This window comes from Ochotona princeps, chromosome 9, assembly GCF_030435755.1.
Source record: "Ochotona princeps isolate mOchPri1 chromosome 9, mOchPri1.hap1, whole genome shotgun sequence".
NCBI lineage: Eukaryota > Metazoa > Chordata > Mammalia > Lagomorpha > Ochotonidae > Ochotona > Ochotona princeps.
The window spans coordinates 44,833,057-44,977,235 of NC_080840.1; positions in this window are offsets into that span (position 1 = coordinate 44,833,057).

Sequence of the window (144,179 nt, forward strand, 5' to 3'; positions counted from 1 at the left end):
CATCAGGTGGCACCATTAGCCCAGGGTGACTAGCAAGTGTCTTACTGGCTGGGAGGCACAGATAGGGCCAAAGACACTGATGCAGTGTTCCTACAGAGTAATTCACTGTTGCATACTATGGACCAACAAAGTAGACACCTAGAAGAGAATGAATTATTATATCCACATACTGGTACAGTCCAACATAAAATCAGAAATGAAACAATTCAGGGGGGAAAAATGCAGGTGACCTTGACAAACGGTGAATAAAGTGTAATGTGACAAAACAGCAATATCAAGGTTGCAGAGATACAATGACTTTGGATAGATCTTCTGGTCATCAAATTGTTTATCTGAAAGATGGTCAGGGCTGGTGCCATGGTGTAGGAAGGCAAGACTCCAACTGAAGTGCTGGCAATGATTTTGTGCTCTAGTTCAAATCCCCATTGGTCCATTTCTGATTCAGCTCCCTGCTTATAGCTTGGGAAGGCAGTGGAAGATGGTTCAAGTGCTTGTGCCCTTGTATGATGTGGGAGATCTAGAAGAAGGTCCTGGCTCCTGACTTCAGACTGGCCCAGTCCCTGCCATTTAGGACTATGAACTAGAGGATGAAAGATTTATCTCTGTGCAACTTCTTCTTTCTCCATGACTCTGCCCTTCAAATAAAAACAAAAAAAAAATCTTTTAAAAAATGTATCTCACTGTGAAAGGAACCATCCAAGAATGTACAAGAATACTTCAAATGGCTCACAGAAGTAGAGTGAAAAACTAACCTTCTTTTGATGCATTATATATTTCTTTTTCCACAGTATTTATTTCCCTTGAAAAAATTTTTTTAATGAAAGGCCCTGCTTGAATTTCATTTATCTTTGTTTTTGGCAACAAGATAAACATACTTATCTTTTATTCTATTTCTGTGGACCTTTTGAATTATTCTGACACCTGACTCTTCTAGAATGCTGGTGTCAGAATCAGTTGCCTGAAGTTTTCATTTTGGCAATTGCATTTTTTATGTTCACTCCAGAGTTGCATTAGGAGCGCTTTTTCCAACCCCCAAGGGGACAGTCATTAGTTGAGTAAGCCCATAATAATTATCCAGTCATTGTAGTAGGTACAGAATCTACTTCTTGATGCATCTAAGATGGGCCAGAATCCCAGACTCATCTTGTTAAATGCACTACTCATTTGTCCCATTTAGCCTTCTAATGAGCATTAAACAAGCCTGAACAGTAAATGGTCCTTAATTTAGAAGAAATCAAAGCCATGAATGCAAGGTAGGTAAACAAGCATCACAAGGTCCTTTCCCTGCCTCAGTTTTCCTTAATATCTTGAAAGCAACTGCTTCCTTTACTCAATTTTTGATTAATCAGAGGTCATACACACAGATTATTATTTCTTTCTAGCAGTTATTTACAGAGAGACTTCTATATATAATACGCCAAGCGAGGGACTGTGGATGAAAGCAACACCTAACATATTTCTGTCTCAAGTAGTTTATGTATTTAACGGAAAAATAAAATAATCATACCTGTATCTACATACTAAATCAGAATACAATAAAATCTCTGAGAATGCTATCATCAATTTAATACCTCCTGCCAAACTTTAATGATTTTTTTGTGTAATTAATACTGCCCTTTCCAACATTGTTGGTGGTGTCATCAAGGAAGTAGACTTTGGGGAAAAATTAATTTCACAGTTTGTATCCAGAGCAGTAGGCATGCTGCCTTGTTCCACAATGTGCTATGATCAAAGGGAAGGCCCAGGTCCTGCAGGAAGGCAGCCAGCTGGAACCAGGCAGAAAACAGCCAGGGACCAAGGGAGATCCCTTAGTTGCTGCAACACCAGGAGTGACTTTCTCCCCCTACATTCTCTGCTCAACTTTCATCATGGACACCACTTTCAGCTTATTTCCCTAAATTGCTCCATTTCTTACTTCAGACTGCCAAGAAACCAGGATGTTCCTGACTTTCCTGGTACATAGTTCTGAAATCCAAGCTAGAATTTGAAAAATTGGGGGCAAATTTCAAAGTAAGATACAGGGGTAAAGATAAGCTGTCCAAATATCTGCCTGATAATATTAGGTGAGAAGAATAAAAAGAGGTCACCCAGGGAACAGTCTGTGCCAGCAGTGGCTTATCAGAGCTGAACGGAGGGCAGGCAGGTAGGTGCTGGGCCAGCAGGCTGCACACTGGCCTGGGCATCTCCTGGTAATGACTAGGAAGAACAGGCCTGACTCATATATAGCGCCCAGAATACAATGGGAAAAACATTTTGTATTTGTGCTTCTCTATTTACCCCTAAGAGATTAGCAAAAATGTATTATATTAAAGGTCTTGTTTAAAACTATGTGTTCCATATTTTTAGGACAATGGTAACTATTGAATACTATAAAATATTAAAAGGATTACAGATTAAGACTATGGCAAAGAGGCATTTTATGAATGATTGAAAGAACAGAGTAATCATTGTATTTGGTGAGTTATTTCTCTATTTCTTTGGTACATCTGTTTTGTAATATTGCAAAGGCTACTGTACTTTTATAGTGAATATCAGGAATTGGGAAAAATGCTTTCGTTGAAGATACAAACATTTTGTTGGAACTCAAGAGTATTCATTATTTTCATTCAGGATAGGTGATTAATAAGCTCAAATAACTTGTACGACTTTTCAAGTTACCTAAACTTACCCAGGAATGAGATGGAATGAACCCATCATGGAAAACGTAGCAAAACATTTCAAATTTCAAATTTTGATTCTATGTATGATTTTTTAAAAGTATTTGTTCTAAAAACATGTCAAGCTTCTATATTAGAGAGGAAAAATTCTTCTGATAAATTTGGAGGAGAGGAGCAAGTTAAGCCACTGCCGTCAATGCTGGTACCCTATGCAGGTGCTGGTTCATGTCCTGGTCATTCCACTTATGATCTAGCTCTGTGCTAATGAGAAAAGCAGAATACGGGCCCCAGTGCATGAAGATCTAAAAGAAGTTCCTGGTTCCTGGAGTCAGCCCCTGCTGCTGTTGCCATCCATTTGATGAGTAACCCAGGGATGGAAGATCTCTCTCTCTCTCTTCTCTCTCTCTCTCTCTCTCTCTCTCTCTCTCTCTCTCTCTCTCTCATTCTGTAACTTTTCCTTTTAAATACATTTATTAAATCTTCAGACAAATTGGAGATGAGAATGTGTTGAGTGTGGCAGATTGACAATGATGATGGGACCAAGAGTCTCAGGGTAGCATAAAGTATGTCTTGGGAGTGAGCAAGCTAGTGAGATGGATGATCTTATGCCCATCGAAAAGTTGATTTTCAGAAAGGAAAAATGGCATTAAAAAGAAAAAAAATGAAAGATTATTGCAAGTGTGATTTTCAGAGAAGGGATAAGAGATTTAGTTATGACCATGCCTGCCATTTCTATTTTCTTGAGAATTACATTATCCTTTGAATAATATCTGTAGACCATCAGTCTCATGCATATTATAGAATGAGTGTGAATAAGAACAATACTGTGACTTAAGACACAAATTTTGCAATTAACCAATGGGGGCATTTTCAGAATTATTTGCATTTCAATCCACTATGGTGCCCCTTTGTCCAAGATTTTACTTTCTGGAAAAAAACATCTTCTGTACTCTTTCCTCAATGATGTATCTTTACATTACTTTTACAAAGAAAATTAGTTCAAACCTAATACTGTCTTTCTAGAATACCCTTGATGAGCCTACCAAGTTTGCCTAATGAATTTCCCCACATTGATGTGTCTGCATAAAAAAACTAAAAAGTAATTATTCTGCATATCTGAAGAAATGACATTATGACATTTTCATATTTTCCTTCAACTATAACCTCTAGAAAAATTCCAGGTTTGTCAAGATGTCTGGAAAAGCTCACATGTGGGAACCAGTTATAGATTATTGTCTTTAGAAAATTAAGAACAATTTCTCCCCTTTGTGATCTAGTAAACCTTCAAAAATGCTGCCTAGTTTCAAACTATAAAATCTACAGGTTGTTAAGTGAGTCTGTTCTTGGTTATAAAATACAACCTAGCTGTTGGTAAAGCAATTTTCTGGAAGCCACAAGGATTTTTTGTTTATTATTTTACAAATGGCTGCATTTTAGGGATAACTTGGTCCTCCAAGCCATGTTTTCAATGAATTTTACTTGTTGAAAATATAAATGTTTTGTTATCTCAGTGTTTGATGGACCAAAGGGGAGAACTGGTGTCAATGTAAATCCACCTGTTCTTTGACAGTTGCTAGAGGAAAAAGAGTCATTGCCCTCCAGAGTTTTGAAATGTTGCTTCATGGAGCCTTACCCCATGCTAGGCTTGGCAGTAAGTGCTTTTCATAATTTATTTTACTTTATCCTATTAGCAATTTGTGAGCTGCGTACTGTTTATTTTTGCAGATAAGGAAACTGGTATTTACATAAATAACTTGCTCTGAGTCAAAATTAACACTCAATGAAGCTGGGAATCTAACATCAGTGATTCTGACCTGTAAACCTCCATCGCTGAGATGTAGTTTGTCTTTTCACAGATTGCCAGAAGCTCCAAAAGCAGCCCCTGGAGATTTGTGGAAAATGATTAAAAGATGAAGACAAAATTAGAGGCTATATAAACTTTAACACAGAGACAGAAAACCTAGTGTTCTTTATTCCTGGTACATATCCTATTTCTGAGCAATCTGTCATTTGTTTGTGGCAATTAACCTTGGGCTGCAGCTTGCCAAGCCATTTCTCAAAATAAAGATACACTGTTGAGAATGTTTGCACTAGAATTATATATTCATGTTCTCAAACAGAAGCTAGGAAATGAAACTGCACTATGCAGCTCACATGGGCTTTGTGAGCTCTAAGTCTGCTGCTGAGTACCTAGCTGAGGCAAGGTGGGGGCTCCAGCACAACAGCAGCCCTTGGTCATCAGTAAACCCTAACTGTGATATGATGTGTTGGTTACACACAGCAAGCATGTACTCACATACAAAGTCATCTGCAAATTAACACAAACCAAGCACTTGTATTAGGAAAGCAAAGAGTAGGACTTAAAGCCATTCTTAATGCAGGGAACATTTTTGGATTACAGACATCACAGATTCCTTCTGATTATGTGGGTAATGTTCATTAAGCATGGCACAATACTCTGGACTCTGCTTTTTTTTTTTTTTTTTTTCAATACAATGTTAGCTCTTGCTTGGAAGAGCAGTTTTCTCCCCTTTCTCTTTACCACTACTACTGTTTATGAATTAAAAGACAGAAGATATGAGAACCGATATTGTGGTATGGCAGGAAAAGCCAATGCCTGTGACCCCAACATCCCACGTAAGTGCTGGTTCATATCCCTGCTGCACCACCTCCTAACCGGCAAGCGGTAGTTATCACACCAATGCCAATGCAATGCAGAGAGCATGGACACAATAATCCATCTGTACAGAGCACTGAGTGTTGGAAGAATCCAAGGAAGGATGGCAGGTGAAGTCTAGTGAGAAAGGGGACCAGTGGCCAGGCTGGGCCTGAGAGACAGGATCTGATCACAGAAGATCTTTTCCACCATGGTAAGCCTTCTTTTGGGAGGAGGCTGGTGAGTTCCACTTCATCCATGTAGGAGACCTGGATTAAGTTCCTGGCTCCTGGCTTCTGCCTAGGCCAGCAGCATGTGGGTAGTAAATTAGTGAATGGGAGCTCTCTCTCTTTCTGTCTTTCTTTTTGAAATAAGTAAAAATTAAAAAGTAAAACAGAAAACATAAAGAAAAATCTGTTAAAACAAAATTGAATAGTCAAAGACTGCAGTAAAGATAAAGTTGCTTTTACAAAGATATTTATTCATTTATTTTACAGAGTGATAGACATGAAGAGAAAGTAGATGAATTAAAAAATACCTATATATTTATTTATTTTAAACAACTTTATTTTTATTGCAAAGCCAGATACAGAGAGAGGAGCAGAGACAGAGAGGAAGATGTTCCAGTCACTGATGCACTCCCCAAGTGAACACAACGGCCGGAGCTGTGGTGACCCAAAGCCAGGACCCAGGAGCTTCTTCCAGGTTTCCCATGTGGGTAGAGGATCCCAAGACTTTGAATTGTCTTTGACTGCCTTCCCAGGTCAGAAACAGGAAACTGGATGGGAAGTGGGGCCACCAGGAAAAGAACTGGCTTTGACATGGGATCCCACCGTGTTCAAGGCGAAGACTTTAGCCCCTAGGCCACCACGCCAGACCCAATACATATGAATTTATAAACATGCCTGTAAGCAAAACATTAATGCGAAATCTTCAAGGTGGTAAGAATACAGTTGTTAACCAAAATTTTTCCACTATGTTTTTTATGCTTTATATAACAAAACATAGGGGGAAATAATATTCTGAATAATTACGTTTTCTTACAAAATTCAATAAAAGTGTCTGTATTTCAGTAAACCATCAATGACTTGTCCCCTGTGGTATATACTAACATACATATATGCTTTCATTGAAATTTATCAACATAGCAAGTTTTTGTTGTGTTTACTAGGCAATATTTATGGTTAGTGTGACTACATTTTAACAAGAATCCCGCATGAAGAATTAACAACCTCCAAATAAAATGTCAGATTTTTGCTGAGGAGCCATGAAATTTTGGTAAAAGAATTTCAGGAAAACAGGTGTTTACTGTAGTGTTTCAAGCAAGTGAAGGGGAATTGCTTCCCAGTTTTAAAAATAAATATAAGAAAAAAATCAAAATAAAAAGTAAAATAAGAGAAGGCTATACAGAAGTGAGGAACTGTCCCACTCATTCCACAACCCATGGGTGACCACTAACCACACAGGAGCTTGTATGATATTTATTAAAGTAAAAGAAGCTGGAGGTCACTTACTGGTGGCTGTCACTGTGCTTTGAATTCCTTAGCAAACCACAACCTAACTTAGCACATAAACAAACCCAAGGCTAATTTAGCAGGATATTTTTGGTAAACAACATTCAGGTTTCCATCAGTTGCAGGCAGCCAGCTCATAACACCATGCTCCACTAAGGCAGCTGCTCCGCAGTAGCAAATGAGAGCGGCTGGGCATGGCCTTGGAAAAACCACTGTTCACACTGCTGGGTGGAGATGTCCAAACATCTGATTTTCAGTGTTTCCAATTCATGAATCATTCCTTGCTCAAATAAACTCTGTTAAATATAATTAGCCTGAAGTTTTTTTTTAACGTTTCCAAAGTTTTCTATTCTCCACCGTGTATGTGTTTTTACTTCACATGCTACCTAAAGTTTCTGCTTAAGAGCAGTCAAAGTAGGAGAAAAACACAATGTTATCTTGGAACAACCAGCAGCACCCTAAAGCATCAGCAGCGTCTAGCAGCATGCTCTGGGGGTTGGAGAGCCAGGATGGTATTCAGCTGGAAAAGCATTACAGGGCAAGGATGCTAGATACAGAGCAAGAATGGAAGAGGAAGAGATGAAGGAGCATGGGAACCAGGACGGAGAAGAGGTTGGCAATGGGCAACAGAGAGTGTAGACACAGCAAAAACATGGAGACCAGTGAGTTCTACCTCATGTGTGGTGCCTCAGTAGATGCCTAAAGTTTGGCTCCCCAGCTGGATTTTTGTCTCTTAATACCTGCTCCCAAAGGGCTTTAGGCTCAGCTGCACTGCATCAAAAGTGTATCATGATATTTTAGGCCAGTTGGTTTCCTGTCCCCATTACTCCTGCAGCAGGAAGCATTATCATTGTCCAAGCACCAACTTGAGGCAGAGGGCCCCGAGGCCAGAAAGCCTCAATATTTGGCAGCACTCAAGTTGCTCCGAGACTGAAGTAGAGAGATGTGGTCATGCTCCTGAAAATCTTGTTTCAAAATGCAGAGGACTACAGTGAGGGAAGACTACTGGAGGAGGTCGAGTAAAGAGCTTCCCAAATCAGCAATAAGCCTGGAGGCACTATTTGCATTTCTACTTTTTTCCCACATCAGCAACCATGGAAAGTTGAACTCAGCTGTTTTCTTTGGTGAGAATATCACAACAGAGCCTAGAATTCAGTCCAAGTTTGCTCCACTGCCTCACCAAAACTTTGCTTCGGAAGTTCTCCAAGGTTACCATCTCTTGTCCTGGTTCATCAGAATATATGATTCATAGGAAATTTCCCTGAAAGTGGGTGTAAATCATGGCTCAGGCATTAATTCATCTGAGGCCCAGCATTACTTGCCCAATTTCCCATTTACTCCTCTACAAAAATACCAAGAAGCTTGTGAAAATGTAATTAAATGATATGTTTATTTTGGATGTAAGCCATTTTTGAAATCTACCAATATGAGAGGAGTCTTCAAAACATTCATGAAAGATGTGAATAATGAAAGAAAGAACTCCTTGTGACTTTTAAAAATGTTTTATACTATAATAAAGCTATTTATACTTTTCTACAAATTTTTTGAAGTGCCCTCTTAAGAGAAATAATTCAGTTCCTAACCCTGAGCGATCTTTTCTGAGATATTTGAGACATCAGACAAGTTCCTCAACCATGGCTGATTCCAAAAGACAATATTTCACTTTCTTTCTAGATTGGAATGAGGTTTAAATCACTTCTCTTGTAAATTAGTCTTTCTTCTGATGCATTTGCTCCAATCCTTCTTGGATTAATAACAACATGTGGCTCTGGTCTGGAGTTACTCACGTTCTTAACCAGAGATGAGACACCATCGCAGCTATAGAGAATTGCCTGTTCAGTTATCTGACAGTTGACTGCAGATTATACTATTATATATATATATATTATATATATATAATATATACATATATATATATATATTATATATATGTATATATTATATATATATAATATATATATATATATGTAAAAAATACTATTGTACTATGGGCATGAGGGAAAATATTTACAGCAACAAATCTTGCACCATGGAACCCTGCTGTTCAGTGCAGTTCTTAAGTTCTAGAAGGGCTTGTACTCTGCTAAGGGAGATTCAGTGGTTATTCTTCTTTAACTCCGTCCTTCCTTGTGAGCAAAAGATGACATGAGCAATGGCAGAGGTTACGAATATACAGAAACTTAAAATGAGTTGTTGATAATTGGGTACCACTGATATGCAAATAATTTGACATGCACTAGCTATTAGAGTGAGTCCTTGTAAACTAAAAATAGTAAATGGTTCATTGCCTACTAAACAGAGAGCTCCACTGTGTTTTAGTTTGTTTCCGTTCTTCGACTACTTCTGCTGCTTTTGTGTGGATGTTTTAGAAGATGAGATTAATAAATGGACTACTTGCACAAATTTCTGGCTTAGGAAACCATTGAAAGAAACCGATGTCACAATTCAACCCATCCCAGAACTTTGTGAGAAGGAATTTGGTCGAAAAATGAGGTTCTATGAGATCATTCTTTAGGACACATGACGTGTGCCTCTGATCATTAATGAAGTTTAACTGACAATGATTTTTTATTTGAGATAATGAAAGTATTAGGACCAAGTAAAAACACTTCCAAGCACTTTCAGACATAGGTGTACAAGATAGGTGTTCAATGTTTTTAAATAAATGTTTAAGTTAACTTCCTTGGGGAGAGGACAAATCTCTATTCAAATAAGCCAAATTCATATCAATTCAAGCATCAGTAACTAAGAGTTAACTTCCAGCTCCATGTGATTTTAGAAGTAGAGAGTAACTTTCTAATGCTTCACTTTCATGTTCAGCTTGTTTAAAAAAGGAAGAGACTCAATAAAGCTCTCTCAAAAATTATTTATATTTTACAAAAGAGAAGAAGGAAGGTGGCTATTTAGAAATGTTAAGGTATTGACCCAATTTCACAATCGCAGTAAATGGTGAAACTAGAATAGGGCCACACGTTTCTTTAGTTCAATCCATTTATTTGTGTTTTTGAGTAGTTCCTTAAATGTTCTGCATGGTACTAGGTCCTGGATCAAGAGTCTAGAACAGAATAGATGATGGAGAGGAGTTCTTGGTCCTTAGTCTTTGGGGAGTCAGGTATACATTAAACAAATAAACCTGTATAGATATTGAATTATAAATAACTTTCTTCAAAGTCTCTCCGGAGAAGTGGCTTTGGAACCTTGAGACTTGAAAGAGGTCACAAGGTAAAGAAAGAGGTGTGTGAATCTGGGAATGCATTGGGGGAAAAGGTTAAAATGACATTCTTTAAGTAACTGACTCTCAGGCTGTGGACAGATGGTTGGAAGACTCCTGCAGTGCTAGGGAAAGAGGTAGACCTCAGAACCACCCAGAGCTAGCTCAAAATTCACATCAACTGTTAATTATGTGGGGCAGGGATTCTTACAGTGTAATCCTAAATCAAGGGCAGACTTACTCGGAAACTTGATGAATTCTCTGGGCCTTTTCCAAACATAGTGAATTGGGCTCTGGAAGTAGGACCAGCAGTCTGAATTGTAACAAATTAGTCAGAAACTGGATATGTCTTAACATTGGAGGACGAGCTATGATATTTTGAACAAGTCATTTAACCATTCTGAATCCCTGCTTTTCTCCCTGCAAAACAAGTCACAACACTTGAAGGGATGTGCAAGATCCATTTGTTAAATATCTACTGAAAGTGATACATATTGACAGATGTGGCACCCATCCTCTCATGGTACTTAAAGTTTGATAGAAGCAGCAGAAAGGAAACAACAAAAATTCCCAAAGATGTCTAATATAGAGCCCATCAGTGTAAGGTCAGGAGTACTCAAACACAGGGACCGCTCTTCATCTTGCAATACAGGGTCCATTTCTCCCCAGTTCCTCTAGCAGGAAAGTCAAAATCATTACTTGCTTATCAGATTGAGAAAACTCAGAATTCTCTAAGGTACTTGTGAAATTAATCAGTGATGTCTTTGACCAAAGTCAATCTGTATTTTATTACATTTATGCTAGGATTTCCTAAAGATTATTCAGTGTGTCAGTCTTCAGTATTTCCAGAGAAATGCACAATTTCAGCTCAACACCATTTGCTTTGCTTCAAGGACACAATAGACTGTAGTCCACTGACCCTGTTTTTAATCCGAGCCGCAAGTATCATTATGTAACACCTAAGGGGACTGTTTCCTGAGAGCTTGGCTATGTGCAGATGACAGATAGCCACAGTTGCTGATGATTCACAGACTGTGATTCGTTAAAAACATCAATTCTGGCTTCCTGAATTTGCAAGATGACTCATGTGTCAATGCCAAAATAATTTTCTTAATGTGGAAAAGGTGTGTGTATTTCTGAACTCGACCTTGCTTGAGAATTTGACAAAAGCCATCCTCAATACATATTTGCCTTCAGCTATACTCCCAACCTGAATCGACCATAGCTTAACTTGGCAAACCAAAGCCTGAGCTAATTTACAAATCCCCAGAGGAAAGTTCTGTTTGGAGTGTGTTGTTAAGGGAACAACCACGTGGGTACATTTTCTCCACTAAGAGGGCTGTACTGAAGGTAGCCAAGACACACAGAGCCCAGGAGGTCTCTACATTTTAGCCACAAACTAAGCACTAAGAGCACAAATGGCCCCATTGCATGTTTTTCCATGGAAGCTGTGTGATTTACAAAAAAAAAAAAAAAAAGAAAAGAAAAATGTATTACTTCTTCTGTTACTATGCTTGCTTGTCTAGGAGACAACCACAGAAACGGTGCCTGCGTTTTGAAACAGAAGGGATTTCTTAAATGAGCATGATTCCATCATTTTCATTTTTTTTCTCCACACCACAGAGAAAAGTCTGAAGGAAATGAAACCAGCGCAGCCCACAGTAAATCTTAGAGTCAAGTGTAAACACACCTTATAAATCAGAGAATCCGCAATGGCTCCTCCAAAGACACACCCAGCAGGTGTCCAACAAAGAACAGAAGATGAGGAAGAGGCTCTTGACCCTGTCCTGGGATATGACTTGCAAAGTTGAAGATGGTAAACTTGCTGAACCTGTCATGATAGGTAACGGAATTGTATTTTACTTTCTCTTCTCTTCATATATTCATTTTATCAATTCTTGGAGGGGGTGTCTGAAGTGTTGCTGAATAAACTCTCAAAAGTGTTCTATATCAGATTAGTCATGATGTGTGTCCCTTTACTACTCAAAAAAATACAGCCCCACCCTATAAGTGTCAATCAAAAAAGAACAGCACAATAATGGGCTTATGACTCTTTATGAAGCAGTAAACTGTTGTAATAATACAGGGAAAATCAGTGGAGGGAGGAGACTTGGGAAGAGGGGGAGGAAATTCCACAGCCTATAAAACCATATCATAAAATAATAAATAAAAAAGAACAGTGTAAAAGAAAACATAGACCCATCAGAATTCCTGAATCTTAGAACAAGTTTCTCTGTTCTGGGATATAATAGTTCCCTGTTTTGTGGTGTTTGGTTGTACTGGTTGTTGTTGCTCTTTGTTGGATGTAAGGACATAATTGTGTGTGTGTGTGTGCATTTGTGTATGTATGTGTGTATATGTGTGTGTGTAAGAGAGAGAGAGTAGAGAAAGAAACATGATTTTCAGGAGGCACTATCTTTGATAAAGTTTATCATTAGTACCTAATTTAAGCTACTGTGTCTTTAATTGGGTGGTTATTACCATGATTGTGACTTGGAGCTGAACAAAATACCAGTTTCAGTGTGTAGCACATTATGAATTTTCATGTAAATTGATCATTGAATTCTGGGGCTCTGTAACCATCTCACAGAGCTGATCTGTGTTAATTAGTGCTCATTTACTAAGGAGGATTAAAATGAAATCTCTCTTCTTATAAACCAGGGATAAAAGAGCCAGGCTTAGCTCCTAAGTATGCTAACATATTATGTTTCCTCACAGTCAAGCAACACTCGATTTTTTTCCTATTGCTCTTCTTCAAAAGAAAATAATGAAAGTCTTAATAGCCAACAAGCATAAAATGTATATGAGAAATTCAAAATAACAAAGAAATCCTGAAATCCATAGACAACACAAGATAGCCAGAATAACAAAAGCAATCATAATAAAAGTAAAACTGTAGGCATCACAATGCCAGATTACAAACAGCCTGGTACTGAAACAAGAATAAGCGTGTAGACCAATAGAACAGATTACAGATCCATACATCTACAACCAACTAACAAATGAGCTAAATCACTCCCTACATGAAAGGGTAGTCTATTCAATGAACAGGTTTAGGGAAATTGTATCTCTTGTGTGAAACAAGACACCGTCTTTTCAGCCTCTGCAAACACAGACTCATAATGAACCAATACTCTAAATCTGCGACCTGAAACCAACAAATTACTATAGGAAAACATTAGAATACAATACAAGACATTGGTCTAGACAAAGACCTCTTGGATAAGACACCATCAATACACACAATAAAGGCAAAAATAAACAGTTGGATTACATCAAACGAAGAAGCTTCTATAGAGCAAAGCACTCAAGAAAGCAAAAAGGAAATTGACGGAATGGGAGAAAGCATTTGTAACTATATGTTTGATAACGGATTAATATCAAGGATATATAAGGATGAAACTCAACCTCACAAGCAATCCAGTGAAGAAATGGGCTAAGGATATGAACAGGCATTTTTCAAATGATAAAATACAAATGGTCAACAGACACATGAAAAGATGCTCAGGAGAACTAGCCATTAGGGAAATTAAAGAAACACCACAATGAAGTTTCAGTTCAACCCAGTTAGAATGACTACAATAAAAAAAAAAAACCCTAAATTCTAATTATACTTTCTCGTATATTAGAACCATCCAGGAGTTTGAAATCCAAAATAATTCTGACCCCAATTTGTGTAGGCAAAGGGAACTCAACCTGTTCTATATATATAATGTGACCCACTGGCTTATTTTTTTAATATTACCCCTACCAACTAATAGGTTCCTTTGTAAAGCCAGGCCTTCCTTATGAGCTTAATATAGTCTCTATTACTAGAGATCACTGCCTCTATTTTCTCATGGTTTGGCATTTTCACCAGAGCCTGTTGATGTGGCCATATCTCCTCAGCTAACTCCTGATAGAGTCTGCATTTGTACTGGGTTTGTATTCAGATTTTCCCCCTACCTCTCCCCTCACATGAATCTCAATATGATTCCACATCCTACTGATGTCACTGTACTAACAAATCATGTTCTCATTGCCTACATTCATGGTTTCTTTACTGATTGTACTTTGTCTGGTCAGCTAGATGAGCTCCTGTCCAGCTGCTTGTCTCTCCCACAGATCCTCATCTTCTGGTTTCATTCCTGTCCTGCAACTTTTTCTCAGTCGGCCTTGTTCACTGCTCTTCCTCTGCCTGCTTTCCTGCAGGCCATTCTCAAGATTTCATCACCGACCCCCTACCTATTCCTTCAGCCACTGAAAAATGACTCTGCCAAGTTGCTGGACAAGACATGTGATTATAGAGAGAAATATGGCATGGTTAATCATTTTGTGGAGTTTTAAAACAAGCATTAGAAGAGAGTTTGCCTTCACCTGTTATCATACCATTTATCATTTTCAACCATCACATTGTAAGAGATATATTCTTATTCCAAACACTGCCATTGTCTTACTTGGTACATTATAAGCATGACAATTTTCCTCTGGGAAAAATCTTATATGAGTTAAAGTCCTCATGTTCTTCCAATTCCTCAAGAATATCTGCATTTTTCTGATTTCTCGACTACTGGTTTTAGTCAGACCCAAGCCTGGTTCTTGCAGTCATTTGGTCTCTCTCTCTCACACTCATCTCTATCTCCATATCTCCATCTTCTCTGGTGTGTGTTTGAGTGTGGTTGTGTGTGTGTGTGCATATCTCTTCCTCATTGAAAAGGAAAGTTTATTAATTGTGTTTGAAAGGCAGTTAGCAAGGGAGATAGTCCGTTTGCTGTATTTGCTGTATCAAGCTAAAGTCAGGATCCATAAGCTTCATCTAGGTGTTCTACATGGGAAACCAGGCGCCAAACACATGAGACATCTTCCACTGCCTTTGTGCGTGCAAAGGCAGGAAGCCGGATAGACAATGAAGCAGCCAGAACAGGGACTGATGACATATAGGATGCAAGAGTTGCAAGTGGCAATGGCTTAACAAACTTTGCCACAACACCAGCCCTCAGTAAATGTTTTAAAAATGCAATAATTCTGCTTTTTAAAATCATTTCACAGGTGTTTTCTTGGAAAGCATTTAGTCTTTTGTTACCATCTACTGACTTTCTGGGTTGAAGTCTTTCAAAATATGTTAAAAGCTGCCTGGCGTGCAAGGCTCAGGCACTTGGAAAGTGATGTCACATGGGCAGAATCTGACCTGCTAAAATGGACTCAAAGGAATGTGAGCATTTGCATGCTTGCAATTAAGTGAAGTCTCCTTTAAAACATCTGGAATACTGTTCAGCGATACCACAACCATTTACAGAAAAATGGTAGCACAAAGAATTTACATTTACACAAAATGGTAGCACCCTACTGGTGACACAGGAAAAGGTCACCATGTCTTTAAATGTAATATGTCTGTCATCTTATTAGATTAAAAAAACCAATTAGAGTAAAAAGGCAATTAGCACTGAGCTGCCTCCATTGAGAGTAACCATGAGCAGACAAATTATTGCCTTTGAAAATATTGATTGTCAAGAAACATCATCCTCTTAGCAAATCTGTGTGTGTGTATTGGAGTATCACTGTATCAGCATTCATTTCATTGAAAGCAACCTCATCATTATTCAATGATATGTACTCTTAAATGAGGGCAATTACTTTCTCAGCAAGAGATCATTACAGGGTATGTATAAATTATTATCTTTCCTTTAAATGTAGGGAGATTATGAAAGTTGTAAAAGCAAGGCAAAGATGTTTCTCGTTTTATGACAGGAGGATCTTAAAAGTGAGAGTTTTTTTTTCCTAGCTGATCCTTGGAGGAGTTGAACTATGTCATGCAGCTACGATGCAGAATTACTTAACTCCCCTTGTTACAGTTGCTAGAGTTTGTGATTATCTGCTTTGTGTAAACCCTGTTAGGGCCTTAGTAATTATTATTCCCAGGTCTGAAGATGAGCAGGATATGATTTTACTTATTTGTTTATTTTTCAGAATGTTGTCTGGAAAAGACACAGGATCCATTTCTGTGGAGCACCCTGAAGCTTCCCTCCAACCCCTACATGTCATGCTAGCACAGCCCTGAGTGAATCTAAAGTGGTGGAAACATTTCAGAAGCAAAAATTTTCCCCAAATTTTAGAGGAAATTAAAAGTGTCTGGGAATTAAATTTGCCAGAAGACTTATCTGCTGAGCCTGACTTGACATCCCAGGAAATGCTGTAACAGACCTTAAGTAAGTACCTTCTGTGCCAAGGGGACAGCACCCCTAATTTCTGAAATAAAAAACCGATTCTTTCAGATTTCCTCTTCTGTTATGAGACAGCTTTTGTAGAATTCATAGTCCACTGCAAGAAAAAATGTATCTCAGCTTAGGAATCCAGCTTAACAATGTATAAAGGAATGTTCCAGCATTTCTTCCTATTCTTTCTTCTTAAAACATGCTCTTTGAATATTGCATAAATAATGACCTTGGAAAACCATTTTGTATCCTATGAACAGAGGTTATATGAGCATCTCTAGATTGTCACAAAACAAAAATAAACCAAAGTTCATATTTTGGTAGAGGATACTGTGGTAGTTGAAAATAAACATCTCCATGCATATTTCCCTTCTCTGCTTTCTTAAATGCATAGTCCCTGACTCCAGTAGCTTAGAATTTCAAATAATGTATGTACTCTAGGGATGCTTTCTGAAAAAAATGATTGCTGAACATGGATCACATTCTCAGAAGAAATTCTAGCATTTCATCACAATTTCTCTAAGGCTTTGCTTTCGGTAACATTGTTTTGGCATAGATGGTTTTATCTCTGTTAATGAGCCCTGTATTGATGAAGCCATACACTGATTAGAGGGATAATGAGTCCTTTTTAAGAATCTAATAGTTTTTACAGATTCACTGGATGTTCTAAGACTTCTTTCTGATAACTACAGCAGTAGTTACCACTGGCTTCTGAGGAATTCTGGAGAAGGAAGCCAACAAAAGTTTATCTTTTAAAAAATCTATTAAAATAATTTCCTCCACTTGGTGTTCTCCATTTAAAAGAATGAGTCTGTTGGAAATGGACAATATTACCATACTTTTAAAATGGGAAGAATCCCTAAAACATCTGTCATTTTATAAATGAACGGCAAGAAATTCAGGAAAGAGTCATCAAGCAACAAAAGTTATGACTCCATTTTTAAAATGAACACATCCCACTAAATCTGCTCATATTTAACACCTTGCACCATGAAATCTAGGCACCAGCATCTTGGAGTCTGTCCCAGCTGTAACAGGGAGCAGTTGTGCTTCAATTCACATTAGCATGTCACCTGCCACTGTGCCTCTGGACTCTGAATGCTCCACCCCTAAGAGAGCTGAGCTCACCCAACAGGAAACGCAGATGGATCGGGAGACTAAAGTCAGGGATAAAGTAACTATTTGGAACCAAAATGCCACTTCTATCATTAAGAATAAGATGCTTAAAGAGGAGAAATGACTTATCTGCAATTATTCAAATAGTTTGAGATTTACTGCTAAAAAACTATTGATATGTGCCATGGAGGGTACCAATTTCAATTTCTTTGTGGAAGTTTAGACAGGTTTTTAATCATGATGAAATATTTGAACTTATTGGACTGTGAAGTCTAGGACATTGTATTCAATATCAAGTGAGAAAGCAGCAATCTCTTAAATGCAATCTTCTGTTCATTTATCCCCAACAATTTCTCAATTCTGTATTCAGGAAGGACAAACTATAATATAAAAATTCATGGAAAAAAGATCATAAACACTTTTCATTCATTTATTTGTGTCTGACTGTAACATGAGCATAAAATGAAGCCTTACTTAAGACACTAAAGAACTCTAATTCTTACAAATCTTCTGTTAGAAACAGAAGCAAGCCAATAAAACTTGTATCAAGTAGAGTATCACCATAAAAATTAGAACCAAAGTGAAAATCTGGAAAGTATTTTAGGGAAGATACAGAAATTTCTGGTTCTTTCAAGTGTTTTCTGTACATCCCTGGGAAGATGGATCTGACTTCAAATTTTCCATGTAGAGGCAGGGACAGAGCTTGGCAGGCAGGGAGATTCAACGTGAGCTCCCAGCAGCCAAAGAAAATCAGGAGATTGGTCTTCAGACCTAGGCAGAGTCTCCAGGTTTTTACTCTTGTCCTTGGAACAAGAAGCCACTTTTGTAGATAAAATTTAATGACCTGGACTTGGTCATAAGAAATAAGATCATAAGATGACTTCACACATGAGTTATATTGATGTGAAGACATATTGAGACCCTCACACATAAATTTTTAGTTTTTAGAAAATGCATAGTGATGTATATTGAGCAAAACTTATGTGTGGATGTAAACATTTTTGCACCCAAATTAACTGATGTTTTAATTCCCATCCATAAACTTTTTTTATTAGTAGTAATCCTTTGTACTCCCTTCCCACGGTCATGACCCTAGTCATGGCTAGTCACGGTATCCTGAATGACCTTGTCTCTCTGCACTGACCATAAAGGCCTCTCACCTGAGAACACTTATCCTAGGAACCTGGATTAATGATTTAAGCCTATTCTTGTTCAAAATCACATAATACAATACACTGGTGCAAACCAGTCTCTCAGGTTCTTCCCCAGTTGACTTGTAACATCAGCTTCACGCTTTGACTGGATTTTCTTGCTACCTAAAAGGCAGGGATGTTCCCTCATCGCCTTTTTCTCATTTTACTTCACTTCAGTGGCACGAGTTTTATCACTCCCCTTACCCAGAATTCCTTTGCATCTCATTTCCATATCAGAATATTTCCCATTTTTATTAAATTTAGCTCAAATTTCACCTCGTATGTAGATTACTCCCCAAATGTTCCATGTACAAGAAACCTGCTTAGGTTACTGGGCAATTTTTATTTATTATTATTATTACTATTATTATTAAAGATCTGTTAGGTTAGAACCCTTGAATCTATATTAAAAATTTTAGGCAGATTAGAGAGGACTCAAACATACTGATATGCCTGTCTGTAAGAAGGGAACAGGCTTTCTGAGGCTTTCTGAGGCTTTCTGACAGTTTATTTACTATGAGCTTGTGGCCCTGGAATAAACCATATTTCATGAATATCACAGTTCTCCTCTTGCATCTGCTTTCCATTTGACAGTTTAGCAGATGAGTGGGCACATGCTGCTGCTTTACACTGGCCACAGCCACTTGTGATGGAGGCCATTCTAAGGCTAGGAGCTGATCAAAGAACAATCATTTATCATTATCTTTTGGCAGAGCTAAATGTTTCCAGGAATAATTGACAGTGTTTTTCTAAGAGTCAGTTGTGAGAATGGAAACTGGTATGGATTATATCCTGCTCAAATCATTATAGGTTATATTTCCTGAGTAAAGATGGAAAAAAGAAAACATTTTCAGTGCTGAGCAAACAACCAACTTTTGACACTTAATTTCTTTCCTTCTGAAAAATGACAGCTCCTTTTGTTTCTAAATCACAGTAGCAGGATAATAAGCAACTGCCTGGAACAAATGCATCCTAAATTTCTCATCACTGCAGTTCCACCAAAATCTAATAAAAATATAAAGGAACACAGAAAGTAACCACAAAATATTATAAACATGGACCAATATTCTGGTTCATTGTTAAACTCCTACTGAATAATTTTTGACCCATGATCCTGTCATAATGATTCTAATATGACAAAGTTAGTCCAACTGACTACATGATAGCAAGACCAAGAAACACATTTAAGGGGTGTTAGAAAGAGCTGCTCTCATGCACAGTAACCAGTCATTAACAGGATCTTGACCCATTTTAAGTCTTAGAACAAGCTGGGTGGCAGAATGGAGATGTCAGTGCAAAATCACCCTCCATCGTGTAAGCTCAAGAGGGCCAAGAATATCCAAAATACAGGAGAATGCCACCCGTTTGCCTATACATCCAGTAGCCTCAGTTTCCAGGGACTTACTCCCAAGATACTCTCCCACACCATGGCAACCAATCCAGAGCCTTTGGAACTGTATCATAAAATAAATAAATTAATAAAAAAGAAGAAAGAATAAAAGAATCTGAATAACACTTATCATATATGGAATCATTTTGCAAATTCAAATTAAGCAATTCTTATTAAATTATCAATGCTATTTTAAATATCTCAAGTGTGGAGTTTAGTAGAATGAAACAAATTTACATTATGCACGTAAAAATTTATTTGCAAAGCAGAGTGATAATGAGAGTAAGAGAACGTCCCTCTGCTGATTGATGTTCCAAAGAGCTGCAACAACCAACTCTGGATGAGGCTGAAGTCAAGAGGCCAGGAATTGCAGCCCAGGTCTTCCACGTGGGTGCAGGATCTCAATGGTTTGATCCGTCCTCGACTGCTTCTCCCAGGCCAATAAAACCCTTTGGTGCAGTTGGCTTCCACACTTTTTGCATAAAAAGATAAATGAGTTGTATCATTTCTGCCAGAATCATTACAATAAGTTTGATTACAATAAAATTTATGTGATTTTAAAACAATACTTCAAACTTTCACATAATAATGAAAAATTCACTTGTGACTGCACATATTTATTCAAATAAATAAGATACTTTAGGCCTGGGGTAGCATTGTGGCACAGAAAATGAATTCACCATTTGCTCCACTTGAATCCCTGGAACTCTGCTTCCCATCCAGCATCATGCTATTATTCTTAAGACAGATAAAAAAGCTGAAGTACTTTGGCCCATGCAACTCAGGCAGGACATTGGATGGAGTTCCTGGCCCTAACCTGGCTCATACCTGGCTATTTTAGCTACTTTAAAGCAAACCAGCTATGAGAAATTCTCTGTCTCTCTCTCTCTCGCTCTTTCTCATTTTTATTTCTATCTAATCTATCTCTGTCTTTCAAATCAATAAATCAATAAATCTAAAGTCCAACAAAGATATCTTTGTATCAATGTATAATTTATTTGAATACTAGAGTTGACACTAAAGCCTGACTTGGTATAGATAACAAATCCTTTTCATTCACAGATACCTGAGCTAATTTCTGATATACCAAATACTACTAGGATATTGATTACTGTCATTACCACTACTATCCCTAGCAACAATAATAATAATGGTAGTAACAACTCAAAATAGAATAAACTTAATGCATGACATAAGATCATTGAAATCAGGACAATCATTTATGCATTTTTAACAGAAAACAATTGGAGAGTGACCAACAGAGCATTTTCAAGCACAGAAATATGCAAGGACACAGTTCTGTGAGATATGTAGAATTGCAATATAAATTCAAAGAGAAGAAGCAACTAAAATTTTCAACTGTTGAAGAACTTAAAGGTTTTAAATGAGTGATAATGGGTGTCAAATGATAATTAATGGTAATTAAATCTGGAGCAGGCATTTAAGCAGTAATGTGAAAATTTCATTGAAAATCATCAATATTTATAACACTCAAGAAGTGCACTATCATAGTTATTTAAATTTATGATGAAGTTTTTGAGATGCCAAGCTAAAAATATGCTGTAGCATATTTCCTCAAACTTCTTTTAGGGAGCATATAATAAGCAAGTTTGAAGATCACTGACTTAAAATACAGGCTCCTGGTCCTTTTTTCCTTAGTTTCATAGGCCTCAAAGAATGCCTGCACCATTATTAGCATTTATGCATGTCAGCCACTGGAGTATTCAGATCATCCCGATGGTATGAGAAGCAATGTGCTGTGAGAGTTCTGGGTCCACATTCCTCTGTCTCATGCGAAGATGTGTTATGATGGGCAAGTCAATGCATCTCCTAGCCTTTTGCTCACAAACACAATAATCAAGATACTATCAGATGACATAAGCCCAGCATCCAGGCTACAAGTGTGGCTACAAAGTAGATAATCACAAGAAATTTTGCTGTTCAGTGGTCTCTACCAAAATGCCTGTAATTTGAAATGTTTCCTCTGTAACTGATTTTATGCTTTCATTTGCATATTTCTTAGACTACAAGACAGATATTCTTATCCTGATTTCCATTTTCAATGAGTAGTTGTCTCTAAAACAAAAATGTGGCACAAAAGAAGAAAAATATATAATTTTTTTTTGCTTTCAGTGAGAAGAACATAACCAAACACAAATGAAGAAAACTTGGAAAAGTGTTATGTGAGTCTTCACTATAGTCTGAGACAGGAAAATTAAAATTATTTAGGGCTAGCATTGAGACACAGCAGCTTAAGCTACAATATTTGTGACACCAACATCCAATATCAGAGTGCCAGTTCAAATCAGTTGCTCTGTTTCCAATCCAGCACCCTACTAATGTACCTGGAAATGCAGCAGGAGGTATTCCAAGTGCTTGAGCCCCTGCTACCCATATGGGAGATCAGGATGGTGTTCCTTGCCCCTGTTTTTAGTTTGGTCCAAAATTGGCTGTCACAGCTGTTTGGGGAAGTGAACCAGCAGGAGGATCTCAACACTCTGTATGTCTGTCTCTCACTCTGTCTCATTTTCTTTATATATACATGTTTTTTTAAAGGATTTAGCCTTCCATTGGCACTACATATATAGTCAACCAATCTTCAACAAGGGAACTTAAAATAATCCAGGGAAAAAGCCTGCTCACTTCAATAAATACTGTTGGGACAACTGGATAGCAGCCTGCAGAAGTAAGAAGCAAAACTCCCTTTCCTCCCTTGCTCCCACACATCTGTCACCTTATACAAAAACAGCTCTAACTGGATCAAGGATTTTAATCTGCACACATAAACCATCAAATTTTAAGAAGAAAACAAAGGAAGCACTCTACAAGATATAAGCATAGATAAAGACTTCTTAGACATGTCATCAAAAGCACAGGCAATCAAAATCAAAATACACAAAACTGGACTACATCAAACTTAGAAGCTTCTGTACAGCAAAGGAAAGGATCAACACAGTGAAGAAGCAACCAACAAAATGGGAGAAAATCTTTATCTACTTTACAACACTACACAACTGAAGGAGGACTAATATTCAGGATTCACAAAGAGCTTCAGCAACTCAGTGACAGAAAAACAAAAAACCCTGTGAAGAAATGGATAAAGGTAATGATTAGGCAATTTTCTTTTCTTTTTTTAAATGTTTATTTATTTTTTATTGGAATGGCAGATTTACAGAGAGAAGAAAAGACAGAGAGGAAGATTCTCTGTCAACTGGTTCACTCTCCAAGTAGCCACTGGAGATAAACTGATCTGCAGCCAAGAGCCAGGAGCTTTGAGGTATCCTGCATGGGTAAAGGTTCTCAAGGCTTTGGGACATCTTCTACTGCTTTCCCAAGCCACAAGTGGGGAGCTAAATGGGATGTGGAGCAACTGGGATACAAACTGGCACCCATATGGGATACAGGTGGATGCAAGGTGAGAATTTAGCCACTAGGCTGTCGCTTCAGGCATTTTTCAAAGGAACAAATTCAAATAGCTAGTAAACATGAAAAAAAAATGCTCAGGTTCTCTGGTTACTAGGGAAACACAAATGAAAATCACACTGAGATTCCACATAACACCAATGAGATTGGTCTACATTTGGAAATCTACAAACAACACCTGTTGGCTTAGATGTGGAAAGAAAGGTACTCTCCTTCATTGTTGGTGGAAGTGCAGATTATTGCAGGCACTATGAAAGTAAGTATGGGGAGCACTAACAGAACTGAAAATTGAACTGATCATGACCTGCTATCCCATTTTCGGGACAGTAGGAATGCATTTAAAGGAAATGAAATCTTCATATGAGAAAGATCTGTGATTCTATATGTACAGCAGCACAACCTATAATAGCAAAGACATGGAACAACACAGATGGTCATCAAAAAGAGGAACGGATAAAGAAAACATGATACATCTATTCTATGGGATACTACTCTGCCATTTAAAGAATAAAATTCTACATATTGTAACCTAATGGTCCCCACTAGAGACCATTATGTTTAGTGAAATAAACCAATCCTTAAAGGACAAATACATATATTCTCTCTGATACAAGGCATTGTTCATGCAAAATACAAGGTTGATAGATACACAGGCATAAATATTTATACAAAGATTTATGTAGAGGATCTGTATAATGGAGACAAGTATGCAATAAATAAAAAATGGACTCCTAAATGAAACTCTTAAATATATCTTGATAATAGGAGGCTGGACCTTCTGCCATTGTCTATACCTACAATGTCATGAAGTACTTAAATAGCAGAATGATGGACTTGTGAGAATTATTGAAGGATTATACTATTGTAATAATATAGAGGAGAAGTGGTGAGTGGTAGTGGAGGAGAATGCAAAAAAAAAGAAATCTTAGTCTGAAGCAACCCTGGCAGAATGTCATCACTGACATGCAATCTCTGTGTGACCTGGAGCTAACTTCTCTGATGGCATTTCTATCATCTGCATGGAGGCAGTAATAATTATTCTGAAGGAGCTTTACAAAGATTTAAGGTAATGTCTAATGCATAGTAACCACTTAATATATGGTATTTTAGCATGAAATCTTTCCTTGTTCCTGTGGCTGTGTTAAAACATATTCTGTGTTTGGAAAAGGATGTTATTGGCAAATATTAATTATATTGATTTCCACATATTGAATAAATCTTGGAGATCATCAAAAAGTTAAAACTGTGTGTTCACTTTCCTGAAAATAATATTGAAGATGAGTTCATTCAAATAGAACCAGATAAAACTTAATGACAAAAAATCAATATGATCCTCTTTAATAATATCACTCTGATCTATTGCCAAGTGTTCACAGTAACCCATTAATGGGACAGTTCTAGTAGGTTAAGATGCAGATCTCAGTGCTACATAGTTAAATAGCTTCTACATATAGTGTAGCAGCTAAGAGTTGGAGAAAGAATGTGACTTTTTCTGGTAAAATTTATTAAATCAAGATACATGTGAAGGATCCCATGAACCTTGAGCTTATTCCTGTGTTAGTATGAGAAGGATAAGGGAGTTATCAGTTCTTCAACAATGACAAGATTCCTCTTCAACCACCTATACATCCCATGCTTAAAATGTTTTAAAATTTTTTCCATAGCATTTTAGTTTAGGTAAAAAGTTAAAATTACTGAAATTTCATTTGAAGGACAATTGCTTTTCATTTTGCTTGACTAGCTTTCACTCTTCAGCTAAGTTCAACAGGGAAGACTATTAGAAACTGAACTAATATTCAAATGATTGTTAAATGAATAACCAGATGTAGATGTACAGTTCAAAAACCTTGTCTTTAACAATAAATTAATGCTTTAAAACTGTTAAAATTCCTGTGAGTAGATGGTTTTATTTCTGGGGGCCCCACTGATCTGTCCTCATATCGTTAGCCAGACAGAATTCCCCAGACACTTTATAGCCTCCTTCTGTCTGTCACCAGATAAAGAAGCAGGCACAATTACCTCATACTTTATAACATGATCTCCTTTTTCAGCATTGTATGCCTTTGTCATACTAATAATGAATTTAGTTATGTTTAAATAAATGAGTGGCTAAAAACACATTTTCTTGTTTGTTAAGTTATTGGGTGACACATCTAAAAGAAAGGATCAGCCTAATTTAGCTTGTGAGCATGGGTATTGAACTATGTGATGGCAACACTAAGATTCCAATGCACCTTCCTTTAGAGCCAGGAGATGAAGGGACACATAATTTTTCAGAGGTAAGAGTGACAATCCCTGGAATGTATCATTCATGATCCAAAATCAAAAGCTCCATCATGATCTCCACATGGTGGTGGTCCTAATTCTACAGCTACATTCTACTGAATCATTAAAATGGGAGAAGATCAGATACAGTGCCACAGGACAACTTCCAGGAATATGGTAGACTGGATCAGGTAAAACGTTTTTGCTATGTAGCACTAAGAAATGTTGCTCGGTAAAGGAATTTACATTTTAACTTAAGATTATGAAAACTAAGAGGAAAAATCAGAACAATAAGAACAACAGATACAATTGACTGCTTAAGACTTTCTAGTCACAAAGGCAACTAGGTGTAGAGGTCATGAAGGGTTAGCAGAACACCTTGACCTAAAAAAATTTGGAAATTAGAAGAGACTTTCCACTCACTTCACTTTATGGCCCATGAGCTTTCAAATGAGAACAAAAATTCCTCCAGACTAACGAGGCTTGAGAGACATTCTTTAAAAGCAAATATAGGGGGCCAGGAGCCATAAACTATTAGCTGAAGTCCTTGCCTTGAACACCCTGGGATTCCGTATGGGCACTGGTTCTAATACCAGCAGCCCCACTTTCCATCCAGCTCTTTGCTTTTGGCCTGGGAAAGCAGTCGGGAATGGCATAAGCCATTTCTGGGAGACCCAGAAAGAATCTTCTGGCTCCTGGCTTCGGATCGGCTCACCTCCAGCCATTGCGGCCAATTGGGGAGTGAATCAATGGATGGAGGATCTTCCTCTCTGTCTCTTCTCCTCTCTGTATATCTGACCTTCCAATAAAAATAAGTAAATCTTTTTAAAAAGAAAGCAAATGTAAAACTTCTGTAGACAAAACGAGCTTCAACCCAAAGGATATAGAATCTTGCCACACAAAATATCAATTATGCCCACTCTAAGTTATCACAAAGTCACTTGACTTCTACACCATTCATTTTCAACTTGTATGAAATCTGAACACTCTTATGGGAAGCAACAAGCTTCCTACAGCAAAATGTACTAAGGTAATTAATCTCAGTATCAGTAAGGAGATTTCATATCGTTGGTTGAATAAAACTTTGAAATACCTGCACTCATAAAAGCATCTATAAAAACCTTATATCCACCTTCTTAATATGTTGCTGATTACATATTTCATTTGCAAGAATATGGAGTTAAGAAAGAGAAATGTGACTTATATATGTCATGTCATCTTTTGTTTTTTCTAATTATCTCTCTCTACTCCCCTTCCTCTCTACCTCTCTTTCTTATTACTAGAGAAATTCTGTGATTTCTCCACAACTTAATCTTTTGATATTTTCGGAAATGATTTTTTTTAAAGAAAGAAGATTCTATAAAGATTTTAATTCATTTGTCAACACTTTGGAGAAATCATTCTTAGATGACTGTGTTGCAAGTCATTCTTTATTCCTCCATCCTTTCCTTCATTTCTTATTTTTCTGTTTTTTAAAGATTTATTTATTTTTTATTGGGAAAGCAGATATACAGAGAGGAGGAGAGACAGAGAGGAAGAGCTTCCGTTCGATTGTTCACTCCCCAAGTGACCGCAATGGCCGGTGCTGCGCCAATTCAAAGCCAGGAGCCAGGAGCTCTTCTAGGTCTCCAACGTGGGTGCAGAGTTCCAAGGCTTTGGGCCATCCTCGACTGCTTTCCCAGTCCACAAACAGGGTTGCCAGGATTAGAACCGTCAACCATATGGGATCCTGGTGCGTGTAAGCTAGAACTTTAACCACTACAGTATCGCGCCAGGCCCACATTTCTTATTTTTCTAAATAACTTCATTAAGATGGCTCTAAGGCCACTGATATTCAAAATCATTATAAGAATAAGTGAAGGAGGGGGCCTGGCCTGTGGCCTGGGAATGCAGTCAAGGACAGCCCAAGACTTTGGGACCCAGGACATGTAAAAACTTGGTTGCAAATAATGGAGTGGGGGCACAGGAAGAGAAGGGGGCGGAGGAAGACCGATCCCCTGTGCTTATAAATCTGTATCATGGGAAAAACAGAAATCTTTAAAATGAGAATTAATAAATGTTTTAAAAAGAAAAGCAAAAATCTCACAATCCTCACCCTCAAAAACTGTTACCTCTTACCTGCCCCAAAGTATACCAGATTCCTCGCTAATATATTGATTACTTAGGATTTTACTAAAGAATTTGGGGAGAAACACAAAAGTCATGGACAACCATAAAATAACAGCAGAGAGATTGGTTTTAGATCTTAATGTTGCCCAGGCCAACATCCTTTTCTATGACTGCCCTGTGACTCACCCTCAGTGCAGAGTCAAAGCCTAAGCACGCAGGGAAGTGAGGCATTCGAATATGGATAAATTTCACCCAGAGTAAAGGGCAAAGCAACACAAAGTTGAATCTTGATTGTGCCCTGATATCTAAAACATGGTATTATATTGTGCCTACCTGTGGCTATTCCTATTTATGCTTTAATTAGGTGACCCATCAATCAAAGTCATGAGCTATCTCTTCAAATCAAATAGAAATTGTGGCCACAAAATATACACAATCTGATCAGAAAGCAAATGTGCAAGAGAAATAAATGAAAAGCAGTACAGCAAGCATAGTAAGAGAGGGTAGACTGCCGAGGTGTGCAAGTGTCAGCTTGATGAAGGCTGCGGCCGGAGAGCAATTGTCCTGCAGACCTGTGGTCATAAGCTTTGATTTTCTTACACAGCAGACGTGAACAGGCATGCAGGCAAGGAGGCAGATTGGAGGAGAACTGAAAGCAACTATGCATTTGCTTCTTTCAGCATGGTAAGTAGGTTACTAGTGATACATACCTTCCCTTACATGAGGTTCATCTAGGAATAGAAGAAACATGCCAAAACCTTTGAAAAGTTCATGGATAATGCAAATTGAACAAAATTTATATTGGTTTCCCCCAATTCAAATCTACACATAGTTTTTCATCATGTACAACTTCCACAAACTCTTTGAAGGCCGCTATAAAAATGTCTTGCAAAAGATTATTGTTAAAAAAAAAAATGTATCTTTCTGCTTCCTTTTCCATGATCACTCATAGATCCACAGGAGTGAATCAACTCTTTCCTTCCTTTGGTTCTCATGGGCTTGGGTGCAATTGCTTTCTTTATGGAAACACAAGCTACATATACTCTGCATGTCTACTTACTTAAATTTGGATAATTTAAGAAACCAAAAGTGTTTTTGACTCAAGATGAAGCGTCATTCTTCATTAAGAATAAAGAGATGGACTCTTAATAGACAAGCTGTGGTTTAGGGGGAAGATGTTTCTGTTTATTTTATGAGTGATTAATTCCTAAGAACAAAGAATTACCCCTCACCTCACATCGATTCTATAAGAGCAACAACAAAAAACATGCATTATCTACCTTTCAAAGGATTTCTCAGGCCCTCCACAGTGAAGTTACTAAAAGCCCAGTGAAAACTTAGCTTTATCCAGTCTTTATTTCAATCCTCTTAACTGTTTAAGCTCCATCTCAAATTTCTCTCACATCTCAAAGCTTTCCCGAGTGGCCCAATTCATTGACACCACTTCCTCTCTGGAACTTTCTGAGATGATTATTCAATAAAAGCTTATTGCCTGGCATACACCGGCATCAATACTATGATACTAGCTTCTGAGAAAATAAAAGGCTCAACTTGTAAAGGATGCAAGGTTCTTTCTCTCTGATTTAACATTTGTAGGAAGCTGCATTGATTATGGAGGACAAGCTTGCTATGCAGACGTGCTGAAAAGGCAAGCTCTGATTGGAGGACATTGGCACCAGATCTTCATGGCCAATGGATTCCTTGCTCTTAAAAGGTTATGCCATTATACCTTATTCATGCTTCTCTCTCCTTGGTTCTATAGGGAGGAACATTCACCAAGAAATTCCTTCTGGGACCAGTTTTGTGGTACAGCAACTTAGGACACTACCTGCAAAGCTAGCAGGGGCCTGTGAAGCCAGCATCTCATATGAGTGCCTGATCAAATCCCAGAAGTTCCATTTCAATCCAATTCCATACTAATGTACCTAGGAAATCAGCCTGCTACACAAATGTGAGATCTGGATGGAGTTCTAGGTTGTTGATTTAGGCAAGGCCCATTCCTGCCTGCCGCAGTCCTTTGGGAAGTGAACCAACAAGTGGATAATCCTGCTCTGTTTAAAGCTGACTTTCAAATAAAGCTGAAATACAAGAATAAGATGAAGCTTTCTCCTTTGTTTATGCCCTCTTTTGACAAGAGGCCAGTCACCTGTGTCAGGATATTTGCTAACAATTAAACCTGATTAAAGTACAATGATCACTTTTCATCTTTGTTATACATTTAAATAATGTATTTGAAAGAAAAACGATTGAGAAAAGAGAGATAGAGGAGAGAGAGAGATCTTTCATCCAATATTTACCACTTCAGTGCTCACAACACACAGTATTAGGCCAGGCCAAAGCCAAGAGGCTGGGACTCTGCTTGAATCTCCCACATGGGTGGCAAGGATTGAAATACTTAGGCCATAAACCACTGCCTCCAAGAATGCACATTAATAAGCTGGATCAGAATTAGAGTTCTAGGAGCTGGAGATATGATACAACAGGCTAATTTGTCACATGCAACACTGCCACACCATATTAACACAAGCTCATGTCCTGGTTGTTCTACTTCCAATCCAGATCCCTACTAATGCACCTGGGAAAGCAACAAAACATGGCCTGGACACCTGGGCCTTTGCCACCATTTGGGCAATCCAGAAAGAAGTTACTGCCTTCTGGCTTTAGCTAGGCTCATCTTGGGGGCCAGGGTGAAAAGCAGAAGGAAGGTCTCACCCTGTCTTTTTCTCTCTGTGTGTAACTCTAATGTTAAGATCGACCAATCTTAAAAAAAAATAGCGTGGAGTGTAAGTAGACCTTGAACTGGTTCCTTTGACATGGCTGGCAGCTGTATGAAGCAGCACTTTAACCCTCTTTGCCACAATATCTTCCCCTTACTTTACTTTTTTTTTGTTTGTTTGTTTTTTGTTTTTAGTATCATCTGGGTCTTTGTAGCTTGGTCATTGAATCCTGCCTCAATCCTCCAGAAACAATTTTTGACTGAAGAAAAGGGACAAGATGTAATGACGTAGAAATAGCCTAAGTCTCCCCAGCATAAGGCCCAAAACACAGTGATTAAAATAGTGTTGAGCTGAATTGAAAACCACACTGATTTCTGGTGGGTCTGTATTTTTCACCAAGAAGTTTCATCATAGAATTCTGGTGGAATAAAACATCTCTCACCCAAGAGCAGGGATGTACAAGAGTCAGTCCTCAGCTGTGTGCACCTCTAGGGCTTCACTCAGCGGCTGAGGGCTTCCGCACCCAAGGTTTCTGCCATGGTGGAGGGTTCCAAAGACCTGGCGCTCTGGTCTCTACGTGGGACAGCTCTGTGTGGTCATCTAGCGTCAGCACTTCACAGAGACCTGAGGATGTTCCACTGCAGGAGTAACAACACCACAGCACGACCCCTCCTCTTCCTGGCCCTGCTTCCCTCCTTTCCACTTGTACCCATCCAAGGGGCATCCCCCATAAACTTCCCACCCTGGAAACCAACCCTCACAAGTGCATTGAACAGAAAATTTTCTGTGACTTTTATTTAGTCATTTAGCTCTCATTACACTCATGAGAATAGCAGCTGCAGGGGAAGTGATGTTTTCACAGTGATGTTCTGCTTGGGGTCCCATGGTATTTTAGTTAATAGCCCAAATATGCTGTTATCCTCATATTTCTGGAAATAAACACAACAGATGGTTTGTGAGAAAAACTCAGCTACACTTCTAGTTCTCCTGGGGGTTTGTTTCACTTATTTTTTTCAAAACAAATACTCATTCTATGTTTATTTCTCAAAAGAAAATTCCCAAAATCATCTCATTTTTCCTACTTGCAGTTGACATAAACGTGTAAAAGGTTGAAATCTTTCTGCAAGTACTTTGAAAAATAGGCTTCAAAGAAATCCCCAAATCACAAATTATACATATAAAATACAGATATAAAATACTGTTGAGGAAAGAAACAAAGTTATTAATAAAAATTCATTTTATATCTTTCGTGAGACATAAAATGGCATGACCCCATTTTGAAAGAAAGCAGTTGAAAATCTATATGTGAACTCATAGCATCAAAAAGAAATGCTCTTAATATGCACAAATTCCAACTGGTATTGTAAAACCAGCCTTGAACTCCAGTTATTGTGAGCATTTCATTTGTAAGATATCAAACTCATGTTAGGGACCGTGATTTCTTTGGCAATTTATTAGGGTTTTTTTTTTTTTAGTAGAAAACTGTGACTAGCTTAAATCACATTTAAAAGTCCAAACAAGGCTACAGTAGAGATTAATAAGAGAAAGAAATTGGTTTAGAGGTAAGCAAAGTTATAAAAGGAAAAACATATTATGGCATTGTTTCTTATTAGAGAAATATTTCTGATAATCAAAAATGTGACAATGTAATTCATGATGTGATCTTTAATTTGGTTTTTAATATCAAAAGCCATACCCAATCCTTTTTTGGGAAAAGGTGCTCCTGAGGCAGGTGTGGTCCTGTAGATCATTACTTAGAGCTAGTTCCTGTTCTGACTGCCCTGCTTCCCGCTAATGCAGCCGAGAAGCAGATAATCAGCCCATTGCTTATGACCTTGCTAATCATACGAGAGCTTTAGATGGAGTTCAGGTTCCTAGTTTTGGCCTGGTCCAGACCTGGCTATTGTGGTCATTTGGAAACTGAATCAACAAAGGGAAGATGTGTGTGTGTGTGTGTGTGTGTGTGTGTGTGTGTGTGTGTGTTTCTCTGTAACTCTGACTTTAAAACAAATAATTGAAATAAATGATTAAAAGATAAATCAGTAAGAATACTTTAAAATGTGAGATTTTAAAACCTCGTGTAAACATAATTCACACAATAAACCATATGCTTCTGGTTTTATTCCTTCTATAATATTTTTCCAGTTCATTTTGCTCATTCCTGTTTAGTAAATACCTTTATCCCACCATCCTTATCAGTGCACTGGGTGCAAAAATCTAGGTCTCAGCCACCTGATATCCCCATTCACATCCTGAATTTACAATTCTGTCTCCATGCAGGAGACATAATATTTCCAAAGGCTAAACAAAATTCTGCTACATGCCAGTTAAAATGTTTTAGTTACTGTAAGTTGCAATTGGAGCATAATACAGGTTCATACAAGAAAAGCTATTGCATAATCTGCTTTTCTCCCCGACTTTTCCATCTCCTTACATTTCACTTCTTTGCTAAATCACTGTGCTGCACTAACACTGGCTCATTTAATGCTTCCTCAAAGTGCTATACTCCTTGGGGGCTTAGGAGTGTGGCTTTTACTCAGTTTCAAAATTTTTACCCTCACTCCTCTACCAACAAGCTCCTTGGTTTTAAGACTTATTTTATCTTACTTTGAAAGTCAGAGTTGCAGAGAGTGAGAAATAGAGAGGGAAAGAGAGAGTCAAAGAGATTCTTCCACCTGTTAGTTTACTTCTCAGATGGTCCCAAAGCCAGTGCTGGGCCAGATGGAGCCAGGATCCAGGAGTTTCATCTGGATCTCTCGTATGGGTGACCACATTGCAAATAATCGGAAACTCTTCCACGGCTGTTTCAAGGCCATTAGCAGAGAGCAGGATCAGAAGTGAAGCAGCGGTGACACAAATGGCATACCTGTTTTAGATGCCAAGCATCATAGTCAGTAGCTTTATTTGCTTTGCACCAATGCTGGCCTTCAGGCTTGTTTTAATCCCAAATCTCAGATTAGACAGTGTCAACATTGATCTGCCCCCATAATTCTTTATGATAAAATGATTGATTTGCTCCAGAGCAGATAAACAAAATAATTCTAGAGTATAAAATTGGAGGTACTAAAACAAAAGTTTCATGAGAAAATTAACACTAAAATATTTGTGGAATTCAAAGGTAAATATATGTTATCTTTGTAGATAAATAAAACAAATGCTTTTAAGTCTCCTTCATTCTCGTTTGTTTTCTTATACACTCATCTGCCTCTAACCTGCTCTCTGTGGATTGACACCCAGTTGTAAAATTTAATCCAGCAGTGTTCTAGTCCCAAGGTATCCGCATGTCCCTATTGCCTTTCTCAATGTTGACCTCTCCTTTTTTCTGGAGACCACAGACTCAGGTCTAACTGCCAGAATTGAATCCCTACTCTTCAGTTTCATACACATGTAATAATGAGAAATTTTCCTTAGGTACTCGTTGCCTCTGTTTCCATCTTTGTAAACTACAGCATATTTAGTATGTAAACTCTGAATGAATTTGTGGGAAGTATTTGAACAGCACCAGATATCCAACAAGTGTTCCATAGGCCTGCAGGTATCTGTCCTACAAGGCTCACCTGAACCCCGTTGACTAGTTCTCCCTTTTCTCTACCTTCCGCTCCACAGTTACCATCGGGATGCCTCATGTTTTATCTCTTCTTTCCAGATTAACTTCCTTGCAAAATTTACTCTACTCTCATAGTTCTAGCCACTGCTTCTTGGCACCTGGTGGTTCCAAAGAACCTAAGTCAGTGCACTGAAATCTAAATTTTGTCTATCACTGATCTGCTTCCTCAGCAATTCAAAACCACCTGGAAGTCCCGGGTCCTTCACTTGATTATGCTTCACTCCTACTCCATAAGTAACTCATCATTAATTCTTGCCCATGTCATCCAAGAATTTCAAGTATATATGTCTGCATCTCTCATCTCAGTGCATCCTGCCTTCAGGAAGAACAACCTATACCCTTTCTTCACAATCATCTTGCACAAGGCTTCCAGAGTGTTCCACCGAAGCCACAGAATCCATGTAGCACTTTTTGATTGACATGCATCAGGCGTTCGTCCTTAAGACACCAAGCTTGGGCTTGGTGCTATAGCCTAGTGGCTAAATCCCTGCTTTCCGTGCACCAGGATCCCATATGGGCACCAGTTCTAATCTCGGAGGCCCCATTTTCCATCCAGATCCCTACTTAGTGGCCCCGGAAAAGCAGTCAGGGATTGCCCAAAGGTTTGGAACCCTGCACCTGCACGAGACCCAGAAGAAGCTCCTAGCTTCTGACTGCGGATTGGCTCTACTTTGGTTGTTGTGGTTGCTTGGGGAGTGAATCAGTGGATGGAAAATCTTCCTCTCTATCTCTCCTCCTCTCTGTATATCTGACTTTCCAAGAAAAATAAATAAATAAATCTTAAAAAAAAACACAACAAAAACAACACCAAGCTCCAGTTGATAGTCAAGGTCCTCCATGATCTCTCCAATTCTACCTCAATGTGTTAACTTTCCTTATGGTCTAGAATTATCCAATCAATTACAGTTTCTCTTGAAATGACCCCGCCCCCATCTCCCTTCCATGTGCTCACTATTGGCTAAGTGCTGTTCATGCTTGCACAGTTAGCTCCCTCCACCAGAAATTTTTCCTGAACCTGAGTGATGAACTCAGGACTTACTTCCTGGATTCTTTCATTTCATATAAGCATTTTCTATATCACTTGAGTCATGAACTACTTCTTAATTTCATCTGATTGTCCCTTATAGACAATTTATGATGTCTGATAATAAAATGGGGCTTCTGGTCAAAGTGTTTTACTTATCATGATAATATTAAAGATTTCATTGTTATGTTCACTTAACAAAATATTTATACAATAAAGCAGCAAACACAGACATTTTCTTTTTAGTAAATTATCAACTCTTTTTTTTGAATTGATGAACAAAATGTGCAGAAAGTTATAAGTTAATCTAAAAACAATACTGTGTTTGATTTGGGAATAAAATACATGTATTATAAGACAACCTTAAATGTTAACTACATTCAAGTCTTCAAGCTTAGACATTCTTATTTTGTTCTAAAAATAATCTCTTTGATTTGTTACTAAGTGACATTTTGAAATAAACTTTCTCAGGATATTCTTTGCAAATATCCTCTTCTCCTTTAATATGACACTGTAGGAGTGAATAATCATTCTTTCAAATATATACGAGGTCCACTTCAATACAACATTATATTTTTAACTAAGTCATTATTTAGCCATCTCAAGGTGCTGAGGAAAAAGTGAGAAGATTCAATAATTACACATCATAAATTTTGATTGTGTAAGCATGAGCACTATTTCTCCAATAATGAATACATGGAAGGAGGATCAGGGTGGTCATTTCAAGCAGACATGAGAGAAATTGGAACGCAGAAACTAATTTATAATTGTTCCAAGCACAGTTCTCTTGTGCAGGCGACATCAACGGCTCGCTCTAAATTAGTCCAGTTCAAATATTTGAAATGTACGATTTGACAAAGATAGTCTTTAGTCATGCTTTTATGAAGGATCAGGTATATTATTTGGATCAACCCAATGAAACCACAGGGGTCTAGGGAACAGTTAAGCAGAGTTGGAGAAAGGGATAAGATGCATGAAGCAGAGGATAAGGGTACAAGATAGAGGACTTGAAGCAAACATTCAACAGGCAAGGAAGCAGATTGTCCCAGCGAGTGTCCAAGAGGCATGCAGCCCTGCAAACTCCGGCACAGGCACAACTGCTGGAGTACATCAGGGATTGCGCTAAGCCACTGCGCGAGTGCTCATTTGTAACAGCTACAGAAGAAAAATTAGTGCATTAAGTCGAATTTCATCTTTATAAACTATAAATGGGTTTTAACAGAAGTTATGAAGTATTTTCCAATCCATGAGTCCTGAAAGATGCAAATGAAATATGTGTGTGTGTGTGTGTGTGTGTGTGTGTGTGTGCAGAATATAAGCAAATGACTGCCTGCAGCGGACCAGAGACCCAAAGCGCCAGCTTTTCCTCAGTGATTTAACCAAAGGTTTCCATCTTGGAATTACTTGGCTTTCTCACCTCCCTCATCATCTGCCACTGAGTCCTCCGTTTCCCTTCCTTGGGGCATCTTACATGAGATAGCTTCCATTTCCCTTGTCTAAAGTTAAAATTAAAAGTTTTGTGTATCCTTTCTCTTTCTACATTTGCAGCCCAATTGGTTCTATCAGTAAATGGAGCTGTGTTTTGTGTTTGTGGGAGAAGCAGGATGCCTGGATAATCAGAAAAAATTCCTCTAGGTGAAATCTTCCCTTAGTTCTGAGTTCTTAACCCAAAAGAATTTTTGGAGCTGAGCTGAATAGTATGGATTAAGGATGTTGAAATTCAAGCAACATAAACGGTTCTCTTTAACTAGTTCTCTTTAATAGATTAGACTAGCCTTAACTCTTACTCCTATCACAAGTAATTATAAAACTGTACAGTGAGGCAATGTCCTGGCTTCAGTTCAGTAAAACGGAGTTTGTGAAGAGTACAATGGCCTCACTGAGCCGAGGAGACCAGGGTCCAGCACCATTGTCATTGCTGAGTCTGCAGAGAACACTGCAGAAGAGAGGTCTTTATAAACAGGGAGTTCAGGAATTCTGATGGAGTTCTCCCTGAGTCCTTAAGCAGTGATGGGAAGCAATATATGTAAAGTGAGACTTCCTCAGGTTTTCATGGAATAGTTGCTCACAGGGTAGAGTTAACCACAGCCATCATCAGCAGACAAATACTGTGTGTGTGTGTGTGTGTGTGTGTGTGTGATTGGAATGCAGAAAAGAAAGAGGTATTAAGATTTTGCTAACATGGGTCATCTTTCAGAAAAACAAAGAAGGCTGCATCTGACAGATAAGTATCAAGAAAAAGAATAAGGCATTTTCCGGACTTGGAACTATAAACTGAGTTCTGGCCATTGTGGTCATTTGGGGGCTGAACCAGAGAATGGAAGATCTCCCTCTCTCTCTTTTCTTCTTTTTATATATTTTTTAAAAGATTTACTTATTTTTGTTGGAAACGTTGATTTACAGAGAAAAGGAGAGACAGAAAGAAAGATCTTTCATCCACTGGTTCACTCCCCAAGTGGCTGCCATGGCCAGAGCTACTTCCAGGTCCACCAAACCTTTGGACCACCCTCTACTGCTTTCCACCCACAAACAGGGAGCTAGATGGAAACTGGAGCAGCAGGGACTAAAACCAGCACCCACATGTGATCCTGGTGGATGCAAGGTGAGGACTTAGACACTGAGCTGTTGCACTGGCCACCAGATCTCTCTCTGCTTTTTGCTCCTTAACCCTACCTTTTTGTATTTAACGAAGATGGTGTATTTATACTCAAATGCATCAGTAATAACTTGACATACTTACATGAGTTAAACAGCAGAAACTACTGAAGTTGAAATAAAACAAAATCAAACATGTGTTTTCATTGAAAATACATTAAATATACAGAAGTTAAAAGTTAAAAAATGAGAAAAAGATGGCACATTGTGAGTCTAACAAAGCAGCCATGATTGTCAATATCAGACAAATAAGTCTTGAAAAAAATACTGTGAAGAATAAAGGGAAATGTTTAAAAAAAAGTAATCCATGTCATCTTGATTTGTATTTACTCCATTTCAGGTGAATTTGATGTCTTTTCCATGCTTATTGGTCATATATGTTTTCTATGAAATTTATATTCTTGATTATTTTTAATTTCTTATAATTGGAATTTATTCTTATTGATTTATAGCAAAAAATAGTAAAGTATTTATTAACAAAATAGAATAATAGCAACTTTATTTGCACCTAACAAATATTCAAAATTCATAATGCAAAAATGACAAAATAATGGAAGAAAAATGCAAGTGTGTATGAAGAATTAAATATTTTAAAAGCTGTATCAATAATTTATAGAACATTTAGACAAAAACAAAAAGTAACATAAACAATAATATCAGAGCAAGCTAGTTAGTATTTATCAACAAAACATTTGGCAACTACACAAGACTCATTCTTTTGAAGCACAGAATTTGAAAAGCAGAAGTTCTTTATTCATTCAATGAGATCCTAGGCAACAATTCAACACAGTATTTATATGTACAACACAGGAATCTAAAAAAAAAGTTATGTTTAATGAAAGATGTCAGATGAAACTATTGCATACTGAACGATTTGCTTTCAATGAAATTTAGGGACACGAATCTTCAGGGATAAAAACCAGATAATGACCCCATTTCCCATCCAGCTCCCTGCTTGTAGCCTGGGAAAGCAGTCAAGGACAGCCCAAAGCCTTGGGACCCTGCACCCATGTGGGAGACCCTAAAGAGGCTCCTGGCTCCTGGTTTTCGATCAGCACAGCTTCAGCTGTTGTGGCCAGTTGGGGAGTGAATCAGTGGATGGAGGATCTTCCTCTCCTTGCTCCTGTCTTTGGATCAGCTCAGTTCTAGCTGTTGTATGCAGCGGACAGAGGGTCTTTCTCTCTCTTCCTTCTCTCTGTAAATCTCGTTTTTCACCAAAAATGGAGAAATCTTCTTTTAAAAATTAGTTTTGCTGATTAAATCCGTCCATCAATAAATGAACAAAATTTGGAAATTATGCTGACATTTTTTTTCTGATATTTTTTCTTCAAATACTTGAAGATATTACAATGCGAAATTGTAACAAATTAATTTTTTAAATTAATGTTGGGCAGACAATCATTTTCTTAAAGAATTTTAAGACAGAAAAATAAAATAAAATAGTTCAAGAGAAGTGAAAGTCTGACAGATTTTCAGCATCAACCGTCAGTATGTTAGTAGGTGGCTACTGCTGGAACAATACCAGTAAAAAAAAAACTGCTCTTCTAATTTTGCATTACTACAGATTTCACAAAATTTGTGACAGAAAAATGACAGCTTATGTGGGAGGTTAGGGAAAATGCATTTCCAACAATTACAAGCTTACCATAATGTTATTTACCACAGTGTTATTTTCTCTGTAACATATCTTGATTCCAAATATCATGATACAAATTATGATCAGTCCTCTTTGTTCTATTGCCTATGCTTTATTGCTGGAAAAAGATGATCCTCCCTTCAAGCCACTATTACAAATATGACATGTGCAAAATAAGAATATTTATCACACACCTGTATTTATCACGGCGGTGAAAGTAATGGCAATTTGAATGGGACAAGGGAGATTTAAATCATATTCCCTCTCCTTTCCAAGGCCTATGTAGATTATGTAAATCTCAAAGTGAATGTGTCTTGAGAAAGTAAGTAAAATGTTTGGAACTTCTTTGATAGCATCTCCATATTTATATGTTTAATGTGGTTTATTCTTTCTTATACAAAACTTTCAGTCCTACATCTTTAAAGAAGTGCATAGTGTGTAAAGAATCTGTTTAGAAACTATTTCAAAGCAATTGTAAAAAGCTCTTTGCTGTTAGAGGATGTGATCAAAATGGAGATCAGATTCCCTTTCTCTTTGAATGGCAAGAGAGCAGTGAGTCTCCTGAGCCCGAGGAAGGGAAGCATTCTTGCTGCTATTCCGTTCTGGTTCCAATTCTGCCCTCAACTCAACCCCCAAAGCCACATCCAGGAGAGATAATTATCTGGATAGCCTCAGTGGCCATGTTGGTTCCCAAAATTTCACCTGAATGATAACCAGATTACGCACTCCTACAAAGGATAAATGAGCCAGAAGTTTCCTTGAAAATCACCAAATAGCACTAACCTGAGTTGTTCCCTTAAGTATAGTATTAAATCACTCTTTACTTACGTGATTTTTTGCTCTAGCATTATCATGATTTCTGCATGTTGAAGTCCTGCTTAGCCTTTAATCGTCTGGTCTATGTAAACTTCCTGTATATAATATTTAATAAACTTACAAAGTATTTGCAAAGGAAGGCCTGGATTGTAATCAAGTTTTATAGCATTAAAAACACAGGTCTAATTTGTCTTTATATTTTATGAAGTCTAAAGATTGTCTGCATCCTTGTTCATTACCTACGGCAAAGGAGCTTGCCATCTGCAGCCAAACTCCTCTGTTATGTAGCAATCTGAAGATTAAAATGCAAGCCAATTAAATCCTTGCCAGATACCTCCAAGTGTGAATTCATATCATGTTCCAAATGACTTCCAGCTAGCTTAGAACACTTCAAAAACTCCATAGCACAAACATCGACAATATTTATATTGTGCAAAGCAGCACAATATAAGCTAAGACCCACACATATAAGTCATAAATCTGTTATCCAAATTATTTATAGTGAAGGCCTGAAGGAATACTCATAAAGAGGAGAAATAAGGAAAGGGAAATGCAAATGGGAAGCTATTCTAGTCTGGAAGAACTCTCAATCTGTCAAAGTTCTCATGTGTCTCCAGGCGTCATACATTAAAACTTAATCTTCAACACAATACTATTTCGTTGTAGAGCCTTTAGGCAACTGGGCATTAATGCCTTTCCTTCACTAATGGGATCAGTGTCCTATGAAAGCGCCCGAGAAAGCCTATCTGCCCATCCCAACATGTGAAGACACATAAATGATGTACTCTCTGTGTTTAGACTCCCAACTGACATTAAGTAGCCAGAAACAAGGAAAACTTGAGCAAAAAGTATTGGATAGTGAATTATTATTGCATGACTATGGAAGTTGGTTATCTAAAAATTTCTCTAGAAACTTTATTAAACGTATGGATTCCAGGTTTCCTTCTCTGGGAAGTCTATTTAGTTGAATTGGGACTGAGTCAAGTGCAAGTATCTCAGGTAATTCTGAAACAGGTAGCATACTAGGAAACCTGGGAAAAGGACTGACCTGAATATAAACAGTGAAAAGCATGAGCTGCTTTCAAGATAGAAAAATAAATTGGGGTTAGATAGCAAAAAACTCAACTCAATTAGTAATGAAGATCTTAAGCACAGAAATTGAGTAATAGATTAGAAACCAAATCCCTGGAATAGTAGACATGTTGAATTGCAGAGAGCACCAAAGCCACAGGAGTCAAGTGTATACCCTTTCTTTTTTTTTTTTTTTAAAGATTTATTCATTTTATTACAGCCAGATATACACAGAGGAGGAGAGACAGAGAGGAAGATCTTCCGTCCGATGATTCACTCCCCAAGTGGCCGCAACGGGCCGGTGCACGCTGATCCGAAGCCGGGAACCTGGAACCTCTTCCGGGTCTCCCACGTGGGTGCAGGGTCCCAAAGCATTGGGCCGTCCTCAACTGCTTTCCCAGACCACAAGCAGGGAGCTGGATGGGAGGTGGAGCTGCCGGGACCAGAACTGGCGCCCATATGGGACCCCGGGGCTCCCAAGGCGAGGACCTTAGCCGCCAGGCCACAACGCCGGGCCCGTGTATACCCTTTCTTAGTGGGATGAGGATATAAAATAGGAAGGTGAGTAAGAATTAAGTAGACAGGAGATAGGTGGAACTATCTGGAATTTGTGCAAATGCATTTGGCTTCAGCAACCCAGTGCTATTTGTCTACAGGACAGTCTTACCTAGGTCAACAGTTAGATCTGCTTCCAGATGGATTGATTCAGTCAACTTCATTCAGTTATTTGAAGTTGCATCTTTACCTAATGTTTTTCTCAACTTTTCAAATTATATAATAGGCCTCATTTCAGAAGATTCCTGCAACTCCTATATATTTTTTTATCACTTGCATGTATCAAAATTACTTTCTGCCTAAATGAATCCTGCATTTCTTTCATAATTTTCTCTAGCCTTGATACTGAATATCTGTGGGTGTCATTTCATTCTAGTTCAAATTTTTCTCACACGAATACCTGGATCTGAGGCTGTAACTTTGATAACCGGTTATTTAAAATAAAAAAAAACAAAATAAACAAACAAAAAACTCTTTGGCTCATTACTGAGGAATGGAAAGTAAGCATGCTTTATGCTACTGATGAAAATACTGTTGAGCACAGAGGGGAGAAACAGCTCAATTATCATTAAAGCATTTGGGGTAATATAAACAGTTGAGTACCTCTCAGTTTTCCCTGTCGTTATTTCGTGTTCAAGGCCTCATAATGAATAATTCTCAATTTTGGGGGACCCACATAATGTTGTAGCATGCTAATCTTCCACCTGCAGCTCAGAACTTTGCTTGGGCACAGATTCTAGTTCCAGTTGTTCTGCTTCAAATCTAGCTCCATGCTAACGGCACAGGAAAGCAACAGAGGATGTCCCAGAACCTTGGGCCTCTGCACCCATTTGGGAGACCTGGAAGAAGCTCCTGGCTCCCAGTTTCAGACTGTCTCATCTCTGGCTGTTGCAACTATTTGGGGAGTGATCCAGCAGATGGAAGAGTCTCTCTCTCTCTCTCTCTCTCACTTTGTCTTTGCCTCCCTCTCACTGTAATCCTTTCAAGTAAAAGAAATCTTTAAAAAATAATTGTGAAATTTTAAAGAAATGTTAGTGAATAAACAAATTATGGAATGAATTTTTTGCAGACATTTTCTAAATAATAAAAGACGAAAGACATCTTAGAGAAGTGTTTGTAACTTACTGAGTACATTGGTGAAAGTATAAAGAATTTCACTTTGCTTAAATTTAGCCCAGTTTTAGCTATTTCTCATGCCTGTACACTTCTAAAGCAGACAAGCCTGCCATTTAGAAAGTTAAATGCATGTTCAATTTTAAGCCATTTTCCATCTTTGTATTATTCTGGAAAACAGCTAGTGTTGTTCCACTCTGTCACATCAATAACATTGGAATAGAAGGAAATTCATATTTATGGGATGATTTCATGCTCAGTGTATCTCAAGTACAATGCAAAGTAATAAATAAAGTAGAAGTTATACTTAATTCAGACAAAAGTAATCTTATTTTTTCTAGAAAAAGCAATGAGTAAGAACATTTTTCCCTGAAGCATTTTGCATTTTATAGAGCTCTAGCTACCAGTTGTTAATCCAATAAATTTGTATCATAGTAGGAAGCTGAGACTCTCAATACCAAGCAATATTTTGTTTGCTCAAAGAGCTGTGTGGATGTGATAATTTGTTTTAATTTGTATGACATATTGAATCATGTAAATTCAATATGTATTATTTTAACAGACATCTATTTCACTCTATGTATAAATATATGACTCTCACATTCATATGTATTTGGCAAAGTCTTTAATATCTGCTTCAGAAAAAAAGAAACAGCTGTTACATAACTTAGTTAACTCATGATTACCTAACAGTGTCTGAAAAATTATTAAGATTTCAACCTAAGTGTATGAAGGTCACAGAGATAACTTTTGAACAACCAAAGGCATGATAGAGAATAGCTCTACTCTAAAGTTTCATGAATCAAATAAAAACAGGTTATTGAGCCAGAAAATCCTGCTCATAAATTAGCAAAATCTTTCCATTGCTAAAAATGGAGAATAGTTCTTGAAACACTCAGGTGTATATTGACTGATTCATTGCTATCTTCATTCCATCAGCTGTTTCATCACCCAGTCACAGCTCCTGTGATACCATGAATAATCCAGTGTGTGCTCCACCTGTCTGATTACCTGGAGATGTCAGATTTTATTTCAGATTTCAGATTATTTCAGATTATTTTAGATTAATGTGTTAGAGATCACTTCAACTTATCTACTTGCTTTCTCATTTTCCTGCGAAATTGTACCAAGACCTTTATGTTGACACGAGACAGCTGAATGGTACCTTATAGCCATTTTAAGGTATATAGCAGCCAGTCCTGCATACAAACTAAAATTGAAATGTCAATGAGCAAATCATAGGTTGTGGTTAAGAACTTGTTTTTTGTTTTTTTTTAACATACTGGTTACGCAAAACCATGTCAATTCCATAATGTTACAGATTGCTGTTAATGTTATATTGGGACTCTTAATTGACTGGGATGATATTCTACCAGCTCTAACTTTGGACCAGAAATGGTCTCCCCAAGAAACTGTTCAACCCATCTGGACAATAAGTAGCTGGACTCTATGTTTGGTATATGTTTGCAAGGAAAGAATCTTGATTGAATTTGAACTGTAATACTGCATCAAGGTGGAGGAATCCACCAGGGGGGAGGGGCATGGGGAAGGGTGGGGGGGATTCCCAGAGCCTATGAAACTGTCACATACTGCATAATAATTAATAAAAAAAAGTAAAAAAAAAATTAAAAGTGGAAAAAAAAAAGAAATTGTACCAAGAGAGTAATATGTAAGAACACAACTTGATATGCACAGTTAACTTTGATAAACACTTCCTTCCTGCATCTTATCCATGGAATCATTAGCAATGAGCTAGAGGACACAGTGCTACGCATTGTAAATACGTGACAGAGATAATTCTTCCTAAATGAAAAATAATGTTTGACCAATAGGTCAGAGAATAGCAATTACTGTGGAAGTGCAGGTTACAATGATGATACAAAATCATTAATAGCGGCATTTGATTTAACACTGTGTTTTCTTGAAATGTTTCTCTGCATTGACTACTGCCTCTCAGATACAAATAAAGAAGAGGAACAAACTCGGTTTAATTGCCTTTAAAGTTCCTGTCTGTATCTGAATGTAGGAATGTGTTATTTAAACATATTAGAAAGGTTTTCTAGGCTCCTAAGGGTATGAGTATAATTCCCATGTTGAAGACAGTTAAAGATGGGAAGAGACAGTGAGAGAGAGAGAGAGAGAGAGAAAGAAGGAGAGGGAGAGGGAGAGAGAGAGAAACTTGTTTGTTAGTTGAATCCCCAAATGGTCTCAACAGCTGAGGCTGGAGGCTGGATCAGGCTAACACCAAGATCTAGCCATGTCTCCCATATGGACAGGCCCAAACACTAGGATCATCTTTTGCTTATGCCCAGGTACATTAGCAGGGATCTCGATGGAAGTGGAGCAACTAGGATTTAAATATGTGTTCCTAATGGATGCTGGCTTGGCAAGTGGTAGCTAAACCTGCTTCATTATAGCAACAGTCCCTTGAATTTATTTTAATACTCTCTCCTAATATGTAACCACTGATTACCTTTAAAGGATGCTTGTCCAAAATATTTGACTGAAATTTCTTGCTTATGACTAATAGCCCTCATGCTTCTGATTTAAGCAACAAGGCCCATCTTAGACTCAAATTTTGTTTTCAGAGAATACTCCACTCAAGAAATTTTAGTCATAAATATTATATTACAACTAAAATTAAGGTTATTTCGGCTCCCAAGCAACATACAACTTAATCAATTTGCTCTCAAATTAGTGATTATGATGGTTCTACAGGGAATTCTTGCAACCAGTACTAATGAAGGGAGACCTTGAGTCCTGGCTCCTGGGTTCTGATCGGCTCCTCAGCAGCCAGTGGCCACTTGGTAGTGAATGCGCAGATGGAAGATCTTTCTGTCTCTGCTTCCTTGTGTATATATTTATTTCCAGTATGGATAAATAAATCTTTAAAAAAAAATGAAGAACTCACGTCTTTCCAAGTTGGCACTTTCAGACTGATTGAGTTGTTAGACTTGCACAGCAGTGTTCAGATGCAAAACGTGAGTATGTTCTCTTGCAAGTCTGATTGTTAGAAAGGGAAAATTATTCACAGTCCCCCTATAAATGTATTTATATACATATCTCTTTGGCCATTGGTAAACAGGAACCAGTTCCTGGAAGAGGAGAAGGTCTACTATGGCTGGGTTTGAGAAGCTATCAGTCACCATCTTAGACTCTCCCTATAGAGGCCAAGGAACAATTTGATCAGAATAACAGGATGGATAAGAGAAGAGAGAGGAATAAAGATGTGTGGGTAGCAGTCAGTGTCTAGGACATAGTTGGGTGTTTTAAAATATCAATTACTCAGAACAGTAAACACATTTATGGCTTCCGTTTGTTATCAACTTTTTAAGTAATGATTCAAAACTTTAAAACTTTTTGTCACATGTTTTATTTCATTTAATTATCATATAACCTACATTGATTTCACAAACCAACTACTCAGGTATGCAAAAATCTAACATTCTATTTTATAACTTTCATGCTTTATGTACCTTAACATACTATTTGAAATAGTGGCAGAAAAATGATGATAGTAAGTTAGTATTAAACTTAGTTCATTAAAAGTTTTATTTATTAATGCAGACTTTGCCTTTCTTCACCCCATCTTGGGGTTGTGTTTAAGTTTGTGTAGGTGATGTGTATGTACATTGTGCACAGTTAGAGGGAGGAGGTAGGAAGATAACATAGTAGTAAGACTAGAGGGAAAAAATGAAGCACAGCGTTTACTTACCAGCCATAACTTCTCCATACCAAACTCTGCTCTCTGAGATGACTGGTATTAGCTCTACTTTTTAATGGCTGTTATACCTTCCTATATAAACACTCGTGCATTCTCCCTTTGGAAGTAAGGTTGATTCAGGTCTTTTGATTATATCAAACTCTGTGGTCCTAAATGAATCCTATCTATTACACACTCTTGGGAAGCAGTAAGAGTCCCTTTCCCAGGCACATGCTATGGTCTAACCACTGCATTTCCAATTATTGTGTGATTGAAAAGCTCCAGGCTATGTATCTTCCACAAATGTGGAGGCAAGTGGGTATGCAAATGTATGGTGTCAAATCCAAACTTTTCTTGGAGTTCCAGGACCACGCCCCTCCACTGGCATGGCCATCAAGAGAAGAATATCACCCATTTTTGAGAAATCCACAGAACTATAGATATGGTTTAAACACAATGCTCAGAATCCTTTCTTGATTTAGATTAATGTACTAAAAATACAGACTTTATAAACACATGCATTTCTTTTCTCAAGTTATGTCCTCCATAAAGGGTTTCAAAATCTCATTTGGAAGCTAAAAGTTTAAGGCAATTAATAAAACAATTGTCACTGTTGATTGTGAAGAAGATTTCTGATTAGGAAATATTGAAGAAGTAATTAGAGGGAAGTAGACAAATGTATAACTCTGTTACACTCAGAATCTGAAAGCAATTTTTGGACAGAATACTGGTGCCGGGAGACAATAAAAAATGACTTTAAGAAATTAGTCACTCAAATGAGGAATGGGTGGAAAAATAGGGAGAGAGGAAAGAAAAGAGGAGAAAGAAACCTCTATACCTACAAAAAACTGTGTTGTGAGAAAGCAACAAAAAAGAGAAAAATAAAAGAAAAAAGAAATCAGTCACTCATTAAAGAAAGGGCCATCAATTAGAAGATTCCAGATCCTTTGCTGTATGACATCATGCCAGACTATTTAAAATATTTTCAAAAAGCTGAGACATTACATTAATCTTTGCATCTTTCTCCTGGTCTCAAAATGTCTAAGATCTGGGGTTGAAACAGTTGTACTTAGTGGACAGAGCCTACTGGCTGATTTGTCCACCTTCAGTTTCTCTAGTCCTGGAACTAGAAACATTACCATGTAAGACCTCAAACTGGGAATCAAGAATCATCAAAATCATCAAATTATGGCTAGTGCACAACAGGATGTTTTGGCCTTGGGTCCTAGGCAGAAGTTTGATCTATTTTGTCAAGCATATAAAACATTACTTTTACCTTGAAAATATCATCAGAAAAGCATGATAGAAAAATCCATTAGCTTTGCTTAGTGCCTGAAGAAACTAAAAGGCAGATACCAAGAAAATGGCAGAATTGGGGTTTCTTCATACCCCCTTATGTGGGTTAGGTTTCATTCCAAGAATGAGATTGAGCAAGGAAATTGAAAAAGTGATCATTTACACATTATAGGAGGAGAATGGATGTTTATTTTGAGGTCTGATGTGAAGCGGAACAGTCACTGAAACAGGGTGAGTGAGGAGAGCTAAGGAAGGCATAATTTACTACAAGTACAGGCAGAGATAAAGGAAAAATAGGCTGGGGATGGTGATGCATAACCAAGCTAAAAACAAACAGAGCAAATGTTATCACTGCCATTAGGCCTGATGGAGCAAGAAAATAGAGCAAGCTTTGGGAGACTACTCGGGGTGAGTTATGGCTGCCAGGCATGAATTTAGTCATTGCTGATCTCTGGCCCAGTAGGGACAGAACTCAAGGTATGGAAACTGATTTCTATCACTCCACGTGGACGTCTCCTCCTGGTGCCTCCTATAGAACAGATCTGAAATCACATGTCAACAGCCAGACCAAGCACTTCCTAGGTGATCTCCAGGGGAATACGAGAGGCGTGATAGGTGGACATTGGTCTAAAGTAAGTGGTCAGGCAAGGTTTTTGGAAATCAGGAAGCATTTGATACTTTCCAAATAGCAGGGTATAGGTACACAAGACTGGTTTCAATTGCAAACCTAAATTTGACTTTTTATTATCTTTTAAGAACATTGGAAATCTGTATCTAAGATCCCTTTTCCTGTATTTCATAAATATCAAAATTCTGAGCCTTTTAATTAATTTGTTTAGAATATAACAGATTTTGAAAAATAATAAATCAAGTTTTCTTTCAGAAAGTCAATTACTAAAAATGAGTTTCTCACTTGGACTTGCCAGAATTGATTTTTATTACTGTCTTTGTGTTGATTTTTAAGTCAAGTAGATAAAATATATTTTAAGATTATGAACCCAGAAGAAGCTGTATGTGCCAATATTCAGGCCTAAAGACTTAAGCAGTTGTTTTATCTCACTTCAGTCTTGGGACACATTGATTTGCTGCCTGCACTTTGCGTATCTGCAGAGCAATAGAACCATGAGGGAATCCAGAGTGTGTGGAGCTGGACACCGACCTTCCCTTGGAAATGAACTTACTTCAAGGGTGAACAATCACAGGAAGGAAATTAAATCTAGTTAAATTATGAATGTACAATGAATATGTCCATTTCATTTATTTCCCAAATAAACTTAGTGCCTACAAGTGTTTTTAAGGATAGGGACCCTGAAGAAGAAGTCAAAGATCTAAGTGACAAAGTGGAAGTTGTCAGAAAAGATAGACAACAAAACAATATAAAACAATTTCTGGAAAGTTAGGACAGTGCTAACAATGGAGGTATCCAACAGTATTTAATCTAGAAGTAAAATAAAGGTGGACATGGAGGCATGCCTGGAGGGTAGGGAGAAAGGCTAAGACCGCTGCTTTCAGGATCCAAGGCCTCCTCAAAGTGAGAGAGGTTCTGGTTAAGACAATAAGGGGTGAGTGCAACAGAGAGAAGAATATGAGCAGCTTCTATAGAAGATTCTTCACTATGACTAGGTCTGTCGTAATGCTATCACCTACCTTGCTCACTTCATCAAAACAAATGCACATGTTTCTTTTTGCTAATGTTTTATGCTTCATAAGAAGGAAGGAGTAAAAGCTGCTTTTTGTGAATTCCCCAGATAAATTTCTAGTAGTTCAGTGACTTTTGCTTCACTAATAAGGATCACCTTGTGTCTGTTTAGAGAGTAGTTAGGTACAATTATATTTACTGTCAAAATTTATACCATAGAAATGAACAGTGAGTAAAGAGATGAGTAATTTTAGCAACCACTTTGGCAGATGGTACAGATAGGGCCCCACTGTGTCATTAAGAGCAAGGGTCTCTTCTACATCTTGAGAGAAAATGAGAAAACAGTCCAGTTAGATAATTTATGACTCATCGAGCCTGTGGCACAGACAGAAGAATTCACAGAAAAATGTTGACAAATGTATTACTTAAGCTGTAGGCATGAGAGAGACATGCAGTGACATATGCATCCACATGGCTTTCCTAATGAATCCGTTTTGACACTGAACAATATCTTCTATCCTCATCTCTCTTCCAGTCTCAGATACATATGTAAAGTGAATTGTTACTGACTATATCCATCTATTAACTGAGATTTGAGGATATGAGTAGTAATTATTTTAAAGGTTAACACAATTTTTATTTTCCTTTTAAACTAAGTTTTGGGATATCTGTCCATGTCTTTCTCCTTACAGGATCATTCATCATAGTGGGAAACAATCCTCTATGGCTCCTATGGATATTTACAACTTAGAATCCAAGTCCTAGTTTACTAGTTGTGCCAGGGACAGACACTAATCATGTGCTATTTCTATCTTAGAATTGGCAACCTGTATATAAAATTGGAGTGGTTTCTACCAATTATGAGGCTTTAGGGGCACAATATGGAAATCTTCATTTAAATATAGCTTTAAGATTCCTGGGCCTGGTGTGATGGCTCAATGACTAAATCCTTACCTTACACATGCTGGGATCCCATATGGGCTCCAGTTCATGTCCCAGCTGCTCTGCTTCCCATTCAGTTCCTTGCTTATGGCCTGGGAAAGCAGTAGAAGATAGCCCATAGCCTTGGGATCCTGCACCCACGTGGGAGACCTGAAAGAAATTCCTGGCTCCTGGTTTCAGACCGGCTCATTTTAGGCCATTGAGGTAATCTGGGGAGTGAACCAGTAGATGGAGGACCTTTCTGTCTCTCCTTCTCTCTATTCTTCTCTCTATAAATCTGATCTGCCTGTCCAATAAGAATTTTTGTTTTTTTAAAAAAAGATTCCTATAAAACTGTTGAGTATTTTATAAGGTTTCATTGACTTATATTTTTATTTTATATAAGAGAGGCACAGAACAAAGGATCTACCATCTGCTTCTTCAACCCCCATATGCGCAAGCAGCATCCGTACAGGTGACCGGGACCTTAGGACTTGAGCCACCATCTGCTGTGTCCTGGGTTGCTCATTATCAGGAAACTGGGTTGGAATCAAAACAAGAACACAAACACAGGCACCCTGCCACAGCATTTAGGGACCTTGACTGCAGCAGCAAACACCCACTTTAATTGGCTTTGTTGACTTAGTTACGCAGTACTAGGAACCCGAGATATCAAAAGCTAAGAGAAACTACATGAAACATTCTGAAGTGGCTTTTGAAACAGCAGCTCCTGCATCTCATAGGCCATCAACGACCACACTTCGTCTATCAATTCTTCTTTTAAAAGCCTGTCATTTTTGGGTTCAGCATGGTGGCCTAGCGGCTAAAGTCCTCACCTTGAACATGCTGGAATCCCATAAAGGTGCTCCAGTTCTAATCTCGGCATCCATGCTTCGCATCCAGCTCCCTGCTTGTGGTGTGGGAAAGCAGCTGAGGACTGCCCAAAGCCTTGGGACCCTGCACCCACGTGGGAGACCTGTAGGAAGTTCCTGGCTCCTAGCTTTGGATCGACGTGGCCCCTTGCCATTGTGGTCACTTGAGGAGTGAATCATCAGACAGAAGATCTTCCTCTCTGTCTCTCTTTCTTTCTGTATATCTGACTTTGCAATAAAATAAATAAATTTTTAAAAAACAAGCCTATCCTTGTTGTTTAAAAAAAGCCTATCATTTTTAAGATGTATCCTTTAAAATCATATCACCATCCATACTCCTTCTTCAGTAAGTCTTTTTCATTACTCCACACCAAAAGAGACGTATATTTATTTTTTCCTCAAACAATTTACCAATTGCTGGATACTTATTCTGCATTTATGGTATCAACTTGAGTAGTCCTTGTATGTTTAAACCAAAAGTACTTAGAGACAAAGATGGTGTCATACTTCTTTGTATTCCCTCAATATTAAGAACTTCAGAAAGTTACTATGAAAATGCCCTGAAAAGATTAATTTGCTTTGGTGACAAAGAAGTTTGAATTCAAACAGAGTTTCATTAATCGGATACATTTTTATTATTTTAAAAAATATTCTCACATGGAGAAGTATATTAGTTATATCTTTACAGAGTTGATTTATTAAAGTAAACATCTGATGCTTGATGGAGAAAATCTTCAGTACCCTTAACATTAAAGGTATATTAAGTGCAGTGATTTTTCATGTCATGGTGTATTAACAAGAATGAATAATTTTTAATATCCACCTTCAGTCCTTATGATAAGAAAAGTCAAGAGTGATAGCTTAGTTGTTAGAAAATATTAAATTTTCATTATAAAATATGACAATTATGAATACACGTGGGACCAGTAAGCTTTCTCCCTGATGAGTTTTCACTGTGGTCACCTTCAGGCAGTGAACCTCAATTCCAAAGCAATTTGTCACACAAGGGAGTTTTACTGCTTCTCACCCGGGCATAGTCAAAATTCCTTACCAAATGTCAAGGCTGTAAATTCTAATGGATTGTGTATGTGCTTCTGGAATTCAAAATTGAATTGTATTTGCTGGAAAACATCATAACTGTGAAGCCCCACGTCTTCCATTTTTCCAAGTCTGAAAAAAGAAGGTCAGGGCTTATGCCAAACATGTCCGTGGTCCCTGGAGACAAATTTGGGGGAAATTTGGTATTCTTTCTTCATCTTGTTAGTGTCTATTGGAAAAAGTAAATAGTTTTCAAAGGTTCAAATGACCACTTTCTCCTTTCTTCTAGTCCACTGGCGCATGAAATTCCAGCTGGTAGAGTCATGCTGCTTGATGAATGAGAACATTCTTCCCAAAATGCCTGGGTAAAAATTCACATAATGGAGGCAGGATAGGTAACATATTCACAGAGATTAATCCCTCCGATTAAACTGTCTGAGTAACAGATCAACAAAGGGATGGCTCAGAGTGGGAAGCATTGAGAATGTGGGTGGGGGGCACTGTGTGCTTGTAAAGGCACCACTGCACCTGACACATGCTGACGGGACCTCTGGTCAGCTTCTCACTTGGGATTTTCAAGTCTAAAGCTGTCCGTTTATATGCTAGATACAAGAACCAAACTGAGCCAAACTCTCATCTTGTGCCTCAAAAGTGATAAGCTGAGTCCTTCTTGAGATTTAATTGTCATCAATATAACCCAGAGCTTTGCCTTGTTATTGCCTACTCTTCAGAACAATTCTAGCCCTGTTTCCACCTGCTGGGATTTAATGATCTTTGTTCTAGTTTTGCTCATGGATTTTTCTTCATCATCGATGGTCAGCATAAATGACAGGCAGCGTGTTGTGGAGTCACAATATTAGCACGTTCTGCTTCCCTTCTGAGAACTCATTTTACTGCTCTGCCCATCTTTATGAAGTTTGCAAGCTATCTGTGATGCTGAGTCTTTGAAAATGTCATCTGTTTGGCTGTTGGCAACCTCTCTTGTACATTGTGTTTTGCTACTTTGATCTCCTAGTGCCTACCTTAATGTAGCTTGCATTATGTTGCTTGCAAGATGCATTATTTGCTTCTGGTTATGCTACTGAACCTTCTCATAGCAGGGTAAATATCAGGCTCCTGCATATCCCTCAACTGAGCACACTTGAGGAACAAAAAGAAGCTCTTTTGCACTAACAGTCAGATGTTGTTTTCTGGGTGACATCTGTCAACTGGTCCACAAGAAAAGAGGGAATGTTTATGATACCCCAAAAGAGAAGACCTAGAATGAGCAGCTCTGAATAAGGGGGTTGTTTTTAAATGAAATGTTTTGTGTGGAGTATCTTTTCTTTCCACTCCTTCCTCTATTGCCTCAGAATATCTTTCACGTAATTTCCACTTTTCAATAGGCACAGAGGGAGTGGAGCTATCTGGGCAGTGCTGGAAGCTTTGTGCTTCAAGGTATCACTGACTAAAAGCAAATGCTGCCTATAAGATCCCTACCACATGGCTTACTCTTTTATTTTCAAATCAAAGAGGAGAGGTCATAGCTTTTTAAATTGATGTCTCTATAATTCTCCGTATTATGGATGGAATTCCTATTTTAGGAAAGCTAAGGTGGTATAAAACAACTAACCCAGAAGCAATAGACTGATAATTATATGAGAATCAGTTTCACTGACTCTTGTCTATTGCCACATAGAACAAACGTTTCTGAATCAAGAAGACACAGTTGATTCATTCCACATAATCTTAGATAAACTTGATAAGCTTTCTCAACTGGTACTATTGTCATATGTTTACAGGACAATACATGCAATGAAAGATTTTTTAAAGCAAGATCGTTGGTTGGAGATTTGAATACTAATGTCATTTGTAAAGAGATTATCTAGCATTACCAGTTTTAATGCCTCTTGTTGGTTGTATATTCCGGTTTTAAGGACATAGGAAATTACCTTTTATCATAATTTTGGGAACACTGAGATAGTAAGTCTTTGGATGTATCTCTTGAGACTTAGAACAGAAAAATAAGAGGGAAAATTAGCCTTAAGTTCTCAATATTATAAGAAAATTAGAACAGCATAAGAAAATTAGGAGATGTTACATATTCTTCCATGATCTTGCTCCTGATTCCTCTAGGACCTCATCTCCATCCATCCCTTGCCTTGTTGTCTAGAGCTACAGAGTAGCCCTGCGTATCACAGAGAAGCCAGGCTCTCTCCTGAGAAGGGCTTTGCCTTGCTCCTCCTTGTAGAGAGCCCCTCACCTACGGAGTTCTCTTCTGAGACAGCAGCTCTCCAGGAGGCTCTTTTCCTTGCTAAGTAATTGAAGGCTGCGGGTATCTCCCTCTCTTAGCCTGCTCTCATTTGTCTTTATAACAGTTACCATTATCCAACCACACATTAAGTACCTATTGACTTGTTTCCTTGCTCATTTTTTAAATAATGGACAAAACTTTGCTTTGTTCCATATTTTTGCTCTCAGCTCCTAAGAAATAATGATTTTGCACTTAGAGATGATTAAAAAGGCTGATCATCGTAACCCTTTGTATATAAATGAATTGCTGATGTTTTAGCAGATTGTTTTCCAGGCTCTGCAATAAAGATGCTACTCTTCTTGACATTTGTATTAACCACCATACCCTCAACCAGTTGATATCCTCAGAAAGCAAAAACAACCTGTCCTCAGATTTGAGAAATACAATCTAGTTCTGACTGTGCCTGGAAGATAACAGGTGGCAGGTATATTTCAATTCCAGCTAAGGAGAGTTGATTCCCCTATAAATAAACCTGAAATGTGCCCATCTAAAAACATCTAAAACTTAACAAGGAAATCTTTCAACTAGATCCATCTTTTCTTAGGAACAGAGAAAATGCCTGGGACCAAGCCAGTTTGTTTTTAAACCTCATTAATAAGTATGCTTCTTTTCTTAAAGCAACCGCATTGTGCTTTAATGCACATACCATTAAAATGAACGAATATGAAATGTAGAATTCAGGATTTCTTAGTGTAGTTAGAGTTGTATAATAATAAACACAATCTAATTTTAGAATATTTTCATTAGAGCAAAAGGAAATTCTGTACCCATTAGCAGTCATTCCTCCTTCCCTTCTGACAACTTCACTCATGCTTTCTGTCACGAATCATTTTTCTGTTTGGGGCAGTAGATATAAACACAGATGGTCCTTGTGACTTATTTAGTTCACTAAGCATGAAGTTATCACACTTCATTTATATTATAATATCTGCAGTCCTTTTTAGAGATGAGTAATTTGCCATTGCATATACTACAAGCTTATAAGTTATCAGACATTTGGATTGCCTCTGGTTGTTGTGAATTGGCAACAATATGGCTGTCAACATTTATATAGAACATTTTGAATATGTATATTTAATTGATTAAGTGTATATTTAATTATTTTGGATGCATATCTAAGAATGAAATTTCTGAATCATGATAGCCTTTACTTTTTGTTTTAAGATTTTATTTATTTTTATCACAAAGTCAGATATACAGAGAGGAGGAGAGACAGAGAGGAAGATCTTCTGTCCAATGATTCACTCCCCAAGTGACCGCAACAGCCGGTGCTGCGTCGATCCGAAACCGGGAACCTGGAACCTCTTCCGGGTCTCCCACGCGGGTGCAGGGTCCCAAGGCTTTGGGTCGTCCTCGAATGCTTTCCCAGGCCACAAGTAGGGAATGGATGGGAAGTAGAGCTGCTGGGACCAGAACCGGCGCCCGTTTGGGATCCCGGGGTTCAAGGATCCCGAGGACTTAAGCTGCTAGGCCACTGCGCTGGACCCGATAGTCTTTATGTTTAACACTTAGAAAAAAAAATCCAAATTGTTTTCCACAATGGCTTTATCCTATACATTCCCACAGCAATGCACGAGGGTTCAAATTTCTCACATTTTTACCAATATTTGGTATTTTCTGTCTTTTGACTTGCACACTAGTGGGTATGAAGTGGTATCTTATATGGCTTTAATTTGTAATTTTCTACTGATAAATGATCTCAAATATGCTTTGTGTCTGTGATCATTTGTCTTTCTTATTTGGAGAAACAGTTACCTAATTTCTTTGTAAATTTGTCAACTGGATTAGCTGACTTTGCATTGTAATTTTGAAAGTATTCTTTAGGTATTCTGAATGAAAGGCCCCAATTTGAGAGCTAATTTTTATCTAGAATATGTGTTGAGTTTCCATTCTTGATAGTGCCCATTGAGGCACAAAAGTTTTAAAATACTGAGAAAATCTAATGTGTCTGCTTTTTTTAAAGAAAAATTAAGAAAAAAACATTGTGGAAATATTAAAATCATAACTATTAGTTTATTTTGGCAAAATATTTTTCAATGCATTTTTTCCATAATATGAAAAGCTATATGTGGATTTCTAAAATCATGCATCAAAATAAACCCATATATAATTACATTTTCTAAGAACTTTGTGAAGTATTCTTGCATGTTTTCACTTGTTTTGTTTGTCCCATAGCTAAAAACATCATTGCCTAATCCAAAATCGCAAAGACCTACTTCTATCTTTTCTTCCAGTGCTCTGTAACTCCAGGATTTAGATTTATGTCACCACCGTTTTTAGCTAATTTTTGTGTATGTTACCAGGTAAAATTCTAAATTTATTTTTTTACATGTGGATATGCAGCTGTCCTAGCATCATTCGTTGACGGGTCTATAATTTCCTCATTCAGGGGTTTTAGCATGCCTGTGGGAAACCAGTCACCTGGAAAATCTGCCTCCTGGGGAGGGCCCGCCTCCTGGTTCATACACAGGGTCTACCTGCTGGTCAGAATTGCTGCTGGACCTCTTTCATAAAAGGATGGCTTCATCCCCTTGACCTACTCACCTCCCAAAACTTCATCTTCAAATGCCTTCATGATGAGCATTAAGATTTCAACACACAGATGCAGGAGCATAGATATTAGTTCATAAATCTGGTGATTCCCCACATAGCAGAAATTGTGGTAATTTGCTGCAGAAAAATCCTTTGCAGGGTCAAACTCACTTGCTCTTTCTCTTTGGCTGCTAAGCGATAATGATTACCTGTCATGGTTTCAAAACTATCGCAAAACCAAGAGAGGAAAATAGTAATACTGCTATTTAAAGCAGGATATGTTTCATATTTTTACCACGATTCAGTTGTTCCTCTTGTCATACTAAGTACTCCTTAGATTGCTTGAAAAACTTTCATTAATTTTCAGAGACCTGGATAAGTTCTTTTATTTTTAAATTTGTGTTTATGTGCCTGAAAGGCATGATAACACAGAGGGGATAGGTAGGAAAAAAAAAGGGAAAGAAGGGAAAGAATTCTCTATCTAATTGCTTTTTTGGAAGAACATATTTTTGAAGATTTTTCTTGAAAAAGTTGAGACATTTCTATTTCATTGACTTTAAGTTTTTTACTAACATAAAGAGAATAGATTTCACATGCTTCAAAGATACAGTTCAAAGACGATAACCATGCTCCCCTCACTTATATTTCCTTCAACTCCCCTCCTTATTTCTCTTCTTTATTTTTCCTTCAATTTTTGCAAAATTAATTTCAGTTCATTTAATGATTACTGACTGGGCCTGGAGCTAAAACTCTGTCATAGAGATTTGCATTCACTTGCACCATAACCTTTGCCCTATTTTCTCAAGTAAGGTGCTGCAATGAGAGGGTCTCGGGCCAGAAATTGGTGAAATCAGAAATCAGGAAAGCAAGTCGTGTACTATTCAGTTGGGAAGTTGCTCCTGTGGATGAGATGATAAATCAAGGAAGAGATCTTTTCATTGACAGGAAGAGGAAACGGAGAGGCAAGAGCTTTGAATTTTGGGGATAAATGATATAAAAAGGTGCTAAACAAAGGGGGAGCTAAAAGTTCTGAGTTGTGGGTGTTGTTGATCCTAGATCCTTAAAGGAGAAAAAAACATGAGAAGATATTTTGCAGTGATCCACAGAGGCAATTTCCCCCATATCCTTGCATAAGTAAGGGAAAGTAGGAGTAGCTTGAAGGGGAGCATACTTCCTGAAGACCCCAGTTAATAACTAAGTTTCCTCGGTGTTAGCTGATTCTACCTAAGGTACATGGCCAAGTTAGCACTACCCATAAAATTCTGTACTGTTTATCTATTGTATTTTTTTCTTCTTTGTCTCAACTTTATTCATATTATTTTAATGTTTCATTATTAAAGACACCTTAAAAGAATCTATTCCTCTGAAAGGCTAAGTGGAGATTACTTTATCACAACTTAAGTGCCATATGGATAAAGCAGTGAAGATTTCGTCAGTGTCAATAAGCGACAGCAGTTTCCAAATGGGAGAGATCATTTTTCATCCTTTATTACACACTTCACAGGGATTTCTGGTATTATTTGTAGTAGTCATTGACTTTGCCCTTATGTAATTAAATTTCAAATGGTCTTTAGCTGGTTCACAAGAGATTTAGTATGTGATTCCATTTGCAAGAGCTAGTGACTAATGGAACTAATTAATGTTTGAGTTTGATTTCTTTTTCAAAGATTGAGTCAGCAAATGGTAACCGAAGTCTTCTTGGTGTCTAATGCCTTACTTTAGAATACATTAGAAATGAAGATGTTTTGAGGCTCTTGGTAAACACGTTGATTGTTTGACAGTAAGCAGAATAATGTTAATATTGTGAGGTATATTCTGCTGTAAATCTTGAAAAATTAGTATTTTAATTATGATTAATATTATTATGCTCTGACAACATTAAGTTAGAGGTTTTTTTCTTGAAACTTAATCTATAACTAAGCCAAACGACCAACTAATGGCCAAATGGTCCCTTACTTGGTGCTGCCTGATAGGCACATTGGCAGTTATTGGTTGATAACAAGGAAGCTGTGACTACACTCTGGCTAGTATTCACAAGTGTCACCATGAGTCCATACACAAATTAACCTGTTTAGATTAAACATTTCTCCCTTTGAGGCTGACATCCAGAAGCTAAGATAATACAGCTTTCTGGAGTGGAAGAGAACAAAAATTCTAGTGCTGTTAATCGGTAATTTCAAACATTTCTCACAGTAACCTCATTTCCTACAGGAAATGACTCTGAAGAGACATCATCCACCGAAAGTTCTGCTGGAACGAACAGTCCTTTACTTCCCTGCTGACAACTGGACCAAACTGAGAACTCCTCAGTGCTGCCATGAATGGAGGCATCTTCTCGCCCCATTAGGAAAACTTGCTCTGAAAGCATGGTATTTGGTTCATTTCTGGAACTGTTGACTCCAGTAATCTTTTATCTGTTCTCTCTATCCTTTACCCCATTCCTCTTGCTTATTTTTAGTTATTCTGTCTTTGTGTACCTTTCAATAAACTGATTAATTCAGGAACTATCTTTATCTCACTTGGCTTGTCATTTGATCAAAGGGATCTGTTCTTCTGGAAAAAAATAACAGTCTGCAAGGCTGGAATTATCACCAGATATTGAACAAACCATAGCTCACTGGTTGGCTCAGCATGACAATTACGCTGCAGCCAGCATGATAGGTCATGAAGGAGGTAGATTTACTGAAATTGAGAATGGTTTGAATTTATTTTGATAAAATCAGCAAAAAATGTGTGGTAAAAATAATCTCTAAAGATTAGATTTACATGAAAGATTCATTCTGTAAAGATGGTCCACCAAAAATCAGTGTCAGCCAAAACAGTCACCTTGCTATAAAACAACAGAAGACACTAGACAGGGCAGAGGGATAAGAAGGTGTTCTTTGAGTTGCTAAATAGGAAGTCTTTTTTTTTACAGAGATAGATTATGAGTATTCTTTATGTCAGTTTATGTGTGATATGAAAATATGATTTTTCGCATAAAGGCAAGGTCTACTAACCAAGTGTGGAAACCAGCCTCTTGTTTGTGGAATCTTAAGAGTAGATGCAGCAATGACAGTATCGCCAGTTATAACAGAATTATAAACAACAAAACATATTGTAAACCCAGAACAGAAGCTCACAGATCATCAGAGAAGCATCAAAGTCATAGGTAGAAGGCAACTGGGGATAGTTGGTAAATCAGACAGTGTAAAGGGGGCTTCCACCCTGGCTGACGGTCAGGAAGGCAATCTTGGGGAGTGAAAAAGAATCCAGTTCTTCTAGGCAGAAGCTTGGCTGGTGAGATCCAGAACACATTTTTGTACTCAATTCTCTGTTTTCTTTGGAGGAAAGGGGCGAGAAGTAGGAAGGATTGATGCAGAAGAGAATCTCCTGCCAATCTCATCCAATATACTTTGTTCTCTCTTACTTGTATTCAACTTCAGTTTTCATCAGCACAGACAAGGAGTTCCCCAAGTTCTAACTTTAATCTTTCCCCTTACTTGTTTAGGCCTGAGACTTCATATCTTCCACTCTCACCTATGCAGTGAAGGATGCGATAGACTCTGATACTGCAGACACAGTCTGTCAGCTGCCTGTGCTCTGCCAACTGATGCCACCCAGACCACCCCTCTGTTCAGTCTGCATCAGTGGGGTGGCAATTGTCCTTGCACGTCTTTGGACTTTGTCTTCTACTAGGTATTACTTCTTCAAGAATAAGCCTTGACTTTCCCAAATTATGCCTTCTCCTTTGGGTGTGTCCTTGAGAAGAATTCACCCATGGCTTTGAGCTCAGGATCAGGCAGTTTCCAGAAGCATCTTCCCATTCCTACTGCTGAAAAAGGCCCCAAACTAGTTGGAGGTGCTGCTATACAACCCTAAAACTTTTGCCTGAAAAAGAGAAAATAGGCTGTTGACATCAGAGTGGTGGAAGAATGTGGGGATTTGTTGTGTAGTTCAAAGCACAGAGCCAGTCAGCTACTGTTTAGTTCCTAGGGTCTCCAAGAAGTTTGACATGAAGTTCTTACAGATCATTAGTGAAATGATTTTTAGGGAATTTTAATGATAGCAGTGTGGACTTCAATTGGTCTGAGTGTGGGGGTAGATTACATGCAAGTAGTAGTTACCTTCTGCCCACTCCTGGCTTGGATCTGCAATTGCTCTTAACAATCACTCCCAGACAATGTGGGCCATCAGGGTTTTATCTGTTGGAGAGGTAAATGGCTCCTTTAGTCTGGTGACTAGAGTGTTGCAGGGCCAGCTGTAGTGCCCCTTCGCTTGGGTGACTTTCTATTGATAAAGAACAAACAAGTGGTATGAGGTGAGGGAACTAGTCGAGTTGGGTGTCTCGAACCACAAGCCATGCTCCAGGTAATCCTATTCAACTTGTTAATCAGAAAGCTACCTTTCCAGGAGTATTATGTCTTCATCTAATATTTAGGGAAAAGTCACCAAGTAAATATGAATAGTACACTCAACATGCAATGACCTCATTACATTATAAAGGGAGGCACTTGGGGATGCTCTTCCCCTACCCATCTGAGAGTGACCACAGAAGGTGCTGAGCTGTTCTATCTCTCTCTCTCTCTCTCTCTCTCTCTCTCTCTCTCTCTCTCTCTCTCTCTCTCTCTCTCCTCTCCCTCCCCCACCCCTTTCGTCCTTCTCCACACCTCAACTATGTCCATTCCTGGGCATGTGTTTGCTTTCTCACTTTTCTAGTCAATATTAATCTGCATACTTTGTGTTTGCTTTTGCTTAGAATGCTCATCTATGTAGAAGGCAAGGACCTGGAACTAAAAAGAGACATCACCTTTCTCACTTTACAAGCACACATTTGGCTTAGAGAGACAGATGAGGGAGGCTAGATCCTGCCTTTACCTTACAGGAGTGTGGTGTCATCTCACTGCTGCAACCCATCTGTACATTTTTCTTTGTAAAATCCTCCCTCCTGGGCCAGGCACAATAGCCTAGTGGCTTAAATCCTTTCCTTGCACGCACTGGGATCCCATGTGGGCACCGTTTCATATCCTGGCTGTTCCACTTCCCTTTTATTTCCCTGCTTGTGGCCTGCAAAAGCAGTAGAGGACAGTCCAAAACCTTGGACCCTGAACCCACATGAGAGACTTGGAAGAGGCTTCAGGCTCCTAGCTTTGGATCAACTCACCTCCAGCCATTGTGACCACTTGGGGAGTGAACCAGTGGATGGAAGATCTTTCTCGATCTTCTTCTCTCTGTAAATCTGCCTTTCCAATAAAAATAAATAAATAAAACTTTAAACCCCCCCCCCAATGGCACAGGGAGATTTTATTTGGCACTTCCCTTATCCTACCACTGAGCCTACACTGAGAAGCCTTATCCTCCAGTGCCACATGCAGAGCAGACACCACTGTCACCACAGCCTGTTTCTTTTTCCAGGCATTGCTGAGCTTAACAGGAGTTAGCAAAGCATCCTTCTAACCAAGGCTCATTCACTCACAGCATTTTCTGTTAGTTGCTGGGAAAGTCAGACATTATTGATATAGTTGGGATATGCTGATAACAGTCACAAAGATGAACAAAATATGTTCTCTCTCTGTCTAAACAGAACCCCGACAAGACCTCCTGATCCCATCATATTCTCGGTTTCTGGTGTGTGGTTATCTGATACAATGCCTGATCCAACTGGATGAATAATCAGGACCTCGATATCTAGGTGGAAACAAGGTGTAAGAGAGATTGGAGCACAAAAAGAATTTTATGTTGCATTTTTGTTTCAATCGTTCACTAAGAAAGAGACAGAAAATAAGAACTAATTTATGTATAGATCTCCCAGGTGGTGGCTCTGAGGCTCCACAAAGTCTGATGTATGGGACAGGCAAGTGCAGCCTTCCCTGCAGGGTGTGGAGAGCAGACAGAAGGGCCAGGGAAAGTACTGAATGTCCTGCAGCGAGAAGATCTTGAGAAACTTATGCTTCCTTCTACAATTTCCACAGTGAGAAAATCAGGACTGCTGTGCCCACCCACACGCTGCTGGAGCGAACTCATGTGGCCAACAGATGGAAGAGTAATCAACACAAAGCAGCATCCACAGGGGCATTTTTGGAGGCTGGATGTTGAATACTGTGGCAGCATCCTGTCTCGTGGCAGCTGAGGCAGCAGACAAGGGAAGCACAGGTCAGCTTTGGGAGGCTGGTCCTGCTTGGAGACTGCAGGTGTTTCCCACCCTTAGCATTCCTAGGGTGAGGAAGCAGCAGTCATTAGCTTCACAGTGGACAGCAGGAAAAGGATGTTACAAAACATTTCATGACACATTCACCATGTCTTGTCCTAAGTGTCCTATCCATACTTTATCTTCTGAAATGGTCAAGTGCCTCTCCATAGCTTCCCAATGACAGCTTCAGGCGCTGCCTCCACCTGGGAAAAGTATTCATGGTCTTAGTTTTCACTATCAAATGGAAAACTTTGCAGAGGCATAAGGCTTTCAAGTCTCAGACCCTTTAGATTCACCACACCGGTATCAAGAACAAGCCAAAGTAAATAACAGATTCCTTTAACCAGAATTGTTTTCAGGAAAAAACTGGAGGGATCATCCATTTAACACTGTTATTTGGAAGGAGAAGTATCTGATTTTTAAAAAATGTTCGTTCATTTATTTCAAAGGGAGAGAGAGAGAGAGAGAGAGAGAGAGAGTCCAATGGCTAGACTTGGGCCAGGTCAAAGGCAGGAGTGTGCAACTCCATCCAGGTTTCTCACATGAATGGCAGGTGACCAAGTCTTTGGGCTATGTGTGCTGCTTACCCAGACTATTAGCAGGGAACTGGACAAAAAATGGAACAGCAAGGACATAAACTGGAACTCATTTAGGATGCCAGCATCACAGGTGGCAACTTAAGCCATTATGTTGTAACACCAACCCCAAGAAATGTCCAAGTTCTTAGCTTAGTGTTTCCTAACACTTTAAAATTGTCTAATAATATGCTGTTATAGATTTACTTATGAAATTATTTTTTAAAAACAAATATTTTCTTTATTATTTAATTATAACATAATAAAAGAAATAAAAGAAAGATCAATTTCATCCACAGAGATCGCTACAAGATCCATATGTGCGAACCAAGGCTCTCTCCTGCTTCTAGCATGCGGTGGTGTGGAGAAAGGAGGCATATAAAGGCTCTTGTTACATCAGGAAGTTATTCTTGTCCTGTGAAACTACCCATCACACGAACCAATCAAATCTAATCCTCTACCTGCAGTGCCAACACCCCATTTAGGTGTTGGTTCTAGTCCTGGCTGCTCCACTACTGCTCCAGACCCTTGTTCATGGACTGGCAAAACAGTGGAGGACAGTTTAAGTTCTTGGGCCCCCTGACCCAAATGGAGATCTGGAAGAAGCTACTGGATCTTGGCTTTGGATAGGCTCAGCTCTGGCCATTGGCCATTTGGAGAGAGGAATACCTCCCTTGCCCCATAAATCTGCCTTTCCAATAAAAATAAATGAATATTCTTCTAAAGTTTTGTTTATTTTTTACTGGAAAGGCAGATCAGACTCACAGAGGAAAGGAGATACAGACAGAAAGGGCTTCTGCCCACTGGTTCATTCCCCAAATAGCCACATTGGCAGCAATGGATCTGAGTCAAATCCACAGCCAGGAACCAGGAGTTTCTTCCAGGTCTGCCATGTGGATGCAGGATCTCAGGGCTTTGGGCAATCTTCTACTGCTTTCCCAGGCCACAAGTAGGAAGCTGAAAGGGAATTGGAGCAGCCGGTAATCAAACCAGCTCCCATAATGAATGTTTGCACTTGTAAGTTGAGGACTTACACATTGAGTCATCATGCTAGGCCCAATAAATCTTTTTTTAAAAAAAAACAACTTACAGCTAAGGGTTCACTGAAATTCAAAGAACAAAGAAACAAATGTAAAAAGCAAAACATTTGTGAAGAATTCAAATCATTTTATTGATCACTACCTATTTTCTTTATGGTAATTAAAAAGCTGTTTCCTAATACAAAATCAATACAACTTATCTATGGAGATCGACAAGGGATTCACAGTCTATTAAGAAAATTCAGGAATTCTAAGCTTTATTTTCTTTAATTGCATTTCCTTAGACTCTAAGGAATTGGTTGAGTCTAATGGATGTGTAAATGGTTAAAACAATCATTACTGGATATAAACATCAGTGTTATGAAGAAGAAAATTAAAAGTTATAAAATTACAGGGATAATTTTACCAGGATAGCCGATAGTATAGATAACAACCAGTATACTGAAAGCAAAGATATTTATGATTGCAAAATAGATACTTATGCTATTAATACAGTTAGTATTTTCTTTATAAATGCAGATTTACTAATTTATAAGTTGCTTTTTTAAATACATTGTGTATACTTAGGTTAAAAATTCATCATGCCCATAAAGATATCTTCCTGAGCCCAAGTTCTCAGTGCAATGCTATTTTGTGCAGCAATAACCAAGGCAAAAAGGTAGCAGAATCAAATATTAGAGAAAAGATACTATAGAGTAAGGAAGAATGCTATGAACTGACGACATGAAAGTTGATTGCTTGTGATAAAATTTTATTATTATTGTTTAATTAAACATTTACTAGAAGACATGTATTAAGCCAATGGATTATTTAATTCTTCCAACATCTCTAAAAATCAGTTCTAATGTGGTACTATGAAAACAGGCTCAGAAAAGTTAGATAACTTACTCCTACTTATGCAGCTAGGTAGGTGTGAAACAGCAGATTTCAGCAAGAGTAAAATGATACCAAAGCACTAGTGATTTTAAAAAATTCCCTAATGGAGCCTTATAAAGACTGAGTGTTTTTTTTAAAACATATGGTTATTTCAAAACTGATCTACAAATTTGCTACCACTGTTGCCTACCAAGGCATGGAAAAGCCATCCCCTGCCTGGGACCTGGGTGAGCCTTTGGAACTGTGTGGCCATAATTTACTAGAAATAACCAATACCAGATGAGTTCCAAGGCTGAGCTAGGAAAGGGCAGGTAGCTTTTGCCAGCTTCTGCTAGAAGGGATACAGCTGCTCCTACCTCCCAGTCATGGTAGTGAACAAGTGAACAGGAAGTTTTTGGGATGACAACTGGCTACAACATCATCTAGCTACAACTGCCTGTGGCTACGAGGATAAAAATGATGGTAAAAATTAGTTATTACTGCTCACTGTTTGTTACCCAGCATTATCTAAGTAGAATAATGAAAAAACAGGGTCAATGTAACATACAGATAGTCCCTGACTCAATAATGGTTCAACGTAAGTGGTTTTCATTTTGTTTTGTCCTTATCTTTGTGATGATGCAAAAACGCAAGGCATTTAGTGCAGGACTTGCTTTGCTCTTAAATTTGAGCCTCTTCTCAGGTTTACACTGTGAGGTTCAATCTTCTCTATGTTGTAGAGCACAGCTCCCAGCCAACTCCAAGGTCACTAGAGGCACATTCTATACTCTACAGTGTGCTAGGCTGCTCAGCTAGGATGTCTGGTGGTCTAAGTGGGTCAGTACACTGCTTCCTGATGACATTGTCAGCTCTGAGATAAGTTGAGGAACATGCACACAGAGTTCAATGGTACCCGATTATGTGCATATTGGGTGACACCGACCTTTGCTAAAGCCACAATAGCAATAATTCAAGGTGATTTTTATAAGGAGTAATTTCAATTCGAATATTAGCCCTAAAACTTTATACTTTTGACTGTCTGCTTTTGACTGATATCATATCTGACTTCAGTCCTGCATCTCAGTTTGAATTGTTGGTTGCTATGCTGTCATTGGCACTTGCTGCCAGAGGCTGAGATGGTTGTTTTCCAGAAAGATCCATGCTTTGTCAGCAGCTATCTATTTCTTAGAAAAAAACTCACGTTGGTAAGGGACTGGCCTGCATGGAACAGTGAGTAGTGCTGTGGAAGAAAAAGACCGTGATTATATGCTCCCACACTTCATAATCATCTGCTTTGAAAAAAATCAGTAGTCTCACTTAGATCTAGACAAAATAATGCTCTGAGTGGTTCTAAAAATAAGATAAGATTCTGACTCTGATCTTCCTCAGGGGAGAGGGAAACAGAAAGGGATCTCCAATGTGCTAGGTCACTCCCCAAGCGTGCAAATAGCTAGAGCTGGGCCAGGCCAAAGCCATGAGCCAGGAACTTCATTCATATCTACAATGTGGGTGGCAGGGACTCAAACACTTGAACCATTATTGATCTCCTTCCAGGAAGTACATTAGCAAGAATCTAACATGAGGAGAAGCGCTGGAGCACAAACTCAGGCACTACACTGTGGGGTGCAGGTGTCCCAAGCAACACTTTAAATGTTCCGAACAGACACCAGGGATTTTGAATGTTTACTAAGTTCTGCCTGCTTGGCAGCACTATCTAGTACCAATCTTTAACCTCAAGTGTGAGCTCCTGCCTTTACAAATATATCTTCATTTCTTTAAATACTCGCATCTTATTTTTTTTTTCAGGGCTTACAGCATTGTTACATGATGTCAGGAGGTATTTAGAGTGGAATTTTAAATAACAGTTAATATGCAGTCTCCAAGGTGTAGGGTATATTGGCTATTCTCTGTTCTTGCAACTTAGATTCCTCAAAAGCAATTAAGGGCTTCCAGTTCACGAAGTTTGCTCACATTAAGCATCAGATCCCTGTAACTGATATAGTATTGCACTGACCATGAAGAGTGCAAACCAAATTAAGGTACTGGCATGTTATAAGAAAGGGAGGATTTGAAGGTAGCTTCAAGAAGAATCTGGAACCAGTCATTAGGATCTCTATCTCTGCTCCTTGCCACTGCTTCATTTTAAGCATCCACTCTCTCCCTGATGCCAACTCCTTCTCACAAATCACAGGGAAAGTAACTAACATTTCTCTATGTGTTTCTGGAAACACTCAAGCTTCATGAACGTGGTTCATTCCTACAGTTGCAGCTATGGTCACAATCTCCTCCAGAACTCCTTGTCTGCTTCAAGAAACTACACAGCCTTTGAAAACCATTAAAAACAGAAAATGCTCTTTACTTTGGGAAAAATTCGTGTTTGTGTTTTCCAATGGACCCGTTACTAGGAAGGAGATAACAGAAAAATCTGAGAATCGAAAAGACTGAAGACCCTGAGATTGAAAATTTGAATTTGCCTATAGGACAAGCGGCACTGGGCCAGCCTGCTCATGTAGGTACCACCAACTCTTTGTCCTGTTTTCTGGGGCTCAGCACAGCCCCCTGCAGCTGACCATCAGAAGCAAGGTAAGTTTCTTGATCAAGCTTTCTTTCTAAAAACATCAAGACAGCACAAGTAACTATTTCACTTTGTATTATTTTACATCCAATATGTTCCCTAGAAATATCAACAGTCAGTGATGCTGTGCTTCACACAGACCTGGAGTGAATCCACATCAGAAAGTTTGCAAGTTCAAAAACTAGTCGTGTAAGACCTGCTTGGATTGGAATGTTCAAAAAGAAGGAGGAGGGGAGAGCTTTTCCTCCTCCAGAAGCATCTTGATTTCCAGGGGGCCTAGTAGGGAACACTGCCTTGTGATACACAGATTTCTTTATACTTTGATGACTATCAAATACTGTGCTCCATGAAGCTGACTCATTTCTCCCACTCTGAATACCTCCTACTCCCATAATGATGATTCCCTCCAGCCTCCTCATTATGGCTCTTATTTATATGTGCACTGACAATATTGCTGATTCCTTTTTTAATGAGCTTAAATAGACATCTCCAAATGAAGCACATGCCTTGGCAACACATATGCCAATGAGCCTCCTACACATCTTATAATTCATGCATTTCTCCATGTGTGGGCATTTGAAATTAAAGCATTCTGCCTGTTCTTTTCTTGAAGTCACCTTTACTAGCCTAACAGCTCTGTGGTCTCTTCAGTCAACATACATTCATCAAAACGTGAAGATTACAGCAAATAATTTTGTATACAAATGTTTACCTATTGAATTTTTTCTATGGTTACTGTCCTGTTTTCTATATATCCATTTGTACCCTACCAGAACCACCTCCACATTTTTGTTCTTGGCATCCAATGATTTGCAAAGCTTCATATGGCTCACCTCCATGTATACTTTCTTGGACCTTCCATGATCAATTCTTCAGCTAAAAACTCTACTGAAGTCATCTTTATTATCTTACACTACTAAGGAAAAAATATGCTTTTTATATACTGCACTTGTCAGATCCAGGATACTGGATTGTGCCTGCTTTAGAAGCAGCTTGCGTGAATGTGGTGAAAACAGCAGTTGAAGGCTTTCATGGCTATGAACCTGCTTTAATGATGGATAGCTCTTATATAAAACTCCCAGATCCACCAGAGAGTGGATCATAAAGACATGAGTATGGCTTTCAGTGAAAAACATTCATCTAAATTCCATCCAAGTTAAAGTAGCTGGATGATGAAAACTCAATACACTTATGAATAAGTCTTGTTCCATACTAATTAGATTACTCAATATTGACACAATTGTAAACAAAGCACTTGGATGACTTAAATAATCAGTGGTAGTTAGTTGATTTAATGATATGAATGCTTAATGCTATTTAACTCATAATTAAAATAATTGCTAGCTAAAGTGATCTTATATATAATGTAGATAAAGTAATTGTTGCTGTTTCCTTTTGTAAAAAAAATTCTTAAAGAATTGACACTTTAACATGAATAGTTGTCTGTTGAAGGAGGTAAGTAGCCCCAGGCTGTTGAAATCACCAAGTCCCTCAATTGATGACAGGGAGAAACAGAGCAATAAATCCACTGTTCTACATCCTCTCAGCCTGGAGAAAATAATCACAGGAAAGTGAAAAGGAGTTGAGTCAATAAAGAGAATTAGGACCCAGAAGCAATAGCCTAATGGCTGAAGTCCTAGCCTTGAACGTGCCAGAATCCCATATAAGGGACCGGTTCATGCCCCAGTGGCTTCGCTTTCCATCCAGCTCCATGCATGTGGCCTGGGAAAGCAGAAGATTGCGCAAAGTCTTGGAACCCTGTACCTGCACGGGAGACCCAGAAGAAGCACCTGGATCCTGGCTTCAGATTGGCTCTGATCCAACCATTACAGCCACTTGAGGAGTGAATCAACAGATAGAAGGTCTTCCTCTCTGTCTTTTCTCCTCTCTGTATAGCTGACTTTCCAATGAAAAACAAATAAATCTTTAAAAAAAGTAAAGAGAATTAGACATTCATTGAATATGATTGTCTGCCCTGTAGTCACAAAATTTCTTTTCAGATAGAGGTAAGACTAGAACAAATTCAAATAAGAGTAAAATTAAACAGGAAGTGAGCCAATTGTTAGAAAGTGGGGAAATATAAGAATTGAGAAGGGAAATGTATGAATAGAATAATGTCAACAGTAACGACTAAGAAGTGAGATTTCTCAGTTACTGAGTGAAGTGGCAGAAATCCCCACATACATCAGGCAAGAACTGGCTCCCTACTGGTGTGATGGTGATGTTCTTAGACGCAATCTCTGCTAACTCAGCATGGATCATGGCACAGACCTTCCCCCCAGAACTCCACTGCTTCAACTTCGAATAATTTAACCACCTGTCACACCCAAGCACTGTTATTTTGAATATTTTTTATATATTTTTATTAATTATTTTGCATTATGTGACAGTTTCATAGGCTCTAAACATTCATTGTTGCCTACAGCTAGTTGTTCCTCTTCTGGGGTTTGAGTTTTTCGCATCCTGAAAAACTTTGTTCAAGGTTGGCTTCTAAAAATCTCATCGTTTTCCCTTGATGAAGGCAGGCCTTGTGATTCCTAATTTTATTGGTAGGATATTTTATTTTTAAAATTATTCTTCTATAATTCTCTGCATATTTAATGATACTTAACTGTGACATCCATATAATTTGAATGTAAATTCAGTAGCTGTGTAGGTTAAGACAATGCGTGTCAGGAATTTGCTAAGAAAAGTAAGATATGCACATATTATATTTAGACCACAATGCACAGGGAATTATTGGAGAAGTTGTACTTCTTCAAAAGTGTCTAATCTTATATCTATTATATCTAATCAAGAAATATTGAAATAAGCTAGCAAACTAAAATAAATTCATGGCACTTGTGGAATTTCCAAATCCTTAGAGAAAAAAAAACAGAAAAGGAGTAAAAATATAAACAGTAAGAAAATACTTATAATTTGAGATTGCTAAATATATTTTAATATTAGAAAATGAGAATCCTAACATGCATTCCCTGGGAACTCATGACCCTTCACTTAGGAGCAGTGTGTATTCTCCAGAAAGGTTTGGAAGCTGGTTGATAGGACTAGAGCCACATCCTCTAATCCTACTTTCCAGGGTTTCAATGCTTTGCAAGTAACTATTGAAAAAGGGAGAGCTTCTTTTCTTACTGAGCCCACCTGTCATGCGGAACCCATTCCTGCTAGATTCATATGTAATCCCCTAAAGAGACACACTGTTTGTAATTCACAAAGACGGATCTTCAGATTTCATTGATAAATAACTTGGTAATTTGCTTAAATTTTTGATCATCATGTTCCTTCTAGGCAAAGGTAACATCTTTCTTAAAGACTCTGAGAAGATTCTTGCACATGTTTATGAAGCATCTTCCATTATGGTTGGCTCACAACCCTCAGTGCACAGGTTACCTAACCAAGGGCAAATACCACCTATCCATTATGACTTTTTGTCAAGAATGATAAAATATCGCATTGATAGACTATTGACTAATACATAAACTATTAGTATGAAGGGGAAAAAGCAATTTATTTGAATAAAAATAGTGCCAGGTTGAAAAATTTTCATGTCTGTACTATGCTTCCTTCTTGATGAAGCTACTGCTCTTGTGAGATTTTAAGTTTTCTTGACTTCCAGGAATAAGACAGTTTGGCATTAACTCTGTTTTTGTAATGTGAGACATCCTGCCTGGCACAGACATAGGCTCTGAATTTTTAAAAGCAATCCCAGCAAGCTTTTCATCTGTCACTTTACACTTAAAATTTTCATGTATTATTTAACCATAGAATACAGGACTTCAAGGATTTGGGGCAGATCTAAATCAGATGGCTCATGCTGCATTACTTGTATCCAATCATTATTGAGATTATTGATTTTGTTGGGGTTATCTCATTGATACCAATCCTAATACTGCTTTTACTAATCATTTTATGTGACAATATAAGAAAAGCAGATGAACTTCATATAGTTTGAATAACATTTGCACAAGGAGCCTATACCCATAGATAGTTCATTGATAGTATGGTGCATAAGAAATGATTATTAAATCAATTCCAAAACTTGTTTGCTGGGTGTACCTGAGACCAAGTCTCTGTATCAGCATGCGCTCTCTGGATAACCTAAGACGAAAAGGTTTCACCAGATGACAGATGGTTTGTGCTGCCTTTTATTCTAGCTCCAGGAACTCCCTGGTGTAATACTCAAACCATGAACATGTCTCAGATTCTCTGATTCTTACTAATGGGAAAATAAGTTCAGGAATTTACAGATGTGAGCAACTAATGGTATTCTCAGAGATTCATCCCTCATTGGACAGTTGAGTAAACTGAGACCAAGGAGGCAGTAAATATTTTGTCTGAGGCCACAGAGTTATTCACACAAAGGAGGAGTTACACTGCACCACTCACTCTCCCATTTGTATGGGGAGCTCATGATTTGTTCCTAGGCCCCTGGATGTGATCTTTGGTGGGCACTCTTCAGACTTCACTATAATCATCCTGCACTTCTCCATGGAATTTCCTGGTCCCTTGTCTTCAGCTGTCTGCTCCCCTGAAAGTGCTCATGTTCTTGGCTCCAAACAGGACTAAACATCTTTCAGGCTTGGCATCTTACTAGAATCCTATGTGGGCAGGCTAATCCACAGCACTCATCATTTTCCTGAGAATCCTTGCTCTGTTTTAGCCTCTGTCGACTTTTTTTAATGGGCCCTCATGTTACCCAGCGGGTTTTTATCAACATCCCACTTTTAGTAGTCTTACCTATAGTTCTGTCCAGATAAAGCCTTTGTTTTACCGGAAAGATGGTTCTGTCATTACTTGCCGCCCATACTGAGTCCCCTGTACAGACACTGCAGCAAGTTCTTCTGAGTATGGAATCTGTAGTACACAGCTTTTTGTTTAAATATTGATTTACTCTAATTTATCTATTTTAAAGGCAAAATAAAAGGGAGGGTGTGAGATACAGATAATTTTCATCCACTGTTTTATTCCCCAAATGACCACAATAGCCAGAGTTTTTGAGTCAAGCTGACACCAGAGGCCAGGAGCAGCATCTGGGTCTTCCATATGGGTGACAGGGATTGAGTATTTGAACAATATACTACTGTCTCACTTGTGTGCTGGCAGGAAACTTGATCAGAAGCAGAGGCAAAGGGCCTGACTCCATCATTCCACCCCAGTCACTTGGTTATGGGATACAACAGTCCCAGGCAGCAGCTGATCCACTGCGGCGCAACTCTTATCTGTGTGGCACAAAGCTTCTGATTGGAGATAATTCAATCTTCTATGAGCATCAGGTATAAATATAAGCAACTGGATGACATCATTTATTTAGGCTTATATGTGATCACAGGGAGAAAATCTTCTCAAAGTAAAGTAATACTTGGTAAGGAAAAATTGAGGTTACTTACAAAAAGTCCATTCATGTCTGAAATGTTCTTTGGAGAAAACTATCACTGTTGATGTATTATACGCTTAAAATTAAACTAAAATAATTTCATTGCTTACAAAATGTGATCTAATTTGGGCACAGCTATTGACTCAGTTCTGTTTTCTGTTTATTGCTTTGAATGCACTGGTAATATGAACCTTGGTAAATCAATCAATATAAAATCAATGCAAACAGCCTCTCTATTGATTTGTAAGAGAACTGTTTTGGTACTCAGTGTAATTAAAATAATACTTAAAGATCAATTATTTCTTGATGTATTTTGAAAGTCATTTTGTCCTGTGAAAAGAGTCTTGAAGCAATGTGTGTTAATTTGATCCAAAATCTTATTTCTACAAAACATGACAAAACGAGTGAATATCAGGATTATTGAATATTATTTAGTATATTAAATAAGCATTTTATATTTTTACAAAACCGTGTGGTTAAATGTGCTACTGAAGTCACTTACAAAATAAATAACTTGGAGACATGATGGGGTCCAGTCATTAATGGCACATTTTATCCTACTTGCAATCTAGTGAGTTAGCCTGTCTCTAATGTTGTGGTCATTTGAGGAGTGAACCAACAAATTGAAGGTCTCTGTCCATCTTTCTCTGCCTCCCTGCTTATCAAATAAAAATATACATTAATTTTTTAAAGTAGGTGTGATTATTCCTCATTACACTGTATTATGATTTATATTTATACATCCAGAACTAGCTATCTGCCACATAACTTTCAAACTACATAGTATTCTGTTATATAAACACACTTAATATTCATTTATTCAGTATTCTATTAATAGAAGTTGAAGATATTTCTAATCTTTTGTTGTTATAAACAACTTTGCCATGGATAGTCCAGAACATAAATGTATTTGTGCATGTGTCTATGCTTCCCATAAAATTTAGCAAACATTTAAATTAGGTCATAAACACAAATTAACATACATAGCAATTCCATAAACACAATAATAACGTAAAGTAACTTTTCAGTGCATAAGGAGAAAGACACATATATAGAGAGAGACAGAGACAGAGAGAGAAATCCATCCTCAAGTTCACTCACCAAATAGTCACAACACACAGGGCTGAGTCAGACAGAAACTAGGAGATGGGAACTTGGAATCTGAGTCTCACGCACGAGTGGCAGGACCAGCAATAGGGCTGCCATTCACTGTCTTCCTAGGAAAATGAGCAGTGAACAAGACCATAAGAAGAAGAGCTCAGACTTGACCCAGCACTCTAACATTGGATGCCTCCATCACAATCTGTAGTTTAACTTACTGTACCACAATGCGGCAAGCAAGTCGTTTTAGAAAACTGAAGTCTCATCACTTGCTAATGACAAACACACTGATTCATTTTGCATATTTAAGCTTTTATTAAGTTTGTTCTAAGAAGATGTATTTCTAAATACACTTCCCCAAGATAGAATATTATAGGAATCATCTTGAAGCAGAGTTGTCTCTTTCAACATTTGTCTGAAACTTTAAAAGTCAGATTGTAATTATTTTATTTACATCATTTTCCACCAGCTGGATTAAAAATAATAATTAAAAAAACAAATTGGGGAAATAAATGTCCATATGTGGTAACTCTTTCTTCTTTTTCAAATGCTTATCCTCCCTTGCATATACATGTCAAAGATTTAAGTCCCCTCTACCAGAAAGAAACAGCATGGGAGTGTTACAAATGTGTAACTCACAGAACATTGCTGGAAAACAATTATTGACATACATCACTTGGAACAAGTAATTTAGGAAGAAATGAAGAAATAATTGAAGCTTCTGAATACTCTTGCATCTTCTGAAGAGAGAGTAAAACAGCAACGAAAAAAAACAAAAAAAGTCCTGGATAATTGGTTCACTGGGAAGTCAGGTGCTCACGTTGCTCATTATAGATACTAAGATGGTAGAGAACCTGGTTCTTATATACACTTACTGTGAGAAAGAGAATACTCTCATGTTGCAACTCATCTACTCAACAAGAAAATAACAGATTACTTATTGACTTATTAAGAAGAAACGTGACTCAGACTTGTCCTGGGAAAGTACTGATGTCTGTACAGGTCACCAGACACACACACACACACACACACACACACACACACACACACATACATACATACCCTAAACCAAAGGGGCATGGCTGTTTAGAGTTACAGTCTGGCGCAAAATGCTGGAGGAGCAAAGTTCCAGAAAGACTTCTCAATCAGGTCAGGGGAATCCTGCGACAACTTTTCTTAGCCTCCATGAGAACCCTTAAATGAAATCAGCTTTCTGGTGGGCAGCTTGATTTGAGCAGGTGTGATGAGACTACTGTTGCCTGCATGTCTTCCTAGTCACACATGGGTACCCATTTCAATACAGCAACCCAGAGGGATGCCTACAGATCAATACAGAACTGTATTTGTACAGTCAAAGTTGTTTCTGCACAATGATGTGATTCCAAAAAGTATTTGTTTTTTGGTGGTGATGCTACCTGCTGTGTATTTAAACCTGACACTAAGTTGTTCAACCGTGCCAGTATATCAATTAAGGTGTCAGTAAGAAATTGGCAGTCATTGGAATAAATGAAAAATATACTTTCAGGACTCCTGCAGATAGAAGATTATGAACATGTCCAAGTGTTTTACAAAAATAAGGTTATATTTTAATATGGACTATTTCAAATCATTTCTACGATACTTAGCACAATGTAAATACTATGTAAAGAATTGTTACATTATATTTGTTATAGAGCAATGACAAGAAAACTTTGCACATGTTTACTACAAAAGGTTTTTTATTAGTATTACTAGTTATTTTTACTTATTAAAAGGAGATTAACTTCTGAAATATCCACAACATTCAGGACAAGATTGATCTCAATCTTGATAGAACTCAATTTAGGTTTCTCCGATTGGTGGCAAGGTCAACAAGCCATTACCTGTTGTCTTCCAGGATGTGCATGAACAATAGACTGAAATTGTGAGTAAAGGTGGAATTTGAACACAGACAGTCCAGCTTGGGTTATAGGAATTCCATGCAGTATTGTGAAGCGCTGCATCAAATATCTGCCCCACAATGTCTTCAAATATTTATTTGTTTGTTTGTTTGTTTGTTTATTTATCTATATATCTATTTATTTATTTATTATTTAAAAGATAGAGTAGCTGAGACAGAGGGAGAGGCAGAAAGAAATCTTTCATTCATTAGTTCATTCCCTCAAATAACCACAGTAATTGGGGCTGTGCCAGCCTCAAGTCAGGAGCCAGAAACTTCATCCATGGCTTGCTCGTGAGTAGTGGGGGCCTAAACACTTGGCCATCACCCACTATCTTCCAAGAAATATTACCAGGAATCTAGATAGGAAGTAGACTTACCATTTGAATCTGTACTCACATTGTATATCAGCTGATGGCCGAACTTACTGTGTCACAGTACCAAACCCACAACTTTTAGTTTAGTTGTTTTCATCTTTATAAATTTTCAATTTATTTTTCATTATTTTGTTTTTACTGGAGCATACAAATGCCAAACCCTGAAATAGAGAAGGACTGATGACTTAGAATGTCTAGTCAAAAGGCAAGAATAACTGGAAAAGCTCTCTTTACCATTCCAAGTTGTTCTTTTTGTGTCACCCCAATCTCATGACCCAGACATGGCAGTGGCAGCGTCCCAGACTGCCAAACTTCCCTGGATGGAGTTCTCAGTTCTACCAGGTGTGTCTGGAAGCCTCATTGCCTTCATGCAATTCAGTCCCTATTAGAATGCTTTCATCTGGGCCCCAGCGGTGACGTGGTCTAGCAGCTAAAGTTCTCGCCTTGCACGTGCCAGGTATCCCATATGGGTGCCGGTTCTAATCCTTGCGGCTCCACTTCCCATCCAGCTCCCTGCTTGTGGCCTGGGAAAGCAGTTGAGGATAGCCCAAAGCCTTGGGATCCTGCACCCATGTCGGAGACCCGGAAAAGTTCCTGGCTCCTGGCTTCAGATTGGAGCAGTAAGGCCGTTGCAGTCACTTGGGGAGTGAATCATTGGACAGAAGATCTTTCTCTCCTCCACTCTGTATATTTGACTTTGCAATAAAAATAAATAATTTTAAAAAAAAAAGAATGCTTTCATCTGTGTGAGCTAGTCTTTTAGAAACCTGGCATTACATTTCCTATCACACAAAACTCAATTTACTAGAACTTTTAAGTATATCCAAATGTGAGTGTCTAAAATGCAGAGATTTTCAAAAAATAAACTGAGCCTGATGTCTTTCCTACAAGGATTATGCAGGATCCCCTCCCATGGCTGAAATTCTCTTCTCAGTTCCTTTTCTTTCACATTCATGCTTCTATCCCTAATCCTAACTCAGCTTCCAAAAAATCTTTTCTCACCAAAGTTCTCTTCTGAGCATTTTCCCTCCTCATTCTTTCATAGGTTGTTCCCCAGATTTTCATCAATCCTGCTACACAAGTACACATGCTCCAGTTTTGGTTCATATGGCAAAGGTGCATTGTATGTCTTATTTCATAGCAGTTTTTCTCCCTTATTTTATGTCATCAAAATCCCAATCAGTTAGTGAGTGTGAAAGGAACCTGTTTCCATTACCAGGCCCAATATAGATAAGCCACATGTGTTACATATTCTCCCCAATTAAATTCCTTTATATATACATATATGTATGTGTATATATGTATATATATGTATATATATACATATATATATGCACAGAAGGAATCTGTGGCATTATAAGTAATCCAAGAATTATACTCAACCAAGATGCCCAAGAGACCTGTAAGATTTTAGAGAAAAAAACTCTTCAACATATTGGTCTGGAATTCCATGTCCATTTTACACTCCACCCGTCAGAAATTTTTAGCAGATTTCTCATTAACTTACAAAACCCAGGATACGTTGAACTTTGGATTTGTCTTAGTGTAGTTACTGCAGGATTTCAATTTGTGCCCAATTAAAATGAACAATATTAAATGCTCGCCCTTAACTGAACCAAGGAGCAGTGTTGACCAGAATCCTGCTAGACACCCTAGACATGGAATTCCACCTGTGAATGTACTCTGTGTTTCTGAACAGGATTGTACACACGCCTCTGTTTTCATCACGGAAATGGAATTATATAATGGAATCAGTCCTGGGCAAAACGTAGATTATAAAATTGAACCTTATTTTCAATTTTTCAAGTAACTGAAGCAAAAGTAGATTTGATTTATCCAGTTTAGATTACGTAGACTGAGTGAAATTATAGCAAGAAAGCAAACTTGGAGCCTAGTTTAAGGTAATTTTCAAGGAATTAAATTCATCAATCTTTCTTCCTGTGGGTTGCTCTTCCTTACATAAACAATCAACCAAATTTCTGTTCGTTCATTAAGTTTCTGTTAATGCATGTTGCATTTGGTGACACTCTGGGGATATTTTAAATTCATTTAGCAAAGTATGCAGCACCACCACATTGTATCACTTTTTTTGTAAGGTATTTTGACACAGCTATTAAGATGGTGCTTGAAATACCTACATCTCACATCAGAGTTCCTGGATTTGATTCTCAGCTCTTCTATTTCCGATAGAGTTTCCTTCTAATACACTCCCCAACAGACAGCAGATGATGGCTCAAATATTTGGGTACCTGCCACCTGTTTTGTGAACTAGCAGAAGAAAGATCTATCAGCCTGTCTCTGTCTTTTTCAATTCAAATAAAATAAAACTAATCTAATAAATGAATCAATTAGGATAATCAAATAAACTGAAAAGAGATGTTTAAATATTCCACAAATTAATGAAACATTAAATGCATTACCAGTGGATATTGTTAGCCTTCACTCACAAATAAATGCATCCCTCTGTCTCTTACTCAACATGTACTTATCCAACCATACTTTGTATATCTTGGTTAAGACCACTATTGCACAACGTTTTTATTTCCTGTTAGGCTTTGGTAAAAAAAAAAAAATATTATTCCTCTCCCTTCTCAAATCTCCTATAGACAGGGAACATCACACATTAATTTAACCAATAAGTGTTCACTAAGCATACAGGAATTTGGAGATAAATTATGAAGAATATGAAAAATCAGTGACCTTATGGTCTTTCATCCATGAAACAGTTGCCAATGGCTGAGCCCCTGTGAGGTAAGATGGTGTCAGATTTGCATGCATTGCTCTAGATACCTTTCTAAATAATATTGTTTTGTTTATGTTGTTTTGGATTATTGTTTCCTAAGGACTTGGGATTACCTTAGTTCTGACAAGTCTAATCACAATGTCTGTCTGAATTTCAGAACTGTATTCAGTTTTATCTTCTGTTGATGAAGACTGAGTAACAATGATGATTGTGATGATTCAGCATAATGCACCAACATGAATGGTCCACAAGTATCCGGATAAGCTAGCAAATATTATCTGGGAGATTTTCTGATTTTCTTGAATGGTGTTAGCATTTAAGTCAAGAAACAAACCAACAAAACAAAAAGAAACAAAGTAAAATGGTTTCTCTTACCTGAGGAGGGTGAACTAGTTAACCAGCTAGATGTCAGAATGCAACACAATGGTGACCCTCATTGAGGAAAAGAATCCCTACTGCCTCACTGCTTTTAACCTAGACATTGTTTTCTTGCCTTTACGCTTGAACTTGAACACAGGATCTTGCCCCTTGGTCTTGAGTCTGCTAGCCTTCCCATGGACGCTACACCACAAGCACTTCTGTGTGTTCAAGTTGATTATTTCTCTGTGGATCTTGGAAATTGTCAGTCTCCATAATCATGGCAGTCAAGTCTTTATTATTAAGCTATTTGCCTCCTATCACCTGTTTGTCTGTTTGGATCATCTCTCTCTACCTCGGTGATTGGTTTTTGGCTCTTGCAAATGCTAGCAGATGCTGGAACCTCGCCCAGTCTGGCACACTCCAGACCCAGTCCGCATTCATGCCAAGGAATGCTGTAGTCTTGTCCAGGCCCATTCATCGTTCCTGTTCTGGTTCTCACACTCACCAATCAAGATCTTAGCTCAGCAGGGGTGTCCGTCTCAGCTTGCTGACCAGGTCTGCTCCCAGCCACAGATCTTGTGCATGGTGGTGCTCCTACCCAGCTCAGCATTGCCCTTTTCCCATCTTGGTCTTTGCCACTGGGTGCTGCAGCCTGACCTGGCCCAGCCTGGTCCAAACTCAACTCTGACTGGTGGGTTCTACAGCCTACCCCTGTGCAATCTATCCCCATCGCTGACTCTCATGCAAGCAGGTGGGTACAGAAGCTTATCCCAACATGGCTTACACCCTGTCCTGGCTCCCACACAATCTAGTGTCTGCTATGACTTGGCCTGGTCTTGTCCAGTCCACCCCACAGACACCCCACATATTTGCCACCAAGTGTAGCAACGCTTTCTGCTGTAGCCCACACCCAGCTTCTACCCTTGTGCTTACCAGCCAGAGCTACAGCCTAGAAGGGAAGTTCCCTATATTCTTCAACAAGTCTCACTCCTAGATACAGATGTCACACATGTCAGCAGATGCTAGGGCCCTGATCAGCATAAGCCATTCCCCAGTTTTGGCCTTTTGTGAATGTCTGTGGATGCTACATCCAAGACCATCCCATTCCCAATTTTTGAATGCACCTGCAGGTGCTACAGCTTGGGCCAATCTGGCCAACACTACATTCCAGATCCGAAGAGTTCTGGTGAGTTCCATGGTCATGTCAAGTTCAGCCATCACCACCCCTAGCTCTCACACAAACCAGTGGGCATTACAGTCCTACACAGATGAGCCCACAAATTCCCCTTAGAATGTACCCCTTGATCTAGTTCTTTCTATGTTGGTTAGTGTTATGGCCCAGGCAAACATGTCCCTGGGCCTGGCCTCAACTTCCAGCATTGTGTGGCATGTGTTGCCTAGGATGCACCACCAAGTCGGCAGCTGATCACCATATTTTTTTATAAATCAAGTTTTTACCTATTAAAAAATAAAGAAAGACAGTGTTCCAGGAGGGAGGACACAATAGAGAGAGGGAGCAAGATAGTTTCTGTTTTCTCATTCCTCATGCAACTTGAATGACTAAGGTTGGCCCAGGTAAAAAACAGGAGTTCGTAGTTCCTGGGTCTCTCACTTAGTTGGAAGGATTCAAGTACTTGGAACATTTTTTTTTTTTTGCTGATATTCCAGAAGCTTTAGTAGGAATCTGGACTAGAATTGCAAAACCCAGGGCTCAAAATTACACTCTAATATTGGGTGTAGTGTCACAAGTATAGATTTAATATTCTATGTTACAACACCCATCTCCATAATGAGCAACTTTTGAAGTCTCCTTACAGTAATATAAGCATATTTATTCAATATAAAAGTTTAAGCCGCGAGATGCCAGGAACTTTTAAAAAGTGGTATAGAGAACATAAAAAAGAATGAAGTGATATAGGTTGATAGGGAAATGGTTAACGGTGTGCAGCATGATAGAGACTAAAACATATGCACAAGGTGGCTTTTGAGAGACCCCAGGAGGAAAGAGGATGTTCATTGAACAACACGGTGGAGACAGATGCACAAGGTTTCTATGAGGGATTAATGCTTTAAAAGAGTTGTAGGAGGTGGCCCACCTAAAAATAATAATTAAAAAAAACCATGAAATGGGTAGCTTCATTTCAGCCAGAGACAAGAGAATTAAAAATATGAGCGAAGTTGGCACATCTCATATAACTAATTCTACCATGAAACTCTAGCCGATCATTGGTTTTTTTCTTTTGTAATATCTTCACAAGTCCTCTTGTGGCTGTCATTTATGTATTGCACAAAAAGCATGAAATGGAGGTCACCCAGTGACATCTGAGCACTTTACACATTAGCCCATATGAAAAAAGTTCAATTTTCACATTGGAAGGTACCCACTGAGAAGTCAAGGCCTGGAGAAGGAATGGTGATATTTGCAGAGGTCATTCAGGAGTCTTGTTCCACGAACATCCATCTCTCTGTGACGATATCTGAAATAATATTGTCTTGCTTTTGTCACCTTTGTTTATGGATTTTATCCATTTTGATATAAACTGCTTGTGAGATGATTATTAATTCAAGCTGTTATCATTCACTCACACCTTTGGGTGTGTAGTTTTTTTAGCTTCTTTTTTCTCAGTAGCTTTTGATAGGGAGAAGGAGATAAAATACAAGGATTACTTGAAGGATTCTATGCAGTTCAGAGAGCAGATGAAATTCTGAGAAATGGGGCATGAAGACTTCCTGCTACATGCAAAACATGCTAAATAGTATTTGTTCAACAAATGGTAAATCAATAAATAAAAACAAACAGTTTTGGTATGTAGCTGTTTTTAGTGATGAATACCACATTTTTCTTTTTCGTTATAAAGACCAGTTCTCAGTGAAACAAGAAGTAAGAAGTCAATCTTTTTGTGGAAGAAGAAAATATCCAATTCTATTTTAACTTTTCTTATATGACAATGACTTTTAAATGCCAAATGAAAAGACATTTTTAAAAAATAGGTACACAATAAAATTAAACAGCACAAAGTAGAACTTCAGACAAAAAATTCTAAAGGAAAAAATTGGTATATAAAAGGATAAGGATATTTTATAAGTATAAAATAATGATGATGATGCATAATTTAGCTAACTGCTGATTAAAGAAAAAAGATTAGGACAACGCAGAAATGTTATTTTAAAAGGAATACAAAATTCACTCATCCAAGATATATATAAATATCCTAATTGCATTTGAACTTTGGAATCACTGTATCCCAAGGCTTGGAGTCTCATGAGCCAGAAGATAGGGGGAAAAAAATAGAAGGGTGATGGAGAGAGTTGAGGTGGCAAACAAGAAAGCAAAAGAAATTATGAATCATAAGATAATGTAAAAAAAAATAAAATGAAATTCTACCTCCTCTTTTCCCACAGAAAAGAACCAATGTGCCATGTGTCTCTAACATTGGACAGGAATAGCCCCCAGTGCACTACACCAGATTGGTGATGCTGAATGAATGGAGGTGAGGAGAAGCTCCAACAAGGCACCATTTGGCCTGTGTCCTGAGAACAATAGCTAGTTCATGTCTCAGTGCATTTGCCATTCTATACGAAGGTCCTCCTTCTGAAGTCCAGAATTTCTGGAGCCAGAGACAGGCCTGTGCTCAGGCTGTGGAAACGGACTTCTGACTGCATCCTCATGTAGTACAGAATAGTGTGTGGAGACATAGAATGTCCACTAGCTATGGTTTCCTCTTTTTTATTCTGTGATACTGCTAATACTATTACTAGGCTCCACACTTACAGCTTCTTGCTAATATTGTCTTACAAATATCACACCTACAAATATGGGAATTTAGAGATTACATTTTTACCATGTCAGTTTTTGAGGGATACAATGAAAACATGTCAGTCATGAACAGAAACTCCATGTTGAAATGAATTAAGGTGTCTTCAGATTCATTTTCTTTCCAAAATATGTTCCAATTCCCTGTCAACATCAGCTCTCTCTTTCTTGTCTCTAAGTCAGTTCTTTTTTGCTAACACATCTTTTGCAGGAAGAGCTTCAGTCCCTGGCTATGCATCTTCATGTCCTTGTCAGTTTGCGAGTCTTTAAAGTCTGACTATTTCACCCTCACAGGTTCTGATCCTCAAGTCAGGTTTCCCATCCTTCATCTCCATCTACTCCTCTGTAAACTTGGGTGTTAATATCCTGTGGCTTTCCTAGATGTGCACTATTTATGTGATTACTGGTTTTTCTTATGTTTTCTTTATGCTTCTACCAGAGCCCTTGGTGCAGTCCTTGACTCCCACAAGTACTCCTAGATGTTCCCAGGTAATCTCAATTATTTTGAGTCATTTTGACACCCAAATCTAACACTAATCCTAAAATACTACTTTTCATCAAAATTATTTTTGAAATCACATCACATATTTTTACCTTCCCAATGTATGCCTCATTCTGGATATACCAATAAGACATCAAATTTGGGGTCTGGCAATGTGGCCTAGCGGCTAAAGTCCTTGCCTTGAATGCTGCTGGGATCCCATATGGGCACTGGTTCTAATCCCGGCAGCTCCACTTCCCATCCAGCTCCCTGCTTGTGGCCTGGGAAAGCAGTCGACGACAGCCCAATGCTTTGGGATCCTGCACCCACATGGGAGACCTGGAGGAAGTTCCTGGCTCCTGGCTCCGGATCGGCGCAGCACCGGCCGTTGCAGTCACTTGGGGAGTGAATCCTCAGACGGAAGATCTTCCTCTCTGTCTCTCCTCCTTTCTGTATATCTGGCCTTGTGATAAAAATAAATAAATCTTTTAAAAAAAGACATCAAATTTGATAATATTAACCCTAGTAATAATAATGATTAACTGACATCACTGAGCACTTTGTGCTACAGTGTCTTCGAAATGCATAATGTAGTTTTCTTTTTCCCAGCCTAAAACAACCACAAGGGAAGTATGAATGCTATTTTTTAGTGACTTTCTAGTAGTAAAACTGACACACACAAAGCAAGTGTAAAGTCTACCCAAGTGCATAACTTACATAGTTACAGCTGATGGGCAGAGTTAAACCACGAACACAGGGAGTTTGACTTTCTTCCCTAAATTAGTCATTCCATCTCAAATGTGTTCTCAAACTTTATTTCTGTCAATTAGGATTTAATATCTGACTTACAAAATCCCTGTTTCCATAGACAAATATTTATAAACTGTGTATAATTATAATTTGCCATAGGTTGTTTTCATGTCCTGGGGCTACCAAATTCATACAGTATCCCACTAGATCAATTTCTGTTGACCAAATAGGTACCAAAATATGAAGGTGCTGAAGTTTGAGACATAAAATAACAGGATTTGCATATAACCTAGACATGCTCCCAACTTACCTTAAATTATGTCAAGACTACTCAATATAATGTAAATACCAGCTTAATATAATTCCATAATATGCTATATGAAAAATACTCTATGCTACCTCTGTCCATACATACATATGTGTGTATGTAATATATATATATATATATATATATATATATATATATATATATACTGTGTATTTATTCTACACTATATTCCATAGGAAAAAACAACTAGGAAAAAATAATCTGAGCACATTCAGCAAAACTATAAATTTTCCCTACCTGTTTTCTGTTCACGTTTGGTTGAGTACATGAGTGTAGAAAACAGATATGGACAGTGAACTGCTTCTCTCTTCAACACCAACTTCTACAACTACATAGCTTGAAAACTGGACTCTACCTTCAGTATCTTTTCTGCATATTATCATTCTAGGTAAAATTTATAAGACAAACTATATAACTCCCAAATGAACTCATCTGCTCAATAAAGCCGTGGCATGCCAGATAGGATCGCTGAATATCTCTTATTCTGCCCCAAAAGTAACAACTCATTTTGACTTACTTCATATAGATACCCCTGTCATTAGATACTACCCCAACACCCCAAAATTGCGTATTTATTTACTTATTTATTTTATATTGCCAAGCATTATGCAAAGAGATACAATGGAAAGCTTTGTAGGTCACCATATCTATTCCTTTAGATTCAACTCAGCTTGTCACTTCTACGAGTAGTCCAGATCATTCTAATTAAAAATAAAAATTTCTGAGCCCAGCGCCATAGCCTAGAGACTAAATCCTCATTTTACATCATCTGGGATCCCATATGTGTGCCAGTTTATGCCTGGGCTGCTTCACTTTTTGTCCACCTCCTTGCTTGTGGTTTGGGAAGGCAGTGGAGGATGGCTCAGGGCCTTGATACCCTGTCCCACGTGGGAGACCTGGAGGAGTCTCCTGGCACCTAGTTTTGGATCAGCTCAGCTCTGGCCATTGTCATCACTTGGTTGGCGGGGGTGGGGGGGATGATTAATGGGAGAAAGATCTTCCTGTCTGTCTCTCCTCCTCTCTTTACACCTGACTTTTCAATAAAAAATCAGCAAATCTTCAAAAAGGAGATTTTCTTTGAGAAACATGTGAAGTACTGAAAAGAAGAAATAGAGGAGGCATTCGGCAAGATGCCTGAACAGAGGTGCCTAGAGTTTATCTCTTCTTCACAGAGAATAACCAAAATAACAAGTAATTAACTGCATATTGAGGTGAGTGTCAAAGGAAGAACACAAGAACTCAGTAAAGAAAACACAAAAGCCCCATAAGACATAGAAATCTGGTATGACAGTATAAAGAGAGGAGCAAAGTGAAGAAGGAAAACCAATCCTGGCCTCAGGGCAGAAGGAATGCCAATTATAAGGGAAAGAGTAGATGAGAGAGCCCCAGGATGCCCATATCCAGGAACACTGAATATCAGCCATGTTAACAGGGTTGGAGCATAGCAAGGGAAGTTACATGGAGTGCATGTTGCAGCGTCACTTCAGGCGTTTCCCCATTCCAGAGCACAGTCTACAACCATATGATCCCCTCTTGAGAAGGAGTCATTGCAGACCCCGCAGTGCCCTACGGGTAAAATCCCTGCCTAGCCCTATCCCTAGGAGAACACAGATATTCTGTCATTCAAGAAAAGGACTGCAGCCAAATAAATCCAGCTGCACTATACATTAGTGACCCTATTCCCTTAGTCCAGGCAGTATCTTGCACAACTAGAACAACTGCCATGGCACAGCGAAATTGCATCCTGTTCCCAGGACCTTAAGGGCAGAGGCATTTTTCTCTATTTACTTTTTTTTAAATTTATTTATTATTTTTAATTCATTAATTACATTGTATTATGTAACACAGTTTCATAGGTACTTGGATTCTCCCCACCCCTCCCCATACCCTCCCACCATGGTGGATTCCTCCACCTTGTTGCATAACCACAGTTCAAGTTCAGTTGAGATTCCCCCATTGCAAGCATATACCAAACGTAGAGTCCAGCATCTTATTGTCCAGTCAAGTTCAACGGCTTCCGTCTGACTACGGATCAGAAGATTCTCTATTTACTTTTAAGCATCATTTCCCCTAGGAGAGGACATGTTGCTCCAGACTCTGCACTGAGCCTGATGTGACACCTGCCCTGAATCTGCATTACCTTTGCTTGGTGCCATCAAGTGCAAGAACCCACGCTGAACTCAAGCATGGCGCTTACATGACCCTAATCACCATTGTTACAATACACATAGTCCTGCTTGGGCTGAGAGTGGTTCCCACATCCTTTCTATTGCCATCAATTACAAGTAATCAGCTGGAATTAAAGCCAATGTAGCATACCAAAACAACACTCAAACAAGCATAAAAATATCCCTCTACAGTCAGTGAAAGCTACATTTTAAAAGCTACAGAGACAACCACCTGCCATGTGTGCAAATGTCAATATATTGAAAGTATGAAAAAGCACAACAAAATTATGCTCCCAAAGGAACATATTAACACTTTAGTGTTAGGCCCCAAAGAAGGGATTTTGCTCAAATTCCTGACAAAAAAATTAAAAGAAATTATTAGAAAGAGTTCAATGCTGTGGAGCAGGCTGCCTCTTCTCACAATGCCTATACCTCATATCAGATTTTCTGTCCCAACTTCCTACTAATGCAACCTCAGAGGCAATTGATGAAACCCCAGGTACTTGGCTCTTGTCACCACATGGGAGATGAGGATGTTGGCTCTTGTCTTCTTCCTCACCGAGCCCTGGGTATTGCAACTCTTTGGAAAGTAAATCACCAAATGGAAGATCTCTCTCTCTCTCCCCTCGCCTCTTTCTCACTCATTCTCAGTTTCTCACTCTCATTCTTTCTCTCTTTCAACTAGGTAAATCAATAAATAAGTTTTTAAAAAGAATTAATACAAGGATAACTAAGAGATACACAAAGAATTGAAGCCAGTATTGTTGATCAGTTAGTTAAGCTCGTTCTTGCATTGGTTCGTATTCCTTATCATAGTGCTGGTTTGCATCTCGACTGCTCCACTTTCAATCTAGACTTCTTCTAACACTACTGCAAAGGTAGAAGATGTGATCCAATTGCTTAGGCTCCTGCCAAATCTATGGGAGACCCAGATGGGGCAAAGAGGCAGAGTGAGAGCAAGAGCAAGAGGGAGAGGCTGTTTACAGGTATTGGGGAGCAAATCAGAAGATGAAGATCTCCCCCATCCCAGTCTCCTTTTTTTTTTCAAATAAAATGAAAATTATAAAAAATCAGAGTAAGATAAGTAATGCACAAAATAATTATAGCAACATGACTCAACCTAATAAAAGCCATATAAGGCAAATCCAAATCCATGGTAGAAAGATGAAGATCTTGGATGAAATGAGGTTATCTAGTCACTGTATTTATTCAATATAGCACTGGGAATTTTGGCTATAGCAATTAGACAAGAGAAATAATTTAAAAAGCATAATAACAGGAAAGATACAAATCAAAGTATTTCTTTTTGCAGAAAACATGTATAGAAAGGAATTGAAAGACTTCACTGAGGTTGTTAGAATTGACAAATAAATTCAGTACAGTTGCAGGACATAAAATCAATATGCATACATCAGTAGAATTTTTATTTATCAATTTATTCACCAGTAAAATTCACCATTTTTGCTCACTGGGAAGGAAATTATAACAGGAATCTCATTCACAATAGCTATAAAAAGTAAAATATCTTGGAATAAACTTAACCAAGGTTGTTAAAAACCTCTGCAATGGAAAATAGAAAACATTGATGAAAGATATTATAGAAAAACTGGTAAGAACTCCAATATTTATGAAGTGAAAAAACAATATTTTTAAAATATTAATACTACCCCAAGCAATTTACAGCTAAATGACAGTCTTCACAAACCCAGTAAAAAAGCAATGCTAAAATTTGTATAAACACAAAGCACCATGCAGAGTCCATGGATTCTTTTTTTTTTAATTATTTATTATTTAACTTCATTAATTACATTGTATTATGTAACACAGTTTCATAGGTACCTGGGTTCTCCCCCCCCCCCATACCCTCCCACCATGGTGGATTCCTCCACCTTGTTGCATAACCACAGCTCAAGTTCAGTTGAGATTCCCCCATTGCAAGCGTATACCAAACATAGAGTCCAGTATCTTATTGTCCAGTCAAGTTCAACAGCTTCTTAGGTATATCCTCTCTGGCCTGAAGACAGAGCCAGCGGAGTATCATCCCAGTCAATTGAAAGCTCCAACATACCATCAGCAAAAATTTACATCATTATGGAATTAATTGACATAGTAATGAGTAACCAATATGTTAAAAGTAAATGCGAGTTCCCAGCCACCTTCTGTGACCACCTCACCTATACTTCAATTTTAGTTTATACACAACATATAACATTCAAAACATAACATGTTATACATAACATCATATCATCTTAAATTAAGACAAACATGTGGTATTTAACCTTTTGGGATTGGCTCATTTCCCTTAGCATTATGGTTTCCAGTTTGGCCCATTTGGCCACAAAGATCTTTTTTTTTTTTAAGATTTATTTTTTATTTTTATTCCAAAGTCAGATACACAGAGAGAAGGAGAGACAGAGAGGAAGATCTTCTGTCTAATGATTCACTCCCCAAGTGAGTGCAATGGCCGGTGCTGCGCCGATCCGAAGCTGGGTATCAGGAACTTCTTCCAAGTCTCCCAAACGGGGTGCAGGGTCCCAAAGCTTTGGGCCATCCTCGACTGCTTTCCCAGGCCACAAGCAGGCAGCTGGACAGGAAGTGGAGCTGCCAGGATTAGAGCCAGCGCCCATATGGGATCCCAGTGCGTTCAAGGCAAAGACTTTACCCACTAGACCATGTCCCTGGGCCCGATAAGTCTATGGATGCTTAAACAAAATGAGCAAAACTGTAGTGATCACAGTAACAGACTGGCTTCAAGACACACAACAATATAGAGCCAAATAAAAACAGACACACACACTAACAGGATTTAATAAAAGCCCCAGAAACTAATCCTTGCATCTACAGCCTAATGACATTTGACAAAGTCACCAGAAGCAAACACGGGAAGGAATCATTTATTCAAACAAAGTTGCTGAGAAAACTATACAAATATTTAGACATTGTAACTTGACCACTCTATTATACACTGAAACTTTCTCAAAATGGATCAAAGATATCAATGTAAGATCTGAAATTGTGAATTTGCAAGAATGAAAAACAGACTGCAAAAGCACAGACAATAAATGCAAAACTAGAAAAAAGGAATTTTATAGACTCAGAAGCTTCTTCACTGCAAAACACATAATCAACAGAGTGTGGAAATGGTTGACAGGAGAAAATGTTTGCAAAAATATTTATCTGACAAATGATTAATATCCAGAATAAGTAAGGAATTCAAGATGATACTTCCTACCCTACTCTCTCTTATCACTAAGCTCCTAAATTTTTATTTTAAAATATATTGAGATTTTATACTTTATGTAAATAAATGATTAAATAAAATAAAGAATTCAAAAACTTGAAAACAACTAATAAAAGAACTGAATAAATATTTTCCAAAAACTAATACAAACACCACTGACCGTATGCAAACATGTCATCATGATTAATCATCAAGGAAATGCATATCAAAATCACAGTGACATATATTTTTATTTCAGCTAGATTAGCTATTATACAAATGACAACAACATTAATAGGCATTTTGTGCAGCAGCTAAGGCATCACTTGAGACATTTAAATTCACTTCATAGTGTCTGAGTGCAAGTCAGATCTATGCTCCGCTAGGGTACATCATAGGCAACAGGTGATGGTTGAAGTAGTTGTGTTCTTGGATCCTGACTTCAATCTGGCCCAACCAGACATAGCAGACATTTGGAGAGTAAAACAACAGATCTCTTGATGAGAGATGGTGTTGTGCTGTGCCGGATTTTGAGATCCCCAGAAAAATCACTAGGAGTCTGAACTCAATGCAAACGCATAAAGACGATTTATTCCAAAGTAACCTAGGCTCCCAGCCCAGCAGGACAAAGGAGCAGTTGCAGCTGTGCGCAAGGTGACCAAAGCAGGAAAAACTGCAGCAGAAGGGGCAGAAGAAGGTCCAAAAAAGAGAGAGAGCCTGAGGTTCAACAGCACTGGGTTCTTACACATTTCAGGCCAGTTCCATATAATTAGATAGTCATGATTGATCAGTTTATCTGTTAACTTTAAAAAAGAGCAAGTTGGCAGGCTTCTATTGGTGGGTGTGAAGCACACAACTTTCAAAAACTACAAACTGATTGGCGATAGGGCAGTGGGTCTTTTCTAACACCAGGGACCTCCTTCCCCAGGAGTGCTCTGCCTACATGACCTGCCAGGTGTCCCGCCAGGTGTCATATAGACTGCCAGGCCTGGAGTTCACACAGCCCCAAGCCAAGTAAGTAAGGCAGAAATCACAGAAACAGAAAACACTTAGTTTCTTCAATGGCTCTCTCTCCTCTCTCCTATCTCTTTCTCTGCTCCCTCTCCTTTCAGATAATGGCAGGCAGGCAGGCAGGAGGGAAAGAAGGGAGGGAGGGAGGGAGGAGGGGAGGAAGAAAAGGAGGAGAGACAAAGAAAAAATAATGTACTATATAAGGATAAAAATGACAAATGTTGGTGAGAATAGAGAAAAGCCACCCCTCTCTCCCGTATGCAGTTTTTGTAGCGGATGAAATTAGCAGAGCTATCATGGAGAACAATTATGGGGATCCCTCAAAAATCTAAACACCCATCTGAAAAAATGGCCCAGCCACTACACTCCTGCTAGTATGATATTCAAAAGAAATGAGGTCACCACAGTGAAGTACCACTTGCGATAGTCAAGATATGGAGTCAATCAGTGGATGGATGAATGCATAAAAACTGTAGTATAAATGCACAACAGAAATTATTCATCGATATCTAAGAATGGAATCCCAGCAAGTACAGTACAAGGGAAAGAATTGGAGATCATCATGTCAAGCATAATAAGTCACAAACTGCAAGACAAATATTGGTGTTCAGTCTCAATCATTGCAAAAAATTAAAGGAAAAGCAAGAAAGGCAGGAGCAGGAAGTGTCAGAGAACAGGAGGGAGGGAATTTAGGGTGAGAGGTGTCATTGTATTCTTAAAATTGTACATTTGAAACACATGAAATTTGCTGTCTTCTTACGAATTCTAACAACTTGCTTTTAAGACTCCATCTGAACTTAGAATGGTGATTGTTAGAGAGTGAAGGGAGGTGACAGGGATATATTGGAACACAATCAGAAATAACAATTGCTAGTGCTGCACGGCAAAGGAAAGTTATTATAATTCACTGTAATTTATTAGATAGCACAGAGCAAACTGGAAGAGAAGAGAAGGTAGGTTGCAAAAACACACACAGAAAAATGAGTAAATCTATTTGAAAATATTGAAAATATTTGATTGGTTTAATGGGTATATGTGTTTCATATGTATGTGTAGGCATTATATGCTAACTGAAATTTTCAAAAATAACTTAAAAAATGAAACAAAACAAAAGGAAGAGAAGAAGACAATGAAAATACTTTCCGTGTACTTCTCCATAAAACAAGAAGAGTACAGTAGTTAAGGAAGGCCATGATATACTGACATACACTCACTGATTTCCAAATATCAAGTTGCACATAGTTCCCATCACTCGTCTTCTAAAGAAGAAACTATACTTAATGCCTCACCTTTTACACCTGAAACAGGTATTTAATTCACGCTCTAGAGACATTTGGTTTGGTTGGGAGATAAGAGGCTATATAGTGCTTTTAAATCTGATAGCTGTAAGAGAATTTTGCTTTCAATTTAAATTGACTGAAAATGATATCACTGGGCTAAGAGACTGGAAGCCTGGCTCAGTCTTGGATTCTGTCATAGCAGCTCTGATTCCATAGATTTAACACACGTTTAACGAATCATGAGTGGACTCCAGCTGTGTCAAACTATTTTACATTTCTCTACTGCATCAAGAATTACTAAAAGCCCATTTTGGCTAATTCAAGCTCTTATGGTAAAAAACTCAGACTAGATACTTGGTGGACAGCAGGTATTCCTCACCATTCTGCATCCTGGAAACTCCAACACTGGTGCCTGGGAAGCGCTCACTTCCTGACCCATTCAGGATGGCTTGCTGCAATACACTCACATCACCAAATGGGCAGGAAAGCTGCATGTGTACGCTAGGGAAACAGATGTCACAATTGTTGGTTAAATGCAATCCGATCTTTTTTTTTTTAACAAAATAATCGAGAGTTGTTGCCAGATATTAACAAAGCATAATAAACATTATAATACTTTTTCATTCTCTGTTTCATTGCTGTTTTAATTTTCTGGACAGCTGCAAATTGTCAAGCACAAGCCTATGTTGTTCTAAACTTATTCTTTAGCGCACAAGTTTAAGTTCTTGAGAAGAAAAAGTAGATTTTACTGCTAAACTAGGGTCTGTAAACCTTCAAATTCATGTTATAAACCTTGCTTGCAGTGGTTAATGAATGAACCATGCACAATGTTTGTTGAAAGAAAAACTTCTGGATATTCTGTTAAATATTCATAGAATTTCATGTCATGGGTGTGAAGCATCGCAGACATGGTCACAAATCCCTCCTGATGTCTGCCTCTTTTCCATGTAAAATAACATAGTTCAGTTAGCAGTGCATAATCATGACAGCTAATGGCATCTTCCGCATCTAACCCCCAGCACCTGTACTGGTCCAGTACTCTTGATCCATTGAACAAATGCACTGTTGAAGAAACTAAGTGTTTTCTGTTTCTGTGATTTCTGCCTTACTTACTTGGCTTGGGGCTGTGTGAACTCCAGGCCTGGCAGTCTATGTGACACCTGGCGGGACACCTGGCAGGTCATGTAGGCAGAGCACTCCTGGGGAAGGAGGTCCCTGGTGTTAGAAAAGACCCACTGCCCTATCGCCAATCAGTTTGTAGTTTTTGAAAGTTGTGTGCTTCACACCCACCAATAGAATCCTGCCAACTTGCTCTTTTTTAAAGTTAACAGTTACACTGATCAATCATGACTATCTAATTATATGGAATTTGCCTGAAATGTGTAAGAACCCAGTGCTGTTGAACCTCAGGCTCCCTTTTTTTCTGTCCTGCTGTTTCTGCTTTTAGCCTCCACAGCAGCTGCCCTCCCCCACCAGCCCTGCTCTGCTGGGAGACCTACGTAAACCTGAATAAGCTGCCTTTATGCATCAGCACCGACTTGAGACTCGATGATTTTTCTGGGGATCTCAAAATCCGGCACAGCACTGTAGACAAATGGATGCTATGAATTTTCTCAAGGCTAATAATTTGAAGGCATTAGCTATTTTGTTTTGTTGTCCTCTAATCAAGGAACTTGGGAAAATAAAAGTCTAATGCTTCTCCTTAGAATTCCTGGCAGCTTTTACTTCTCCTCATTTTTCCTACATTCCAAAATATTAGGGAACTTTTTTAAGAATTGCCTTTTATTTCCAGTCTCTATAGCTAGATTTGAAAATAAAGTTGATAATATGAGAGCTCTTCAAAAGTTTACATGCATAGTATAGAAAAATCTAATATTTTTTGCACATAAACAGATTTATCTCCTAGAGGCTGGAACTTTGGCACAGCTGATTAAACTGCTTTCTATAAGGCCAGAATCCCGTATGGGCACATACGGGCACATATTGGATTCCAACCACATGACCATCTAGGGGTCATTTGGGAATTGAATCAAATGGAAGTTCTCTCTGTCTCTTCTTCTCTGACTCTGTCTGGCAAATAAATAAATATTTTTAAAAAGTTTTGTTTTACTTGAAAGTCAGAGTTACAAAGAGAGGAAGAGTTAGAGTGAAAAAAAAAAATCTTCCATCTCTGGTCAAAATGACCTGGACAAAGCTGGGAGCCAAAAGCTTCTTCTAGGTCTCCCATGAGAGTGTGGGAGCCCAAGGCCTGGTGTCATTCCAGTGTTGATCCAGGCCCTTAACAGGGAAATGGATTAGAACTTAAGCATTTGGGCACATACACACGGTTGGCCATGTAGGATGTCAGTGTCACAGACAGAATAGCCTGCAAAGCCACTGTCCAGTCCCTAAAATAAACATTTAAGTAAAGAAATAAGATTATATTTTAATTTCATTTCCACTAGCCTTTTGAAGCATCCTCATAGACTTAATGTATAAAATATATCACTGTTTGGGCCCAGTGCAGTAGCCTAGTGGCTAAAATTCTTGCCTTGCAACTGTCAGGATCCCATATAGGCCACTAGTTCATATCCCAGCTATTGTACTTCGCAACCAGTTCCCTGCAGTGAAGGACAGCCCAAAGCACTGGGACCCTGCAACTGTATGGGAGACCTAGAGCAAGCTCCCGGTTCCTGGCTTCAGATCTGCTCATCTCCAGCCATTGCAGCCACTGGGGAGTGAACAAGAGGATGGAAGATCTTTGTCTCTCCTCTCTGTACAGCTGATTTTCCAATAAAAATAAATAAATAAATAATATATATCACTATTTATTACTCATTAAGGAAAGCATCATTTTACAGAATAATAAAAAATTAACAAATGTGTCAGACAATTTTCACAGCAATAAATTCTACATATACATGCCACTTTGGTGCCTTGAGATATAGAAATTTCCAGTGGGTCCTGCTTCAACTTTTGTGCTATAATGAAGACTTCCCAAGTATCCAGATAAATCCCAGCACAGCTGTATATGAATTTAATGAGCCAGAACACATGTATCTGCTTCTCATTAGCTCAATTAGTCAGAACAAAATTGTACAGTCAACAGAGATATATACACAGTTTGTTTAAAATTCCTCTACCCCAAATAGAATTATGAATCAATTCCAATCAATGCTGAGAAAGTGTAACCCTAATAGATGCAGAATCCTGAAATACCTCCAACTTCATACTGTTTTAGAGCCATGTAAATCTTAGTTTTCAAAGATTCAATTTATTTTATGTTAAAGGCAGAGTTACAGAAATACAAGTGGAGATATGGGGAGAAAGATCTTCCATCTACTCCCAAAATGGCTTCAACAACCAGAATTGGGCCAGGTCAACATGGGAAGCTGGAACTCAGTGTAGGACTCCCACATGGGCACCTAAACCACTTTCTGCTGCTTTCCCAGGCACAATAACAAAGAGCTGGTTTGGAAGTGGATCAGTCTGGACTTGAACAAGTGCCTGCATGGCATGCTGGCACTGTTGGACACAGCTTAATCCAATATACCACAACACTGATTACACTGTTTAAAAAGTGAAGGAAAGGTTATAATTTAGGCTTTTAAAGATTTATGAAAAGCATATTGTAGCTTGGAAAAGTTTTGAAGCCCATAGAGTTAAATGTTAAGCTGGAAAAATCAGAGGACTTGAGGAAAGTTTTATATATATACACCTCTTATTTGTACTTTCCAAACCACCTGGTTGCCAGCTTGGTTAGAACATCTCATCACAAGCTTTCTGGTGAGAGCTTTAACACTTCTACTTCTGGTCCCTACTGGAAACACCGCAAAATAAACCTTCTGTGCAACATTTCCATGATTACTGTGCCAATTCAGGAAGTACAAAAAAACTAAAAACTTATCCAAAAAATTAAGATATGTAAAAAGCTTTGGTTTGAAAATAATGGTCAAGCTCTAACTATATTCCAAAATCCCTAGATGAAGGTTAAGGACATCAATCAGAAAAGGTTTTAGCTGCAAGAACCCACAACTGGACCAATGTAGGCTTGCACGTAAGGCAATTACTTTTACTAAAAGTAAAAATAAGGAAAGTCAACTATTCAGAGTTGGATCAACCCCAAAACAGTGTTGCAGTGACTGTCCTTTCTTCCTCGTCAACCCAAGCATCTGACGTTTTGTCTGGAAAAAAGAAAAATCACACGATTTGTGGTGTAATCAAGGACACATTTAAGTTTACAGGTTGGGCATTAATAATTACATTGGAAGGGTGGAAAACAGGTGCTGTGGTGCAGGTGGTTAAATAAGCATTTGGTATGGAAGTTAAGAAATCATTTGGTAGGGCCCAGCGGCATGGTTTAGCGGCTAAAGTCCTTGCCTTGAACGTGCCATGATCCCATATGGGCACCGGTTCTAATCCCAGCAGCTCCACTTCCCATCCAGTTCCTTGCTTGTGGCCTGGGAAAGCAGTCGAGGACGGCCCAACGCTTTGGGATCCTGCACCCGTGTGGGAGACCCGGAATAGGTTCCTTCGGATCGGCGCAGTAACGGCTGTTGCGGCTCACTTGGGGAGTGAATCATCGGATGGAAGATCTTCCTCTCTGTCTCTCCTCCTCTCTGCATGTTTGACTTTGTAATAAAAATAAATGAATCTTTTAAAAAAAAAAAGAAATCATTTGGTATTCTTATATCAGAATGGCTGGGTTAAGTTCTGGCTGTTCTGCTTCTGATTCAGCTCTTTGCTAATATGCCTGGGATACAGCAGATAATGAAAAAAAAATACTTATGCCCTTGCCGCTTATCTGTGAGACCTGAAAGAATGTTCTGCATGTAAGGCAACAATTTAGCCACTGAGCCAACATGCCAGGCCAATTCTTATGTTTTAAAACAATGAGGATAGTAAACAAAGCCTGAGGATTTTATAGGAAGATTATAAGAACATGCCTGGCCAATGGTAAATCCTGGTTATTATCTCACTCAGCTGACTGTGACTGCTACACTCCAAGGTAGTGGCAGCAGACACATTTCACCTCCTGTAGCTAGACACTTGGCCCCTGCAGCCAGAGCTGGAGCCATCTGGGCCTCCTGGTCCACCATTATTTAAATATTGCTTAGTCAAAGATTCACAACACCGAGATGTCATCCCAGTTGCATTTCAATAATTGTAGGGGATGCTTTCTTTTTCCCAGTCCTGAATTACATGCCACTTATAAAGGTATTTATCTCTTTGTTCACAGTATTGCTTGCAAGGCTGGCCTCCCCATACAAGCATCTTATGATGCTACTTCCTGGGACAAGGAAGGGTACAAAGGCAACAAAAACACAGCACTTCCTCCTCTTAAAAGAAAAATCAATACAAACCACATATGCACACAAAGCTTGGAAGTTTTTAAAGGAGACCTGACAACCAGATATGAATCCAAGTTGCTCCCAAGGGCTGCACAATCGGAGGGAGACCAGGCAGAAACAGTTACTTGGTAAGCAGTCCAGGTGTAGCGGTGATCTCAGTAGTACTATGTCCCCTGTACTCAGAGCGGTGATTCAGAGTACTCCAAGAAGGACATGCCCCTTGTCTTGCCCCTAAAAATCATGCAGGCTTGTAGCTTCTCCATTCTGAGATAGACCTGTCCCACAGCCTCGCTGACTGAAGCAGAGCACCTTACCTCAACCCAAGGGACAAGAGTTCTTTCAAAAACCTGGGCAGTGATCGGTAGGCAGAATTCCCCAGCCACTGACCAAGAACACAACAGTTACTACAGGTGACCTTGGCAAAATGGGTGTCCTCAAGACACAGTGTGTTTGCATCAATGTCAGCCAAAACCATCACAGAGTGTTCCTCAATAGTGCAGACTGTTGGCCTCATTTCTGTAAATCAGTGCATACTGTTCTCAAGCAAGCTGATAGTCAGCTAGTTTTGTAAATCTGCAGCCGAAGGCCTTGTTGCAAGTCCTAGCACAGATTTAATCCTTTTGCAAAATACTGCTGATTGGGGCTAACATAATTCAGTTCCATTTTGCATAAAATCATTAAATTTTGAATTTACAGTGAGGCAGTCTTTCTAATTTTCATTTGTTGCCATCAAAAACTCACATCTTAATTACAAAATATTCTAAGATGATAAGTTGGGCTCATCTGTTCCACAGAGAACAGCATATTTACTAGATTTTTTATGCATCAGGAATTTCATGCTGTGCTTTATAAGTCTGCTCATTTTATTATTAGAAACAAATAATAATATGATAACTACGGCTTTTTAGGGTTTACTACATATTAGGCCCAAAATTTACATGTATGTTACAAAGTTCTTTCAAGCCTCATAACAATTCAGTAAGAATTGACTGTCATTACACTCATTTTCCTTTCTTTCATTTTATCTTTCTTTCTTTGTTTCTTTTATCTATCTATCTATCTATCTTTCTCTCTCTCTTTCTTTCTTTCTTGTTCTTTATTTTGTTCATATCTCTGGAATGTTCAAGTATTTGGATCCTTGCTTTTATTTTGACTAGGCCAATTTGGTTTGGGCCTGTCACGTATGGCATTTAGTTGGAGAGAACTATTTCAAAATGATAATTTAGAAACGAAATGGTGCTGTGGAGCTGGTGCTGTGGTGTTGCAGGTGGAGTTACTGTCTACATGTCTAGAATCCCTTAAGAGCTCCAGGCCATGTCATGTATGTCCCACCATCTAGTTCCATGATAATGCATGCACTTAGGAAAGCAGTGGAAAATGGGATAAGTGTCTGAGTCACTGTCACTCACAAGGAAGACTTCAAATAATGCCCTGGACCCTGGCTTCGGCCTGGTCCAAAAGTGGCAACTGTGGCCATCTGAGAAGTGAACCAACAGATGAAAAGTCTCTCTCTCTCTCTCTCAGTCTCTCTTTCTCTGCTTCATCTCTGCCTTGCAACTCTGAGTTTCAAAATAAATAAGTGGAACTTTAGGAAACAAAAAAGATATTGAAGAACTAACAATATTATCTTTAGAGTTTCTGAGTTGAGAGGGAAAGAATATTTTTCATTTGAAAATCAATGTACATCTATGTTCTTGTTCTCTGATTTAGAGAAGTACCTGAATAACAATAATGTGACAAAGGGTGGTGATATTGAAAATGTCTGCACAAATGGCAGGTCTCATGGAACAGTGATCTAAGCTTCCATCTAACATGCCTGCATACCATGACAGAGCATTATCTCTTTCTTGGATGTGCTGCTTCCAATCCAGATCCCTGCTCTCATGCTTGGAAAGACAGCAAAATTTGGCCAAAGAACTTGGGCCCATTCCAGTTATGTACGATGACCTGGATAGAGTTCTGGTCTCCAAGTTTCAGCTTGCTCCAGGTCCAGCCATTGTGAACATTCAGTGAGTCAACAAGAAAGTGGAAGATCGCTATCATTCTGCCTCTCAAATAAATAAATACATATTTATAAAGAGAGAAATGTTTGCATGATCAGAATGATTCTGTCTGAAACTTACAATGTTTTTACAAAGGACATTTTAAAACCAGGCCATAATTGTGATGTGAAAACTTCAGTATCTTGAATATAAGAACCCTTTCTCTTTCCCTGACTCCTTTGGCCCCATCCCCTACTTCAGCAAATTGTGATTCTCAGCACATGCAGACAGAGGTTTGGCTTCCATCACACGTTGACAGGTTTTTGTTTATGTTAAGTAAGAAACGGACTAAAGGAAACAAAAGACAGATGAATGGGCAGAAGTATGAATAAACAAATTCTGCAGCTGAGTAACACATGGCTGCTGGGCCTCCATCACTAAACAGAACGGTCTACAAGCTTTCTGGAAAGGGATCCTTGATCCTGTTTTTCTCAAACAAAAGTCATACAGATATGGAAAAAAAAAAAAAAAAAACCACATCGATCTCATCCTTGACTGTAGCCTTGGATAAGAAACCAAGAAAGGGTTGTTTTAGAGAAACTGATAAGGGCAAGACTGTCGGTGTATACCTCACTGTTTCTGTGCATCACAAAGCTTTGTGGTGTACTTTCCAATCCTTAAAGACTGGAGGTCCAGGGATACCTAGAAGATCAAAATGACCCAACCCATCTTCAAGAAGTTCCTTGAACAACTGAGGGGAAGATCTAGCCAAAATGTGAGATGGCAAGCTGGGAGGACTGCAGTGCAGAGGTGGAGACACTCTGGGCAGGAGTTTGATGTGGGAGAAAAGGGAGGCATTGTAGAATGCAGCAAAAACCCGAGTTGGAAACAGAAGGGGCACTGTGCTTCTGAGCTTTGGACAATGAACTTTCTTTGACAAATTAAGCTAATAGTGCTTACCCACATTTCCATTTATTCAGACAACTGTGAGTAAATGTCCAGCCTCTTGTCTCAAAGCACATGGCACAAAAAAAGAGGATGAAGGAGGGAGAACATTTGATTATGCAAAGCCCTGATGACCGATACTTTTTTCAGAGGCTGTGCTGAGAATTTCCAAGGGAAAGTAGTGGTGAATGAAAATTACAGACGCTGAAGCCAAATTAGGGAAGAAATCCCAGATCCCAACTTACTCTGTGACCTTAAACAAGTTACTGAGCTTCTCATGCCTTAAGTTCTTTACTTGAAAAATGGAAACAGGATAGACACTTGGCTTGGTGGTTATAATATATATATATATATATATATATACATATATATATATATATATTCTATCATTGTCTTTCAAATAAAATAAAAATAAATTTTAAATAACAACAGTGAAAGTTGCATTATTGTTGTCACTATTTGTGAAAGAGTTATGTAGAGCCAAGTCCAATTTAATTAACAAAGGACTGTATTAAATTTTCACAGCAGTCTCCCAAAGAAATAATTAAAAGACATAGAGCCACAACTAATATGCTAATGGAATTTAAAATTATTTTATCTATTCTCATATGGTGGATTATTCAACAAAACAATGAATGAATTTGACCTGATTTTGAAATGGAAAGCAAAGAGAATTGTACCTTGTTAGGAGGGTTTGAGATGTTTTACTCCTCATGCTTATGAAATATTCAAGTATTAATCATTAATCAATATTCTGCATCTATAAAGTTTAGGTAAAGCCCCTGCCTGCAGAAATTTGTACATCACATGAGAATTGATGAGAAAGCTACCTTTAACACATACAGTAACATCTGTTGTTCCAGATGAGGATGAGGAAACCTTCCCAAAGAACACAATGACCTCTAGGGAGAAACCTGGAGGGTCCAAAAAGAGAAAAATAAAAGAATGAAAGGAAGATTAAGTTCAGAAATCATTCCATTAGTGTCATAAGTGTGTATCATTTGTAGAGTTTCAAGTATTTATAGGGACATTTATTTCCCCCAATAATGTTCAGATGCTTAAATGTTCACTACCAACCAATTCTGGCCCAGGAGTAGGAAATCCCTGCTGTGAAAGCAGATGTAAAATGAATCTGCCCTCAAAATACTGTTACTCAAAATAACTCCCCACTTATATCTCTTTGCATGTCAGCAACCTAAACCCAAACAAAGCATATGTTGGCAGAGGTACAAAAATATTCACATTCTTTCTTCACTGACATTTCAACTTTCTATGATTTAGTCTCCATTTTTGAGGCTCAAAGCTCCTCAAAATGAATACTACTGAGGTTTTGTTGAAACATATTTGGAACAAAGTTGTGTGATTGAAGAAAACCATGCATGAATCTCCTACCATGAAAATACAGAGAGCTTTCATTATTGTTAATCATTATCAATCACTGATGAAAAACTGCAAGTCTGCATATATAACCTTGTGATGGAGAAGATTCAGGGCTGATAGTTCCACTCAAAACATGGAATATCACCATCTCGGTTACAAGCATTTCCTTGCTGTAAAGACAGGGATAGAGGCTGTAACTCTCAGAAGCCCCCGGAGACTGGGCAAGTGTCACACATCACTGAGACCTGGGAATGAAAGAAGCACAGTTCACGGTAGGATGACAAGTCGGGAGAAGCCACTTACTCAGCTCCAAAAGATTTGGTCACACTGCAGGAATGTGGCCCAATTCCCAGTTTTTGTTTTTGTTTTTTTTTTAATCAGAATCAGAAAGAAGACATTTGTGTGGCTTGTCCTGATGTTTGTTACAATAAATCCTGGCTAGACCATACACAGGTTGAGGACTCCTAATTCAAACATCCAAGATTTGAGATGGTCCAAAATTTACTACATTTTGGTATCGAGGAGAATATTTCATAGCTGATTTCAGGTGATGGATCACAGGCAACATTCTGGTGCAATAAAAATATTTTAAAAGATCATCTTGGGACTAGCACTGTGGCATAAGGGGTGAAGCCACCACTGCTCACAGTACCAGCATCCCAAATGGTAGTTCTAGTATCTCCACTTCCTATCCAGGTCCCTGCTAACACACCTGGGAAAGCAGCAGAAAATGACCCAAATTGTCGCTGACCTGTAGCAACACTACCGATGAGGCACACTCCTGAGGGTCTAGGAAAAGTCAGAACTGCAATTGGACCCCTTATTGCCAAAAGTGGCTGCATTTATACCCTTCTCTCCGCTGCCTTTTTTCCCTGTGGTCTTAGCTTTTCTCCCTGCTCCTCTAGCCCTCTCTCTGCTGCTTTTCCCCATTCTTGTCCCCGTACTTTTTTCTCCAAAGGCCTTATTGCTTTTGTACTGCTTTTGTACCCCTCTCTGCCACTTTTTCCCGTTCTTGTCCCCATACTTTTCTCTCTGTAGGTCTTACTGCTTTTGTACCCCTCTCTGCTTTTTCTCCTCGTATGTATTAGCTTTTCCACCCCTCTCTGCTGCCCCGTTATTCTCGTTACATCCATCGTTCTTCTCCCCGTCTTTCTCCTCCTCTGTCTTATAGCTTTTAGCGGCTGCTTTTATACCGCTCTCCACCAATCACTTCTCCCTGTGGGTCCACTTGGCACTACCTGATAGGCCAGTAACAATGACATAATTGCAGCGAGGGCATCAGCCTATCCCTGTGACTTCCTGTTTGCCTGCTGGTGAGACCAATCCCGCCTCGTGGCCCTGGGCCACCTGCCATCTTGCAACGACCTTTCCTACTCCTGGGAGCAGCTTTGGCACCCTGCTCCCCACACCAAATACTTGGGTCCCTACACTCACATGGAAGAATTGGCAGAAGCTACTGGCTCCCAGCTTCCAAATGGTCTGGCTCCAACCAGTGTGGCTCTTGAGGAGTGAATCAGCAAATGGAAGATCTTTCTCTCACTCCCTCCCTCTCCCTCTCTCTCTCTCATTCTCCTACTGTCACTAGGTCTTTCAAACAAATAATAAATCTTTACAAAAAGAAAATCCACTTCCATTGCATATGAAGCATAAATACATATTATGTTTAGGCTTTTGTCCCATCCATGTATTTGGTATATATATATATTCCAAAATCCCAAACACTCCAAATCTAAATACTTCAAAATCCAAAGCCCTCTTTCTCCAAGAATTTTGGATGAGATATACTAATTCTGTACCACTTCTTGACAGACCCTACGATAAACTGCAATATCAATTTTCAATTCCCTTTCATCATAAAAGAAATAGACAGTATAGTGGAAAAAGATAAGAGACCTCTTTCAATTTATACCTTAAAATGAGAGTATCAATTTCCTCAGACCTATCCTACAGTATTTCAGAGAAAAAAAATTATGTTAATGATATTATCTCAAAGTCATTATGTTTTATTAAACCTTACTTTCCATTATCTTTGTAGAAATACTCTAGAATGGTTACAACTTTATCTAAAATTAGACAAGTAAGATTCGTCATTTTTTTTACAATGAATTCCTAGTCAGTTTCTTCTTATGCCTTAAACAGGATCATATGAGCAGAATGAACAAATCTCCCCCATTGCAATGATTCTTTGAATCTTCACAGATTTTTATGCAGCATATTGATTTCTTCCACATGGTAGTGAAGATCCCCGCCCCCCATCCCTGCTAGCTAAATCATCGGGCTTCTGTAAATTCATTGATTCAACCTGGATTTTTAAGAAGTATTTCCTGTATTTTCTAGCACTTTTGCTTTACAAATACAAATAATTTACGAATTCTAACAAAAAAGGAAATCACCTTTTTCTTGAGTAGATCAAGTGTTTCAGTTCAGCCTTCTTTTAAAACAAGCATTTATTTGAAAGGCAGAATTGCAGATAGAGGGAAACACAAAGACATAGCTCTTCCAACCTATTGGTTTACTCTCTAAATGGTTGTAATGGCTATTGCTTTGCCAGGCTGAAGCCAAGAGCTTGAACTGTCTCTGGGTCTCCCATGTGGGTGGTGCCCCAAGCACTTGCACCATATCTTTATTACGGTCATATTAGCAGGCAGTGCAGTCACAGGCAGAGTACCTAGGCCTTGAACCTGTGCTTGTATGGGACACCCCAGTTGTGGATTGAATCTTAATCTGCTGCACACAATGCCATCCTCATCCCAGTCTTCAGCAAAAGTCTTCATTCAATTGTTCACAATCAGAAAGGAATTACTGACATGATGGTATTTCATAGACTTCATTAATTCACATCATTTCAGAATGCTGAAACTTTAGGGTTCATGCCTGAAGCTGTCAAGTTTGAGGCTGAATCTATCACACTACAGAGGGCAAAATTCAGATAGACAAATTCAAGATTTATGTTCTGCTGAGCGCAAAGCATTGTTCCAGGTCTTCATGATACAAAATAAAGAACACAGGCTCCTTCCTTGAGGAAGCACAGAGTATGGCCCACCTCATCATAGGCTGGAAGACACAGACAGGAATTCTGTCACTTCCTTGACAGGAAACAACCCTAACACCATCTGTGCCAGCTCCCTCTGGGCCAGTAGAAACCCTTTCCTTCCCACTATCCATATTCAGAAGATAAAAGCAGCCCACTCCAGCTTTAGGTATAAATTCCCGTTACCTAAGGAATAACAAGCATGCCAAGAGTTTCCTTTTTAATATTTACCTGGGAAAGAGATGAGTAGGAGAACTTCATTCTTTAGAATTTAACACCTAGGAAAATTCCAATGTTTTGCCCTTGGTGAGATGACTTACAGGGTAAGCAACTCAAAACAGAGGTAAATAAAAGATGAATGAACAAAAATATTTTAATTTATCTTACTTAGTTACTAATCAGTAGTCACTGATGGAACACGTGGCAGTGAAGTAGTCACATGTTCCTCTGGAAGCTCTCCATGGGCATGGAGGTCCTGTTGGAGCTATCCCTGCCCCTTTCCTGTGCTTTCTCTTGCTGACCTTCCCTTGTTCATTCTTTTTTTGGTACTCACACATACTGACCAGTCCTTCACCCTGCTTTTGTCTTGACAGCTTCCATTGGGAATCTTATCAAACTGAAAGCTACATGAATCCATAAATGACTCAGAATTACACATCCAGTTTTGTCTTCAAAGTTCGAACCCCTGATTTCCAATTCATGTCATATGTTTCCTGCATGTTCAGAGGGACCTCAATTTTGATATGTTCAAATTATAGCACTTTTAAAAGCTTCTAAATGTGTCTACTTTCTTGCCTTTTACTGTGGAAGACATTTATGTGAACTGCCTATCTTCAAATGTTCCATTTCTGTCTCTTTTTGTTCTCTACATCCCACCTACTAGAGAGTCCAAAGAGTTCTTGCGCAAAGAAATCTGTTGTATTTTTCCTGTCCCTGTTCTGGTTCATATTTGATCACTTCTACCCAGGATTGGATCAGTGGATTGCCCCTGCCTTAACACCAATTTTCTCCTTCCAATCTCTCTAGTCACTGTCCTAAGAGTAATCTTTCTGATGCACATTGCTTCATTATGATTCCCCCATGAAAAAGAGCAAACAGACAATCACCGAAAAAAAACACAGTATAGATTGGACTGTTGGAGTTACACTTTCCATGTTGGCCTCCTTATATGAGAGAGAATATATGGTATTTGTTCTCTTTTGTGATTGACTCGTTTCACTGAGCATAATGGCTTCTAGTTGGGACCACCTGGTTTTAAATAGAATAATATCATTCTTCTTAATAGCTGAATAATATTCCATAGAGTAGATGTACCACAGTTTCTTTAACCACTCTTCCTTGGACGCACATCTGGTTTGTTTCCATGACTTTGCTATTGTAGATTGTGCTGCTGTAAATATAGGATTACAGATCCCCTTCTCATATGCAGATTTCATTCCTTTGGGTATATTGCTAAGAGCAGGATTGCTGGGTCATATGCCAGGTTTATTTGCAATTTTCCATGGACTCTCCATACTGATTTCCACAGTGGTTGTACTAGCCTACACTCCCACCAGCAGTGAAGGAGGGTGCCTTTCTCCCCACATCCACGCCAGCAGGTGTTGTTTTTTGAGTTCTGAATGTAGGCCAGCCTCACTGGAGTTAGGTGGTACCTCAAGGTGGTTTTCATTTGTATCTCTCTGATGGCTAGAGAGCCTGAGCATCTTTTCATATTTCTGTTAGCTATTTGAACCTGTTCTTTTGAGAAATGTCTGTTCATTTCTTTTGTCCATTTTGCTACATGGAGTGCCTTTGGAAGCCAAGAACTCTGAGGTCACCCACACCCAATTGGATCTACCACATGGGATGGAAGAAGCGCAAGTCCTGCCTTGCAGGATCCAAGGACATTGGAACAACAACCAGGATCCCTGAGCGGTCCGCAGAAACAGAACAGTAAACTTCTTTCAGGACTAGGGAGAGGAGCTTTCTCTGGTCCTTGTCTGCTTCCAATTTTGGGTCCCCACCCCCTCTCATAATAACCATCAGGAGCGCTCCAGAAACCCCTCAAAACAAACAAACAAACAAACAAAACTAGAATAGATAGACAGAGAACAACAAGGAAAGCTTAGAAACAGACAGGAAACGGTCAGCGGGGATGCACTTACAACTCACTGGGTGGGACACAAAGATTAGTTACTCCTCACTGGGGTATGGAAGATTTCTCTGCACACCCCTCCTAAACATGCTCACCTAAACTGTTGACATATATCATGTTAGAATTATAGAGTTAGACCACCTGAAAAACAGCCAGGTTCAGGGAAAACGTGCCTCAATGCTATAAACTGCTAAATACTAAAAATAGGCATGAAACAGCTGAATAGCAATCTAAGCCATTTTAAAGTGTTTAGAACACGGTTGAATATAAACCAAAATTGAAATGTCTATGAAGAAGTCACAGGTTGTGGTTGAGAACCTGCATTTTCCTATTAACATATTGTTTAATCAATACCATGTCAATTAATGCCACAATGTTGTAAATGGTTGGAAATATTATGTTGGGACTTTTAATTGATTGGAATGATACTCTGCCTGCTCTACCTTCAGACCAGAGATGGTCTCACCAAGAAACCATTGAACTTACCAGGACAATAAGATGCTGGACTTTATGCTTGGTAAACACCTCCAATGAAAGAATGTCAACTGAATTTGAACTATGGAAATGCAACAAGGTGGAGCAATCCACTGTAGGGGGAGGGTGTGGGGAGGGGCCAGGGCAATCCCAGTGCATAAAAAATGTATCACATAATGCAATGTAATTAATTTAAAAAACAAAATGCAATAAAAAAAATCTGTCAACTCCATGAGAATCAGTTCATACTAGGCTCCTTCATCAGATAAGAATTAACTTTTTTAGTATTTGGGGTCCTCAAAGTATCTTTAGGACAATTAGTGGCTTTTGAAATATTACTGTGAACAAAGTAAAAGCTATTTACTTCTACAGCAACACCTGAAAAACTGCTTATGGGCTACTTATTAGGTATTTGTCTAATCTGTAATGAACGCATGAATCAGGTGTTTAGATCAGTCCCTTAACTAATTTTGTCCTCTGCCTAATCAATTTGTTCATTGCTTTACTTTTCAAAGACTGAACCAGTGCTGCTTCAGCTGTCCCCACTTCCACCTTCATCTCTTACCAGTCCAATAGTTGAAATGATTTCTGCTTTCAGTTCCTACTGCATGATGCTATCCAGTTTTGAATAACCAGATCAATTGGTTGAGGTGACATAACATTGTACCTTTGCTGTCTTAGCGTATTAATAAGAGGATAGGTTTTTTTATTGATATGACTGGGAATCAGATGCAGCTCTGCTTTGGAAGTAGTTATGCACAGACATGGTCACATCAGTACGATGGCACATTATGACAAAGATACAAGGGGCATTTAAAGCTTCTGTTTCAAAGGCAAATCCATTACTTCCATTTATGTGAAATTGGCCAAAGTAAGTAGTAATGCAGCCAAAACTCAAATTCATGGAATAGGCACAATCTTCCCAGATTGAAATACCACAGGTCATTTAGCCAAGCCTAGTGCCAGGGAGGCAAGGGCCTGTGATCATCATACATCGGAGAGCAGCGAATCCAGTGAACCCGGCTGTACCACACTGGTCCTTGCAAACCTGGAAGCCTATATAGTTATTCTTCCCCTCAACTCGGTTTGAATTAGAGATGGAAGGACTGTAAAATACAGGAGGGTTCTTTTTAATAGCCGGATAACACATGAAGACTGTACAGACCTCACAGGGATATATAAACAACACTCTGTTATATCATCTTACATTCGAAACTGATTACTCCCAGCTTGTCACAGCCACACTTTATGCAATAGAAGCCAGTTTTGAAGGAATGCTTGCAAACATTCAATAATGGAGGTCCTTTTATGTTGTGGCTATTATTTGAGATATTTTTAAAGCATGAGTATGAATTCCAGGGCAAGGGAAAATAGGATCTTTAGGATCATCCTGAATTCAGAAGAGCCATGTTCAGCAAAGAAGTATCCACGTGACACAGCATGTAACTGTATTCATGTTGCTAATCTTTGTGGCAATAGATTCTCCATGTGCTGTGCACTTTTATTTTTACACAAAGACTACATGCAAAACAAACCACCTCCATGTTCTTATTTACTAATTGGTATCAACTTTGGATGTGCCGCTAATTAAAATTCCTTTCATTTTCAAAGCAGGTCCTCCCTCTTAAGCTCTGGTTCATGACTGTTAAACACTGATGATCCATTCATTCAAAAGAATATCTTTCAAAAGGAGTTTGATTGGGTTTCTGCTTTTTTATGCCAAAAGTTAGAATTCGGGTATTTCTCACCAAACAGACAGGAGGTATAACAAGATGAAAGAAGCTGAACATAAGAGACACAGAAAGAGCTAAAAGCTGAAGCAAGCTTCAGAGTGCTGTCCTACCTGCCAAGACATTCTCTTTAAGAATTCTAGAAATTGGGCCTGGCACGGTAGCATAGTGATGAAAGTCCTCACCTTGCACTCGCCGGGATCCCATATGCGCACCTGTTCTAATCCTGGCAGCCCGCTTCCCATCCAGCTCCCTGCCCGTTGTCTGGGAAAGCTGTCGAAGACAGCCCAAAGACTTGGGACCCTGCACCTGCGTGGGAGACCAGGAAGAAGATCCTGGCTTCTGGCTTCGGATTGGCTCAGCTCCAGCCATTGCAGCCACTTAGGAAGTGAATCATCGGATGGAAGATCTTCCTCTCTGTCTCACCTCCTCTCTGTATATCTGCATTTCCAATAAAAATAAATAAATCTTAAAAAAGGAATTCCAGAAATTACAGCTTTCATGAAAATAAACACCCAATTCCAGCTTATGTCCATCTACCAGATTCAAGCATCAGTCAGGGCTAAGCTGGCACCCTTCAACAATCATGTGACACTGAGTCAGGGAGCTTGAGGGTGTGGCCTGTCAAGACAAAATTCCATGGTACAGGAGAATTTCATCTTGAATGGAGCATGTCATTCTGTGCCAGAAGGACCATGAGCTCAAAATGTCAGCAAAATCACTAATCACTGTGTAAGAGATATGAGCCAACTATTTTTTAGATCAATCTCATACTTAAATGAAAACAAGCTAAGTTGGACAGTACAGTTACAGAAAGAGAGGGGCTTGTTTGCGAGAAAGTTTGCTAATGAAACCTCAAATCATTTCCTAATTGACCACAAATTAAATCTCTGCTTGCTTTCAAGCATCCCAGAAGATACTCAATAAAGCAATGGTTTTATGTCATATCCACGATTTGAGTATAAATTATAGATACTGAATTTTGAAGCATAAAAAACATAGTAAACCTTGTGCCTCTCAACGACTTTCATCTCTTTTAAATTAGCTGCCATTATCTTTAATGTAGGTGCTCTGAAAAAAAAAATAAAAGAATCTCATTAACTGTGTCTCAAGCACTTAATAGGGAAAAATTAAAAATTCAACTTTAGTGTGGCTTACTTACAAGTTAATGTAAATTTTCTCAAACATGCTGCATGATGCTGTGTATTAAAACATCACTTAGACCCTGTGGGAAATATGTACTGAACTAAAGGTAACAATTATACACTGCTCTCACACTCATATATATTGACCTCACACACAATGGGAATGCACACTGATCTGAGATACAGAGACAAGTACATAGCAAATGCAGATACAATGGAAATGCATACTCATCTCATACTCAAGGAGAAGTATACACTGAGCCACAGAGATGGAGCTGAGGTTAACTTCAGACAAGTGGTAGAAGCTGTGTGGTTAATGGAACAATTATAATAAATACTTCCATTTTATTACTTGTCCCATATCTGGAAGCTATTATCCTCTGTAATCCTAGTCCTGCCTTTGAACTTTTCTCTCTCCCATTTCTTGCACCTACCAAGCATTCTCCATAAAATCCAGAGAACTCATTGAAATCACATGCTCTTACAGCTTGTGCCAGAAGTCTTCAACTGTCATAACCATATTTTTGCTCAAATATACTCATCTAAGGAATATCGTGGGCAGGTAGCCCATTTTTACACCTCCAAATCAATTCCCCAAGGTCGTCTGTGTATTGCCACTTCCTAGGAAGTGAATAAAGAATTCCAGCAGTCCCACTTCCCATCTAGCTCCCTGCTTGTGGCCTCGGAAAGCAGTTGAGGATGGCCCAAAGTCTTGGGGCTCTGCACCTGTGTGGGAGACCTAGAAGAGCTCCTGGCTCCTGGTTTGGATCAGTGCAGCACGGGCCATTGTGGTTACTTGGGGAGTGAATCATCACACACAGAAACGCACACCTACATACAAACACACACACCAACGATATACTCGATGAAAGTATGTTTTAAGAAGAGAGTTCTATATCAATATAGGAAGAATATTGTCCTTTAAAGATAACCCAGTCCTAATCCTCATTGTCAAGGGAACTTTATATATGTGGCTAAGGTGAAACGTTTTAAGATAGGTGATTTTCCAGAACAGTATGGGTAGGCCCAGGCTAATTATATTAACACTTGAAGCAGAAAAGCGAATCAGGCTGAAGTAGAAAATGAAGACAGAAGTTGTGAAAGCAAAAGGATAAGTTAGAGAAATCCCAAACATCGAAAGAATCTGATGCTTCAATGCAGGTTCATAAGGTAAGAGGTCATTTGGCAGTGCCCCTGGGGAGGACTCTGGTTGCTGAAGGGGATCAGCAAGGGAACAGTGACCACAATCCTACTTGCAAGGAACTGGATTATGTCTGCCACCTGAACAACCTTGAAAGCAGATCCCTCTCCAGGGCCTCAGTCAGCCTAAGGAGACCTTACGCAGCAGATATAGCTGATTCATGCTACATCAACTTTTGACAAACATCACCACTGAGAGAAGAGGAGCTTGTGTTTGAAAATACATTATAGCTGTGGTAATTTCTTGTGACAGCAATAAAAGTTAACGCACACACACAACATTCGCCTTTATCCCTCATCCCTGTCTGTCCATATTGTGCACATTTTTCATCATCTACTGCCAGTGCCTCCCTAGAAACAGATGTTCTCTCCAGCGTCGGGTGTTCAGTCACTTTTGCTTAGAATGCTACCTTCTTGCCTTCACTTTGTTCCAAGACTTCACCATGAAATACTCAACCTTCATCTCTACCATCTCATCTTCAGCTAATTCATCAAGGCTTGACTTAAGAAGCATCAGTTCCAGCAATCCCTTGCTTTTGCAGATGATCACGTGGTATACTGTTGGCTTGTCTTTTTCTTCAGTAACTCCTGAGAACAAGGACAATAGCTTAGTAACCTTTTCATCTCCGGTGTTAACATGAAAGTGTGTTGGAATGTGTGGAATCAATGATTCTTGTTACATATAACTACATATACTACAATCTGTATTGCAGCACTGAATCTCAAAAACAGCAATGAAGACTGAATGTAGAGGTCTAGGATCTTTGGGGTCTGTGGAATTGCCTACACGGGTGTGAGCAGCACAGCTCATGCAGGCACTAAGGAAGTAGATGGTATTTTTCTTGGCCCATTTTCTGCTACTGTAACAGAATACTTGAGACTGAGTCATTTGTAAACAACAGTAAATTTATTTGTGTTTTTCACAGTTCTAGGCACTGGGAAGTCCAATGGTGAAGGCCTGGTCAGTGGAAAACATCTTCTTTCTGCATCATTCTATGGTAGGATGTAAATGGGCATGGGAGCAAGAGGAGGCCAAATGTACTTCACAACTAACCCACTCTCATGTCAATGAACTCATTCCAACAATGACAGCAGCAAACCAAACATGAGGTAACAGCCTCAAAATCAATAGCCTATTAAAGGCCATGCCTCTCACATCTGTAGCATTGGAGATTGAGTTTATAAACCTGGAGACACATATTCAAATCACAGTGATATTCTTGAAAAGTATATTGAAAAATATTTATTTTCAGTCCTTATAAATAGCAATGCCTGTGTATCCTATTAAATAAAAGTCATTCATTTGTTCACAGAAAAAATGGAACCTATAACAAAATTTTCTTACCTGGGTCTGAATTCCTTATTTAACATTTTGTGATCCACACAGACACAATAGACTTTAAACCCCAGCTCTACTGAGAGAGACTGGATTTGCTAAATTTCCAAAGCCTTTCATTTTGGCTCATGCATCACATCTGAGCATATGTTTGCTTGATGAATTATTTATTTATTTGAAAAGAAGAGTGATAGACCTAGACAGAGACAAACAAATAAATCCCCCCCCCCCCCACTGGCTCACTACTCAAACAGCCACAATGGCTGGGGCTGGTGCAGAAACTCCATTTGAGTCTCCCAAAAAGGAGAAATGGTGCCAAATTATTGTGTCTCATGTTCCATTGCCTTTCTAAACACTTTAAGAGGGAGAGGAGCTGGATTGGAAGTGGCCCAGCTGAGCTCAAAGCAGTCATGCAATATGGCACGTTGATTTGCAAGTGATGGCTTAACCTGCTTCACTTAGCCCCGTGAGCAAACAATTTTAACATCAAGCACTTTATAGTCAGTGGAGAGAGAGTTTCTTGTTTAATATTGTGCATTTAGGAATGTAAAGGAAAGTTTGACCCAAATTTGAGTGATGCCCCGACATTACACTTTTCCCCCCATACAGTGTATTGATACAAAAGAATCTCCTGCCTTGGGAAATAATGGTTTCCCTGCCATTGTCACATGCCGGCCACAGCTTAATGGTTCCATGACTGAAATGACACAAAGAACAGGTGGCCATCTGGGTAGCCAGTGAAGTCCTACCAAGCATTAGATCCCAGAAGGCTGTGACAGTGTTGGTTTCCACTTAGTTGTTTCCCAATTGCTACAGCAGCCACCCCTGGGCCAGACCAAATTCAGGAGAGTAGAAAATTCAGTCCAATCCAGTTCTCCCACCTGAGTGTGTAAGCTATCAGCACTGTTTCCATTGTGCCCACAAGCAGGAAGTTAAAACTCAAACCCAGGCACACTAATAGATGACATAAACATCTTGAATAAGTCAAATGCCTCCTCCAAAAATTTCCGTGTGACATTTCCTGTCTGTAATTGGTTGAGTCCTTGATACAAAGCTTGCTGATGCACAATGTGAACCATATACATTTGCGCAGTAAGCTACCCATGATCAACACTAGTCAAAATTTTCTCTGGTGATATAGAAGAATCTGGAAGTAGTTGTATGCATACTCATGTCTGTCTTCACTCAAGAAATACTGAGCTAAACTGTTGCAATATTAGAAAAGTGAGATGAGAGTGGGCATACATCCCAGCGGTTAAGGCTTTGGCTATGAGCTATTGATGGTTTCACTCTTTAAATGAAAACATGCATCCTCAGCACATGGGGCAATGATTTCCAGGAGAAACAAAGGTCACTACCAAAATCTAACAACAATTTTATGAAAACTACGGCCTAGGAAGAAAAGGCAAGGCTGGAGGATCAAGGGAAAATGGTGGACAGGTCAGCCAGCAGCAGGGAAACCCAGACCTGACCATTGGCTTCTGTTCTGCTGTGGAAGAGCTTGTGGCCATGCTGAAGAGAGTTTATCTGAGTGCTGAGGTGCAGGGAAAGGGACCCAGGTTAGAGATAAAAACCTGGATAGTAACAGTAGCAGCCAAAGGGGCTGGGGGCATGAAACTGGGTGTAACAGTTGCTGTTGCTTTCATTTTGAGTTTTCCCTGTTCAGACTAGAAGGCAAAAGATGCTCCATATAGATTAGCCAGTTGTACAGCACACAGAAAGCTGAGTTGCAGGAAGAGACTAGCAGAGGGTGCACATGTCTTGTGAGAGCAGTGGGTACTTTCAGGGAGCCATGCTCACCAGTCACTAAGAAGGCACGAAAGCGACTTAGAAAGTCATCAGTGAGACAAAGACAGGGCAGGTAAGCCCTATCTTGTTGAAGGACAAAAAGGCTTTGACAGCTAGACATGTAGTCATTATTAACAGAAAAGCTTTTTTTCTCCAGAAAGTCAAAAACATTTCCACAGGAAATCAAAAGAAGAAATGCTCAACTTTTTTAATCTATTAAGTCTTCTTATAGGTGGGTGCTTTTTCATAGTGGACATCATTGTCTTGCATTGTATTTTATATCCCAGAAAAGTACTTGTCAGGATACTGAAGGTGGTGAGGCAACCCTCAATAGTGCAATAGTGCTTCCTTTTATACTGACTGAAATTGCTTTCAGTCGGCTTCCTTTCTCTTCTCTATCTCGGAGATTACAGGGTTGGTTTCACTACGACATCAAAAAGAATTCATTGTTGTTATTGGTTTGAGGACTGACAGCACATGGAATGTGAAGCAGTGTGACTTGGCAGAGCAACTCCAGAGAGGCCTCCTGCTATGCACAACAGAGGGCCAGGTGGCTATCACATGTGATTTCCTGAGAGCATTGGGCCAGACGTGTACACCTGGATCGCTTTGAATGACTACCAAGATTGCTGACAGCTTATTCCACAATCGTCAGCAAAGAGCTTTCTTCTTTATGTAAACCAACTCTTCTTCTTGCTTCTCTGTCTCAAAAAAATACATATAAATAAATAAAATGAGATGAAAAAGATCATATCAAACATAAGTCACATTTTGAAGTTTATTTTTGTAATCTAAAAAACAATGGTCACAAACTTCATTTTGGCTTCACACCAAGCTCCGTGTCGAGCTGACTGCAGCACTTCTGGAGCAGGACATGAGTGGTGAGAAGCAGCTCTGGAGTATAGCAGTCATCAAAGACATGAGAGAAATGCACCTGTGCAGGTGGAAAGACTGCTAAGCCTACAAAGGCAGATAACTGTAGGGATATTGAAAAACTTAAAATGGCAACCGATGTCCTTGGCAGCCTCCCACCTCTGTTTTCTAAGTTCTCCTCTCCTGCTTCTCAGCCCCTGCCTGTCAAGGCTGCACTTTCCCTGCCTATGAGCCTTATGAACTTCAAACTGGTTTGACTGATGCTGACTTGCAGCAGCCCTGAGCAGCTACCTCCATATGGGCTTGTGCTTTTGCTCCATATATGCAACTGGTGGAAATTTGATCTTTGAAGAAGGTCAGAGGAACTTTCTTTAGTTGTTGCCATTTCACAATCAAAATTGTCTTATATTGAATAAAACGCCTGTGTCACCCACTTCTCACCTTTCAGCTTTCACTTATGTTGTGAATTAGACACAGTCGAATCCAAAACAAGACCTAAGATTGAGAAAATCTGATAACTTCTAAATCTTTCCTTTCAATAAAATAGATTGAAAAAACATTTTCAGCAAAAAACAATTTAAAATATTTTTGAAGATAGACCACAGTGATGGTAATACTTCTATTAAGACCACTTTCACGATCTTCTCCTTATTTGCTTGAGCTAAGTAGCTCAGCGCCTACAATTCCGAGAGAGAGAGAGAGAAAATATTAGTATCGAACTCTAATCTGCTCTGGAAATAAGTAATAATTCTGAATTGATAGATGTCAGGAAATCAGTTTAATTCATAAAATTGAAATTAAGCTTCAGTAGCACCACACATTTTGTTAGGTAATTAACTATCAAAACAGACTATTTTTGAGCAACTATGTTCTTTAGATTTGATTTTATTTGTTTGAAAGAGAGAAAAATAAATAGATGGTAGATGCATAGATGGATAGATAGATAGATAGATAGATAGATAGATAGATAATAACTCTCACCCAAGGATTCATTCCCAGAAGCCTCAAGCACATCACGGATGGAGCTGAAGCTGGATAAATACCAGGAACTTGTTTTCCCAAATAGGTTGCAAGAGTCTGATAATATGAGCCATCACCTACAGCTAGAAATTGAGCCTTCATATGAGGAACAGATGTCTTTACTCCTTAGTCAAACACCTACCTTAAGCAGCTATGTTTTGAAAGGAAAATAATGATTAATCGATCCAGAAATTTGTCAGCAACTAGTTCTTTATAAGCATAACTCCATTCATTCTCTCATTCATTCATTCAGCAACAAATGGTGATACAGCTTGAATTAGCCAAACAGCATTCCTGGTCAAATGAACGACTTCAAGGTAACACACAAATTAACAAGAAAATGTAAATGATCAAGCATTAATCATTGCATCAGACCAACATGATAGATATCAGTGAGATATCTCTCTTTGACAGGTCAGGAAAGATCTCTGTGAGTAGTAAGAAGAGGCACATGTCCCAAGCTGAGGGAAAAGAATGTTCTAGAAGAGAGAGCAACTGGGTGCTACCCTGGGTGGGTAGCAATGGAAAAGGTTTGAGAAAAATCAGGAATGTCAAGGTGAGAAGATTACGTGGAAAGGAAGCAGTAGGAAGGAGCCGGCCACAATGGCATCATGAGTGACTGCATGCATGGGGGCTCTTCTCTGAGGTGAGGCAGCTGGTCTTGGAAGTAATTTAAGCACATACGTGAATTTTATGCAGGTTATGAATTTGTGGACTCAAAACAATATTTATATATAGCATTCGATTTTTATTCAACTTCCTACTGACATCTGTTTAGCATGCATCCAGTTTTTCACTATTATGAGAATACTGCTGTGAATATTCATTTTCTTGCTCCCTGTGCACCCATCTGACAGTTTCTCTGGGATCTATGCATGGGTTAGAGCTATATGAGGATTTGAGTTGTTAGTCTGACTAGTTATAGTCAAATTGCTCCACAAGTGTGTGTACCTATCTATGCTTTCATGAGCCAGGAACACATGAGAATCCTGCTTCCAAACACCTTTCCTATCATTTAATGCTGTGATCTTCTTAAATTTTGCAATTTGATGTGTATAGAAAATTATTCTGTAATTTTTAAATGATTCCTACCTGATTAATGAGACTCTCTTCTTTGTTGCTTCACTTTAAAAAATACATTTATTTATTTTGGAAGTATGTTTTTCTCTATCAGTTCCCTATCTTTATCTGGGTTCCCATAGTAATTTTCAATAATGTTATTAGAGCACCTGCCCCTTTTCACACTTGTTGATAGGCTGATTTGACTGATGTCCTAGATCAAGCCCTGAACCATTCAGGAACACCACTGAAACAATAAGCTGAATTCATTCCACCCACACCATTGTAGAAGTTCAAAAACGTTGTTTGAATTTCAGTGCATGCTATGTGTTGGACCAAGCAGAAGTAACTTCTGAAGGAGCTGAGTGTGTAAGGAAACTTATCACAAGCCAGGAACATCAGGTAAACTAGGTACACCAAGCAACAGACTGTGTTCTGGTACTCTATCTCCTTCTTGCCTCCTTCTGGCCACCAACAACAGAAGAAAGCTTCATTAGCCTCAATGGTATGTTTGCCGAGGTCAAGCAGACACTGACAATCAGAAATGTTTCAAATATCCAGTAGGGACAGAAGATCAACACTCGCTATGATGACACATCACAGTCACAAAGCATGCGCAAACTGAGGAATTTGCTGACTTCCCATGCCTCACCCTAAGATGTATAAAAGCCCAGTGCTGTGTACTCTGAGTGGCCATTTCGTTTACACGGCCACTCTGCCACGTGGAAGTGGTCCCAAGTGTCTCCACCAGGGAGCAGTCTGTCAGTTTCTCGATTTATCTAATTTCTCTCTCCCACTATGTATCTCTCTACTATCTCTTCCTCACAACCCCCAGCACAACTTCCTTGGTCTGTTGTCTTTACCAGAACTATGAACCTCACCTAGGAGCACTCCCAATACAGCTGGTTTTGAGCTGAACCTCACTCTGTGTGGTTAGCTGGTTCTGAACCTGAACCGCGAGCCTGACACTACATATTTTCTTTGCTTTTAAACGTTTATACAATTTATTTTCAGAGCATCCCACTTTCAATTCTTCTTTTGCTGTATTATTTTTCTGATTTTCGAAATGACATGACAAGTTCAAATCTCTCATGCTATAATCCCAATTTTTGCATATCTCTTCAGTAAAATCATCAACTTCTGCAATGTATTGGAGGAAGGGAAAACTCACATGCCATGTAGTCAGACATGAACATAAGTACTAAAGAACTATTTAATGTGATGAATGTGAAAATATTGAGAGTCCATGATTCAAAAGGGGATTGAGAAAATACAGTACATACCATTGGAATAAAACAAATCAAACCATCTGAAAGTTTAACAATGAATAGTCTGTAATGCATTTTCACAATCTTGATTAGATTTGGATAATAAATGATGAGATCTTTGAAAAATCTATTCAGTGATAACAGCCATTGTTTACTGAGAAAATACGTACTCACAACAGCATATTTCCAAATGTTCTATAAACTTTTCAGCCTTATAATAACTTGGGTGTTGATATTGAATAGTAAGGTCAAAAATTAATGGAAAAAAATGAAAATACAAGATAGGTCTAAGGGTGAGTGTGTTGTCACAGCAGGTTAATCCATCACTTGGAACACCCATATTAGAATGCTCATTTGAGTCCTGGCATCTCCCCTTCCCACACAGCTTCCTGCTAATGTATCTTGGGGAAATAGCAGTTAATGTAAGGATTCAAGTACTTGAGCCCCTGCCTCTCCAGGTGGAAAACTAACATGGAGTTCTTACTTCCTGCAATCAGCTTAGCCCAGCTCTAGCTATTGTAAGCATTTGGAGAACCAGTGAATGGAACATCTCTCTGTCCCTGTTTCTCTCTCTCTGTTTTTTTCAAATATGTCAATAAATAAATAAATATGTATTTTTAAAATACTGTGTATTTTTGTGCAAACATTTGAAATCCACACTTTTATCAATCATATATAGTTCCTATGAAGTTTTGAAGACTCTTCGAGAGTGCTTGTTCCCACCCACTCTGTGCCACATTTGTAGAGGGATGGAATGTTCAGCCATTGATTAATTACGGATTTGATCATTGCATAAGATACACACCTATCAAACATTACACTGCAATCCAAAAGCATGTACAAATATTATACATCAGGTTTTTTAAAGCATAAATAAACCCAAGACAAAAGCTGAATATTTGCTTTGATATTAATCAACCCATATGATTAAATACTAAGGGGTTTGAATATAAATGTGCATCCATACCTACTTCTCCCCATATCCCACTTTCACAAAAATGAGATTTTTTAGTGCATATGACAATTTAAAACACTCTCCCAAAATTCTAAGATTTTTTTATTTTTAAATTTAGATTGACACATCATACTGAAATATGATATTTCAATACCCTCCTGGGATGTATCCTCCTTGCAGCCATCTTCCCTTCCCTACATCCTCCCAAATTTCCATATTCTCACATGAGGATCAGAAATTCAAGTTGAAGAATTTTTAGTTTAGAATTAGTAGTTTTGCTTAAGATTTATTTACTTTTGTTTGAAAAGCATATTTACGGACAGAAGGAGAGAGAGACAGACCTTCTATCTTCTGTTTAACTCTACAAATGGTCCCAAGCCCAAATGGTCCCAATCTGAAGCCAGGAGCCAGGAGACTTTTCCAGTTCTCACATGGGTACAGAGTCCTAAGGCTTTGGGCCATCCTCTACTGCCTTCCCAGAAGGGAAGTGGAGCAACCAGGACATAAAGGATCTGCCTTTGTGGGATGACAGACACGTGGATGCGGAGGATTAGGATATCCAGCCATCATGCCACCACCTGGCCTTCAAATGCGGTCCTTTAAGGGGAAATCATTCAGATCAAAACAGGTGTCTAAAGAACTGTGAACTGAGATTTAAATAAGAATGGAACTAGAGTGAATCTGCAACCTTTGAAGGTAACAGTGATAAAGGAAATACAGTCCTATCAATGAACAGATCTGGAAGATTTATCCACTCTGCTCCTTTGCTGTCTCAAAATTTTAAAAGGAGCTAATGGTTGTCTTTACTTAGGTAGATTTTATAAAAATAGCAAATTGCACAGAATACTTCAAAAATTGCTGGAGGGACTGAGACTGGGACATACCAGGTTTAACTGCAACCTCCAGTGCCAGCATCCCATTCAAGCACCAGTTATAGCCCTGGAAGCTTCTCTTCTGATCCAGCTCTCTAATAATGTTCCTGGGAAAGCATCAGAGGATGGCATGACTGCTTCAACCCCTGTAGCCACATGGGAGATCCAGAAGAAGCTCCTGGATCCTGGATTTAGCCTAACCCATCCCCAGCGAATGTGATCATTTAGGGAGTGAATCAGTCCATGGAAGACCTATCTCTCTCTCTCTCTCTCATGTAACTGCCTTCAGAATACGTAAAATAAATCTTAGGAACAAAATGTTCCTAGAAGATAGAATCAAAATACAAATTTATGTTGGTGCCAAAATCAAAATCTATGAATCCATACCTTATCTTCCAAAAGTTCATGACAACATATTATGAAAAAAATTATGTATTTTATTTTTTACATTAAAAGAAACATTTAACTTCATTTTTCCATGAGTCCATTGTGCATTAGCATCTGGGGGGAACACTGGATAGAACACAGGATGGGTGGTGGAATATGCCCAGTGTTATGAAAACACAAAGTTCAATGTTAATATTTAGCCAGAGAACAGTGATTTGGTGAGGAATGGGCAGTTGAGGGCCAGAGCAATTGCTAAAGCGTTGGGCATCTCAAACATGAGGGATATCCACCATTCTCAGGGCTGAGATGGAGTATCCAGGCAAGAGTTACCTTTGACCACTCAGCTGAGATCCAATGAATAGACAAAACAGGGGTGTCATTCAAGTGGCAGAGGAGTCACTCAATATTTCAGGATTGGGATTTGCCGGGAATCGCTTTGCTGTACTAGTGAGATTTTCTCTAGAAACATGTGTAAGCCTCTGAACTTCAAGATGCTGGGGACTGATTCTAACCATCAGGCATGGCTATAAGGTTCTGGCATCTTTCCCTGGTGGCTCAGTTCAGAGTGGCTTCCCATCTGCTGGGATCAAACTCAGGTGCTGCCATGCAGTAAGTGCTCAGTAAACACCAGCTATCTAATGCCACTACTATTATTTACGCTGCTACTATTACTTCCACTACTGTTACTTTATTGTTACTGTTTTGGAATAGTTAAGAGCTGAAGTTTTAGAGACTTGCAAAAACTGGGCTCACATCACTTACCAGTAACTCATTACCTGTGGGATACTGAGCATTTGGCCTATACTTCATTGCCTGTGAAATGAAAGTGAAGATGGTTTTCACCTTACAGATTTGCTAGGAGCAGTATGTAGAAACAGAAAGATAAACCACTTTGCACAGTAGCTAGAACAAAGTATGGATTTAAGTATTTTAAAAAGGAAGATTACTTCATTTTCCTTCAACTGGAGATTTTTTGAAAAAATTAGAAAATTGAAGGAAAGAATCTTGTGAGGCAGTAAATAAATAAATTGAATGAACAAATTGAACTAATAAAAGCTAAGTGCTTCCAATGTGATTAATTATTCCATTGCATCTGTTTCTTCTGTGTGAATTTAGCAGATTAATTTCAACTAATACCTCACTTGCCAAGTGTACATTGTGGACAAGAGTTCTAAACTCAATGATGAGCTTTCGAGACAGTAAATTCATCAAAGGACCTTACAGATAAACATCAAATTTATTGATCTTCCTGTCCTTCCAATTCCCACATAAACTTCTGCAGTTCTATGCAGGATAAATGATGAATAAACTAAGCACCTGTTCTGCATGCAGAGTTTGAAATGTGAATGTCTTGCACAAATCTGCAAAGAACTTAACTGAAAACATATGATCTTTTTTTCCAGCCATACTAAGAATATTTTCAATTGCAGATTTCAGACACAGCAAGAAATTTAAGGATTGCTAGACCTGGTAAATTCATCCTGCCTACCAGGGGTGGGGGGTTCAATTCCAATTCACACAACAGTGTGTTTCTTGCTTGATGTGTTAAGGATATCTACTATACCTGATAAATTCTCAAATCTTAGCTCCACTCAGCAAAATGTTGAGAAGTCCAAACAAGAGGAACTTGTCATTGTCCAAAATATGGGTGAAAGCCATTGCTGGCTGATCACAGAAGGTGCCTCTTTCAGAATACCTGAGAAACATTGGATAATAATGTTCAATTTGCTTAGCTCAATTAACATTCTGTAGCTTAGTAATGGGGCTAATATATTTCAGAATCACAGTGTATTATGACCCAGAAAGAGAGGATCATTGAGTTCCCCATTCACCATGCTTTTATTTTATTCTCTGTACCCATCATTTATAAATAATTATTCCCCATACAATTATAATTTCATCTCACTCATTCAAATATCTGTAAAGAAAATTTATAAGGAAAGAACGCCCAGATTATATTTGTTTCCATTACTTGCAGTTTGTTTGCAAATAGAGTTCTCTATTTCACTAAGTACACATCCAAACAACCTTTAAAGTCATTGACAGAATCTGCATGACAAAACAATTTCTAAAAGAGAAGCCCAGATGGAAATAAAGTAAGAAGTTATAAACGCTTTTGCTATACCTGCAGACATAAATTGGGACATCCAATTTCTTAGTGGTATAAGAAAAAGAAGTTACTTCTTTTCTTTTCAAAATGATGTTGCTCTAGGGTTTTCTATTGCTGATCAAGAATCTAATAAGAAATAAGCTACATCTGAAATTCTTATTCCAGAAAGTTATGTTTGCATGTATTATATAATCTTTAGAAATTAATAATACATGCATTGATATTCTAAGCAATAGCCACAGAATCTATGTAGCTATTGCTTAACTTGTATTATGCTGTGTATCTTCATAGTTTGTATATGTATATAAATACTTCTAGAAGCTGTTGTTGTGCTAAACTTTCACTTAAGTTAGCATTTCCCTGGCTTATTAATTACAGTTACAGGGGCTAGTATGATGGCTCAATTGGCTATTCCTCTGATTGCAAGTACTGGCACCCAATACGGGCATGGGTTTGTGTCCAAGCTGCTCCTTTTCTTATCCAAAACCCTTTATGTGGCTTGGGAAAGCAGCGGCTGATGACCCAATGTCTTGAGACTGTGCACCCTTACGGGAGTCTCAAAGGACTCACCTGCCTATGGCTTCAGATTGAACGATTTCTAGCTGTTGTGGCCATTTGGGGGTTGAACCAGTGGATGGAAAATCTTTTTCTCTGTCATTTCGTCTCTGTGCAAATCTGCCTTTCCAATAAAACTAGTACTTTTTTTTTTTTGCAGTTTCTGGTTAACACTGCACAGAGAGGAGGTTTTTTTGTTTGTCTGTTTGTCTGTTTTAACCTTGAACCAGGTTGAGCTGTGACTGCTTTGCTGAATAAATCACAGAAGAAGTGATCCTATGATCACTCAGGACTGACTCTTCAAAAGAACTGGCAACTTCCACAGCAGTTTCTTGGAAACTATCTCATTAAGAAGGCTGACTGTTCCTGGGGAGAAATCATGTGGGGAATTCTGAGTAAACCTGGAAGAGGAGGGAGTCAGTTCCAGCTGACCCCAGTAGGATAAGTCAAGAGTAAAGCTCATAGTAACCTTTGCTGTTCAGTGTCACCAGTCACCAGTGGCTACTTTCAAAGTGTGGGCGATCCAAATTAAAATATATTATGAGAATAAAACACATTTTTTTAAGAAATGGAAAAAACTCAGTAGATTTATGTATTAATCATATGTTTAAATGATACTATTTAGATACATGATGCTAAAACTTAATTCCAGATAAAGATCTTTAAAATGACTCTAGAAAATTGTATATACATACATATATACATATAAATAAATATAGAGAGTGTGTGTGTGAGAAATACATAGATGAATAGACAGATGTGGACATAGAAGTAGTCTCCAACGTTTAATGGAAGAGGAATATTATGAAAAAGACTATGCATAAATTTCAAAAAGTTTGCACAAAAAATGGGAATATCTTTCAAGTCCATATTTCCACAAATGTTTTGAGGCACCCGCATGTATACATGTGTGTTAGCCAGGATGACTGGATCATTCCAACAGCTAAAAACCAGACAACCTCAGACAATATCACATGAAGAGAAATTATTCAGTTCAATAATTCTTATGAGTTAGCATAAAGTAGTGTTGTTTTAAGCTACTGAGGAAACAGGTAAGTGGTGGAGATCCAAGGCAATTTAACGGAGGTACCCAGCCTTTGCCTCCTCGTCCACAGTGGAATCATAACAAGGACATAGATGGACCTGGTAGAGAATGTCTGTGAAGGAACCTGAGAACTCAGTAAAGGAATAATGGGACCATGCTAGAACAGAGACTAACAGCATACAACAAAGAGCAAAACTGAGTAGTGATTATAATAGCAGTGTGGATCCCTGTTACAGGGGGAAGCAAACAGAAGAGCTTTAGCAGAGGTCAGTAGCATGAACGCCGTAGGTAGGCAATCGTAGCCACCAAACAAACCCACAGTCACCACTGACAGAGCCCAGCAAGGAACGTGATCATTTTCCTTTGTAGAAGGAGCTTGTATCATGTTCCCACCAACCTCGAAGGCACAGGATGCTGCAGTGTTTCACTGTGTTGAAAGAGACACTACCAGAAAGCACACTTCTCTAAGGGACAGAAGCCCCTTCATATGCCCATTATTGGATTCCTGCAGACATTTCTCAACAACATCAAAAATAATACAAATTCATAAATCCCCCTAAACCCAGCAGAAACAACATGATTCTAGCTACCGTGGTTCATGCAACACTCTGCCTTGCATGGGACAGAGTGCAGAGCATCAGGTAGATTTTACTCTAGCACCCTGGAAATAAGAACACTGGCCTGCTTATGCGTGGGGCTCATCCTTTCCCTTTTTGTTTTTTCATCGCACTCCTCTGCCACCTGGGGCATTAATTACTGCCGTTTACACTCATGAACATCAGGATATGGGGACACAGTTCTCATGACCACAACTGGCCTGTCTACTGTTGCTCAAAACTAAACATATTTGAGATGGTGTGTGCCCTCAGGGATGTGTGCATATACCCAGCCCACTGCAATGACAACACTGTTCCTGTGGCTACTCATTCATCCTGGTACTAGCACTGTGCTCATGATCTCAGCCCTTCTTGCAGACAGCAGCCCAGTTTTGTATAAACACCTGCCTCTAAGCCAATATCAGCAACACTGGTAATGGGGATCCAGAATCTGTCAGTGAGTAGGCCCAAATTCATCCTGGCACTAGTGAGACCTGCCCTCATTTCTCACAGCACTCTCACAATTTCAGCTTCTGATTAGTTTGATGGCTGGGAGTATCATGTTCAGCCCACTTAAGATATCTACAGGGTCCGCATCTAACACCAGTGCAGTTATTCTAATTGCTGGTGCCTTGGGAAAACTGTGTGTTGGAAATCAAAGAAACCCCAGGGGACTATAGGAGAAATCCAGGTCCCTGCCATTAATACCATAAATCACACTGAAAGAAGATAGAAGCAGACAGCGCTATGACTTCTAACACAAAAAGAAGCCCCAAATCTACCAAACCATTCCCAAATCATGTATCTTCAGGAAAAAAGCCTTCGATCCATGAGCTACTCTTTAAAATAATAGGGGCAATTAATCTGCAAAATACATAAGTGTCAATGTAGAGACAGAGAATCAAGAATAAAACAAGGCAATATTATGCCTTCACAAGAAGCATAATAATACTTTAGTGTCATACTCACTCAAAAGGAGGAGATATTGATAAAATGACAAAAAATTCAAGAAAATTATTATAATGATACTCAGTCACAAAAGAACACAGTTAGCTTAAAAATTGAGAAATCAATGCATGATGTGAATGAGAAATTCATCCAATATATGGAGATCTTGAAAATGAACCAAACATAAAAATTACTCAATAAGTGAAATAAAATATACAGTCTAAAGCTTCAACTACAAATTAAGTCAACTGACTAGGTCAAGCTATTCAGTATGTGAACTTGAAATAGGTCTTTTAACCAAAAAGAATCAAGAGAGCCTCCAAAACTTGTGGAACACCATTACATAAACTAATATTCACATTCTTGGAATTCTTGAAAGACAGGAGAGAAGCAAAGACACACAAAAGTTATTTAAGTTAATAATAGCTGGAAACTTCTACAATCTAGAAAAAGATAGAGATCCAAGTATATACAGACCCATAAGACTCGAAATAAACTTGACCAGAACATTTCCTCACCATGGCACATTATATGGAACTCTTCGAAGGTGCATCACCAATAGAGAATTATGATTTGTGAAAGAATGGTTCCAGAATACATTTTGGGAAACCCACAGAATAACTAGCTTATAAGCTAAGATGGGCTAGAATGATATAATCCATGTTCTGAAAAACAAAAAACGCCAACCTTCAGTACTTTACCCTGAAAAACTTTCATAAAAGAAAAATAAAGATATTTTAATAAAATGAAAAAGCTAAAGGAATTCATCACCACTAGGCCTTCCATACAAAACAGGTAAAGGGTGTTTGCTTTGTAACATGCAAAGAAAGATAGCTGCCATCCATATAACAGGTGACAGGAGGGTCTCTCAATGTAATTTGAGGGGTAAAGTTATCGCCTGTGGTGCTGGCATCACATATGGGCAACAGTTGGTGTCTTGGCTTCTCCACATCTGATTCAGTTCCCTGCTAATGGCCAAAGAAAAAGAGTGTAAGATGGCCAAGATACTTGGGCCCCTGCTACCCTTGTGGGTCACCTAAAAGAAGCATGGGGCTTAAGGCTATGGCCTGGACCAGTCCCTGCCATTCTAGGTAGTGAACTAGTGATAGAAGATTCATTTTTCCTCCCTCTCTCTCTGTCTTTCCCTCCATCTGTATTTCTGACTTTCAGATAAAGAAAAAAATATTGAGTTTACAGCATACATTCCTTGCTGAAAAAACAAATGTGAAAGGATGAAATTTACCATAAAAAGAACAAACAATATTCAAAACATACAGAAAAATTTTAATGAAAGTGTGGCAAGACTAAGTCATTTTAGTAAAAAAAAAAAAAAAAAAAAAAAAAAAAAAAAAAAAAAGTACTGTTTACCTAGTAGTCGTGCATTGCTTGAAATCATTTTGTTAAGTTTATAGCAAAAACTGATAAAAATTGTTATGTTAATACAACCAAAGAGCCTTTAGCAAACCATTTCAATCCAAAAAAAGATTAAAGATGTAAGGTAGATACTGTAGTACACTGAGGTTGCGTAGCCATTCGTGATGACAATATCCTATGACAGTGGCTGACTCAAGTCCTGGTACTTTTAATCTAGCTTTTTATTGTTGTGCATCCTGTTAGTGGAGGTGGGTGGAGGAAGCAAATAATAGCTTACGAATTTGAGCTGCTTTCATCTGTGTGGGAGATCTGACAGAGCTTATTGTGGCCAAGCTCTGGGTACTGCAGTCACTGAGGGAGTGAATCAGCAGATGGAAGATTCTCTCTTTCTGTCTCCCTTTTGCTTCCTCTCTCCCTTTAAAATAAATAAATAAAATAAATCCATGAAAATATTTTTAAAAATAGAAACTAGATAAATAGATTTGAAAAATAAGACCAAAGAATAGGAATCCAAAGTTCATTTTGTCAACAAAAGGACATACAAAATGAATGGCAAAGTATTGGGAAAAATATTCTATGAAAAAAACCCAAATATGAGAATGAGTAACTATACATATTTTGGAAGCTTAAAGACAAAAATTTAAGAGATACATCAAGGTCACTGAATAACATCGAAGAATCAGTTCAATAGACAGATATAACATTCAAATGCATCTAAAGCTGGGACACTTGATTTTATGTATAATTCTGTCAAACTTGTAGAGAAAAGGAAAATGGTATATACTTCTGGGGGCTATCCAGAGTAATACAGTCATTATGAAAACAAGTAAGATAATTCCTCAACATCCCCCGCCAAAAAATAAAATCCCATGTCTGAGATCAAATTTGCATACAAAATAGATATTTACATTCATGTTCATTGTGGCTCTCACAATAGCCATGATTATATATGAACTCAGTCTTACTGTCATTTGGTGGGCGAATAAATAAATATGCCAGGTCCTCAATAAGCTATGTATATATGGATGCCATATACACATAAGGATTCCATATACACAATGGAATACCATAACCATAAAAAAGAATGAAGTATTGACATTTGTAGCAAAATGGGTGACACTGGAGGTCATCAATTTAAGATAAATAAGCCAGATACCAAAAGATATAATACTTTATATTCTGTCTTCTATGGAAATGTGAAATATATTCAGAAAAGATATAAATTAAAATAGGACTATTAGAAGGTAGAAAGAGGAGTGTGGGAAAGAGAGGAGATTGAATACTGACCCCAAAATTGTAGTTGAGTAAAAGTAAAGGATTTTGGTTCAATAGAACAGTAGGATATAGTTCACAATAACGGAACTGGAAAAGCAAATTGCCTAGCATGATAGATTTATGCTATGTAAACATGTTGAAATATTTAATTATACCCCTAAAAATATGCAGGTATTACATGTTTATCTAAGTGTTTTAATTAAATAATTTATCTTATTATTCCATTATACAGATCGAGAGGCTCTGGGATTCCCTTCCACCTTTCCCAAATCCTTGCCCCCGGTTCATTTCCCCGATGTCATTACAGTGGTATAGTCCTTCACAATCAGTTAGAAGTCCATCATGCTTGCTGCTATTTAAACGTATTCTGACATTGCAGGCATGGACAAATGCAAAGCTCAGCATCCTGTTGTCAAGATGCATTCAACAGTTTCATTGAAAGTCCATTTTGATTTAGAAGTAGAGATGCATACTGCATTGTATCTTCACATCTCAATGTAATAGTCTCTACTACATAGTTACTATATATCCTCTTAAATGAAAAGCCATAAAACAAAATCAACAACAGGAAGAAAAATATAAAAATGACAGCATGAAGTTAAATAACATGCTACTGAAAGATCAATGTGTGTTTGAAGAAATGAAAATCAAAGACCTTCCTGAAACAGATGATGCTAGTAAGTGACCTATGTATGAGCCAGTGAAGAAATTAATTTTAAAAACCATCTTTTTCTGAATGAATGAAAACAGAAGCAAAAATGTAAACCCTTGAAATGTAGCAAAAACAGTATTGAAGGGACTGTCGATCTCATATTGAAATGGCTGCTGAAGGGGCTGTTGATATTTGTCCTTTTGGGATTGACTTATTTCACTGAGCATAATGTTCTCTAGTTGAGACTATTTGGTTGAAAATGGTAGAATCTCTTTGTTTTTAATGGCTGAATAGTATCCCATGGAGTAAATATACCACCATTTCTTTATCCACTCCTATTTCGATGGGATCTATGTTGTTTCCACATTTTTGTTATTGTAGATTGTCTTGCTGTAAATATAGGATTATAGATCCCTTTTTTCATATGCAGAATTCATCTCCTTTGGATGTGTTCCTAGGAACAGTATAGCTGGATCGTACAGCAGGTTTATTTTCAATTGTCTTAGCATTCTCCATCCTGACTTTCATAGTGATGGTACAAGCAGACACTCCCACCAATAGTGAAGAGGATCACTTCTCCCCACATCCACACCACCAGATGTTGTTAGTACAGCTCTTAATGTAGGCCAACCTCACTGGAATTAAGCGGAATCTCAATGTGATTTTCATTTGTGTCACCCTGATGGCTGGGGAGCTTCAGCATCTTTTCAATTGACTATTAGCCATTTGAATTTGTTCCTTTGAAACATGTCTATTTTTCCCTTCTCACATTTCTTTGCAGAACAGGGTGCTTGATTTGCTGTTGCTGAGTTTCTGAAACTCTTTCTAAATCCTGGAATTAGTCCCCTATCAGCTGTGTAGTGTGCAAAGATCGCCCCCAATTCCATTGGCTACTTCTTCACTTTGTTGATCATCTCCTTTACTGTACAGAAACTTCTTCGTTTGATGTAGTCCCATTTGTTTATTTTGGCTTTGACTGCCTCTGCTTTTCGTGACTTTCCTAAGATGCCTTTCCCAGTTCCTGTACCTTCAAGAGTGTTTCCTATGCTTCCTCCAATAGTTTGATGGTTTCTTGGTGCAGATTTATGTCCTTGATCCATTTAGAGCTGATTTTTGTATAAGGTGACAGGTGAATGTCTTGCTTTTTACCTCTGCAGGCTGTTATCCATACAGATCCCTACAGCATTTGTTGAAGAGACCTGACTATTCCTCTGGATTATTTCCAGTTCTCTTGTTGAAGATAATTTGGCTGTACATATGTGGGCTACCTTCTGGTGTTTCTATTCTGTTCTATTCATCTTGCTCTCTTTTTCTGTACCAGTACCAAACTGTTTTGATGACCACTGCTCTGTTGTATGTCTTGTGGTCTTGAATTGTGATTCTTCCAGTTTGACTTCTATTCTTCAGAATAGCTTTGGCTATTCGTGGTGTCTGGGATTTCCAGATCAACTTCTGTATCTTCTTTTCTGACTCAGAGAAGAATGTGTTGGGATTTTCATTGGGATCACATTGAATTTGTATATTGTTTTCAGTATTATGGCCATGATCCTGCTGATCCAGGAACATAGTAGTTTTCTCAGTCTTTTAATGTCTTCTATTTCTTTTTTTATTTTTTTTGTAATTTTCATTATAGAGGTCTTACACGACTTTTGTTAGGTTAACTCCAAGGCATTTGAGATTCCTCTAATCTATTTTAAAGGGGAGTGTACTTACAATTTCTTTCCCAGCTTTGAAGTTATCTGTGCATACTAGTGTAATCAATTTGTGTGCATTAATTTTGCATCCTGTTACCCTGCCAAGGTCTCTTACAAATAACAATAGTCTCTTGATTGAAACTTTTGTGCTCTCCTATTCAGATAATTTTGTCATCTGCAAACAGGGATCATTTTAATTCCTCAGTTCCAATTTGAAATTCCTTAATTTCTTTTTCAGAGTTCTGCCAAGGTCTTTCAACACTGTATTGCATAGCAGTGGTGAGAGTGGATATCCTTGTCCAGTTCCAGATCTTAGTCAAAAAACTTCCATTCTTTCTTCATTTAGTATGATGTTGGCATTTGGTTTTTCATATATTGCTTTGATTGTGTTATAGCATGTTCCTTTTATGCCTATCTTGCTTAAGTTTTTGGAATGAAATCATGTTGGATTTTATCAAATGACTTCTATACATCTATTCAGATAATCATATGTAATTTATTATTCAATTTGTTAATGAGGTGAATCACACTTACGTATTTGTGTATGTTAAACCATCCCTGAATGGTAGGGATTACTATTACCTGGTCAGGGTGGAAAATCTGCCTGATACACTTTGGATCCTGTTGGCCAGTATTTTGTTGAGGATCTTTGAATCTATGCTCATCAGGGACATCAGTCTGTAGTTCTCTTTTCTGTTTCATTTCTATCTGGCTTTGGTATTAAGGCAATATTGGCTTCACTAAAGTGAAAGAATTGCCTCCCTCTCTATTGTTTGGAATAGCTCATGGAGGATTGGAGTAAGCTCTTCTTGAACTATTTGTTATAATTAAGCAGTGAAACCATCTGGCCCACTGTTTTTCTTGGTTGAGAGGTATTTAATTACTGATTCAATCTCAGTCCTTGCTATAGATCATTTAAATTATTGTCTCATGATCCAGTCTGGTAGATTGTATTCATCTAAATATCCATTTCTTCTAGGTTCTGAATTGTTGGCATATACTTGCTTCTTTTTAAAAAGATTTACTTATTTTTATTGCAAAATCAGATAAACAGAAAGGAGGCAAGAGATGAAGATCTTCTGTCCAATGATTCACCCCTCAAGTGACCACAATGGGCAGAGCTGAGCCTATCCAAAGCCAGGATCCAGAAGCTTCTTCCATGTCTCAAAGTTCTCTTGGGTGCAGGGTCCCAAGGCTCTGGGCTGTTGTTGACTGCTTTCCCAGGCCACAAGCAGGGAGTTGAATGGGAAGCAAGACTGCCAGGATTAGAACCGGTGGCCATATGGGATCCTGGTGCATTCAAGTTGAGGATTTTATTCACTATGCAACCATGCCAGGCCTAGCATGTAGTTGCTTCTAATAGTTCCTAACCATTCTATGTATATCCGAGACATCTGTTGCTGTATTTTCTTTTTGTCTCTGATCCTGTTGATTCCTATATTCTCCCTCCTTTTTTGCATTAGTTGGGCTAGTGGGGTATCATATGCTGATTTTATCAAAGAAACAGCTCTTTGATTCATTGATATTATGAATTGTTCCTTTGGTCTCTATTTGGTTTATTTCCTCCCTTATTTTTGTTAAATCTTTTTCCCTGCTAATCTTGGGATTGCTTTGCTGATGTTTTTCTAGCTTCATCAAATGTGATGCTTTACTTGATGCTTTTCTAATTTCTTAACATAAGCCTTGATTGAGATGAATGTTTCTCATAACACTGCCTTGATCATGTACCATAAATTTTGATATGTTGCTTTGATGTTTTTACTTGCTTCAAGCAATTTTTTAATTTCCCCTTTGATTTCCTCTATAACATATTGCTCATTTAGCATCATATTATTCAGTCTACAGGTATTTTCATGTCTTCTTGGGGTATTTTGACTATTGGTCTCCAGTTTCACTCCATGATGGTCTGAAAAGATGCATGGTATAATTTCATTTTTTTAAAAAAATTTCTGAGGTTTGTTTTGTGTCTTATAACATGGTTAGTCCTGGAGAAAGTTCCATGTGTTGATGAAACAAGTGTGTTCTCGATCAGTAGGATGAAAAGTCCTTTTTCTCTAGTGTCTGGGTGAGTTCCATTGCTTCCTTGATGAGTTTTGTCCCATTAATCTGTCTAGAGATGTTAATGGGGTATTAAGATCCATCACTACTATTGTATTGGAATCTATTTCTCCCATAAATCTGTTGATGTTTGTTTTACATAGCTAGGTATGCTAATATTTGGTGTGTATACATTTATTATAGTGATCTCTTCCTACTCAATAGATCCTTTAATAATTATGTGGTGTCCCTCTTCATCTTTTTTGATATTTTTCACATCATGGGCTATATTATCTGATATAAGAATGGCTATACCAGCTTATTTTTCCTTTCCATTTGCCTGAAATATCTTTTTCCATCCTTTCTTTTTCAATTTCCACATATCTTTGTTGGTGAGATGTGTCTCCTGTAGCCAACAAATAAATGGGTTTTGTTCATTGATCCAATTCACTAATCTCTAATGTTTCATTCATGAAATTAAGCCATTTGCATTCATGGTTAATATTAATAGGTAATAATTTGGTCCTGTCATTTTACCAACTGGATTTTCATTGTTTGATTCGGTCTTCTCTTTTCCTTTTACTGGGATCTCCATTTTTGCCTTTGTTTTGTTAGGTCTTTTTCTCTGTCAGGAGAGCATCTTAAAACATCATTTGTAGAGCAGGTCTGCAATAAGCACATTCTTTGAGCTTTTCTTTACTGTAAAATAATTTTCTTTTATTTTCAAAGACAAAGGAAAGGTTTGCTGGGAAAATTATTCTGGGTTGGCAATTTTTTTCCCTCTAAAATCTGAAATATGTCACTCTATTCTCCCTTGGTCATAGAGTTTCCTCTTAGAGATCAGTTGTAAGTCTGATTGGTGCTATTCTAAATGTTAATTGATTTTTTCCATGTACATATTTAAGGATCTTATCCTTATGTTCAACTGAAGAGTTTTATTATGATGTATCATGGTGATGATCACATTTGGTCAATCCTAATGGGAATTCTGTACCCTTCCTGTATGTTGTTTTCCAATTTTTTCTTCATATTAGGAAAATTTTCCTTGACTACATCTTTAAACCCAGCATCTCTTTCTGCATCTTCTGGAACTCCCATGACTCATATGAGGCCTTTTTAATAATGTCTCTTAATTCTTGGATACTTCTTTATCTCGAGTCAGATTCATTTCCATTTTTAAAAAAAAGCTATTTATTTTTATTGGAAATTCAGATTTACAGAGAGAGAGGAAGAGACATAGAAAAAAAATTCTTTCATCCTCTGGTTGACTCTCCAATTGACCACAACAGCCAGAGCTGAGCTGATCCAAACCCAGAAGTGAAGAGCCCCTTCCAGGTCCTCAATACAGGTGCTGGATCCCAAGCTTTAAGCCATCCTCCACTGCTTTCCCAGGCCACAAGCATGGAGCTGAAAGGGAAGTGGAGCAGCTAGGACACAATCTGGTGCCAATATGAGCTCCCGTTCGTGTAACACAAGGTCTTTAGTGACTAGGATACTATGTTTGGTCCTCTAGTTTTTTTATTTGTTTCCCCATGTGGCAAGAAATATCCTCCAATTCTGAGATCCTTTGGCCTTGTTCATTTTATTATTGATGCTTTCCACTGAATTTTTAATCTGCTCCCTTGCGTTCTTAATTTCTAACATATTAGCTTTCATTTAATTCACTGCTATTTCCTGTATATTGTGTTTCTTAAATTACTTGAATTATATGAACTCATTGTAGATAAGAAGCCTTATAACAAGATTTTTAAATTCCTCATCTGCATTTTCCTGATGTCTTCCTCAGTTAACTCTGAAGTTGACAAGGGTTTTGCTACTTTTTGGGAAAGGGACCAGCAATATGCATTGTGCCTCTGCCTGTTCCTTTGCTCTTGCTATTCTGGTTAACAGACTCCTCACTTTAGGGCTGGTTTCTAAGCTGTGTTGCCCACTGTTCCATAGGTCAGTTCACTGATTGCATTTGGTGCCCTGTGTTTCATTTCCAATCATTTGTGCTACTCCCTCCAACAAGTTTCAAGCCCAGACTCTTATGGTAGGTTTCTACCACATTCTTTGTAATCCCAGCTCCTGTCCTGGATCACGACTCTCCAGCCTCTCTGATTCAATGCTGTGTTCATACCCTTGTCTGCTCAGCCTTTTTTCTTACTCCAGCTCCAGAAATGCCTGGGATTATGGAGATATCAGCTGTCCTAAATCACTGGGATGCTGGTCTTGCTGGAACCTGCTGGAATTCAGGTCTCATGGACCCCTGGACCTATTTTGGTTGGAACCCATGGGCTGTTGCCATGTCAGCAATGAGTTCCCTGTGGGACCAATGCAATATGATGAGCCAGAATTTATTATGCTCCTGGCTTAGCACACGCACAGCTCACTGTTGTCCTTCTGGTCCCCTTAGCCTTTGCCACAGTGCACAAAATGGCACTGAATGTGGCCTTTGTGGGGTTTGGGCTGTGAAATCCACCCTGTTCCTGCACCACTGCTTGGGGTCTGCTGATGCAGCTCTGTAGTCATAAAAATCAGCAGCAAGGGCAGTTCTTTGTCTTGGTTCACCTTCTGATCTCCAGGTGAACTCCCCTTCCCACCTGGTCGTTGGTAGAGCTCTTACTACTGATCACCCATGGCTGACCACTGCTGGGGTATCTGGTCACTGCAACAGGGCTCCATTGTCTCTGCTGCTTCCCCCTATCTGTGGGTCTCCAGTCCCCCCTGTGCCACCAGTCTGTTTTCTCCTATTTCCTGGAATGTGCCCTCTCTGCTTCACCCTGGCTAATTATTCTGTCAGTTTAAATCTGTCCTCACCGTATACTACATCTTACCATCTCCCTACCTGAATTTTTAGAAAAACAATTTTAAAAAACAGTTAACTAAACGGCTTAAATATAAAATTATTTAGCAACCAGCAAATTATTCTCAATCCTGTGGAAGTTAGAAAAATAAAAGTGGCTGAGCCAAGCAACACTTTCACAATCCATACATTTAAAATTAATGTTCTTTTTTACCTATAAACTACCTGCAGAAGTATGAAAATCTTTCATTTAATGATTTGAAAATCATTCTTTGAGAAAATCAACCCAAATTCCATTTTTAAATAACTGAGTAAGCATAGAAATAATGTTCAAAAAATGAAAACCAATATTTTAGAAACATCCTCCCATGAACCCAAGGTGAGATCCCATCAATGTGGACAGGCAGGTAGCTAAGAAAGGAAGATAAGCTGAGGACTTCCAGCATCAGTACACCCACATCCCAACCTTCACCCCTTGAGCTTGGGCTAGAAACACTCAACCCCTGCAGGCTCAGCACATCCCTTGCTCATTAGGCACAAGAGGCCACGACACCATCCTAGAGATAACCACGTGTGTGCTCCAACTATATGTGAAGAGATCATGATACTTCCAAGATTCCCAAGGGTTAGAGAAGCTAGCAGAAGGTAAGAGCTGCCCAACTCTGCCCCTTTTGAATTATCAAGGCATTTGTATGTTCCTAGGAACCACTCCCTACCCTATGAAACACAATGCCAACTTTGGTGGCTATGGCAATCCTTCCTTCTTCATAACAAGTACCCTGCACTCCTGTCTGAGTGTGTACTAAGCCTTTCAGTAAAATTGCTTTCCTGAACACCTGGACATTCCTTCCTTGAATTCTTTTTTTGCATGAAGACAAGCACTTGGAACAAACCCAACGTGGATCAAATTCCCCACAGCTGCTACGCTTGATTTGTTAGTGCCACCAATTGCATTATTATTTATAATTATTCTAAATTTTCAGAATTAGTATCTATAATATTGTTTTCTCACTAGCTGAGAATGAATAAACAAGGTAACCTCTATGAATCCCAGTTTTGCATTCTCCACAACAGAAATGGCATAATTAAGTATCTGTGAGAACTACTGTCAAAGTTAAATGAGCTAATATACACAAAAAACACTTCTCTAGGAGACTGGCACAGGGTATTATTGAGAGTTTTAAGCATTTTACATAGAATAATTCTATATAAAAGATTAAATATCACCTCTTTGGTTGTATCAGCTATTATAACCCTAGTGAATGTGAAAATGTTGTAAAGCTAGTGACCTCTCCTGCATCCTCACCTAAACTGGTGTAGCATCATGACTCATGATGCTCAACAAGTGCCTAATATTCCAGGCCCTGAACTTTTAAGCACACAGTGATGACCTATCATTGACACAGAAGATACAGCTTCCGAGCCACAGAGAGTCATTTTTTCTCACTTGCTCTCTCTCATACACACACTCCCACCAGATGTTTGGCATCTTGCCTGATTTTTTCAAGACCTTCTGGTCTGGGGACTAAATGAGTATTGTGAAAGAGGAAGCAGTTTTACTGAAAGCACCACAGGAACAGACAAATAAAAGGAGCAGGAAATTCAGCACAAGCCTGCTATGTTCCCCTGCTCTCAGCACCACTCTTCAAACTCGCAATGCCCATGTATGCATACACATACATTCATCTTCTATGATCATTTTGATTTTTCCCTTCCACTTGTTTTTTCAAGTGCTGTCATTTTGTAACATCCTCTTTGGATTCTATTCTCATTCTGCTATGTGTCTCAACAAATTCAGAAGAGGATTAAAAGGAGCCTCTGAATACTCAGGGAAACAGATGTGTGCAGGGCCACCTGAGTCACTTCACCTAAGGCTCGTTTTCTGTTTCCAATAGTGGAGGAAGAGCTGGTCTGGCATCTACTGTACCCTCTGCTTCTAGACAAGAAAGGAGTGAGGCAGATAAAGAAGAAAGAAAGAACCAACACACAGTCACACACACACACACACACACACACACACACACACACACCATTTTAAGGATTTTCGTTTGTCTACAGCTCCTTGCGATTTGGCTTTTGTGAAATCTGTCCTGTTAATAGGGGAGCCAGGTAGAAGTAACTGGATGGGAATACAAATGAACCAAATGTGGAAAGGGCAGGCATGTCTAGAAGCCAAAAGCAAAATTTGGTTAGAAATAGGGGAATTTCTTGCTAGAAATTGCCTCATTATTATATTTTTACAACAAATATATTTTTAAAAACCCACCAAGTATGTTAAAAAATACACCAAATATATTGAAAACTGCCCATTGAAAAAGGACAGATTTTTCAAATTAAACACTTCCTTGCAGCTACCTTCACTGGTCTCCCCTGGGCCAGGGTGAGAGACACATGTGGGTAGCAGACTGTGTGAGTGCCTGCCCAGCCCTGCATGGCCCTAGAGCCGAGTGATGAAAGCTGAAGTCAGCAGCAAGGTCCTAGCAGGACACACAGCTCAGATTACAAGGAACACCACATCCATGAGAAATGTGGCAGCCTCTGCAAAGTGAATTCAGTGCCTGTGCTGCTAGTGATAGCTCAGTCATGTATGCTCAGGCCGTGCTCAGTGAGTCTTGTGAACCAGATCTCTACGAGAGCACAGCAGATAAAGCAGGATTTTGTACAAAAGGACAGTGTTTTTTTGAAACCAAAAAAGCAACACATAGAGAAACTAGCTTCGGTATATGGCTGTTAAGCTCTGTAGATCTAACATCTATGCTTTTAAAGCTCTCTGTACACCAGGGAGTAGGCAAGCATCTCTGTGGGTCACAGTTAAGAAGTGTTACGTTATCTTCGGTCTGTTGGTAGGATGTCAGTTATGTCGTGATAGAGGGGTGGTAACTTGTAATTTTCTACAGATTGGGCATCTTAATCCTAAAATCAAAATAATAAGAGTTTTGAACATCAACATGATACCGGAAGTGGAAATTCCACACTTCACCTCATGGAGCAAGTCTCATTAAAACCACAGGTTCACTAAAATCATCATAGCAAATAACCTTCAGGCTATGCGTACAAAGTGTGTATGAACCATAAATACAGCTTGTGTTCCAACTTGGGTCCCATCCCATAGATATCTCATGATGAGTATTCAAATGTTCTCAACCCCAAAAGCATCTGAGACCTACAACACTTCTGCTTCCAAACATTTCTAATAAGAGAGACCCAATTTGAAGGGTTAAGGTATGTGGGTTTTGGGAAGTATCTTTGGGCTAAGAAGCACAGCACCTGAAAGTGTCAGGAATGATATTTCATGACACTTACCACTGTAGGCCAAAGCAGGACTCAATCAAAATATATTTTTTCTCTGGGTGATAAGACCATATCTCCCACACTGATAAATACTCTATTTGTGTTCTGTAGAGAAGCAGCACAGTTAGCTGACTGCTAAGAGCCTGCAAGTTCACCTGCGATTCAAACTGCAAGCCCCAAGTAAGATGATTCCCATAAAATACCACAGCAACTTGAGGAAGAAGACTGACCACTGAGTGACTTGACTTCCTAGCACCTACTTTAGAAAGGTTAAAATTCACTTACCCACCAAATGGTCTTAACATGCTTGAATTACATATCTTTTGTAGGCGGAGCAGAGTTCTGTGAAGGAAGGGTCTCATGAGTAAACATTGGTGGGACTCAGGGTCAAGGAGCCTTGAGCTGAGGACTTGATTTGGCTATCTATAGAAGCTGTGTCCACTGTGAAGCAACCTTGTGTAATAACCTGCTGTCAGCTTACCCACCCCACATGGATACTGACCCAAAAGTATATGCCTCCTTAGATGTGGGTGTTCCCCTGAGTTTCTCTATAGCTGGAGACCTCGTAGAAGAGAGAACCTGGTCATGTATTCTCATGGCAAACAGGTTCACAAGCCCTCAAATCCCCTGTGTTTGGTAGATATGAGCCTGGAACAAGGGATGCATTGTCCGATTCTGACGGTTTCAGCATCACCAGAGCACAGAGCAGCGGGAACTCACCAGGGCAGACAGGACCTTGCCTCATTTAGTTTTCAGCGGGCAGCATCCAGAAGTGTTCCAACAGATCTCTCTTCACACACCAAACTAGACTAATCACAACCATCACTTTTGCATCTAAAAAGGAGTAAACATATAGTTCCACACAATAGAATGTGGTAGTGGAAGCTGAAGACATTAGCTTACAGTGCCTGAAAACTGTGTTTCAGTTTCCTTACCTCTGCATTGGGATTCTAAAAAGTTTATCTGTATTTGATTGTGCAGATTAACTGATTTAATTTTTTTAAACATGTAGCCTAAGAAGCGAACAAAACACCAATTATGAGATAAACACTGTGACACAGTGTATTAAGCTGCCACATGAAATAATGGCATCCCATATGCACACTGATTTAAATCCTAACTATCTACTTCCAAACTAGCTCCCTGATAACATACCTGGGAAAGTTGCAGAAGATAGCCCGGGTGCTTGGAACCCTGTCACGTACATGAGAAACCTGATGGGACTCCTGACTTCAGCCTGGTCTGGATCCAGACATTGTGGACCTTTGGTGAGCAAACCAGCAGATAAATGATCTCTGTGTCTTTCCTTCTGTCACTGTTTGTAACTGTATTTTTTTCGGGCCTGGTGCAGTAGCACAGCAGCTAAAGTCCTCAACTTGCACATGTCATAATCCCATATGGGCGCTGGTTCATATCAGGGCAATACCACTTCCCAACTAGCTTCCTGCTTATGGCTGGGGAAAGCAGTTGAGGATGGCCCAAAGCTTTGGGACCCTGCACCCACATGAGACGCAGAAGAACCTCCTGGCTCGTGGCTTCAGATTTGCGCAGCTCAGGGAGTTGTGGTGGCTTGAGGAGTGAATCAGAAGACAGAAGATCTTCCTTTCTATCTCCCCTCCATATCTGATTTTCCAATAAAATATAAATAAACAAATCTTTATATGCATTGTGTTGGCTGTTAATATAGCTTTGTTTAGTCAATTTTAGCAGGGAATATAACACATAAAAACTGAATCAAAGCTTAATGAGATATGATTCAGAGGCAATGTCAAGTTCCAGAAAAAATAGCTTTGATTATGAACAAAATTAAAAGTATGTCATAGCAAAAATCAAAACATGAGGAAGGTAGATGGCAATAAGGGAAGGAAAGGTGGAAAGCATCATTATGTTCTTAAAACTCTGTGTTTGAAGGCCTGATGCAGTGGCCTAGCGGCCTAAGTGCTCACCTTGAATGTGCAGGGATCCCATGAGGATGCTGGTTATAATCCCAGCAGCTCCACTTCCCATCCAGCTCCCTGATTGTGCCCTGGGAAAGCAATTGAGAATGGCCAATGCCTTGGGACCCTGTACCCGCATGGGAGACCCAGAAGAGCTCCTGGCTTCAGATTGGCGCACTCTGGCCATTGTGGTCATGTGGGGAGTGAATCATCAGACAGATCTTCCTCTCTGTTTCTTCACCTTTCTCTGTGTATCTGTAATTGCAATAAAAATAAATGAATCTTTAAAAAACACTCTGTGTTTGAAATACATGAAATCCATCCCTGTATATAGATTCTAAAAAGTACACAAAACATTAAGTTTTAAAAACCAACATGTCAAACATCTTACTCTTACAATTAAAAAAAGGTACAGGTTTTGTCATTTGCAAAAGATGATCTAACTAATAAAATGTTAGCCAAAATAAACACTTCTTAGGTTGGAACCTTAATTATACGCTAACTTCAGATGCCTTTGCTTCAGATACATTTAAGTTTTTAAAAGCTCAGTACTTTTCCTCACAATGGGAATTACTTGTTGGAGGAAACCATCTTTTCGCTGCAGACCCTCAGCCTAAGGTGGACTCACAAAAGAGGCATAATTGCCAGCTATGCTGCTCTGAGACCCCTCCGTCTGAAGGATGAAGACATGTGTATCTGAGGATAGAAGCAAAAGAATCTGGAGGAAACACTCCCAATGAGACTGTTTTCCCACACTGTGATATTCATGGAGAAGATCACATTTAGAGGTAAGTAGTTTCTTAGTAGAAACATGTGTAAGACAAAAAGAATGGACTCAATGTTCCCTTGATAATGAAATGCAATAAATGCAATGGAAATAAGACATCTGTAGTTCCAAGTGGGTGAGTTTCTAAGGAAAGGAAGGTGAGTGGCAGCTTGGAGAGACACGGGATTTATAAAGGCTTTGCAGAAGCAGAAAAATAACACAAAATAGAAGTCACCCAAGTTTTTTTTTTTCTTATATTACAAGTTGACCACTTAAAATGTATGTTAAATGCAAGGAGTACAAAGTAAGGTGATGATGAATAGGTACAAAACACAATAGCTAAATCAACCTAGTACTATCTGTCAGATTAAAAAGATTTAACATGTTTACCATGAGGATACATGAAATATACTCTCACAGTTATTTGGTATTGGACAACATGAGCAATAATTTCCATGGTGTGTAATGGAGTTCCAAAATTCAACACATTCCTGTCTGGCTGGGCTTTGCAAGCCCCTAACCATCACCTCCTCATTTCGCTATGCCCCCAGCCTCCCCATTCAGCATTCCACTCCCTGCTTTTGAGATTTCGACCGCCTGAGATTCCACAGAGAGTCAGAATAAGAAGTTTAGCTGGAGAAGATATCAAGGTATCTTAAAGTGGAAGAACTCAAAGGTGCTTTTCCAAGCTCCTGTACTGCTGTGTGTGTGTGTGTGTGTGTGTGTGTGTGTGTGTGTGTGTGTGTGTGTGTGTGTATACACATGTAAGGTGGTAGAAAGTCAACTCTAAAAATATTGGAGAAAGAAGTATTTTCTATTACACCCTATTACCCACAGTTCCTTCTAATGAACA